This window comes from Cryptomeria japonica, chromosome 2, assembly GCF_030272615.1.
Source record: "Cryptomeria japonica chromosome 2, Sugi_1.0, whole genome shotgun sequence".
NCBI lineage: Eukaryota > Viridiplantae > Streptophyta > Pinopsida > Cupressales > Cupressaceae > Cryptomeria > Cryptomeria japonica.
The window spans coordinates 641,979,860-642,124,038 of record NC_081406.1 but is presented as its reverse complement, the minus strand read 5'-3'; the positions used below and the strand labels follow the sequence as shown (position 1 = coordinate 642,124,038).

Here is a 144,179-nt window from a genome sequence, read left to right as displayed (position 1 = left end):
CAACAAAGTGTGACTTGGTTGAAGGTTTTGGAGGTGTGGATCCTGATGATGTTTTGGAATAAGGAAAAAACAAGTTTTGAAGGGATACGAAACCCTTTACAAAAGAAGATCCATTTAGACTTAACAAGACATTAAACCCAAACCAATCACTACAACAAAATAGCCCCATAGAAGACAAATACAATGTAATACCGATGGGGCAGAGACAAAGCGAACTAGGGAAAGAGTTCCCAAAAACAAAGACATGGGTTTTAATAGAAGGCTCCCACAACCTGAACCAAAACTAGAGAAAGACCAGAAAATCCAGCCAAGACTCCCCCAACCAAAAACCATCAAGGTTTACACTTTGCACTACTCTTGTGGGAACGAAGAGTCATATCAAAAGAGGGTTTTGAAGGCTTAGCATTCTTTCCCTTAATAGTAATCCAACCCTCCTCCACCTGAGTCGCCTTGTCATGCCAAGCCAGTGAAAGTCCACCATCAAGCAAAGAAGGAGAACCGGCAGAAAGAGTAAACACCCTATCAGAGGAATCAAAATATTTCCTCCCAACATTAAAATATTCCCCAAGATTGATAGCAGGAACACTATCACAAGACAAAGCAACCTGGGGCACAATCCCACTCACTTTTGGGGAAACACCATGTACAACCTTCTCTGCATCAACATTCCCTCCCTTTGAAATATCTAGAGATGTCGCATCAACATTCACCGAAGGGGATGTCGCAACACCCTATGAATCTGAAGCAACCACTTGATAAAAACTGCTAGGTTCCTCTATTTTTTTCTCAATCGTATAGTGTTGTTCAAAATCCCCTTTCCACCACGAAGCCACCATAGTCTTTTTCTCTAATCCGCATTGTGCAGCCGCATGACCTATTTTAAAACATTTTCTACACTGAAAAGGTAACCCCTCATAGTCGAAGGATTGAACCCAGCAACCCTTAGAATATTTGAGCACAATCTCAGCAGGCAACCCTTTTGAGATATCCATATCAACCAGAATACGGGCAAAAGTGGAGTGAAGAATATCAGAAGATTCGTCATCCACCATCAAAAAATCACCAAGGGCATCACCACATCCTCCAAAAGAGGGTCAATTCAAAGATGAAGGGGAAGATTAGGCAGCCGAACCCAAATCAATATCTTGTTAAAAGATTCTGAAGAGGGATTAAAATCCTCATGCAAAGGTTTAATCATCAACATGAATTTGTCCTCCCAGCTAAAATAATGCTCACATAAAATAATGTCTATGTCCTTAGCAATTTCAAACTTAGCTATAAAAAACCCTTTAGCCATTGGATAGATCTGAACTTTACCAATAATGAGAGGCTCCCAATGTTCTGAGATCCAGGCATGCAACTAAGGGAGGCTAGGCCAAAAACCTCTAAACCGACAGATAACACAATGAGTAGAAAAAATAGAAACATTGTAGTTTATTTCCTCTTTCGTCTCCGCTTTCAGCTTAATAGCGATAGCATTATAGACGGGAATGAACCCTCTGTCAAACTTATGTCTCTTCAACCCTTGCAGAAAACATGCTTTTGAATCCAACTGCCTCTGCCCATCAAATAGAGCCGCACCAGAGGCACAGGGTCGGGACGAATCAAGATTCATAGCGACACCCAGAGGGGAGGAAGTATGCAAGCTTCCCATGCCGAAGGATAAGCCACCAACATTCACAGCAAGACCGACGAGGGCAAAGGGACTCAAAGCGCCAGACACAGAATTTGAAATCGCCCCAAGGGCGGGATGATTCGAAGCAGCCATCGTAATGTATCTTGGTGATGTTGATATTTGCAATTGTCTCAATTTTCCTCTTCAGGGAGGTTTGGCGATGGGTACTAGATAAGTCATGCACAATAGATGCAAACATCTTTTGTGGAAAATAAATCAAGAGGGTCATTAGACCCCTCCTCCCCAAGGAGTTTTGAAAACTAACACTGATGGTTTATCATGGGGGAATCCTAGTCATGTTGGTATTGGTGGAGTTGGGCGTGATAGTTTTGGTAATGTTCAGTCTTATTTTGGTCTCCTTGTGTTGTGCAACGCAGCACTCAGGTTTGTGACACAGCTTAACCACCTCCTGTGGATTCTATAAGTCATGGTTGTATCAAGCATTAACAGGTCAATCTTTTGGTGCAACATCAACCACACTTGTAACAGTATTAGTAAATTTGATTTACTCTTCTATCTTTTCCTACGGGCTATTGAATATATAGACCCTCCCAACTAGGTGAAATGGACATTGAAATGAAATGAAAGTTTTTATTAATGCAAAAATTACTACACAATCTAATCTAGAAACTGCTCTTCCAAATCTAATGGATTGTGGAAACTTGATGTCTTCAATTGAAACCCTTCATGTGAGGGAATTGTATCTCAAATCAAAACAATTGATACAAAATCTTCTACACAATCTCTTCCAAATCAAATGGATTGTAGAAACTTGATACCTTCAATTGACACCCTTCATGGGAGGGAATTGTATCACAAAACAAAACAATTGATGCAAAAATTACAACACATTCTAATCCAAAAACTACTCTTCCAAGTCCACAAGACCAGCTAGTCTATGGGACCTAGGAATTGGAACTGAGACCACCCAAATCAAACGAAATAGCCAAAAGTCCCACCAATTACCAATTACTTCTTGTTGTTTTCTAACCCTTTGTTTGTCTTGCCTCTCTTGCTATGAATTTTGATCAAAATGGATGGTTGTTTTTGCTATCTTCTCCTCGTGGATATTTATCCTGGCTAGTTTGAGAAACCCAACCACGTCACTAAGAAGAGACAAAAGAAGGACGGTAGTGCAATTGAGGGCTAGGGGACCAGCCTGTGTAATGTTCTCTACTAGGATTTGGTCTATTTTTACCATAATTAATCAATTTCCATATACTTATAACTTAAACTAGAAAGATTAGAAAGCAATTCCATCTTAACATGAACTAAATCTAATATTTTTATTTGTATGATTTAGACATTATGTATACATATATAACTATATATATAATCCTTATTTTGATTTGAACATGTAAATAAACCAATAAATGAATTATAATTTATACTATAAATCATTTATATCTTTATTAGTTGCCTATTTATTAATTACTTATTATATAAATTAATATTACCACCCCTGCCTAACAAAAGCATCAATTATACTAGTGGTTGTAAGGGCAAACAAATCTGACATGTGTCAGATCTGGTCTGCCACTTTATATGAAATCAAGCAGTCTATATTAATATTACTATTAAATTCTGCATAAAAACATTATTAAATGTCATATATTAAGCATACGTATTAAGTCATCCCCATGCATACCGCCAAGAACAAGGATGTTTACTACGTGTAACTCATAAACAATTTTGATCTGATCTAGCAGTCATGTTCCCTTGACTCGGCCTTTTTCTTTTTGCCTTACCATTCATTCCATACTTACTAGATAAATATCGAAGCTGCAAGTTTTCCTCCTCCATTCAATAAGGATGTAAAAGAATAAAAAGTAATTGATCACCCCCACTTTCCTCCTTCAATCCTTTATTATGCCGAAGGCGTTTCCTACTATGAAATGGACTACCTGTTTTTTCCATCAACGATTGAAAATCGCAGTGAGGCACAACAAGACGATTGCCTGAATTTTCACCGTTGGATTTGGCCGCTCATGACATAATGGTGCAGGATTCGAGAGACAAGTTGGCATGACTGAAAAGGTACGAGTACCTACCTGTAGCACGATGTAAATAATCTCATTCGTTCATTATATTGTTGTGGTGCCCATTGTCCACCGCATTAATTCCCTTTTGAGAGTACCTCCCACGTCCATAAGACAATGTACAATGTTCCAACCTTTCCCAACCTTCGAGGATTTGAAAAGTTGTGAGGATACATTTAAATTAATACTAAAGTGAGAAAAATTGTTATGATTGTAGATCCCCAGATCTCAAAATAGCTAGCCATGATCAAAGTCTTTTAAGATAATTAAATAATGCATGTATTATACCAGTGATGCATTGGCTAATTAATTACTCGAATTATGATGATCATCAAATTCTTCTAGAAAATATTAACTATGAATCAAAATCATGAAACTATGTTTAACATAGGAGGAGACTCGGAAAAAATAAGAATACGAGATCAGATCTGGCTTTTAGAAACAATCTTTCTATTCAATTGGGTTTACTGTGTTTTCCATTAACTAATAGAGGATAAAAGAGAATGGTTCAATATTTCTTCTACACCAGCTTATAAACCAAATCCATATATAGAAACAATCATAGATAAAACCACACAACAAATCCCTTCATTCAGCAGTAAATAACATAATTAATTTAGAATGAAATCAAACACAACCAAAAAATGATCTCTCTGCACAAATTCCACATAAAATTCACTTAGACCATGCCAAGCAATTTATCAGATCCTGCACGGTTGTTGAAAGATTGTAATTATATTCAAAATACACTCACAAATTGAAAGAGAATTAACACAAATTCAGAATTCAATGAATATGCAAATTGTATTCTAAAACTGATATTGAAAAAAACTCAATATGAATTACAATAAGAGAAATTACCTTATAGACAATCATTTTCCTAAGAATAGGAAAAAAAACATAAAACTAAAAAATAATTCTTGCAATCCATAGATAGTAAATACAAAGCACAAAAGAAAAGAGAAATTGGAAGTTGCTTTATTATGCAGTAGATTGTTTTATTTGCTAAATAAACAAAAAAAACATGATCTTCACATTATCCCTCCAACACATCATTCATCCTTATCTTCAAACTCCCCCTGAATGATGAATGGAGGTGAGTCCCAACTGATTGCGGAAAGCCACAAAAGTCACCACAGGAAGAGCTTTGGTGAAGATATCAGCAACTTGTTCAGATGAATGACAAAACTGCAACTCCACTTGTCCATCTTGAACCAAGTCACGAATGTAATGATGGCAGATCTCTATGTGTTTCATTTTGGCATGAAACACGGGATTCTTTGTCATGGCAATAGTGCTACTATTATCACAATAGATGGTGGTTTGATGCTCAAGAATAAAATATAGATCTATCAATATCCTTCTTATCCATACCGCTTGAGAACTTGCTAATGAAACTGCCATGTATTCCTCTCATGTTGAAGAAAGAGCCATCGTTGCTTGTTTCTTACTACTTCAGGATACAACTCCAGAGCCAAATGAAAAAACATAACCAAATTTAGATTTTGTATCATCCATTGAACCTGTCCAATCTGAATCTGTGTAACCAACTAGTTCAAACTTGTCAGTGGGAGATATTAAATGCCAAAATTTTGTGAACCACTCACATACCTCAAAATTCTTTTAGCAGCTCGCCAATGTGACTCATGTGGATCCTGCATGAACCGAGAGACGAGGCTCACAACATACATAATATCAGGTCTCATGGTTGTGAGGTACATGAGGCTACCAACCAAACTCCTATACCGAGTTGCATCAACCTTGGGACTAGCATCTTCCTTGGTTAGTTTTTCACCAAGGCCTATGAGGGTTGTAAATGCTTTGCATGCCACCATGTTAAACTTCTTCAATAAATCAGCTATATACTTGGATTGAGAAATAAATATACCTTCTGATGTTTGTTGTACTTCCACACCAAGAAAATGGTGTATAAGTCCTAGATCTGACACTTCAAACTCTTATTTCATTTCTGCTTGAAACTTCTCCATGAGAGCTTTTTTATTACCTGTATAAATCAAATCATCAACATAGAGGCAAACTATGAGAATATCATTACCAATATGTTGGAAATACAAGGTAGGCTCTGAGTGGCTTCTGTTGAATCCTTTCTTCATGAAATAACTCTCAATTCTAGCATACCAGGCACGAGGAGCTTCCTTCAACCCATAAAGGGATTTCTTCAACTTGTAGACTAAGTGTTCTTTTTCTGGAACTTCATAACCCATAGCTTGTTCTACATAAACTTCCTCATCTATGTAACCATTAAAGAATGTTGATTTCATATCCATCTGAAATATTGGCCACTTGTATTGTGCTGCAACAGCCAATATAATCTTGATTGTGTCAAGTCGAGCCACAGGAGCAAAAGTTTCTGCATAATCCACTCCAAGAGTTTATGCAAACCCTTTGGAAACTAGTCTTGCCTTATGGCATTCTACTGAACCATTTGCATGATATTTGACTTTGTAAATCCATTTCACACCAATCACCTACTTACCTTTGGGAAGTGGAACTAATTCCCAAGTATTATTCTTATGAATGGAATTCATTTCATCATTCATAGCATTAACCCATACGGGTTCTTTCACTGCTTCTTCATACACAGAGGGTTCAGCTTTAATTGTACTAAACAAAGCAAAATTAGCAACTAGATTTATATTGGTATCCTCTGATAAACATCAACTAAACTTTGTACCTTTTGTGGAACGGATGCTGGAGATGATGGTGGAGGTGAATCTTCGCGTGAGTTTGTGCTACTTGAAGAACTAGGCGAGCTTGGAGGACTGAAACTGAAGCTAGAACTTCCACTTGAGCTTGTGGGGAGAGGAGGAGGAACACTGTTATCTTCCATGTTGATGTTTATTGATGGATTTCTTTGCACATCATCTATCCACTGCCATACTCCCCCTTCATCAAAAATCACATCCCAGCTAACTATCCATTGCTTTGTCTCAGGATTATACAATGTGTAGCCTTTAGTTGCAGTAGGGTAGCCCACAAAGATACATAGTTGGGATTTGGCATCCAACTTCTTCCACTTTTGATCTGGAATATACACATATGCCAAGCATCCAAAGATGTGAAGATGAGCCACTGAAGGCTTGTGACCACTCCAGGCTTCCTTTGGAGTCATATTTTGAACTGCTTTCGTGGGACTATAGTTGAGAATATATACTGTAGTGGCAACTGCTTCTCCCCAAAAACTATTTGGAATATTTTTTGTCTGCAACATGCTTCGTGCCATTTCCATAATGGTACAGTTCTTTCTTTCAGCAATGTCATTTTGTTGAGGTGTATATGCGGCAGTAAGTTGTCTCTGGATGTCATTCTTAGCACAAAAATCAGCAAACTCATTAGAAGTAAACTCTCCCCCTCTATCTGTTCTGAGTATCTTGATAGGATACCTGCTTTGTTTTTCAGCTAGTGCTTTAAATTTCTTGAAGAATGCAAAGGCTTCAGATTTTTGCTTCAAAAAATAAACCCAAGTGTGGCAAGACTAATCATCAATGAATGTCAAAAAATAAAGGTTCTTACCCAATGATGGATCTTGCATATCACAACAAATGTTAGCATGCACAAGCTCTAGAGGAGATTTGGCTCTCCAAGATTTGTCCACCGAAAAATTGTCTCGGTGATGCTTGCCAAGTGCACACCCTAAACAAACTTCTTCTTTTTCCTTGATTGGAGGAAGACCTCACACCATATTCTTCTTATTCAACAAAGTTAGTCCTTGAAAATTCAGATGACCATATTGTTGATGCCATAACCATGAATCATCTATGGTTGATTTTAGTGCATGCAACTTACTAGAAACCAATTTGAGAGGAAACAATCTATTCTCTGTCATATAAATCTTTGTTACAAGATGATGATTATTAGATTTATCAAAAAAATTGCAGCAGCTATCTTCAAATACATCTTTATAGTTCTTTTCTAGAAGTTGTCATATACTCAAAAGACTATGTTGTAATTCTAGCACAAAGAAGTATTATGCATATTTGTAGTGTCTCCTTGCTTAGTCTTGACTGCAAGGGTACCTTTTCCCATTACATCAACCTCCTTATCATCTCCAAATTTAAATGTACTCCTCGTTGAATCATCTAATTTGACAAAGAAATCATATTTATCTGTCATGTGATTTGAACAACCGTTGTCCAAGAACCAGACATCCTCTTGGGGTTCTTTTGCCAAATTGCATGCAAAGAATGTAGAATTATTTGTGTTAGAAGATTCTTCTGCATAACTAGCTCTTGACTTCTTCAAGTCAGATTTCTTCTTCCTGCACTCAGATGCATAGTGCCCATATCTTTCACAATATCTACATTGTCATCTTCCTCTTCATCTTCCTCTACCTCTTCCTCTGTTATTTCCAGAAGATTTGCCTTAAAATTTAGCAGTATGAGAGGGAGGAGATTTGGATTTTTCCTCAATATTCATAGAAGACTAGAAAGCTTGAACAAAACTTTCCATAGAACGTTGCATGCGCTCTTCATTAAACTACAAAGAACCAATTAATTCTACAACTTTTAAAGTAGTTAGATCTTTACTTTCTTCATTAGTAATTACTACTGGATCAAATTAAGGAGGAAGAGACCTCAAAAAAAATTCTACAATTTTCTAATCTAATATAGTTTCACCTTGAGTCCTAAGCTGATTCACAATACCTTGATTCCTTGTAATAAATTCATGAATAGACTCAGATTCTTTCATCCTCAAATTTTCAAATTCTCTTCGAAAAGTTTGAAGTCTTACCAATTTGATTTTATATGTACCTCGGTATGCAGTTTGTAGAGTCTCCCATGCTTCCTTTGATTTTGTCAAACTGGCAATTTGAAAAAAAATTGAAACATCCAAGGCAGATTGAATGGTGAAAAGAACTTTGTTATCCTTCTTTCTATCTTCTTTCAGCTGATTTTTCTGTTGTGGCGTCCATGTATTTAATATATTCTTATCAACAAGTTTTGTGTATCCACCTTCCACAAATTCTCAAAGATCTTGGGATAAAAGTAGGGTCTTCATCTTGATACTCCAATAATCATAGTTTTCTCCAATAAACAATGGAAGCTGAAATGCAAAATCTTTTCCATTAGCCATCTGGAAATAATTGTTGTTCTAACCTGCAACCTGCAACCTGCCCTGATACCAAATGAAAGATTGTAATTATATTCAAAATACACTCACAAACTGAAAGAGAATTAACACAAATTCAGAATTGAATGAATATGCAATTGTATTCTGCAACTGATATTGAAAAAAACTCAATATGAATTACAATAAGAGAAATTGCCTTATAGACAATCATTTTCCTAAGAATAGGAAAAAAAACATAAACTAAAAACAATAAAACAAAACTAAAAAACAATTCTTGCAATCCATAGATAGCAGATACAAAGATACAAACCACAAAAGAAAACAAAAAATTGGAAGTTGCTTTATTATGCAGCAGACTGTTTTATTTGCTAAATAAACAAAAAATCATGATCTTCACATTATCCCTCCAACACATCGTTCATCCTTATCCTCAGTTGTGTCATGCTATCAATAATGCCAATGGAGAATTTAAAAAGAAGACAGTTTGCATTAAAAAAAATTACATAACCCTATTGAAAAAGAATTCTTTTTAAAATGAGATGAACCAAAACCAAACTACATTCTGCTACTGAGCACAACAGATAAATAAATAGAGCACACCAAAAAACAAAGCAGACCTTACCAAACTAAGTGCTTGAAAATGCTATGTCCAGGAAATCTATATATAAGCAAATGGATTTATTGTAACCATGCAAATCAACAAACTATTGCTAGATGTGAAATTTATGTAAATCCATGTAAATCTAGAAACTTGTCTTTGGCAGCCATTGGTTTGTGCTGACCAAGTTGTAATTAATTTACTCTAACACAATCTATTCACAATAAAATAAAAAAATACATCTAAAAAGCATTGACGTTATAGAGCTATTAGAGTTTTGAGCTCCAAACCCAATTTTTTTACAGCCTAGTTGAGAGTTTCTAAGTACACTCTGTCAATGATTATACAATATGGTTACTTGTACACTCTGCCAATGAAAAAATTAGAGGGTAATCAAGGCTTCAATTCCTTGGCTCTAAACTCCTCCAAAAACTTTGTCATCCTCATGCTATAAGATTTGCCTCAAATAAAAATTCTTACTACATGCTCATTATAGCTGAAAACCCTCTAATTTTTTACCTGCGATAACTGCTATTAAAATCAAAAAACTTACCTGCAGTAATGCCATGAGAAAACTTGAGTAGTAACTGTTGTTTATGGTGAAAAGTGGAAACAACAATATTGAAAGACTAACTGAATTCAACCACAAAACCCTAGCTTAACAACAACAAAGATCCACCATAACATATGAAGATTACCTAAGACAATGCAAATCAAATAAAATCACAAAGATTATACCATCGCATGTCCAATAGGGTTTGGATCTCCATTCTTCCTATCTCTATTGATCTTGCTTGATATATTTGCTCTTAGATTTTATGTGTGCACAAGAGCTCAACAAAGGAAGGAAATGTGGTTGCAAGTAGGATCACATATGAAAGTTTGAATGTTAGGATACTTGATTAGAATGCATAGGGTTGATAATGAAGGAAGCATCTCCTTATATAGAAGACACTATAAGAAATGGAGGGATAAGATTAAGAGGTGTAAAAGATAAATGGTCGGCTATGATTAGAGGGTAGGTAGAGGAAATAACAAAATAATGAGAGGGTAGGTAGTGTAGGAATTAAGAGATGAATGACATGTGTCATGGGTAGAAAAGGTTAACGAATTAATTAAATAAATAAAGATTTATTTAATTAATAGAGGAAGTGGGATCAATTAAATAAATAAAATATTTATTTAATTTAGGAAAAGGATAATTTAAATAAATAAATGTATTTATTTAAATGAGAAATAAGGCTAGGAGAGGATAAATGAATTAATTAAATAAATAAAGATTTATTTAATTAATAGAAGAATTAGGCTTATAAATAAAGATATTTATTTAATTAGACAAGACAATTTTAGGTGTCTACATTTTGCCCCTCTTTGAGACAATGATGCTTGTCGCGTTGTTTCAAAGAAGATAAGATGAACTAATACAAAGCTGCCCCAAGATGGGAATGATATACCCCCTCAAGAGATTGGATGAAAATGTCTGGAAAGATCACAGACAATCTCTCAATAAGAAAGAAAGGCTAGAATGGACTGACCGGATAGAGTGACAAAGTCACGGGATAACGAAGATGGACTCGGGAGACTAGGGCTTGGGCTAGGGCTAGGGCTAGGGTAGTCTATAAGATAGACCACGAGGGGAAAACATCCTCATTGTCATCCACACATCCAAGAGATCAGAGTGTAGAGAGAGAATAGAGCAACAGTAGTCAGCAGTGATGGTATTGGTTCACAGATTCGATCACGTTCACTGATATCAGAGGCCAGCAGATGCAGGAGAGCCGGTAAGTACCGCAAAACCTCCTTGTACTTTGTCACAATAAATGTTGTCATTAATATATGTTAGGTAGTGTAATAAATGCACGTTTAGGAATGTCAAACAAGGTCAAAAAATGCGAAGGCGCGTCTGTGTTGGTGCCAGGTGCGTCTGGGTAATCTAGGCGCGTTTGTGTTTGTGTCAGGCGCGTCTATGAATAAAAAGGTGTTTGTGCCAAATGCGACCGCGTCTTTGTTGTGCAGGTGCGTTTGTGCTATATGGGCCTGTCTGTGTAGAGAAAAGGCACGTCTATGTATTTCAGGTGCGTCTGTGTAGAGAAGACGTGTTTATGCAATATTCAAACGTGTTTATGTCATGAAGGCGCGTTTATGTCTTCTAGGCCAAATTGTCAGTTCTATGATGAACATACATTGTCGATTGGATAAGTTGATGAGAGGATACAGTCAAGCAAGTCCTCTAAGGAAGACTAGGATAGCAGATAGGGCTAGGATTGACAATTTTGTGATAGAACATACGTTGTCAATTAGGAAACTACTCAAGAGGATACACTCGAGAAGAGGCCCTAGGATAAGATAGACTGAGGCACTTTGTGATGAACAGGGAATGCCAAGACAGTACTTTGTGATGAACAGGGAGTACTAATATGAGCAGCACTTTGTGATGAACAGGGAGTGCAAATATGAGCAGCACTTTGTGATGAACAAGGAGTGCAAAAAACATGTAGTACTTTGTGATGAACAGGGAGTACCACTAGGATAAATAGCAACACTTTGTGATGAATAGTGAGTGTCACTAGGATAGAATACCATAAGCACTTAGATAAAAATAAGCATTTTGTGATGAACAGGGAATGCCACTTTAACTGACACAGTTGATTTGCTTGACTATAGGAGTACCTACCTATGTTGGAGTCATGGGAGAGATTCCCATCGACTCAGAGTTTACGACCGGAGATTACATTTGAGGATAGGGGAGCGATTGAGGTAATGGGCTTGTGACATATTCTGTATGTGCCTGACTTTCGGGCAAACATGGGGTTGCTAACTGCGCTAGCTGAGAGATGCCACTCAGAGACTTGCAGTTTTCATTTGCCGATGGGTGAGATGACAGTCACCTTAGAGGATGTTTACAGGATTCTGAGGATACCGATCGATGGGGAGTTAGTACCCTATGATCAAGATGGAGATAGGGATGCACTGAGATGAGTGTTCCAAGATCCGAGATTGGAGATGAGGGTTGGACACGTGGCATGGAGCATGATGACACGGACTAGATTAGCATTACCAGCAGTACTGCAGGAGTGATTAGTGGGTTCCTATGTTCGGATAGGGCAACACGAGGACTGGTTGTGGGCTGGGGGAGCACACTAGAGACACTGGTGACACAGCATACCAGATTTGCATGGGGACCGTGTCTGCTGGTACATTTGTATTATGAGCTTCATCAGTTTGCATACCATGGATCTGTAGGATTAGGCTGTGGAGTGACATTATTGCAGGTGTGGTCTTATGAGCATATGTCAGTTACCCAGTCGATTCATTTCAGAGGCAAAGGCCATGGGCGCAGTTTTGTGCATCTGTATGACATGATTACATCGCAGTCGCGAATTGGGAGATTGGAGTACTGGCCCAGGGTCATTGATGAGATTGACACTGTAGTATGGAGGCCATACCAAGAGTGCAAGGAGTGGGAGGATGATGTAGTGGAGCTTCCATATACATTCAGGAGCAGGTATCTGATTGGGTAGATGCCATATGTGCTGGAGAGGTAGTTGGTGGACAAGGTGGGCAGGCAATTCGACAGGATACAGCGGATGCCATGGGGTTCCAGGATGCATGCTCGGATAGTGAGGGATCAGGCGCACTTCAAGCCATTATCGTCATATGATTAGGCAGTGATGCAGCTGGTAGAGATGATTCCCTTGCCTTGGGATATGTGGCCAGAGATAGAGGATGCAGGGATGGATGCAGAGTATACTCATATTGGACAGTGCATCCGTTTCCACAGTTGACAAATCCAGGGGAGCTGATAGATGGAGATGGCGGAGGTGATAGGGATGATGATGATGGAGATGGCAAAGGTAGAGGCCGACGAAGGAGGTGGGGTATAGTAGGAGAGAGGAGAGTGGCACCGCGGAGGGAGGGTGGAGAGGAGAGGCAGGCTTGGCAGGTTCGCATGGTGAGGGACAAAGGTGGATTGCCTTTATAGGTGCCAGCAGTACAGGGTCCCAGACAGGTATAGGGACAGGGACAGGGCCAGGGGCAGCCACAAGAGCAGCCACAAGGTGAGGGGGGAGAGAAGGAGGATGAATTGCTAGAGTTGAGGGAGATCTGCCAGGGATAGGTAAATGAGATCCAAGATTTCAAGCGGGAGAGGGATAGGCTCAAGAGACAGCTAAGGGACACTGAGCAGGAAAGGGATCAGGCTATCCAGCATTATACAGAGGCTGAGACAGTACTGAGGGCAGGGAGACAGGCAACAGAGGACACATGAGCTGGATACGCCTATGTTCTGCGGGCCGGGGAGGAGATAGGTTACTGGAGAGACCTATACTATGGAGCGGTGCCACTAGAGCAACGGGCTAGGAGCTTTCGTAGACCATCGCGGACTACGTGACCACTAGAGGGAGAGACAGGAGACAGGCATCTATTGGTGGGGTCAATGTTCCTCCACCACCACCAGACAGAGGGGATAGGAGAGATGATCCTGGGGCGGGTCCTTCTAGGGCTCAGACTCCATCGAGGCCAGGCAGCTCCGAGGGAGGGAGTTCATCATAGCCTTAGAGGGCTCCCTATGTATCAGTTTTGTACCATTTTTGTATGATGATGTAGACACCTTCGGGTGATTGTAGCCATATGATTTTGACATCATTGTATCATGACACTTATGATTATATATATATATATGAGATTCATCATGTGTTTCTATGTGATGCTTATGATATGGATGCAAATATGTATATGATGCAATGCAATATTTTTGTTCTTTTATGTTTTTAATATGCTATGCAAATGCAAATATGAATGTATGAAATGCAGATGAATATGAATGTAGAATGTGCTAACATGTGTTGTGTGCAGGATGTGATGCAATTGTAATATCTATATGTATGTATGAAATACGAATATGTGGTAATGCAGGTGTAACTACATGAAATGCAAATGTTTTTGGCGTGTCATTATACTCAGTCATGTGATAGTGGACTACACGGACTCAAGAAATATGATGGCAGTCAATCAAGAAAGGGGGATGGAAGATAGAAGATATGAAAGTGAAAGAGCTTCTTGTGTGTTATCATCATTGAGCTTTATTATGGCAAAATAGGTTATGACAATCTAGGCATATGTTCAACCCAGAAAATCATTGTACCCGTTTGCATGGAGATAAGACAGTCACAAACAAGGAATGCCCTAGTTCATACTAGACTCACAGTGTCCTCATATCCTTGGACAAGTCATAGCATTACTAAGAGACAATCCACAGACAACAAAAGAAAAATAGGTGACGATACCCCATCCTCGCCTTTCTAGTCAAAGACATCCTGGAGATAAAATCTCTAGTCAGAGACATCCCAGAAAAACTAAAAGACATGTCACCAAAAGATAAAATCAAAAGAAAACCCGGACTCAACACCAACATCCACTATAGTCCTCAAGTTTAGTGTCTCTTGTCATTTGTATAAGTCTATTTGATTGTGGTCACAATGTTTACTTTCACAAAAGGATAGATAGCACTAAACCATAATGTTGCCTGAGTCTGTTGAAAGATTTGATTTGTTGAAGCCCATTGTTGTTGATGTGTCTCATATGAAACTGACTGAATCCATGAAACTAATACTTTATTACGAAGAAGATGGAGCTTTATTGCGGACTGGTGATGCAAATGCTGCTTTATTGTGAATTGTGCACGGATAGACTGAAGAAAACTAGAAGAAATTGTACTCCTCAGAACGTGTGATATTCTCAGTTCCACACCCATCACTAGACGTAGGATTTGTCTTAGCCACAGATAGGATCTAATTTATTATGGATGGAAAGGGTGAAAAGGGGGTTATTATGAATGGCTAACCAATTTTAGGTAGATCAATAACAAGCCATGATGGGAATGGGTAAGTTTATTATGAATGAATAGGTTGTGAGTGCGTGCAAAGTGATGGGATGAAAGTGAATCCTGAAGGAGGGAGGAGAAATGTCTCTACGCATGGCGTTGGTGACCCAGTTTTCACCATGGTAGCTGCCCAGGGCACCACCAAAGTGGTTTTCACCGTTCGACGAAATGTTTTTCTTTACTTTTTGTATTTTTGAATTAGGATACTCTGAAGAGCTATGTGTAAAACCTGTGAAGGTTCATGTTGTTGATAGGATCCTCCAAAGGTTCACCCTCTATGGTTGAGAGCTAATATGCACTGGATCCATAGGTTGTTGTGATGGTGTAAGGACCAAGCCAGTTTGGTTCAAACTTGCCCTTCTTCTCTCTGTCTTTGTTGATTTTTAGGATTTTCTCTGAGAACTAAGTCACCTACCTCAAATGTGCGAGGCTTGAATCTATGATTGTAGCTGCGACTCATTTGTTGTTGATAAGCCTTGAGATGATTAAAAGCAGTTTGTCTTCGTTCATCCAATAGTTCAAGTTCCTGTAAGCGAGAAACCTTGTAGTCTTCATCACTGATGATGTTTTGCAAAGAGACTCGTAAAGAGGGTAACTTGACCTCAATAGGAAAGATAGATTTAGCGTCGTAGACAAGTGAATAAGGTGTAGCTCCTGTAGGTGTGCGAACGCTTGTGTGGTAAGCCCAAAGTGTGGGGTTAAGTTGGATATGCTAATTGCGACCAGCATCATCGACTGTCTTTTTTAGGATTTTAAGAATGGTTTTATTTGACGCCTCAGCTTGGCCATTACCTTCGGGGTAATAAGGTGTGGAGAAACGATGGGTAATATGGAAGCGATCACAAAGTTCACGAACATCTTGATTTTTGAAGGGACACTCGTTATCGGTGATGATGGAAGTCAGAATACCGTATCGACAAATGATGTAGTTGAGAATGAATGTAGCAGTATGTTTTCCAATGACTTGTGTAAGAGCCACAGCTTCAATCCATTTTATGAAATACTCTATGGCGGTGATTATGAATTTGTGGCCACTGGAAGAAGGAGGGTGAATCTTGCCTATGAGATCGAGTCCCCATTGACATAAGGGCCAAGGAGTCACAATTGGTTGAAGTTCTTGTGTTGGCGCATGAATGAGGTCTCCATGAAGTTGACATTGCTTACATTTCTTGACAAATTGATATGAGTCTTTTTCCATATTGGGCCAGTAATATCCAGTCATGATGAGTTTCTTGGCTAAGGTAGGACCACTAGAATGTGGACCACATATCCCTTCATGAACTTCATGCAACGCAATCTGAGCTTCGTCCCTTTCTAAACATCTAAGGAGAGTGTCATCTAGACCTCGACGGTATAGGATATCGGCTAAAATGATGCATCGAGAAGATTGGTGAATGAAAGTGCAGCGTTGATTGAAGGATAAGTCAGGAGGACGGTTATTATTGCGTAAGTATGTGAAAATGGAACCATATAACTGGGAATCAAGACCAACGACACATATCATCTCAGTAGTAGTGATCTCATACGAGGGGACCAGAAGGTTATCCACCAAGAACTCATAGCGGGTTTCATTCTGTGGTAGATCGATCAATGAAGCAATTGCAGCCATGGCATCTGCGGCTCGATTCTGCTCTCTTGGTATCTACTCAAAATCTAACTTCGCAAAATGTTTTTACAAGTCATCCACCATTCTTTTGTAAGGCATTAATTTTTCATCTTTAGTTTGGTAGTCATCAATTGCTTGACGAATTACAAGTTGAGAGTCCCCAAAAACATGAAGTTCCTGGATCTTCCACTGAACTGCAATCTGTATCCTGTTGTTAGTGCCTCGTATTCTGCTATGTTATTAGTCCAAGGAAATGATAATCGATATGATTTTGGTATGGAATCCCCTTGAGGTGTGATGAAGAGGATGCCAGCTCCTGCACCATGTTGTGTGTATGAGTCGTCAAAGTATAGTTGCCAAGGCTTTGTGTGTGATATTGTCAAGATGAATTCATCTGGAAATTCTGAAGTTAGAGGAGCATCATCTATCATGGGAGCATCTGCTAATTGATCTACGATATCTTATCCTTTTATTGCTTTTATGTCCACATACTCAATGTCGAATTTACTCAGGAGCATCACCCATTTGGCTAGTCGACCAGTAAGTGTTGCTTTGCTGAGAAGATATTTCAATGGATCAATCCTTGCGACCAACTTAGTTTTATGAGTTAGCATATAATGTCGTAATTTTTGCGAAGCGAAGACCACAGCTAGGCATGCACACTCAATGGGTGTGTAGTTTAGCTCATATCCCACCAAAGTGCGACTAATGTAGTAGACTACCTTTTCTTTTCCCTCAGCATCTTGTTGTGCTAAGAGTGCCCCCAGTGATGTTGAAGTAGCGGATATGTATAGTAATAGGGGTTGATCTGGAACCGGTAGCATCAAGACTAGTGGATTCAAAAGATAATCTTTGAGTATCTAGAAAGCCTGTTGACAGTTATCATCCCATCTGAATTTGATGTTTTTGTGTAGCAAATGTTGAAAAGGATGACATTTATCCGCAAGTTGTGCTATGAATCTTCGTATGGACTGGAGTCTCCCTTGCAAAGATCGAAGTTGACTGATATTTCTTGGTGGTTGCATCTCTAAGATGGCTTTGAGTTTTGTTGGATTGGCTTCAATTCCTCTTTTTGAGACAATGAATCCTAGGAGCTTCCCGGAGGTTACTCCAAAGACACATTTCTTGGGATTTAATCTTACTTTGTACTTTTCCAACCGATCAAAAATGACTAAAAGTATGTCCAAATGTGTATCTATGTCTATTGATTTGCCCAAAAGGTCATCAACATAATCTTCCACAGTAACGTGCATGAGATCATGAAAGATAGTAGTCATGGCTCTTTGATATGTAGTGTCTGCATTCTTGAGCCCGAAGGGCATCACATTCCAACAGAAAGTTCCCCAAGGACAAGTAAATGTTGTTTTGTGCTGATCCTCAAATGCGATTTTTATTTGATTATAGCCAGAGAATCCATCCATTAAAGATAACATCGCATGACCTGTTGTGAGATCTACGATCAAATCAATATTTGGTAATGGAAAATCATCCTTAGGACAAGCTTTGTTGATGTCTCTGAAATTTGTGCATATTTTGATGCTACGATCCGGTTCACTGACAAGTACTAAGTTGGAAATCCACTTTGGATAGTCAATTGGGCATGTGAATCTGACATCCAATAATTTTTCAAGCTCTGCTTTGACTAATAATGCCACTTGTGGATGCATCTTTCTTAATTTTTGTTTCACTGGTTTTGCCCCCGGTTTGACTGTCAAATGATGCATTACCAAATCCGGATCCAATCCAGGCATATCAGCATATGACCATGCAAAATTGATTTGTCGCTCTGTGAAGAAACTTATGAACTTTGATCTTTTTGTCTTTGTCAGAGAATGTGCTAGGAATACGTTATGTGGAATTTCTTCTATACCAATGTTTTCTTTGATGGTCTCCTCTACCAACATAGATGATTTTTCTTCGTATGATGCTGGGAGAATGTTGAGCCTTCCATCTTCGAGTGTCTCAAAGAGGTTTTCGCCCTCAAATACGTCCTTTCTTTTTACTTTTTTGGGGTCAAATAGCGCCACAACATCGTTTTCACCATAAGACCCTTGATTTGTTTTTACTTTTATGTTTTTGTGACTGGAAGGCCCAACACCCTCACCAAAATATGCCACGCTATTGAATTCTATAGTGTATCCTGCCTTATGATCCCCGGGGGGAAGATCATCTCGTATGCCTAGATAGTTAATAAAGGCTTCATCATTTTGGAATGTGTCAAACTGTGCAGGTCCTTCATGGTCCCAGTCAATAAGTTGGTGGTGAACAAGGGGAAGGCCTTGGATGTCTTCAAAGTTAGCGGGACTAAGGGTGAAGATGCAGTTATACTCAGGTATGTCGAGGTAGTTATCAGGGTCATCGTTGGCACTCTCCTCATTTGTCTCGATCATGAACAAATCCAAATTGTCATCACTAGTAGCGCATTTCAGGAGAGGTGTTCTCATTCTTCGCGATTTCGACCTAGAACCTAGAGGCAAGGACTGTGTGGGATCCTCAGGGGTTACCTCTTGACCAACTTTGAATTTTCTATAAAATTCCTCTTCTTCTGTGTGTTCACCTGGTTCTCTGAATGTCTCGGTGAGTTCAAAGTCACTGGAGGATTTGTCTAAATCCCAATCTCATTCATTGGAGTCTGTGGAATAGCGATTCTCTTGTTGATTTCTGGCAGCTTTGATTTGTAATGCTTCTTCTGTCTTTCGAATGTTTACCTTGGAAGACATGAAACCAAGTCCTTTCAAGTGTTCCTTTTTGAATCTTAATTCTGGTTGTAAAGTTTCAATGATGCCTTCCTTTCTTAAGCCAAGAGGACTTTTGCCATCATACCCAAATTTTTGTTGGATCTTGAATCCTTTGCCATACTTTTCACATGGTATGTTAATGTGATCTTGCGTATCATTTTCAGGGTCTTTGTAAAGCATTTTGTATAAGTCTTCTTCTTCCACTTCACCCCATTTTTGGAAGATAGTAGGATCCCATTTGAGTGTAATGATGGATACCCGTTTAGAAGGATGTGGTCATCCATATTCTTTTGGTGAACTCGTAACTTGTTGTAAGCACATGGTTTGATTCAAAGTGTATTCACCCATGCCCTTGTTCTGAAATTTCCCTTTAAGCTCACCTTGTTTTGATGTCGAAGGTTTTAATGATTCAGGATCAATGTATGCAGAAGAAGGGATAGTTTCCCTATTACTTGGAATGATCGTCTCAGTTTTTGGTCTCAAGCTATTGCAGTATATAAATGGATGAGGATCACCATTAACTGTTATTTCAACTCCATTGTGAGGAAACTTAATGCATTGGTGGTATGTAGATGGGACTGCCCTCATCTCATGAATCCAAGGAGATCCTAGCAATATATTGTATGTGACATCCAGGTCTCGGACTTGACAAACCACATCCTTTGTAACTGGCCCAACTCTGAGAGGTAAGGTGACTATGCCTTTGGATGAACATTCTTCATCATCATATGCCTTGATGGTAATTCTGTTTGTAGAATTCACAGCTTTGTCTAAATATCCAATTGTTTAATAGTGCTCAATGTACAAATGTTTAGACCTGCTCCTCTATCTATCAGGACTCATTTTATTCAATGTTTGTGTTGGAAAGCTTCAATATGTAAAGGTGCATTATGTGGTTGGCTCACGGAGGCGTCAGCAGCTTCTGTGAATGTAAGGGAGTGTGGAACATAAAGGTATCCCACCATGGCTTGAAACTAGTCCACGTTCAGATCAATAGGGATAGAAGTGTCTCTCAAGATTTTGTCAAGAATAGATTTATGTGCGGGGGATATGCGTAAAAGCTCAAGGATGGAGATGAGCACGGGTGTCTTCCCTAACTATTCTACAAGGTCATACTCAGGTTTGGTTGATAAGGAAGCGGTGGTTTTAGCTGGAGCACCTTGCAAAGTGAATTTACCTCGACGAGTTGTAACATTACATTAAGAGGTAGGTTCGGAAGAAGATCCAATTCCTTTTAGGACAATCTTGGGTCTTTGGGTAGAACTTTCCATCGTTTTGTCCTTGATGATAATGGTGGAGACATAATTGTCCATCAAAATGTGACTGATAGTTGAATCATAGTTATAAGATGCTCTGGTATAGTTGGTTTGGTCATCTATGGCTTTAGCTTTTCCCTTGTCATGTTTTAGGAATGGTTCCTTAAACATCTCATGTTCTTGGTTAGATGAGTGTCCCTCAATCTCAATGTCACCTCTATCAATGAGATCTTGTATGATGTTCTTTAGTCGATGACAATTTCTTGTCTTATGACCCTTGCTCTTATCAAATTCACAATAATCATCATCATTCCACCAATTTGGTTTAACCTTTGGCTCGTATGGAGGTGAATCTGGAATTGTTATTATTTTGTTTGCCACTAGCTTTTTGAAAACTGACTCAAGTGGTTCTCCCAATGGAGCGTACTTCCTTCGTGACTTGGAAGTTGTTTAAGTATTCTCCTGATTGTTTCTAGAGCTTGATCCGGAAAAAATGATTTTGGGTCGTACTGTATTGGCATCAACAACACCATCATTGACTGTGTTCTTGTTTTTATTCCAAAATCTTGGTTTGTCTTTTCCTTTATAGTCCTCTTTGTTTTCTTTGATATTTTGATGATGCCTTACTCAATTAGGACCTTCTCTATCGCTAAACCTTTTTCAATGACGTCCTTGAAGGTGGACAAACAAGCTTTTCTTAAATCATAACCAATGTCTTTGTTAACATTTTGGGTGAAAATCTCTACCATTTGTTTTTGTGGAATTTCACAAGAGCATCTGCTGGCTAGATTTCTCCATCTTTGTAAAAATGATGAAAAAGATTCTCCATCCTTTTGCTTGGTGTTGCACAAAGTAGTGACTGATATTTCTATCTCTGTGTTTTATGAGAAATGTTGGATAAATGCCTCTGCTAAGTCACCCCATGACTTAATTCCAGGTGGAAGTTGGGAGAACCATTCCATAGCTTGATCACCTAAGCTCTATGGGAATAATCTCATCAAATATGTCTCTTATGTTGCTACCTCAATGCAAGTTGTGAAAAATTGTCTTATATGTACCTTAGGATCCCCTTTGCCTCTATACTTATCAAACTTAGGTGTCACAAAATGTGTAGGAAATGAAGGCATTGGAATGCTTTTGTCAATTGGATAGGGACATATGTCTATCATTGTGTAAGTTGGCTTCGGTGTATTTATGTCCTCCATTTTCTTTTGTAAGTCCTTGATTTGTTGTTCCAAATTGTTCTTAGGTGGAGACTGACTTCTTGGACCATACCCCATGCTTGAGGCATCGGGTGGAGGAGGAGCATGTTGTATGTATGGATGATATTGATCATACACATGTTCATATGGAGGAGGTCTATAATGATGTTGTGTATATGGACCACTTGGTATAGAGTCATGATGAGGAATGGAATATTTGTATTTTCCTTGTATACCATACTCTACAGGAATGTCATGAGTTTGCTCTAGTGTGTTGCCCCCAAATTTGACGTGGGGTTTCCTTGTGTCCAAATTTTGATCATGCCTTTGGATATTCAATTGATTTGGTGGTTGGTCCTTAGCATTTGCATGTGATTGAGCATATTTTTCTACATAAGACTTCCATAATGGTCTGTGAAGGTGAGTACCATATGCTTGACCATGTGTGTATGGGACCTCAGGTTTTTGAAACAAAGATGATGGTGATTCAGGCACAAGATGTGGTCCTCTATTTCCTCCACTATTAGGCCTTCTTTGATCCATGTTGAGGTGAGGTTGTTGCAAAGGTTGGTTTTCCATTATTTGAGACATGTCAAAATCATGAGGGATCTTGGCTCCACTTTGTGCCATCACTTGTAAGAAATATTGTCTATCTCTCCTCATTATTTCCTCAACCAATCGATTAAACTGAGAATCCATAATGGAGTCTTCCACTTCTATTGAATGTACTGAAATGTTGTCCATATTGTCATTATGTGTATCATTTTTGTTTGTAGTGTCCATGTTCTCAACATTTTGAATGTTTCTATAGGCATCCATGTCAAGTAATGTAGTATGATCAGAATTGAAAAAGACATCACTGTCATATTCATAGGAACTCATGTTTGCGGACTCTTGAGCCTCTTTAGTTTCTCTCCTAGATTTTTGAGAACGGGTTTCAACCATGAACTAGGTATTGACCAAGATGTGAGAGACTAGATGAAAATGGAAAGAGTATGGAAGACCAAGAGTTGGATGGAATGTAAATGAATCTGAGGTGTACTTGCAATGTCCGAAGTGTAAGACCAAGTATGTATGTAGTAGAGTAGGTGCGGCTTCCAAAGAGATGATAGTTTCTCTTGATGATGTAAGTTGACCTTGACTCTAAGTAAGACCAAATGAGACCCAAAGGTGATAGACCTTGATGAGGGAACACTTAGAAAAATGTTGTTGTATGTAGTGTGTTGACAAAGTATGATAAGGACAAGCAAGTGACCTTTTGACTCAAGTTTAGACAAATGTGAATGTAATGTAAGGTGTAAAGCAATGATGGACTTTGTGAGACCCAAAGATAGGTTGAATTCTAGATGAAAACCTAAAGAGATAACCTAGGAAGCTCAATGAGTCTGAAACTGACTGTTCTTGTTTGTTGGATTGTAAAAGTTTTCAATTCTGAACACGAACGTGCTTGTATACTTCACAGACGTGCTTAAATGACACAGACGTGGTTCTGTCAGACACAGACATGTTTCTAGGATTTTGTAAATGAAAGTTGCTCAAGAGAACACAGACGCGTTTCTGCCCTTCACAGACGCAGTTAGATGACATAGACACAGTTCTGTCAGACACAGACGTGTTTCTAAAAACTAAGTGCAATTTTTCTAATGTGTGAAGTTGTTTGTTGTGACCCAATCTGAATTTTTTACTATTTTTCGTGACAAGAGGACATAATGTTGATGAAGACTCAATGTTTGCAAGTGTTTAGACTCAAATGATTCAAATAAAAGTGTGTTGTTTGATGTAAAATTGTTTTGCATACACTTGAAGACATAAAAGACACAATGCTTTGATGTTTGGTCTTGAATGTTTGATAGTTCAAAATAAGACAAGCACAATTCTTATGGCTGGCCAGGACAATAGTTGTTGATCCCACATGAGGCTACGCTATTCAGAGCAGATACTTAGATGCTTGACCCCACTAGCTCCACCCTCGGTACTCACTTCTCGGGGCAGCCAAGCATCAGTCCCCACAAAAACTCCCCGTGGCGAACTTTGTATATCTCTACTAAGAACTGTATGTGTGTGGGTCACTCCAGAGGTCCCACCTCTTGTCCCAACAACTAAAAGGATTTTGGCTTCTAAAATAAAAAGGTGCTAGTAAGAGCATCTGCTCATGTGGCCATACATGCAGCACTTTCAGCTCTGTAAATACAAAAGGCTCCTAGCCGGTAGGGGTTATGCCCTACAACTGATCAAATAAATTTGATCAAACGGGTTTATGGGGAGACAGTGTCGGTATGAACTAATCAGCACACGTTACCCATGGTTTTCACCAGAAATATAGTTGTTTATAGTGGTTTGAAAGAGGTGGGTTTTCCTCGCTACCACTTGGGTCGTTCTCTCCTCGCTAGTAGTCCTAATGACCACACGGGGAGACAAGCCCTCTAAAGATGAAACAAAAAAAGCCTATTGCCCATGACACAAAAGACACTAATTCAATTTTAGTGCACCAATTGAAGTGTATGATAATCTATGAAAACGAGGCACACAATAAATATAAAAAAGAAAACCCTTGCCAAGGTCCTGCAACAACGATTTTGTTAGTAGTTTGGATTGTTTCAAATGATCACCCCTTCCTGCAAGCACACAAGTTAGGTAAATTTTAGATCCAAAAGACTGTGAAATAGGGGCCTTCGACAAAACGATTTTGCTTTCAAGACAAGTTGCACCAATTTCGTTAGCTAGATTAGAAAATGTTAGCTCAAATAAACCAAATCTGAAACATTAAATGCAAGACAAAATGACGAAAAATGAAAACCTTAAATGAGGAATTTTTTATTTTATTTTTATTTTTTTAATTTTTTTTTTAAAAACACAGACGCGATTTTACCCTACACAGACGTGATTCTGCAACACAGACGCGTTTTAACACCTCACAGACGCGTTTCTGCAAAAAAATGCAAAACAGAAAATCCTACAGGACACAGACGCGATTAAAATGATCACAGACATGACTAGATCTCACAAACGCGATTAAATCACCCACAAACGTGCCTATAATGGAAGCCTACAATATGGAAAATGAAAATATTGTCAGAAACACGGACGCAGTTCAGAGGTTCACAAACGCAATTCGGGAACACAGACACGATCCTGCAATCTACAAAAAAAAAAAATGTCGAAGACGCAAATGCGATTCCAGATGTCACAAACATGGCAGAAAATCAAAAAACGCGATCTCAAAATGCGCAAACGCGAAAATGTCAAAATGTTGTCGGAAATGTCAGATCTGCAACTTCAAAAACACAAAATCTGCAACAAAAGATGTTAAATGCAAAAAGACAAGAGTCCCACCGGGCGTGCCAAAATATTTATGGTGAAAAGTGGAAACAACAATATTGAAAGACTAACTGAATTCAACCACAAAACCCTAGCCTAGCAATAACAAAGATCCACCATAACATATGAAGATTACCTAAGACAATGCAAATCAAATAAAATCACAAAGATTATACCATCACATGTCCAATAGGGTTTGGATCTCCATTCTTTCTATCTCCATTGATCTTGCTTGATATATTTGCTCTCAGGTTTTATGTGTGCACAAGAGCTCAACAAAGAACGGAAATGTGGTTGCAAGTAGGATCGCATATGAAAGTTCAAATGTTAGAATACTTGATTAGAATGCATAGGGTTGATAATGAAGGAAGCATCTCCTTATATAGAAGACACTATAAGAAATGGAGGGATAAGATTAAGAGGTGTAAAAGATAAATGGTCGGCTATGATTAGAGGGTAGGTAGAGGAAATAAGAAAATAATAAGAGGGTAGGTAGTGTAGGAATTAAGAGATGAATGACATGTGTCATGGGTAGAAAAGGTTAATGAATTAATTAAATAAATAAAGATTTATTTAATTAATAGAGGAAGTGAGATCAATTAAATAAATAAAATATTTATTTAATTTAGGAAAAAGATAATTTAAATAAATAAATGTATTTATTTAAATGAGAAATAAGACTAGAAGAGGATAAATGAATTAATTAAATAAATAAAAATTTATTTAATTAATAAAAAAATTAGACTTAAAATAATTAAATAAATAATTTAATTAGACAAGATAATTTTAGGTGTCTACAACTGCTATTAAAAAACTTACCTGCAGTAGTTACTATTAGGAAACCTAGCTGACATGCAATTCCAAACGTGGAATGCATACATGCCTTTTCATAGATTCTAAACTAGTTCGTAATTGTTTTCTGAGCCTCCATATTATTTGGTAACTTTAAGTCAAATGGAATTACATCTGGTAATAAAAAAATGTGCTAGGTTTAGGTGAACAAAATATTGGAGACCTTTTAAAATTTCTTCTAAATTTTTATTTAAATATTAAACTTTTTGAAAAGACAGATTTGTTTAAATAATGATTTTAATAAATATTTGTGACAGATGACTTGTTGAAGTTTATTGGGTGTGATATGTTTTGATTTTATTAGATATATATAAAAAAAATTAAATTGTTTACTATTTTTATTTTTGTTAGGGAAATGTTTTATGTAGTTGTTTACTTTTTTTTTATCAATTATCAGTCAAATGAAATAAGAATTTCTTATTTCTCTTAAATAAAATTTATACAACACTTTAAATTCACATTTAAATAGTTATAATTCATTAATCTTGTCTTTAAACATTCGATTATTTTATAAATAAGAAAATGAGATTTAATAAACACTTATTCTTTTATAAACACATACCCCTTAATATAATAATCCTTTTCTGAACTCTCCTATTTCTTTTTCTTTTTTCATTTTTTACATTCACTTTCTCCATTTTATTTCCCTTCCCATGTGGAATCAACCAATGGGAATCAACAAATATTTAGCAAAAAAATTGTTTAAATATGGATGATTTAGGCATGACTAAAGAGGTGTAATTGAAATATATTATTTATTTACAATGATTTTATATGACAAGTTAGATAGTAGGAGTAACAATCTCTCAACAAAAGGCAAAAAATCAAACATTTTTTATAAATAATAAATATCAGTCATTTGCCAAGTCAACGCAATAGTCCAAACTTGAAAATAATTTCCCAATTTGGCCAAACAAAAAATATTTTCATTTAATATTATACAAATTTTGATCAACATTATCAAATGCAAACTTTTCAAATAATAAAAAAACTCCAGATTTGTTCCCTAATTTATTTATTCAATATTTCTACCATGTCTTTATATTCATTTTTATTATTGCTTACTTCCACATTTCTATAATTTGCAAATTTCACATATACAAAAAAATAAAAATAAATTAATTAATTAATTTTATTATCTTTATTCAATTCATTTCACACTCACTATCTTTCATATAAGTCCAATTCTAAAAAATGGACATATATAAAATTAATTATCATTTTATCCCCTATTTTTCCTTTTCACTTAATCATGCAAATTTTAAATACTTTGTATCTTTTATATATAAATTTCAAGTATACATTTGTCATTCAAGAGAAAATAGTATGTGAGCAATATTCTATGTTCTATTTTTCATTTTATTTTAAATAATTTATATCTTCTATATATATATATATATAAATTTTAAGTATACATTTCTTATTCAAGATGTTAAAAACAATACATATTTTAAGTTAAGTATTATTCTCTTTATGTAGTTCATTTAAAAGTCACCATCTTTTAAAACTTGCAAACCATGTATTATCAAGTATTAACAAATATTTTATCTTTTCATATTTTGTGGCAGTGTATGTTTCAAATAATGACTTTTTATAGAATTGTCTCCAATTTAGTGATCTATTGGATATGGATCTTATTTTTTTTATGTGAATGATTTCAAATTGATAAATCAATGATCTCTATATGGATAGTTATTTTATTTGTGAAACTTATTAACCATTACTATTTGCAATATGTTAGATCGAACATTGTTGTCACTTGTCTCCTTAATTTACATGTTTTTGTGCTCTCCATGCTATTTACTTATAATATAAGGAGATTTTTTAAATGTTCTCTCTACTTTCCTCTCTATCTGTATCTCATAACCTTTTTCTCTCCCTATTACAAACATAATATGATTATTTTGATAATGGAGCTTGATTATCTTTTCCATTTAGAGGTTTCATTATAGTTGTGTTTAGATCTCACCAAATGGGTGCATAGTAGATTTGCTAAATGACCTGCTGACCTCATATATTGGACAAATATATGCAAAAATAAATAAAAAAATAAAAAGAACAATTTTTTCATAATTGACCTTCCATATCTCCTCGACGTACTCATTGCACACCAAGGTGCAATTGCTAGTTTATATTCTTATGTATGAGACATATATCCCATGATGACCATGTCCTTTGACAATCGCACCTATATGCCGATTGCTGCTTGTTACAAATTGGTGTTTTTTAATTAATATTTTTATTTAAGAAGAATCACTGACTACTGCCACCTCAAACCATTGTTTTGTCATCAAGCGCTCCAATAAGTCAACAATCCTTCCTTGACTATGAGTAATCATTTTGTATGTATCTTATAAACTGCACTTTTGGATACACGTTTCCAAACACACTTAATTTTTCCAAACACACTTAATTGTACATATTAATTAAATTGGATGTTACTTTTGAAGCATCAGCCAGCATGTGAACTTCACTTAATACAAATCGCATTGTTTTGGCTAATAGACAAACGGCTAGTGTCTTTCCTTGAATCTCACAACACCCTTTTTAATAATAGTGTCCGTGGCGTCATCAGCACCACACCCTTTTTAATAATAGTGTCCGTGGCGTCATCAGCACCACACCCTTTTTTCTGTGGCAGAATAACTCGGGGAGAGAGAGTCGAACCCAAGACTTCCCAAGTGTCTGTGGCATCATCAGCACCACCCCCAAAAGTGTCTGTGGCAGAATAACTCGGGGAGAGTCGAACCCAAGACTCCAAGGAGCAAACCTGAGACTTAAGACCAACTACTCTAACCCATGAGAGCTATTTTAAGAATATTATTAGTAATAAATAAATTTCAAATAGTTATTAGTTGGTAATTATTATATTAATTAATAATTATTATTATTATTTCATTCAGGATATATATAACGGTTAAGGAGGGGACATGATAGCCTGCATGAGGAGTGCCGACTAGAGCATTTTTTTTAATGATCTCCACTCTAAGTATGCCGAAAACTCTGTGATTTTTGCAAGAAACTTTAGCCATTTCCAAAAACACATTACACCAAGTAAACAACTCTGGTGGAAAAACTTCTATGAGAAACTGGATCCGTGACCCAACAAACTGAGCATAAATGCAGAACCAAAAGAAAATACTTGGTGGTCTCCGTCAGCCCTCAAAATTGACACGCGGTTACGCTTCATAATGAATTTCGCAGCGTTTCAAATGAGGTATTTTAGCTTCAAAAACATGAGACATTCACCATACCCGTATGTCTCCTTTAAAAGTTATTCATGTTAAAGTAAAACGAAGCTAAACCAATCTTTATAACGATCAGGACCGACTCGTGTAAATAAAACATTAACACCAACAAAAATGGTATGATCAGTTGGTGCTCATAGTAGAATTGTTGGTACCTTGCATTAAATATAATTACCATAGAATAATTAACTAGTTGCAATCCTCTTTTTAAGAGAAAGGCAATACGTTGCAGACCCCTTTCTGGGATGATCGTATGACCAGATCATGACATGGTATGGACGTCTGAGCTCCATGACTTTGAGGGAATGCAGCTCATAGTAGAATTGTTCGTACCTTGCATTAAATATAATTACCATAGAATAATTAACTAGTTGCAATCCTCTTTTTAAGAGAAAGGCAATACGTTGCAGACCCCTTTCTGGGATGATCGTATGACCAGATCATGACATGGTATGGACGTCCGAGCTCCATGACTTTGAGGGAATGCAATTTATTAGAATATTTAATTATATTTTAGTCACCTATATTTAGTTCCTTGTTTAATGGTCATTTACCTTTTTCTTTTTAATTAATTAGCTTTTAAGCTTTATTTAGCGTTTAGCTTTTTAGTAGTTCACTTTAAACGACTTGTTCTTAATTTAGAATGTCGTCTTGTAATTTCTATATATACACTTGTATATTGTTGAATACATTATCCAATTATTGAATAATTCATTCAATTTATTTTTCACAATTGACATATTTGGCATCGGAAGTGGCAATATTGTGGTTCTATCAGATGGTTAAGCACCTTGAAACCAAATCCCAAGACATGCACGAATATGAAGGTACAATGATTCATTCGACAAGCAATCTGATAGGAATGGAGTGTTTAAAACTTTGCACTATACATCAAATGCTAATTTCCTATGCATATTTAAGACTCCCTGTAATCAGAAAGTCGTATATACATTAATGACCTTCAAGGTGTATAAGCATACTAGCTGGAGTTAATGAATATTGTGACAGTAAACAAGATACAAAAAGCATGTACCTTGTTTATTTTAGTAATTCGTCAAAAACCTCAATTTACGATGCTGGTTTCTCACATATGTTTAATACGATGTCGATTTGAACTTGCAGAGGATTCATTTATTTTGTTGATTCAATCTTTCTATTTACAGCATACTTATTTTATGTTATTTTGGAGTTAACTTGGCCACATCCTTCTAAAATCTTTATACTCCATTCCCTAAGAAGGCAATTCCGTACTAATGACCACATGATTCTACATGAACTTACTATTTAAATATTTGTAATTTATCCTGGGTTACTGTCCCAGCCAACTTACCACTCTGGACACACCCACAAATGTCCTGCCAATCAAATAAGGGCTTTGCACAAAGCAGTGAAGCTCTCTACAGATCTACAGTTTATGAACAATCTTGTGTGAACATATGAATGGTCATAAGATTAATTTTTCCCTACGATAACTATATAATTTATTATGAATATTTTCAACTAGAATGTCTCTCTGAAAGTTAACTTTCAAAATGAAAACCAAGCTACCAAATGTTTCTTGATAAACTGCACAGAAGCTTGAATCTACCATACTCCTAATTTTCTTGATAAACCGCACGGAAGCTTGAAGCTACCATTTTATATATAAAATGGAAGAAATGACATTTTAGGCTGTCAGGTTGTTTATAAAGTTGAAAGAGAACTTAACGTTCCAAGGTTAAATCCAATGAGATAAATGGATCGAGGAAAAGGCATCTAGGTGAAAGCGAGACTTAATAGTTAATACTCTAGTATTTCAAATGATGTTCATGGTGTACATGCCATCCCTACAAAGCATGATGCTGTTACAACTTATAGGAACATTGGAAAAAACGAAACTAAACACACGAGAAATCAAGTATGCACACCTCTAGAATGGCATAAAGAAACATTTTTTTGCACATTTCAAGGACTGGCGCAATCATAGATGCACCAAATTAAATACATTGACTATCAAACGTTTCCTATGTCCTCTTAATGTGCCAGATATAACAAAGATAACATTTAAAGAATGAAAAGATTTCTTTGGCCATGAAGCTAGAAAATGAATAATTACACCCCAAATTAGAATTAGAAATTGATCTTGCTCCAGCAAGTTTAAAAAATAGAATGATTTCTACTGAGCCATCTTGTATATGCTGTCAGCCTATCTTCTACACGGTCAGAATGGACTAACTTTGTGAGCTAGCTTCAACAGGATCTCTGGTACAAGGCGTCTTCTTGGAGGTGCAATTGCATCGTTTGCAAGAGCCACTGGATCTCCTGCATGAATAACAGAAAGAATATCCTCCAAAAGTTCATCCTTCCCACCTCGCATGGGGTCCTGCATTTTAAGGCAGTTAAAGCTAAGTAGTTACAACAAGCACAATTATGTGTAGTTTATAAATCACTCAAATCCCATACCTTTACAAGTACATGAAGCCAGGAAAAAGTAAAGAAATTGTCAAAAACACTACCATATAGACATGTAATTGCTTATTCTAGCTACCTACCCTACTTAAATCACTGGATCATATTTAATTGAACTCTTCACAAATCAAACAACATGAAAACAATCTAACCTTAATGCCATCTTTAAAAGGCAGAAGCTACATTTTAAGCATAAGTTTACATCCTTAGTCAGGAAAAAACAACAGTAACCAAATTCATTGTTTGATCTACTGCTAGATCATTTTCGGTCATCTGTAACCAAACAACTTCACTTTGATACAAAAGTCTTTTTAGCGTTTTTTGGTTCAGCAAAATCTGCTTGAACTGAATGGAAAAGGAACATTTTTCCTGCGCTTATCAAAGAGAGGACAAATGGCACATCAATGCACGCTTTCTCTCTCTTTCTACTTTGATTGAGAGAATGAGCTTTCCAATGAACTGATTAGTCACTTAATAACATTTATTTACAATTGCGCTCAATCATATAAGCTTGTCATGATCATGATAAGTTTACAACATTGAGTCAACGATCACCCCTTTTATATGAGTAAATTATTACTAGCACAATACCCTCGTGGTATAAAGCTTATACTATATAAACATACGCTATATCCAAATTCGGTGTAACAGTGATTGCATATTGACATACACGATAAAACCATGATAAAGATCCAAATTCAATACTTATAGGGATTTGGAAGTTTGTTTTAAGGCAATCCAAGGATCCTTATAATTACCAGCTCATTTTAAATAAGTAATCACATAGGTTGCATCCTAAGATGTTAATTACCGGCATTCCAACTAGGCTTGAATAAACAGTTGAAAACATGTACATCTCTGCGTCCAAATGTTAAGTCAATAAACCTTCCAGACAGTCGCAACAATTGAACATTGAACTACTGAATAAACAGACAGTTGACTTAGGAGTGGTTTATTAAAAACAAGAAATGCGCATGTTTAAGATGTAAAAAGGAGACTGCAAAGACAAGTGATTTAGCGATTTAACTCATTTTGACTTGGGAGAGGTTTATAAAAACAAGAAATGTGCATATTTAAGATGTAAAAAGGAGACTACAAAGACAAATGATTTAGCCATTTAACTCATTTATAATTTAGTTTGGACTTTCAACAATAAAAACTAATTTTTTTTTATAGATATCCATCCAAATTGTAAAACTAGTTTGCGATTTGTCTTATTAAAACCATTAAGAAATCAAGTTGGTGTTGTTATATTTATTATCTTTGCATGTTGAGAAGATCTCTATGTTTGCCTAATCCAAGAGGATCTACCACCAACGATTAGTGCAAGCATGCCAAGACATGGCTTGCAGAAACTGTGTACCTATATCCATCGTTTGCAAACTCAGCGAGTACTTCGCAAGTTGCCAAGCACTCACTGAAAATTTGTTGGGGTGCCGCTGAGTTTTCCAAAGGTTTACTCTCTGAGTTATCCGAGTGAATTTTTGCAAAGCTATGATGAGTTTTTCGGCAAGTACTTGTAGGGTACTTGGTAAGTCCAAACCCCAAGCTTGCACCCCATGCCATACACACCAAAAACATGAAAAAAAGAATGCAAAATAGTGTTATGGTTTCCTAAGCCCAATCACTCATGTTGAACATGTATAGCAGCAGACAACATTCTAGAGCAAATTGGAAGAGTTTTTTAGGGGATTTTAAGCACTATTTTTTATAATTTCATCACTAGGTTAGTTCTTTTTTCTTTTCTTTTTTCAAGCATATAAATTACAAAATATTTCTAAATTCTAATTTTCTAGCATATAAAATCCTTTATACTTCTAGAATGTAGAATTTACAAATTTTATTTCACTGAATTCAATTTCTTCTAGCATGTAAAATTTACGAATTTTATTTCATTGAATTCAATTTATATAACAATTTTGTTTGATATACAGTTAGACAAGTTTATGAGAATCATATTTTTTTTATAAATATAAGGTTACATTATAGGGTTAAAACATGTTATTTTTGTCAAATTCATTAATTCGATTGCTATTCAATTACCATATTATGTTTCAATTTTTCAAATGCATTTAAATTTTACATGATTTTTTTTATACATCTATGATTTTTTAAGCGTTATTTTTCTGTTTTTATTAATGTCATAGGTGGTGAAATAAGAGATGATACCATTCCTTGCATTATGAGAAAAATTGGAGAGGGCAACTACACAAGCAGCCATTACTCCTAATTTGCCACTAGAAACCGATGAAGATACGATAGACATTGTGGGGTCTACTCACGGTCTACATATATGTGGCACATCCACCTCATCCAATTCAAGGAGCCCAGCCATAGGGATTTTTTGTGCCTAAAAACATACTTGGAGCACAACCTTCACACCAAGGTACAAGGTGGAACAAGAAGGCACACAAAGAAGCAAAAAAGACGTGCAAATTTTTGGTACTACAACCACCTTCCCTTCAATGACACAAATGGTCCATATTGGGGGTATTTGGTAACAAAGTTGACAGTTGCAAGAAAAGGCTACAAGGCACCCTCTTCAAGAGAATTGAGTGAAGTGGGAGGTTGCTCCAAGATGCTATTGCAGATGCAGAAACAATTGTGAAAGATCAAAACAAGCAGTGGCAAAAGTTCCAATGTACAATTTTTCAGATTGGTGATAAATGGAATTTAGTGGCTTCATACGGTGAGCTGGTTTGCTTGAAGTTAGTTCATGCCTCCAACACAAAAAGGATGCAAGAACTTTGAGATTGATATTGGAGGAGGTTGTTTCAAAGGTGGGTATACAAAATGTCGTGCAAGTCATTAACAATGCAGTGGCAAATGTGGTGGCCGAAGAACTGCTTTAAAAAAGGCATCTGATATTTTTTTAGACCCTTGTGCAACCCATTGCCTTGACCTTCTTTTGGAGGACATAAGCAAGATTGATTGGGTGAGATTGATTGTAGAAGATGCAAGGAACATAACAAAATATACTTATCTCATTTTGATAAGAGATCACAGTAAGGGGAAAGAGCTTGTGTGACCAGGCGTGACAAGGTTTGCAACTAATTTTCTAATGTTGTAAAGCATTTCTAGTTCATTTGAAAAATAATTGAATAGATTAATTGAACGATATACAAACGTATATATAGAGTTTACAAGACGATGTTCTATAAAAGAACAAATCATGTAAAAGACTAAAAAGCTAAATGCTAAATTAAGCTTAAAAGCAAATTACATAAAAGCTAACTATGCGTCTTTAATAAAGAAGCAATAGTTAACACTTAATGAGCTAAAAACTAAAAAGCTAAATGACCATTAAACAAGGAACTAAATATAGGTGACTAAAATATAACTAAATATTCTAATACCCTCCCTTAATGGTCATTCTATCTATCAAACCAAGCTGCCCTCTAAATTTGACAAACTTTGTCGGGCTCAAAGACTTGGTGAAGATATTTGCAGTCTAATCTTCTGTCGGAATGTACTGCAATATCACTGATCCATCTTCAACATGCTTACGGATGAAATGACAATGTAGTTCCACATGTTTGGCCCGCTCATGGAAGACTAGATTCTTGGCTAATTTCAGAACCCCTTGATTGTCACAAAACAAGGAAGTAGGTCCTGGTTGAGACATTTGCATGTTTGCAAACATCCTACATAGCCAAATTGTCTCACATGCTGCCTTAACAGTTCCCCGATACTCTGCTCCAGTCGAGGAAAGAGCTATTGCCTATTGCTTCTTCCTGGTCCATGTGACTGCACCTGTACCCAAGCTAAAAACACACCTAGAGGTTGACTTTTTGTCATCAACACAACCTGCCCAATCTGAGACTGTAAAACCAACCAGCCTAGGATCTTTGCTTCTGCTGTACAGAATGCCAAAATTAGGAGTGCCCTTCACATATCTTAGCACACGCTTCGCTGCAACCCAATGTTTAGCTTTTGGGGCTAACATGAAGCGAGAAATATAGCTCACAGCATAACTGATGTCAGGTCTAGTGGTGGTGTGATAGATGAGGCTGCCCACTAGTTGCCTGAATGAAGGTTCATCTACCACGGGTGAATCTGATTTGGCTGATAATTTTAGCCCTATCTCCATAGGTGTAGATGCAGATTTGCAATCTTGCATTCGAAATTTATCCAGCAGGCTCTTGGCATACTTTGACTGAGAAATGAATATGTGGCTATCAGTCTGCCAAACCTCTACACCGAGAGAATAATGGAGAAGTCCCAAATCTATCATGTCAAATTTTTTGCACAAATTTTGTTTGACCTACATGATCAAATGTGTTGCACTGCTAGTAATGATGAGACCATCAACATAGACTACTAGAAATAGAATATCATCACTAGCATGCTTGACATACAAATTGGGATCGGAAGGACTCCTCTGAAAGCCTTGATCAAGCAAGTACTTATCAATTTTTATGTACCATGCACGAGGAGCATGTTTTAAGCAATAGAGTGCTTTGACTAATCTACATACTTGGTGTTCCTTACCGGCAACCTTGAAACCTGGAAGCTGCGTCATGTAGACTTCTTCCTGCAAATCACCATTGAGAAAGGCAGTCTTGACGTCCATTTGATGGACTTTCCACCCAAACTGAGTTGAGAGAGCGAGGATAAGCTGAATGGTACTCATCTTGGCTGTGGGAGCAAATGTCTCCTCATAGTCGATGCCCTCCTTTTGTGAAAACCCTTTTGCTACTAAACAAGCCTTGTATTTATCAAGGGTTCCATCAGCTTTATACTTGACTTTAAACACCCATTTGCAGCCAATGGGTTTCTTCCTTGGAGGAAGATCTAACAATACCCAAGTATTGTTTTTCAGAAGACTATGTTGCTCAGCTGCCATAGCATGTTCCCACTCAAGTACACCTTTAGCCTCTGTATATGTTTGCGGCTCATAAATACTATGAATGTTGGCCATAAGAGCAAAATTAACTACGTTTTGCTTGATTTTGCCTCTAGCTAATCTACACTCAATGAGCTCATCATCATGAAGATCATCAATGGTCTTGGCCCACCACTTAGGTCGGAGAGTAGAAGTACCAACATCTGCTACAAGATGAAGAAGATTACTTGGAATATCTGGAGCAAGCTCCTCTTGATGAGGATCCGAAAGGTCCTGAGGAAAGTCAGGTGGTGTAATGTCATGCTTGGGAGACCCCACAACTGTAGAGTCAACTTAATTCCTCCCATCACGTGGAGCTAAGGGAAAGTGAACACCCATACTTGCAGCCTTTGGAGGCTGGTCCTCAGTGCTCAAATCAGAAAAAGAAGGTTGAAAAAGCCCTCGTTCTTCATCAAATACTACATCTCGACTGAATATGAGAAGATCAATGTCTACATCAATCAGCTGATAAGCCTTATGGTTGTCACTGTAGCTGGTGAACATCAATTTCTGACTCTTTGGATCTAGATTGGTGCGCTTCCAAAAATAAGCTGTAGAGCCAAAAACTTTCAAATGACTAATTTTCGGCTTCCTGCCAGACCAAGCTTCCTCTGGAGTCAGCTTCTTAACGGCCTTTGTGGGAGACCGGTTCAGAAGGTAGACTGCAATGAAGACCGCTTCCGCCCAAAAGTGCTTTGGAGCATTTCTATGATCCAACATAGACCGAGCCATCTCAGTGACTGTACGGTTCCTGCGCTCAACAACACCGTTCTGCTAAGGGGTGTAAGGTGTGGTAAGTTGACGCTTAATGCCATGTGATGCACAAAAGTTCGTGAACTCTGTAGAACAAAATTCCCCTCCATTGTCGAACTGAAGAGTGACTATCTGATAGACACACTCTTTTTCCACTAAGGCCTTAAACTTCTGAAACATGGAGAACACCTCTGATTTCTGCATAAGAAAATACACCCACATGCATCTGCTGAAATCATCAACAAATAATAGAAAATACCTGCATCCAGTGACTAATGGAGTGTTCATACGACCACAGATATCTGCATGAACAAGCTACAAGACCTTGGATGCTCTCCAAGTGTCTCCATCTGAAAATAGAGGCCTATTCTGCTTGCCACACTCCGCAAACTCCATGATTCTGAATTTGAATCTCAGGTAATCCTACAACTAGATCCTCTTAAACCAACTGAGAGAGATAGTAGACATTCAAATGCCCATATCGTTGATGCCAAAGAGTGTTGATGGAAGTACTCCTAGCTATCATGGCGAGCTCCTGAGAACTAGTAGAATCAACAAGTCTATAAAGACCATGATCCTCAATGCCAACTGCAACTGTAGTGCGAGTCTCCTTGTGCAACCCCAAGACGGCATCCAATTGTGGTGAATGTTGCATAATCTGACTGACTAACAGTAGATTGAGCTTCATACCAGGTACAAAGTATACATTGAGGAATATCAAATCCCTCCCACCAGATGAAATCTGAACGTTGCCCTTGTCGACAACAGTATACTCTTCGCCTCCACCAAAGATCATTGAATCAATGAAAGGCATGTACTCTGTAAACCAATCCCGACGATGCGTGAAATGTCTCAAGGCTCCAGAGTCAATGTACTAGGCTGATGATTGAACATCATCAGATGGGGTTTGGGCCATAAACGCATAGAAGGCATCTTCCTTCTAATCAGGATGCATGGCAGAATTAGCTTTCTGCTTGGACCCTCCCTGTTTAGATTGCTCGGATGCTATCAATTTCCTACAATCTTTCACCAAATGGCCATATATATGACAGTAGGAACACTGTAAGCTCTTCTTTGAAGACTGCGGTTGACCTTGACCTTGTCCTTTCTGCTAGAAGGACATAGCTTTACCCTTGTTCTTATGCGAAGCTGAGGCTATGAAAGCCTATTCAGTGGATGAACTAGCGCTGCTTCCATCGATCCTGTTGTAGAAGCTTGTTGTAGAGATCAGGAAACTTCAGATCAACACTAGTAGATGAGATATTGGGTGTATCAATGAAGTGCTCGTAGGATCTGGGAAGGCTTTTCAGCGTGATCACTACCATATCCTCTTCCACCATGATTCGGCCGATAGCTTCGAACTGGTCACGGATGTCCTTGATCTTCGTAAGATGTGCCTGGATAGATGACTTCTCATCCATCATGATAGAAAACAGCATATTCTTCAGAAAGAAAGCTCGGCTCTTGTCGGACGTTTCTTGAAGATCCTTCAAGATATCCCAGATCTCTTTAGCTGTTTTACTTTTAGGCGCCTGAGGGAGTTGATCATCTGAGACTGAGAGTTTGATAAGCATGACAGCCTCTCGATTCTTCACATCATGTTTGTCTTGATCATCACCTGCTGTTTTAGGACGAGATTCCTCACATCATGTTTGTCTTGATCATCACCTGCTATTTTAGGACGAGATTCTTCACATCATGTTTGTCTTGATCAAAGGAACGATACTCAAAAATGGTAAGCATGCGCTATTTCCAGGTGTTGTAGATGCGGCCGTTGAACTTCTGACTATGTTCCAACATGATGTTGGTCAAAGATGCCATCACGGAAATCGAGGTTGAACAAGGTCAACCGAGTGAAAGCAAGAGACAGAAGAATCTGATTAAAAAATCAAAATAGAAGCAGCTACAAGAAAAAAATGAAACCCTGGAGTGGAATTCTTGGCATGAATCGCAATGCACAAATTTCGAGGTTTTAGAGAAACCCGGAAATTGAAAATTTTTTGCAAATGTAAAACTGAAATTTTCCTAAAAAAAAATCAAAAAAATAATGATAGGCAGAAAAAAAATACCTCTGATTTTAAAAAAAAACGAAAAAAAAGATGATTCCTGTTGAGAAAAAAAAAAACCAAAACCTAGCCATTGCTGAACACAGAGAAACGCGAAATAAATCGCAAAAAAAACACGATCACAGAGAAATCCACGCAATCTGACGAAAATCCGTCAGAAAAACAAGGCCAAAAAAAACATGAAAATCGTGATTTTTAAAAACACGCGGACTAAAAACCACGTCGGCAAGGAGGAATAAATCGTGGGGTTTTTTAATCCTGCGAAAATTGCTGCACAGAAGTGTCGATGTCGATGTTGCCGAAAAACATAGGTGGAATAAATCCGCGAAAAGCAAACTCGGAGAAAAACCTTTAGCAACGAACCCTGTGATTTTTCAAAGGAATAAACCTTTGAAAAAAGAATGCCCTAGCATGCCCAAAAAGAATCTCCACCAAAAAAACTTGATAAACTTCACGCCCAGAAACCCTAGTCAGATTCAATTCGCCCAAGATAAGAGAAAGAACCTGCTCTTTTTTTAAAAAAAGAGAGATTAAAGAAAATCTCTTAAAAAAACTTTGAAAATATTATCAATAAAAACTTTTGAAATTTTTTAATTTCGAAGCTCTGATACCATGAAAAATAATTGAATATATTAATTGAATGATATACAAACATATATATAGAGTTTACAAGACGATGTTCTATAAAATAAACAAATCATTAAAGTAAAAGACTAAAAAGCTAAATGCTAAATAAAGCTTAAAAGCAAATTAAGTAAAAGCTAACTATGCGTCTTTAATAAAGAAGCAATAGTTAACACTTAACGAGCTAAAAACTAAAATGCTAAATGACCATTAAACAAGGAACTAAATATAGGTGACTAAAATATAATTAAATATTCTAATATCATGGACATCCTTGAAGGAAATGTTTGTGAATCAAACATGACTAAACTCAATATATTCAAAGAGAGTTAATGGAAAGAGGACCACAAAGATGGAATTTGATGCTGTCTTTGCCAAAAGAGCTATAGAGATTGTTGGTAACTTCAAACATCAATTTAAATTTCAAACTGAATCTTTATTTTTAAACTTTATGTATTTATTTGCTTTCTAACTTTAATTTATTTGCACTTTGTAGCTATCACAGCTATTAGTGAGGGTTTTGCACTTGGTGGATGGGCAGCAAAACCCAATGGATACATTTACGAAGCCATGGATAGAGCCAAAGAGAGCATCCAAGACTATTAAATGGAGGATGCAAGTATATTTGCCCACCATTTGGGAGATCATTGTTGGAGGTGGAACAATCAACTCTACCAACCCATTCGTGCAAGAAGGAAAACCCTCAACTCCAAGATTTTCTTCTTCAACAATTTTGCAAATCCTAATAGGAAGGTTATGAAAGGCCTCTCTAAATACATTGAGCAGATAACACCCGAGGTTGAGATGAGAGACCTCATCATATTAGAGTTGTAGAATTATAAGCAAGCTAGGTGGAGGATCCTTTTTTCACAACCAGCAATCCAAGTAAGATCCACTAAAACAAGTAAGAAAAATTGAACTCTTTTATATTAAAACTTACAAATTACAATTAATAATAAAATATTGCTTGAAATTTTATTTGCAGGTTCTTGGCTGGAAAATTGGGGTGGAAATACCCCAAATCTCCAAAAGTTAGCCCTCTAAAAAAATTTCTCAACCTTGTTTATATATGATTTCTACATGCGGGTCACAAATATAGCAAGCACATGACTAGTTGATCCAAGTCTACGCCAATGCCTTCTATGATCTCTATGCAAGATTGGGCTCACTCAAGTCAAAGAAGTGACGAGTCCTCAAGTACTACAGTAGACTATGATCATCCAATCAGTCCAAACTGAAAGAAGTTGAAGTTGAAACTATGTGGAAACTATTAAGGAGTTCAAGTAGAAAGGTGGCCTTCAAACAAGAGCAAATTGTCCAAGATGGCTAAATGGTGTGATAGATACAAAAGCAATAGTCACTCATGTTAGGTCCCACATGAGATAGATTCATTTGAATAGCTCTCTTGAAGATAAATCCTTGGTTATATCACTAGGTTACGAATGCACAGATTGACCATATTTCTAAACTACTGATGTACGTTTTTGATTTGAATAAAGTGAGATTGGAGTGTAGTTCCAGATTGGTGGTTATCTATTAAGGCAACAGAGTCAGAACACACCAAAACAAGAACAAACTGAAAACCAAAAGACTAATGAGTATGCATTTCCATACAACAAGGATCATGGAATTTAAAACAAAACATGTTTATTAATCCATAATAGAGCTGCATTAACAAGAGAAATATCACTACATCATGTGGCGAAGGAAAATCCCTAGTTATGACTAAGAAACCCTCCTAAATGTATGCATACCATCATGAAAACAATATGCTACAAATACAATTAGCAAGATTCATCTCCCTTGATTGCAAAAGTTTGTACTTGACCCAAAGAATTGGACTGGCATCTATGGTTGCCTTGCGACTTTCAACTAAATCTCTAGCGTCTAAGGAATCGTTGTCAAACCAATCTCTTCAAAATTATCAAAACGTTCCTTATAATAGCAACATGGAGAAAACCTAATCTACAACATTGTAGTGCCTACAAAAAATCAATAGTTGGGGTTGAATCCTACTCAAATGGAGGATGTTTTAGATTGATGGAGGACGTCTGCATTTAATGCAAGTTGGTGGAGCAAGTAGAGGAGCATGCCAACAAGCCGAAACCATGTTTAAAACCACCTTGTGCTTTATCAAACCACTGTAGGATGAAGCACTAAAATTCTAAATGTTGAGAAAGCAAAACGGTAAAACCATCCAAGTAACAGGGAATTGGCTACCCCCTAAACCATTGGACCCAAAAGAGAATCAAGGAAACCACTGACATTCCAAAAAACTTATAACTCTATATTGTCAAACTTTGGGCCTTGAGCCTCCCTCAAAATGCATACCTGTCGAGGAAGAAAGAGAGCACACCCGTACCCCAATAACATACATCTATCAAGCATCGAACATCAGGCATGCCAATCGAACCCGGAGAAAAGCAAGTTCATCACTGATGCCTTGACAATATACTCCTTTATCAAGCATCAAGGATTCGCCTTACTGCCTACCATGGAGAAAAAGGGAAGGAAAACTCAAAAAATCCAACCCTCAATGATGACATCAACAAAGGATGATGTTAGCATGGCATAAGGATGACATCAGCATGGAAGGTAAATACTTGGGATGGATGACATCAGCATGGAAGGAAAATGGCATGATCATCACATCAACAAAGGAAAGGTGAACACTTGAGGAATTAGGGATGGAACGGAAGGGAGGAAGGTTCGAAAGCCTAAAAATCCAAAAAACTAAAAAGAAATCAAAAAGGGCTAGAGAAGACACCAAGGATTGAGGATCAAAACATATGGCAAAAGCGGTAGAAGGGAACATGAAACTCCAAAGTCCATAAGAGAAGCAAGTAGAAGGAATCGAGGCGGTGGTATTCTGGGACTTGGAGGAAATGGTAGACAAGTAAGGAGGGATACAAAAGTCCGAAAAGCCAATACTTACTCCTTTTAACTTCAGACTTCAAGGATCAGGAAGATCATGGCAAAATGCTACATAAGGCGAGGAAATAAGGGAACCACTAATGAGCCGAAAGGCAGACAAAAAAGGTACTTAGCTGAATTACAAAGCCTCACGTTTTGAAGTTCAAGGATTGGGAGGAAATTTCGAACTTTAGGGCTTGGAAGGAAATATACTACATGCCAAGGAATGTGATACTTTGAAACAACACAAATGCAACACTAACCATCAAACCTCAAGTATTTGAATAAGGCATGAAAGGGGAATTGAAGAACATCCAGAGGCACAAAAATAAGCACAATTGACCCATTAGAATTTCTCGGATCAGTTATTAACTTGGGCCAAATACACAAATACAGGAAGGGAATTATGTAAAATTAGCACAATAGAATTGAGTCCCAACAATGCCCACATAAGTTGCCATGCTCAAAAGACTTTGCATATGTAGAAAAAAACAAAAGATGATAGAGTTAATACCTTGGATGAAACATTTGTTGGCAATTGACACTCAATTGGTTGATTTCACTATGTTGTCATTGATGGCAACATGGTATTGTGTTTCGGCTTCATGTTTTGGTTCAGTTGTGTATCGGTAGGCACTTCACAAATACTACACCGGCACCAACGGCAGGATAAAAGGATTTCTTTGGTTACCGGCAATGCAGGCCGACATGGTTTAGTAAAGGTTATCGGTATTGGAGGCCGACATATCTTGGATCCGGCATCGGCAATTGGTTCTAATATTTATGCATTTATGTTATCTGGCCGACATGTAATTTGATAATGTATATATCTTTGTAAGCCGAAATAAGGCATGTAAATTTGTATAGGGTATATAAGTCAGTTTGATAGATCATTTTGACATAGACATGAGATAGGAGATTATGGATATGCGAATGTAATATGATGCAAAATATATTAGAGAGATCATGTATGTGAGGAAATTCATGTAAGGGTTATTCCGGTAAAGGGTTTAGGGTTTCAGACCGGAACAGACAGAGCTTAAACCGGAACTGTATTCCGGCATAGAAGATGCTATCTTAGCAGCTCAACACTTCTCCGGATTGTAGTCTGGATTTTTATGTAGTCAGTGAGGCTCCTTTTGTGCTTGAGCAGTGTGCTCTAGGCTGTAAGCCTTCTTGCAAGTGCAAGCCCCTCATATTTTGTAATATCTCTTCATATGGCCAGTGGATTGATATTGTGGGTCACAAATCCCACCGTGGTTTTTCCTCTTTGAAGTTTTCCACGTATAAATCTGTGTGTTATGGTTCTCATTTATGTGATTGGCTTCATATGGCTAGTGGATTGATATTGCGGGTCACAAATCCCACCGTGGTTTTTCCTCTTTGAAGTTTTCCACGTATAAATCTGTGTGTTACGGTTCTCATTTATGTGATTGGCTTATTGGTTGCTTTACTTCTTTCAATTTTGTATGTATCGGTATACCGGTTGGTGTATGCATGTTTTAATAAGGTTAAAATTAATCATTCTGGTATAACACTGATTCACCCCCCCCTCTCAATGTTATTGGATTCCAACAATTGGTATCAGAGCCTTGTTCCTCAGAGGAAGCTTAACAACTTCAAGAAGATCCTAAAACCGGAATCCATGGATATAGCTTTGGAGAAGCAACTTGAGATGGCACTTGAAGATTATGCTCCCAATCAGGATCCGGTTTCTTGAAGCCCGCCAGTCAGGCGCCTCTGGAACCGGTTCTCTCCACCCACTAGAAAAGGTAGGGCTGTTCGAATGTCGCTTCCCCCTTGAAATAATAAATAGGGCAAGCCCCTAAACCCTTTATTCAGGTGTGAGTGACCTCACAAATGATAATTCTGAGAGAAGATTTAACTACTGCAAGTGAGTATAAAGAAAAATTCAAGATTATCTCAGCACAGCTAGATGAGTTATTAAAGAGACAAAGGCAGATTGGAGGTTCCAATGGACTTGGATTTGAGCAAGGACAGAGTTCCAGTACTACTAATGAAGATCAAAACCATAAGGCACCGGTAAAGCAATTTAATGCTTATAAATTTAAGATGAGTTATTAAAGAGACAAAGGCAGATTGGAGATTCCAATGGACTTGGATTTAAGCAAGGACAGAGTTCCGGTACTACTAATGAAGATCAAAACCATAAGGCACCGGTAAGGCAATTTAATGCTTACAAATTTAATCATAGATGTTTTGTTTGCAATAAATTTGGTCACATGGCTAGGCAATGTAGAAACAGAGCAAATCAAAACCCTGATTCTGCTCCTGGTAAATGTTTCAAATGCAATAAGTATGGTCATAAAATAGAAGATTGCAGAATGAATGTTATATGATATGCATCTGGAAAATTTGGACATATGACTAATCAATGCAAGTCAAGCAATTTCACCGGTTTTAGCAAAGCAATTCAAAGGAACAATGTTACATGTTATGCATGTAATGAGGTTGGACATATTGCTAAATTCTGTAGAAGCATAAATCCACCGGTTGATAATGGAGGATCAAATGAGAAAGGAAAAGGGAAGGTTAGTGAAATCAGGCAAGATCATACTCAGAGATGGGTTAGAAAGACTGAAGAACAATCATCAGATGGGAATGTCCCGATTACTTATCCGGTAGAAGAGGCTGCTCCTGCACCAACAGGTAGCTCATCTGGTAACTAAGGCAGATGCCTTAGGGGTAGGCAAAATTCATGAAGATGCTGCATATGCCCTGAGAAGAGGTTTTGGAAGATGTTCCAAATATTGGAGATGATTATCCAGCATGGATATGTTCTGAGCGAGATCTGATATCTTTCACTGGCAGTCATTTATGTCAATGGAAGATTAGGGTTTTTCTCGAAGGTTAAAAGGTTGAATTGACTTCATTATTGATCACCTTGCATTCAGAGCAACCTCAGAGCGATTCAGAGCGACTTTAGAGCGATTCAGAGCAATCAGATTTCTTCTTGAGCGATTTCACCGGCGTCTGGAAGAATTTGTTGGAGGTTTTCACCGAGAGCGATCAAAAGATATTTATCTTTAAACATGGAAGCAGGATCATCATCTATTCCTATTTTTGTTGCAAACCCGACTGTAGTAGAGGTCAAGGACCGCCCCAGGCCAATTTTCAAGCAATATCCACATGTGGCTACCCTGGAAGATTCGATTGGAGCATTTTCTCGCGTTCCGGAGGGAGTTGTCTATGTAGAGGATGTTAGGGCATATATTCACTGTCAAATTGAGGACTTGGGAACTTTTGAAATTAAGGGCATGTATATGAGTGAGCTGATGGGAGAATCTGAAAAGATCAAACCGGCATTCAAGCATATTGAAGACCTAAGGTTTACCGGCATTCTGGATATTCCGGAATTTGAGGATGAGATAATCAGATATGTTTTGAGTAGAGTACATGGGGAATTTATATGGTTAAACAGACCTTACATAATCACCAAGGAAGCCATCCGGGTAATCACTGGTTTACCATCGGTTGGGCATCATCCAGACAAGAAGGTTTCGAATGATTTCGTGACAAAAAGATCACCGGCGCGACATCTAACAGGAGATCTATGAGAGTGAGCACTATCACCGACACGGACATCAGATTCGGTAGCATGATCATCGGGTATAAGGTAATTCAGTCCAACCGACTGAATTATGTTTCCAGTTCATGCATTTTGGCTGCATACAAAATGATGAGAGAGAATGTAAAATTAGATCTATGTGGTTGGATGCTAGATGAGTTGTTAATAAACCTTAGAAAAATTTAGGGTGAAAAGAAGGGTACATTCCAGTATGGCAACTTGATAGTTTGCTTGACATCCTGATAGGGAGACAATTGAAACAGTCAATTGCTGCTTTAGGAAGTCAGAGAGATGATAAGGTATGGGGATATTTCAAAGCATTCCAGAAATCTATGAGGTCTAGGGTAGGGGTACTTGAGCATATTGTAGAAAAATATTCAACCGACATATGCTTCATGGTAAAGAAGGATGAAACACTTATGAAAGCAGTTAAGCCCCGAACGATTTGGATTGAAGAAATGGGCTATGAGGTGGATGCACAAATTCTTGATGCCTATGCAAAAATGTTGATTGATGCACAAATTGATGAGGCAGAGAAGCCATGTGGTACTGCACAACAGAAAACATGAGGTTGAAACAGAGTTCAACCAAAAGAAAAGAGAGAAGCAGGAAGGGAAAGCAAGCAAATTTGTGGAGAAGGTCTCAAAGGACATTAAAGCTTTAATTGAAGAATCCTGAAGTACATATTGAGCATGTTACTGCAGAATCTGAATCTGAGGATGACACACCGTTGGCATTTAAGAGGGTTGTTAGGAAGAAAACAGAGGAAACAAAGGTAGAAGCTAAGAAGCAACGGGTCAGGAAGGTTACAATCAAAATACCAGCACAAAAGCAAGCACCAAAGGCAACGCCTTCAGCTACATCCGGTACTGCAAAGAGGAAGAAGAGTGACATCGATTTAGCAATTGAATCTAGTAATGTGACTATCATACCACCTAAAACTTGTGCAGAATTAGTAGATGAAATCACTAAAGATGGCATGTTGAAGAATGTTCAATTTTATTATGAACACTTAGAGGATGATGAACAAAGAGAGGTAGAGGAAGCATTCTTATTATATCTAGATATTTAAAAGAAAGCCTTAATAGAAATAAAAAATCAAATACCGGCTGAATTGTATAATATGTTAGATGCTAGAAGACTATCAGCCATGCAAGAAGATAAACATATTAAAATTCAAGAGCTATTATCTATTTGTGTTACTATTGCTCCAGATGAAATGGAAAAGACACTTGAGGTGGCAAATAGAAAAGTTTTTAATAGAAAACATAGAATAACTAGTCTGATGCTAGGAAGAGTAAATGAAATAATAAAGGAGACTCAAAAAGCATGGGTTAAATTCCTTGGAGAGAACAGAGGATTCTTTACTTCACCAGAAACCAAAACAGACACTGTAGATACCCCAGTTGAAGGAAAAGGAAAAGGGATTATGGGTACTTCACCCTCAGTTTTGAAAAATATTAAGATAGTGGAAATTGAGCCCCCGGCAAATACAGATGTACAGACAAATAGTGAGATATCGGTTAATACAGAGAGTGAACAAGATAATGTTGTACAGGATACTAATATTGAGGATAATTGTCCTCCGGATATAATGTATAGGTTGAGGTTACAGTTCCTACAGAGGAACCGACACTTACATAGACTGCACCAAGTGGTGAAGCCAGCAGTGCAAGTAAGGAAGTTATAAAGGATAAATCTTTAGAAGAGAAGAAAGGGCAATCCGGGAGGGAACCGGTAGTTGGTCCATCACTGTTGTCAATTGACAACTTCCTGGTCGAAAAGAAAAACATAACAGAGATGAGTCCCACTGAACTCATGATGATGGCAACACAAAAACTAATGAAGGATCCACAGATAAAGGGATTATTGATCAATCAATCACTGTTTTACACATACTGGTCCCAAAGTGCACGATTGAAAATAAGCGAGTCCATCCGGCAAGCTCAAGATAATTACAGAGCATATTTCAAAGGATTTTCAATCCTTACAGCAGATTTCAAACCAGCAAGCACTAGAGAGGTTTACTCAAGCTAAGAGAGCTCCACTTGATCAAATAATTGAATTTAAGAAGAAGAAGATTGATGAAAAGTTGAAACTAATAGAAAATTCTTTGAAGCAATGTACAAATATATATAGGGTATGTTGTAACACTGATATACTTACAGCTAATGTGGATAAAAAGATAAAAGAAATTCAGGAGAAAACTGCAAATATAGCTTATTCTTTTGACGGATTGATTTCATTGACTACATCAATTGATGGTCAAATTTTGATTTTGGAGAACCAAATTTATGTTCTTGAGAAGGAAAGAGACAAAATAATAAGAAGAGCCAAAAGTCTGAGAGGCTTGGTGAATCCCCAGTTGGATTCACTCAGTGTACACAAGAAAGAATGCATGGATATGGTGGGAAAGCCCACACCAGCAGAGGTGAATGAGAAAGAGTCATTTGCACATTTATTGAGTGGACTTGTATCTATTTCCGACACATTCAAAACAGGTTGGGATACTTATCTTGAGCTACTGGAGAAGGCTTATCCAAAAATTTTGAAATTTGTCAAGCTCCACTAAGACATTTTGGGATATTCATTGTACAGTTTGTTTTCTTTGAAATTCTTTTTAGAACTTTTGATGCCATTGATGTCAAAGGGGGAGTAGTATAGATGTGAAAAAGAAAAAGAAAAGGAGTTGTATACATTAGGGGGAGTCAAGGAGTTATGGAGTTATGGAGATGTGGAGTATTTTGCATTAAAGGATAATGGATATTCAGCTCAGGGGTGTTGATGATATAGCATCAATAGAAATCCTACAGGCCGACTCAGCAAGATCAAATGTGTGAACGGCCTATTGGCCTTACGCATTTGATGAATCTATCAACTCATATTAATCCTTTAAAATCAATATTAAGTCACATATGCATTATCGAGTTTGACTTAAAGGATTTGTTTCAAAGGGGCCAACTTTTGGTTAAAGTCCGCCACCCCTCATTTGAAGGCATGCGATGCTTCATGAAGGTCATGCCTCCTTGACGAGAGCCGACTCTTGGATATCTCCTTTCGATGGATATATATGGCCGTGGTCTTCCCTCTTTGGAATAGAGATAAGACAACAAGTTTGATCATAATCAGGCAGATCGAATTCATGTACAAGCAAATCAATTGATGGTGAGAAATTTATGTAGCGTGCTCAAGGGTGACGATAAGAGCTTATCGTCTATGGTTGGGAAGGCAACAGATTTGATGTTTGTCTGTGGTTAATGAGCACTACCTTAAAATCAACATGGTATCAAAGCGGGTTCCTTCTATAGAGCCTAACCACTTGAAGGTAGATCTTGTGCTCTCAAGGGAAATTCAATCACAAACAATTGCAGATTTAAGATCACTTCCAGATCGAAAGGTGACTATAGAGGATAATGCAACAATTATACTCGCTTACCTCCGCCCTTCACAGTGGCGTCGGCCAGGCATCTAAACAAATTAGGTGGCAATCAGGGGATCGAGTCTCCCCAGGCCTCGATAACAAGTATGATGGCCCAAAATCCTTTGCGTTTGAAGTTCCATGGGGAAATGCAGACAGCAACCTGTGCAAAAAGTTGTCTGCTGCCCAGTCACAGGAATTCGCCCAAGATTTCAAAGCTCGACATTGTCAGCGTCGAAAGATGTCCGCTTGTGACTCGAACTCGGGCTGTTGTGGTTGGAGAGGTTTCCTGTGCTCGATACAGATTCTTTGAAGAAGAAGCAAGGGCTAGAGACGGAGCCCGCAACCCTGCGAATTTGGTACTTGGATTGGCTTTATCAGCACAAGGAGCTCGGATTGTATATCTACGTCAGTCGAATGGGGTTTATGAGTGAATTCGTGGAGGCGATGGAACCCAAGTTTCAAAGCGCTTTTAAGGCCTTGGAAGAGCTCGAGGCTGGTTCGATTGCCAATCCGGATGAGGGCCGGATGCTTGGTCATTATTGGCTCAATATGTCTAGTATTGCTCCCAATCCTAATTTGTGGCACCAGATTGATAGAACGCTTGACGCTATCTGAAAGTTTGTTGATGATGTAATCAATGTCAAGGATGGCCTCTCTGCTCAGAACATCGCCCGATTCTTGTTGCCAGCTTCCCAATGTGAATTCACTTTGAATTTGGTTTTGGAAGAGTTGCAGAAGGATCCGTGGGCGGCGCGGACAAATGCAAGAGCTGCACGTTGCACTGGCACTGCTCTCAGCGTGGTCGTGGGGCTGGTTGGGGCTTGTGTGCCTGGCACTACTGCCAGAATTATGCTTTTCATCAGCAGTCCCTCTACCCAAGGTTCAGGCACTGACGAATCTCTATTCAAGGAAGGAAGATTGCTTGCATTTCTTTGCAGAGGAAGAATCAGCATTCAGAGGGAGTCTGACATATCGTTAGAAGTAACCTTTAACGAAGAGGTCAGAAGGTTGATATTTGCTTCAAAGGGAGCTTGTTTTTCAGCTTCAAAGGGAGCCTAACATTTCAGCTTCAAAGGGAGCCTGACATTTCAGCTTCAGAGGGAGCCACACCATCATGAAGATTTGGTTAATGCATTTTTCTCTGTGATGGAGAAATTTGAGGTGAAAGCCCTTGTTAATGAGTTCTTCTTTGAGAGAGAAGTTCGAGGTGCAATCCCTTGTTAATGAGTTCTTCTCTGTGAGAGAGAAGTTCGAGGTGCAATCCCTTGTTAATGAGTTCTTCTCTGAGAAAGAGAAGTTCGAGGTGAAATCCCTTGTTAATGAGTTCTTCTCTGTGAGGAGAAGTTCGAGGTGCAATCCCTTGTTAATGCATTCTTCTTTAGGAGAAGTATGAGGTGAAAGTCCTCGATCCACCCTCTGTGAGTAGGTATGGTGGATCCACCCCAAAGAAACGAGACTCGGACTTGGGACTCGGTGTCAGACTCGGCTCTAGACTCAATTGGACTCGGGAAAGTGAAAAACTCAAGAAATTTAGAGATTTTTAAAGATTTAAAACTTGTTTCAGGCACCCTTTATTGGATACACCTTAAAGACACAATAACATCATCAAACTCGGCTCATTTAATTACATACACAAGTATACATCAATCACATAAGCATAAACGCAAATTGTAGTTGAAGGAAATAACAAACATAGATATATAAATATTGTCAAATGTATACAATATTACAAAACTCGTGGAATAAAAAATCCGTGTCATCATATGATCATCATCAAATGTTTCATACAAATACCAAAGGTAAATACAACTACAAGCCTATGGCTCAGAGGAGCCTGCACCCTCCAGCCCCGGCCCCCTGCTAAGGCATCTAAGGTAGGTCCTGGATGATTCGACAACCATAGCCGCTCCCCGTGACACCATGCCATGCTCACCAACATCAGGAACATCCGTGTCACTATCTGCCTCTGAATCTCCTGTCTGTGCTCGTGCTCTCCGCTCCTCCTCTGCCATGGCTACAATCTCAGCCTCTGTATCTACCCGGTCGATCCAATCAATGTCAGACTCCAAGGTTAAATTTTCCCTACTTCTATCGACAAGTTCGATCATAATCAGGCAGATCGAATTCATGTACAAGCAAATCAATTGATGGTGAGAAATTTATGTAGCGTGCTCGGGGGTGACAATAAGAGCTTATCGTCTATGGTTGGGAAGGCAACAGATTTGATGTTTGCCTGTGGTTAATGAGCACTACCTTAAAATCAACAAGGGGGAGCAGGGCAGGATGAAACCGGCAGATGAAACCTTGACCATTTTTCACACGAGTGTTGCCATCAATGCCAAAGGGGGAGATTGTTGGCAATTGACACTCAATTGGTTGATTTCACTATGTTGTCATTGATGGCAACATGGTATTGTGTTCCGGCTTCATGTTTTGGTTCAATTGTATACCGGCAGGCACTTCACAGATACTACACCGGCACCAGCACCAGCAGGACAAAAGGATTTCTTTGGTTACCAGCAATGCAGGCCGACATGGTTTAGTAAAGGTTATCGTTATTGTTTAGTAAAGGTTATCGTTATTGGAGGTCGACATATATTGGATCCGGCATCGGCAATTGGTTCTAATATTTATGCATTTATGTTATCTGGCCGACATGTAATTTGATATTGTATATATCTTTGTAAGCCAACATAAGGCATGTAAATTTGTATAGGGTATTGTTGTGACCATTTCACACATCGCCCCATTAGAATGGGGACCCCCTCTTTTTGCCTTCGGTTTTGCTTTCTCTTTGCTTGTTTTTCTCTCTGCTTTTAGGGTTTTGAGTGAGTGAGTGATCTGCCTGGGCTGGCTAGATTAGGGCTAAACCTTGGAAGCTCGTTTTAGTGTTTCTTTCAAGCTAAGTCTAGTCCTATTTAGGGAGGTTGTTAGTCGTCTGCCTGAAGCCTCAAGATTGCCAGAATGAAGCATGCCTTTCAGGAGAGTCAAGTTGGTTAGATCAAGGAACAGAGAGAATAGGTCTCAGGTCAGGTCTAGATTAAAAGAGGGTTTTTCTTGTCAGGGTCCTCTTTGTTTCCCTGTCTAAGTCAGTTGAGCAGAGCCAGTGAAGAAAAGGAGTTGGTTTGATTAAGTTTGATAGAGGATGAAGCAAATCAAGGTAACATCTAGCCTGGAAATGTCAAGATCACTCCTGACCCTTCCAGAGGGTCCAGGGTGAAAATCCTTGTAAACCTCTTTTTCTCCTCATTTTTGACTAAGTGATGCTTTCTAGGGCATGTTTGGAGGTGAATTGATATGTTCTTGCCTGGAGAGAGATTTGATTGTTTTTTGAAGAGCAAGATAATGCCTGAAAGAGGATCTTCACTCCTGACCCTTCCAGAGGGTCCAGAGCGAATTTCACCCTAAACACTATTTCTTGCTTTGGATAGACTTGCAATCTTGTTCCTAGCCTAGAAAATGATCTAACTTTGCCTTGTGAGGTGGTTTGAAACTTGAGGACTAGGCAATTTGGCCTGGAATGGAGATTTCGCTCCTAACCCTTCCAGAGGGTCCAGAGCGAAAATCTTATTAGAGCTTATTTTTTCACTAACTTTGGCTAAGTTTTGATGTGCAGGGTATCTTGGAGGGAGGATTGAACGTTTCTGTCACATTTGAAGATTTGGAAGCTTGCAAAATGAGAGATTTTTGGACAAGAAGGGAAATTTCGCTCCTGACCCTTCCAAAGGGTCCGGAGCGAAATTCCCAAAAGCTCTTATTATGCAGTGTAGAAGGTCAAGTTTTGGGCATGAATGAAACGAGAATAACTTGCTTTTGCCTCCTGAAGATGTTTTAACTTGGAAAGTGAAGGATTTTGCCCAAAAGGAGAATTTTCGCTTCTGACCCTTCCAGAGGGTCCAAGGCAAAAATTCCTCAATCACCTATTTTTCTTGCAAAATCAAGTCACTCTTTGGTTTTTATGGCCTAAATGAGAGAGGAGTAGTGTTTTCTTCCTTTGAGAGATGAATTCAACTTGAACTAATGATGGAATAGGCCTAAAACCTAAAAATTGCTCCTGACCCTTCCAAAGGGTCCAGGGCGAAAATCTCTATAGGAGACATTTCTTGCTCAATTTGGTCGAATTGAAGTGTCATGTTGAAAACCTTGGGCATGTTTAGAAATGAAGAAAATGAAGGATTCTGGCCAGGAAAGGCAATTTCGCTCTTGACCCTTCCAAAGGGTCCAGAGCGAAATTCCTTATAAACACATTTTTAGCCTTTCTTGGATATGAAACCTTAATCCTAGCATGATGAAACATGAAATCCCACTTGGCAAAGAAGTTTTAAGGTGAAGAAATGAAGATTTTTGGTCAAGATTGTAATTTTCGCTCCTAACCCTTCCAGAGGGTCCAGAGCGAATTTCCTTAAAACCACCTTTTGCTATCAAATTTTCTTAAGCCAAGTATGGGATAAGGTCAAGCATAGAAAGAATTACCCTTGGGAGTGAATTGAGGTTGCAAGAAATCATCAAAAAGTGAAGGAATTGAGCCAAATGGTGAATTTCCCTCCTGAGTGAAATTCCTAAAAACACCTATTTTCTTGCTTGATCAAGGCAACCTTTTAGATTTTATGGCTTGAATGGGTGTGAGGAAGTGTGTTTTGCCTTTTGAAGATGATTGAGATGGTCAAGAGGAAGCAATAAAGCCTAGAACATGATTTTCGCTCTTGACCCTCCCAGAGGGTCCAGAGCGAAAATCCTCAAAACTGTCCTTTCTTCCAAAGTTTGGGCAAAGCTAAGCTTAGACATGGGTATGAGAAGACATTTGAATTGTCTTGAAGTGGAATTGGAATGCTAAGAATGCAAATTTTGAAGCCAAGAGGGAAATTCGCTCCTGACCCTTCCAGAGGGTCCAGGGTGAAATTTCCAAATCCTCCTATTTTCCTTGCAGTTCAAGATTAGATTTTGGTTTTCAGGACTCAAAGAGGAGTAAGGCATGATGTTCCATGCCTTGGAAATGATTTGAAGTTGAAAGGATGAAGGAATTGCCCTAAAACCTAAAAATCGCTCCTGACCCTTCCAGAGGGTCCAAGGCGAAAATCCTAAAACCAACATGTTCCTTTCAAGTTTGTGCTAAGGCAAGACTAGACCAAGGTAGAAAAGGCCTTTGAGACCACTTGTGAGTAGATGTTTGTTCCAAAATTTGATGATTCTAGGTCAGAGAAAGAAAATCGCTCCTGACCCTTCCAGAGGGTCCAGGGCGAAAATCTCAAAATCCCCTATTTTGCCTTGCAAGAACAAACCAAGCTTGGGTGGAGTGAATGAAGAAGACCATTGCCTAGCCTTGAGGGGTGGATTCAAGACAAAATGATGGAGTAAGCCTAAGCAAGAAAAATCGCTCCTGACCCTTCCAGAGGGTCCAGGGCGATAAACACTAAAGTCACCTTTTCCTCCAAAATTCAAGTAAAACTAAGCCTAGACTTCAGTGAAAGAACACATTTGGAATGCATTGGAGAGGTTTTTGACCTTCAAAAATGAGAATTTTCAGCTCAGGAGAGAATTTCGCTCCTGACCCTTCTAGAGGGTCCAGAGCGAAATTCCCAAAAATGCAATATTTCCTTCAAAGTTTTGATGAGCTAGCCCAGTGATGGAGGGAAATGAACCCTGGAGATTGTCTTGGAGGAGTTTAATGATCAAACTAAGGTGAATTTTTGCCTAAAATGTAAAAATCGCTCCTGACCCTTCCAGAGGGTCCAGGGCGAAATTCACATTTTCACCTAATTTCCTCATGTGAAAGACTAAAAATTGAAATGCAATACTTTGATCACGACAAAATGAACATGAGCTTACCTTCCAGGAGATTTTGGAGTCAAGGAATGAGAGATTCAAGACCTAATTGGAAAAATCGCTCCGGACCCTTCCAGAGGGTCTAGGGCGAAATCATCAAAACCCTATCATTCAACCTTGCTTGATTAAGTTTACGGCAAATTGCAAGATTGGAAAGACAAAAACGTGGAAATTTGCAAATATAGGTTGAGAAAATTTCAATTTCATCAAGGGAACAAGCATGGATAAGGGGTTCAAACAAGTCTTGAAGTGAATCTAGATCTTCATCACTTTGAATATTTCAAAGCCTAAGGAGAAAGGAAATTTCATTAAGCCTCAATCAAACCTCCATTTTCCTAAATTTTCACCAAATTTGCCAAATTCAAGACATTTGGGGGAGCTAGATCAAATTCGCATGAATTAAGGCCTTTACCATTTAATTAATTAATCTTTAAGCCTTAATATAAATATAAAATCCACCTTGGAGGCCTTAAAATCAATTTTAAAATTTAAAAAATATAGGTGAGCGCTCAAAATGCATTTATTTGCTTTTACAAGCAAGTCGGCCTCTTTTTAAAGGGAATTTTATTTGTTTTATTGCTAAAAACCTAGGTCGGCCTCATGGTTGATTAGGGTGAGCGCCCTATATAAGAGAGGAGTATTATTTCAAAATGCAAATCATTCATTCATTGTTCTAAATGCGATTTTGAGGAGCAGATTGGAGGAGCGAAATCTAGCAGATTGGAGGCGAATTTCTTACCAAGTTGAAGGCTAAATTTCCAGAATTTGCCAAGTGGTTGGAGGTTAGTGGAAGGCGAAGTTCTTTTGAAGGTTAATCAAGACATAATTCATCCAAGGAGGGCCAGAAATTCAATTTTTGTCCAGCAAAATCTGATCTTCTTTCTTCCATTTTCCAAGGTTCATAGTTAAGCATTCAAGAGGAAGGTATGAAGAATCCTTTTTGAAGTTCTTATTCAAGACTTGTTTTGATTTTCATAGTAATTTTTTAAAGTCTAAGTCTTGAAAATCTAATTTTCATTCATAATTAATTTGAGGAATCATGTCATTTTCAAATTAATGTTTTGAATTATTCCCTTGGAAGGTCTTAAATTCTATGCTTTAAGGTAAGATGCTTAAAGACTAATTTTAAATTTTTGTGTAGGCATCAAATGATGACCCCCAAAGCCGGAGGATCTACTAGTCGCCAGGCACTCATCAAGGAAGATCAGAGGAGCGACGAATTGGAGACCAGGATCATGTCCAAGTGGAATAATATCGGAGACACCAACTTAGGAAACTTCAATGTGAAGAAGTTTCGAGAGGTCCCCTACATTGGCAAGCCATCACCTATTGCAAGGAGGATAATTGAGAGTGGCGTCATCAAGGCTGTAGGTTTTCCTCCCACAGTCAAGTGTCATGAGCTGATGATCGAGTGTGCCCGCCACTATGACTCACAGTCAAGGACGATCGTAACCAAAGACGGGAACATCTTAGCCTACCTTTCAGAGGAAGCCATAGGCGAAGCTCTTCATCTTCCGGACCATAAAGACATGATCTACAAGAGCTTGGAAGGAGCAAGGTCGATCTATGAAGATGATCCTGAGTCTTGTTTGAACTTCATCAATAGGAATTGATTGCTCAAAAGTCAGCCTCGCCTAAACAAGATTCCCAATACACCACATAGGATTGACTTCCAGGAGGAATACAGAGACTTGATAACTTTGCTCAATCAAGTTATAGGTGCTTCTCAAGCCTTCTTCTTCGAAAAGTGGATGTTCTTCTTCATACAAGTGATAGTCCAAGGAAAAGGAATGCTTCATTGGGCCATAATCATTAGCAATTGTCTGGACGTACAGTTGAGAAGGCTAAGACCCACCAAATCATTCCACATGAGCTCATATGTTATATATGCCTTGATCAGGAGTTTCGAGTATGCAGGGCTACCTCACAGAGGAGTGATTGGAAGAGGACCCGAAGAAATAAGAGTTTGTGATTCTTATGTTCATCTGCATCATCCGCCTAGAAGTGACTACAAGTTAGTCAATGACACCTTCACGATGAACATTACCAGGATATTGCAAGGTGGGATTCACAATCGACTGTCTCTGGATGCACAAGAGCTTGTGAAGAAGTATGGTGCATGGTTCATTCAATTTCAAAAATTCACATACATCAGAGTTCATGGGTGTCCTTCACCTCCCTACATGTTGCCAAGATGTCCAACAGACACGATAGTACTACTTGAGGTGACTAGACAGTTGGCAGCATATGCGAAGGCATCCAGACACAAGCATGGAAATGGAATTCCCGTGCCCATCATACTAGGGAATCTAGTTGAAATGTGTCATAATACTCAAGCCGCGGAAGATGCAGAAAAGGAATTATCTTTATACTCATTCACATCCTTTGCCTCACGAGAGAATTTTGATCCTCATGGTTATATGGAGGAGACAGTCGGCAGGAAGTACAAGCATGAGTTTCAGGTGGAGGACTTTTGGATGAATCTCCCAGGTGATTTAGAGGTCAAAAGAAAGATGCATTCCAGGCTACCCTTAGATCTCATCAACCCTTAGATCTCATCAGGAAATGCAAAGTTTATAGAGTAGCCGATCAAGCCCAAGATAATGGTAGATACCTCCAATCATCCTATGAGAAAAAAGACAAAGAAGTGAAGATAGATTGGAATGAGCCCGGGGTTTTAGACTTGAGAGCTTTGATGGCTCCCGTTTTATCCTGCACTCGCAGATGGGTGGATGTATAGCATCAAAAGTTGAAGGAGTGAAATGTATCAATGACATTCACTTTGGAGGCAAGACCAGAAGAAGGAGAAGCAAGTGTGAGTGAGAATACTTCTCATTCCAAAGGCTCAAAGAGGAGAGAAGGACCTGAGAAGAGAGAACCTTCCAAGAAGAAGCAGAAAACAAATCCTGATCACCCACCAAGCACATCTTCTAGGCATGAAAAGGAGGTGAGTCAAGGGGAAGCTCAGAGGCAGATAGCATATAAAATTGATGAGTCTATGGAATCCATGGTACAGAATGATAAATAGGAGAAAGGACAGACACCTCAGCATTCATCAAGTCAATCTCCCCAAGTTGGTGCTAATGAGCAACATGAAGAAAAGAATGATGATGAAGCAACATCTCCTTTTCGGGAAGATAGACCACTACCTAAAGAAATACAAGTGAGGGAGACAAGATCTACCATTCCTGATTGGCTGAAAGAGAGACTGACAAGGGTAGTTGTGGTTGAAGAGGAAGAAGATGTGTTTGACTTGGAAAGCCTTATAGGAAATTCTCATGAGGTAATGGAGAAGAAGAAGGCCACAAAGATGTCTAAGGTAATTAGAGATGAGACAGGATCCAGGAAAGTGCAGGTAGCTACACCAGTGGTGGACAAATATGAGGATGAGATTCTTGCGGAAGAGTATGACTTAGAAACATTTGAGCTTGGTCCACTTACCTCCAAGCAAGCGATGGAAGAAGCAACTGATTCATTTGAAGCACTTAAAGACAAACTTAAAGAAGAAATGGAAAAGAATAAGAAGCTTGAGAGGGAGGTCAGTGCTTGGAGGAACTATTTTAGTCATCTTAATCAGCCCTTGAGACGTCAGGATCCAGCAGTATCTCCTTTACAAGCACTCCCTCTTGAATCAGTAGGTGAGGCAGAAAGAGTGAAGAGCTTGGTTCAACTTATGAGTTCTTGGATTGATAAATCCCACAAGGTAGCCGTTGAATTTGCAACAAGAATGATGAAGATAGTTCATCGAGCTATCCAGGTCCTTGAGATTATCCATAATCTAATGATAACTATAGCTGCATTCACTCGCACTAGAGATGTTATCATTCCAGTCTTACAAGTGATAAGAGAAACACCAAGACGGATTCTGGCACAAGAAAAGATAATGGATGGAGGAACCCATAACCTCCTACAATGGTCAACTCTGCTCCAGATGAAGGAGGTCCTTTTTGAAGACGTCAACACAAGATGCAACCGAGTTGAAGGTATCATTCATCCAATTCAAGATAAGGTGTTTGAGGTATTGTGTACCATTCTTGACAGATGGATCGAGATCGAGACAGATGTGGACATCCAAGAGTTGGAGGATAGAATCAAGGTCATCTTTTGCAAAGAGGAGAACATCATCACAGATAAGCAACGAGATCAAATGTACACTACTATGTTCCTGATTGAGAAGACCAAAGAACTTGAACCTAGTTGGGAGACAACTCTTTTCACTGCTTTTGATCAAGTCCTTCACTTGGAAGAACGAATGAAGAATCTTCCTGAGATTCCCATTGCTGAGATTGAGGGAATTGTGTCCAGATTCATTGAATATGCTAAGAAAGAGCATAGGAAAGGGAACAAAATTCTAAATGAAAAGTTGTTATAGGATGATGTGGCAACTTAATTCCTATTGGTCTATCTCCTCGGTATTTGTGCCAATTCTTTATTGGCTATGGATTAGTGATGTTTATCTAAATGGGGACTTTTTTGTAACAAACCCTAATTAGGGTTTAGGTGTCAAAATCTCAGCCATTGATCTTCTTTTGATCCGGGCCATTCATTGTATTTGAGGATGCTATATATACCCTCACTCATTTCATTTTAAAGAGTTAGAAAAGGTTAGAGAAAAGAGAGAGAGCTTAGAGAGAGGAAAGTTAGAAAGTTATTGTTGTAGCAAGATTGAGTAGTGAAGAAAGAATTTTGAACAATTGTTGTCCATTTGGCTATGAGATCAATAAAATATTGAAGTTATGGTGTTTTATTGCAATACTTGTGGCTATCTTCATGATTGTTTATCTTCTTGAATCACTCTCAGTTGAAATAGCATTTAAATTCTAAGTTTGAATGACGAAGTGTTGTGCTTGATCTTTGATAAGATTCATATTCCAAACCACTAGCTTCTTACTGATTGTAAGGACGCCTTGTGTGGTCAACTGGAAACATTGAGATTGATTAAGAATTCAATCATTCTTGGAAGTATTGATATGTATCTCTATGATAGTATCTATATCCTTGATGATTTGAAAGCTATTTGAATCCCCTTAGAAGATCGCATCAATTCCAGTACAGTTGTAATTTCTTGGCGAAACTGAAATTGGTAGAATCTTATCAAGTCTAGTCTTCATTGAGACATTCTTAGGATTAGTTCAAGTATTCCTTCTTTAAAACCCTTATCTTTTGACATTTTTTGAAAATCTATTAGTGTTAGGAAAATCGTGTTCCTGCATTTGGAAAAAAAAGTAACGTGGACAAGCTTTCTCTAAAAGTACGTAAGGCCCCTTGAAGAAACAACATATACAACGACCACTGGTGCTTATCCACACGTAGAGATCCTACAACAAAGAACCTTGTGGTCATCCCGATTGATCCTTTTCGCAACATCTTCAACATTCGGAGGCTTTATTCAAGAGAGGATAAGGTACCTTTAGGTATTTTATTCTGTGTTTGGTCGTGTACAAAATACACATCAACAAGTATATAAGTGAGTTTGATAGATCATTTTGACATAGACATGAGATAGGAGATTATGGATATGCGAATGTAATATGATGCGAAATATATCAAAGAGATCATGTATGTGAGGAAATTCATGTAAGGGTTATTCCGGTAAAGGGTTTAGGGTTTCAGACCGGAACAGACAAAGCTTAAACCGGAACTGTATTTTGGCATAGAAGATGCTATCTTAGCAGTTCAACACTTCTCCGGATTGTAGTCTGGATTTTTATGTGGTCACTGAGGCTCCTTTTGTGATTGAGCAGTGTGCTCTAGGTTATAAGCCTTCCTACAAGTGCAGGCCCCTCATATTTTGTAATATCTCTTCATATGGCCAGTGGATTGATATTGTGGGTCACAAATCCCACCGTAGTTTTTCCTCTTTGAGGTTTTCCATGTATAAATTTGTGTGTTATGGTTCTCATTTATGTGATTGGCTTATTGGTTGTTGTACTTCTTTCAATTATGTATGTACCGGCATACAGGTTGGTGTATGCATGTTTTAATAAGATTAAAATTAATCATTCTGGTATAACACTGATTCACCCCGCCCCTCTAAGTGTTATTGGATTCCAACAACATTGACACATATCACATTGGTATAGTCAACACTACATAAGTAACCCCAATAGCACCAAATGATAAAGCATAGCAGCTATTCTATTGTGGTTGTAAGGGCAACCATTGGACTTTCTAATCAATTGCGGTAACAAGAATAACCTCATTTATGCGGCAACCATCAAGTGATTGAATTTGCCAACTATGCCTCATACAACCTTACAAATTTGTGATGGTCCAACTCCTACAACGCCCAAGGTATATGCATCACTCTCCAATGTCATTTTTCATATTTTGTTCATCTTTTAAAGGAGTTAGTTTGAGAAATACTGCCAATTGATGTTTGTGATGTACTTCTTGAACATCCATACATTTATAGTCACAATTATATATAAAACATATATGTTGTAGCATAGATGTATCAATGGACAATAAGGGATATTGAATTTTTAAAAGATTTCATGCTCAACATATGTCACACGAACTCCAAAGAAAATATTCCCACACAACAATGCATATAAAGCTTTCCCTATTTCACTACAATCGATACACAACCTATAGTGGCAAAGAATAATGAAATTCTAGAAACCATGTTAACATAAAATTGTTCTATGAGGTGGTTCTCATATCTGTAAACCCCTTGAAGTGCAAGAAATGGAAATAATGGTTTTTGCCCCTTTGTTTCCTTTTCCCTATTATGGCCCGCCACTTATATTTGATCTAAGAGATCTTCCATGGGCCTTCTGTTGTCTCTTTGATCAAATTATTCACCCAAACATCAAAATCAAAATTTGTCTTAGTATGAGTGTATTCCTAAGTGTTCAAGTCCAAGTGGTTAGGAAGTTCGCAGGTTCATGAACTCCCCAAATCCCCAACAAGGAAGACAAGTTATGTCGTAAGTTTCACAAGTTCGCAAACTTTGCAATAATGCAACAAAAGAAGTGAAGAAGAAACAAGGTTCTTCATGTCACAAATTTTGCATTCACAAACTTTGCAAAGTTGCGATATAGTTTGCCAAGTCCCAAAAAAATGTGAGTTAATGAACAAAGAAAGAGGAAAGAACACATAATGAACAGCAAAAAAGTGACAAGGTTCTTGATGTCGTATGGTTTGCACAATTTGTAACCCTTGAAAAATTGCGACAATGGTTATAGATTTCATAGTTGCAATAATGCAATGCACTTTGCCAAGTTAAGGAATGTGCAAAGTAAAGATATAATGAGAAAGAAAAAAAGAGAAAGGAAGTTGTCAAGTTCTCAAAGTCGCATAGTTCACAAGTTCATGAACTATACAAAAGTGTGACATAGTTTGTCACAAAGGAAAAAAGTCCGACAAATGCAAAGCCTTTCTACTAATATTTTCACTTGGTTTGTGATCACCTACATTTCCAAATCCCTATCTTCCCCCTTGGGGGAGGTCAACTATAGACCTTGGCACCCAGTTCTTGATGCCAATTCCATCCCACACCCAGCATTTTGATTCTTCCCACAATCAATTCTCTGAAGCTTCCCCTCAAACCTCATGAATCCTTAGTCCATTCCAACCCCCAACACATGCAAGTTTCCCTTCATCCAATTTCTAGGACCACCTTTTCTCCCAAGATTTGACCCTCGATGATTTTCTTTATTGGTCCTCAATGCTCCCATATTCCTTTTTACTTTCTTTCCTCATGCCCTAATGCTTGTTGACATCACCTAATCAAGGAAGGAAACAACTATTGATGTTGATGAGTTCTGGTGCCCTTGAACTCTCTGAAATGGTTCAAAAAGTGCTCAAATCATCAACAAAGGGAGAATGTCAAAGAGTTCCAAGGTTCATGCACTCCATAAATCTCTGAACTAGTTCAAATTTAGAGCAAGGTTGCAACAAGTCAAAGGAAAAAGATATGTCGAAGGTTCTTCAACCCATTGAACATCTAACAAGGTTCAAAGAAATTGAAAACTTTCCACCATGTTAAAAATGAATCATTTGGTAAGTTTTAAAATAGATAATGATGCTTAGGTAGGTATTGTAGCCCCTTTATACATTGCAAATGCCATGAATATAATAGGGGCCCCTTTATCTACAAAACTATTCTTGCACTTGAAGGGCCAAACAAACATAAATCTAGAGGATATTCATATGTCCCATAAGAACATTTTTCCATGCTTGTAGGTACTACAAGGAAAATTGGGTGCACATTTTCAGGCATGATTGAAGGAAAACCCTAGGAAGGATGGTCGTCCTTTGCAACGTACCAATCAAAGAGCAATCAAATTTGTTGCATATTCCCATGATCTTTTTTGAGCTATTAATGAAGGGGAGGAATGAAGGGGGGGAAGGGGGTGTCTTCATTTTAGGAGGATTGAAAAATTGCAAAACACAAAGATAAGGCAGTAACAAAACCAACAAAAGAGAAAATATTTATAGGAAGCTCTAGGGTTTCAGTTTCTAGTCCGATTATCGAACTTTTGGTGTTATATTGATGTGGGTTTACTCAAATTTTGTAACGAATTTCTTGTAACCTCTAAAGAACAAGTATTAAGTGTAGATTTAACCTTGCTTGAGTGTCTCCAAGTGTAGTGTGTTCATTTGTAGATGTACTTATGATTAGTTAATCAACGAGAAGATTGTAAAATCTTCACAATACTATTGTGAAGTATCTTTTCAAAATTATTAAGGAAATGTTCATGGTACTCGGGGATTACCAAGTATTACTCATCTAATAGTCCACAATTCCATATGTCTATCTAAAAATATGGGTAGACCTTGGTTTACTTGCATATTCTGATCGATATAGTCTTCTATAGGACCTTCCTTAATATATCACCTCTGATTTCTATAGTTGTATCATTTAAGTAAATTCAATAACTTCGCGCCCAGGTGGATACAGGCAACAATCTATTGTTTGCTCCATATTCCATCATCTCAACACATTAAAACAAACAAAACAATTATGTACTTTCAATTTGTGTTGTTTCAGTTATTTCCACCTTCCATGCATTAAGAGTTCATAACAATAACAGGGGTTGTTTCATCCATATATTTAAACACTTCCCATGGTAAGACTTTGTCTATTCAAAATGAAGATGCTTAAACTTTCATAATCAAACCAGTATATAGGTACATCATGACAACCATCTAAGGGAAACCACCCTTGGCATAACAAAACAATAAGTGAAGGATGTCCTGCCCACATCAATCATTGGTCCTAAGTTGCTATGCTTGATCATAAGGTTGTAAGTTTTTGCCCTAAGTTTGACACCCTTGGAACTCAAAAAATGACTTGCTTTTAGGGATTTTGAACTAACAACTCAGGTCACCAACGCTATGCTTAGGTACAAAGTCATCAAAGCCAGTCAACTCGCACGACAAGCCAAATGGTTCACAAAGAAATAGCAAAAAGTCCCAAAGTTTCACATCTACTTCCTATACTTAATGTAATCAAAACTTTTGCTTTACAAGCTGGGCAACACCACCACTATTAGGAGTAGGTCCTTCAGGAGTATCTACCACCACTATTTCCTGTGGTAACACCATGCCATTGTCATAGCTTGTGGTGACTACGATAACACTTCCATGGTCTAGTACATCAAAGAACTTTCCAAATGTTCATGGTAACACTAGGATCATCCGTCTATCTCTGCAAATGCCACAAACACTCAAACAATGGAACAAAGCACTTCATGCGATCAAACTAAATAGTAACGATACTTCCACCAAAACTTTTACAGTATTCATTGTGCTTCAACAAGGTCAAACACACCTCTAAGCCAAACCACAAAAGCTGACTCACATGACTCATCAGCACCCTATCGCAAACATTACACACTGAAAATTAAGCAATGAAGTCACCATAGTGATCCAGGTAGCACCGCTAAGGCTCACATTATGCTAGGTCATCTGCCAACACATCACGCACTAAAATCAAAAGATGATGAGTCGCACATCAAAATGGTTCAATTCCATAACAACTCTTAGCATCCATGGCATGTAATATATATATATATATATATATATATATTTGAAACAATAGCTTCACAGATAGGTGGATATCAGCAATCAAATTAAAAGATGTCATACAGCTTCCTCAAGGATATGTCATGAAAAAGATAAACATATAGTATTATAAATAGAACACATTTACTGTTTCAGTTCTACTAATCTATATACTTCTCTTTGAACTACAATTCTCACAAAGCTTCCACATGCGCACATTACTTCATTTACAACCTCATCTAGAGAGTTATCCACTAGGCTTCCTCCCAGGACCCCAAATACTTTTCTTGCTATGTACTTATCTTTGTTGAGTTGATGTTCATTTTAAGTGGTTATGAGTGCACTATTAAGGTAGTTATTGAGTTCTTTTCATCACAAAATCCATTTACTAATAGTTGAGTGAGGTTCTCCCATGTAATCGATTTGGAATAAGCTGTGGACCACCAAGGCATCGCCAAAAATTGCAACATTATTTCACTGAGAATACAAAATCAGATGTTGACAGGCATAACACAAAAAAAAAGGATTTTGTATAAATTCCAGAAAAAGCTCTATGGGAGTAATGTTCCCATATCTTTATATGAATCTCTTCCTTACAACTCACAAGTAATCTGACAGGACTTTTCTCAATTGACAGAGACATCATTTTACTTCCAGATCATGCTTGGATCTGCCTTAACAATGTTTGGATTCTGCCTTAACAATGTTTATCCAAACTAGTGTACCAAGGTTATCAATTGATGATTTTATGATTTCAACAACCAATACTCACTTTCCCAATATTTTTCTGATGAAATATTACTGAAATTATCACCTTTTCCCATAAGGAGCCAATTGTTTTTTTGTAGGGGAGGGGGTTTAAAACATCTAGCCGAACTGTAATTTTGAAGAAGAATTCATGAAACTAATAAATTGAGTATTTGACAGTCTCACAATTTAACATTTTGGACTAAAATCCTTTATTTTTCGGATCAATATTTTTGGCACCCTTGCTAATATTTTCCATTCATAATTTTGGCTTTATCAGTACAAACCCTAAACACTCATTAGCATTAATAAATTATGAGCATTTGACAGGCACAAATTTTCACAATTTAAGCATTTTAACATTTTGTATTGAAAATGCTTCATTTTTTAATTAATATTTTTGGCACCCTTGCTAACTTTTCCCATTCATAGTTTTGGTGACATCAAACCAAAGCCTAAAAGAACTCTTGAATCTGACTGTCAGTATTCCTCACATTGCATGATTAAATCCACTGGGGAGTTTCCCAGAAGCTATTGAACTATCAGACTAGTGAGCACTAAATCATGGTCCCTAAATAAAGACGTTATTAGGCAACATTGGCAACTACCTACCAATTATAGGCCTTCAGACCAAGTACCATTACAAAAAGAGGGTCGTGAATAACTAGATGGAATCTTCCAACATGGCATTCATCAAACCCAACTTTCATGACTCTTGAAAAGGAAATCCCAGAACAAGGGAAGCAGGAAGTTTTCTTCAGGATGATAAGAATAAGGTCATTATAATATACTTGGTCGATCTCAGGTTCATGACTACCAGCATGATTTAAATGGAAACATCCATCCTTGGTATCAAGTCTGCCTCCAAATTGATGTATTGGCAGTAATAGTGAGGTTAAGTCCCATTTAGTCATCAAAATGCTTAAAACACTAAAAAAAACCAATACATGAATCCAAGATTCAACACTGTATCAAGCAAACCAATTATGACAAATTCTTGGTAATCTGGTATTCTGATACAAGGTGGCATACTCTCTATCCAAGCCTTAGCTATAATGATCAAATTCAGGTCTCCCATGAAGATATAGAGAAAGTAAACCCAAATTAATCTTCTCATTAAATTAAAGATTACAATTAAGAGAGATTAGTTAAATTAAAAATTTAAACGGTTAATTAAATTCAATTTTTTGTTTCTCAAGCTAAAAACTATCAATTTATCCTGTAGAAGTACAAAGAAAAATATCAAAAATAAAGAAATGGTGCAAAGTCTAACATACTGAAATATCACAAGCTTGCCACAGTTTTATAAACTAAAATGAGTAACAACAAACAAGGAAATAAGGTAGACGTGGTGATTGAGAAACACGCAAGACTATGGAGAAGCTAAGAAATTATGCAACTGAAAACTAAAAGAAATGAAAGAAATAACAATGATACACTATATCACTAGCAGTAGCAGTAATTAGGAACCTTGAATCAAACAATCTGTACTATATCAAGGACTAAGATACAGTTAAAAGCAAAGGCAAGAAAGATAGATTGAAAGTTTGAGTAGCATTTTTCCAATAGAATTGCAACAGACCAAGAAAAGCCACTAAAAGCTTCATCTTGCAGAGTCATTATAACATTATAAATCACACTACAAATTTAAAGATAGAAAAATCAGCAACTGTATATGACAATAAATATAAAAACAACAGTCAGACAAACTCACCTGCAAAAACAAATCAGTGTGAGTCTTATCTTTGTATAGTTTTACCTCAGCTTGAGCTCCTACCGACTGAAGAACATCAGAAAATTTTGTGCTGCACAAAATTATTAAAAAGATGGCGATGGTCACAATCATCCATACTATTAAATATGAAAGCCATGCCACTCAATCAGAGATCAAAACTATGCAGCAAATAAAATACTTGAACATGTCAAAGTAGAACTATACGATCTGAATCTATTCATTGTCTGAAAACTATACAATCCTTAGATACTTATTTTGATATATCACAAAGGAAATTTAATTGTAGCTAGGCCTTATGGTGGCCAAGTACATGTGTTTTAGAGTTACTCCTTTTCTTTCTTAGATTGACAGGCCATTATGTTAAAAACTTCATTGAATGAATCTCAATGTGGTTTCAAGCCCCATGTGTTCTCTGTATAAAGACATGGCAATCATAAAGTTTGGAGCATAAAGACATACAAAATCATATATTGATGGAATTAAAGAAATTTTGAATGAGAATTTTATGTAGAGCAAATGATGCATCACAGTTATTCTTGAGATCCACATAAAGCAACCAAGTCCCTCATAATGAAACATGAAATAATGTATTAAAAAACATTTAAGGAATGTTGCTGTAAACTTTTGTGTAATTATATTAATTAGTTAACATTTACATAACCTGTAATTAGCCTACCTTTACCAATGTCTATTTCATTAGCATGGATTCTGATTTCTTTATGTGATGATCGAACAAAATTTGGTACTGAAACCAACATGCATAAGGTGGAAAATTGATGTTTCTTACATCTATGGCTGCCAGCTACAATTTCGATTCAAAACTTTAGTGTGCACATGTAAAAATTCATGCCTGCACTCCTGTAGCTAATCTTATCTATTTCTGTTACCCCCTCGTACACACATTCAATTTTGTATGACCAATATAAATACTGAAAATGGAATCAGCATGCAAGAAATGAAAAATGAAGCAAGTGAAGAATTAAAAAAAATCACGACACAAGGTATGCACTGGAGAAGCCCATTTTGGGAGCTTAAGCATGGAAAAGGGATTATGCCTATTTCCATGTCACCAAAAATATTGTTATTTTTATAGTTTTTCATGATGATAGAATGACTAGAACATGAGTACTAGTCATCTTCGTCGCAATACTCTATCTGAGTGTCCAAGTAGTCACAAGTATGAATCTATTCTCTTTGAAAATGATAAGAGTTGACTCTTTGTTAAATTATTTCTGAATATTTTGCAAAGTGCGAAATCTATTATTATCATTCATGATAGTACTTCATAGGCATCATTATAAACCTTACTGAATAGGAAAATGAATTTATGTTGATGATTTACATATTATTGCAGAGATATTTACCTATTTATTAGGTTCATTTCAATGCCTATTGAGTAGATTTCCCCTAGAATGAGATGTTAATTTTAAACTTCAAAGAGTTGACAACATGTATTTTCTTAGCATGAATTATATTCTTACTCAACAGAAGATGAAACATACACACACAGTTGATGAATTCTAGCAAGGATCCTTTTGTGGCTAGCTGCTGCAGTTCACAGTGGTGATATGTTCATGCCCAAAGAAGGCAAAGGCACAGCCAACTGACAAGTAGGGCTACCGGCTATCTATTACAGAGAACCCCTTCTTCGATAAGGAGTTGATGGTTAACAGGTATTGCATACAATGTGATGGCTGGCTAAGGTGTTTGTTCTGAGGTGATGCGAAAGAAGAGGGAAAGATGATGAGCAAATCAAAGGGTGAAGTGGCAAGAAGAGAGAGCAGCAAGAAGGCAGTGAGAGGTCAGGAGATGCTAGGTTGACGAAAATGAAGCAATACATAGAGGCATGAGAAAGAGTGTTGAAAGCTAGCTTCTTGGGTAGACAAAGTCTGGATTGCTAAGAGACATTGAGGAGGACAAGGAATGCAAGTAACAAGTCCTCCTAAAGGCTAGGAAGCGAAGGATCAAAGGTTTAGTGCTCAACCTAGCCAATAGAGTCATAGACCTTTCAGGAGCACTTGGAGGAAAGAACACCAAGAGTTAAAATTTGTTAGAGTTGTTGATCAACCCCACAGCAGCCCAAGGATCACCAACAACCAAAAGTCCTTCCATCCGAGTAACCGAATTGGGTATAGGATGTGAGTACAATATGCCACTACTGAAAAATAAATTGAATGAATGATTCAATAATCAGATGATCTATTCAACAATATACAAGCGTATATATATAGAGATTACAAGGCGACATTCTAAATTAAGAACAAGTCGTTTAAAGTGAACTATTGAAAAGCTAAATGCTAAATAAAGCTTAAAAGTTAATTAACTAAAAAGCTAAATGACCAGTAAACAAGGAACTAAATATAGGTGACTAAAATATAATTGCAGAAACCCTAGGAAAATTTTCAATCTGCAAAAAAAAACTCCAAGTTGCAGGCCCGAAAATCTCCAGAACTCTAAAAAAAACATGAACTGCTGCCCAGCACAAATAAATTCGTCCACGAACCACAAACCCTCGAAACCCTCAAAAAGCCTTCAAAAAAGCAAAATCGTTTTTTTATAAAAAAAGTAAAACAATAAAAAAAATCTGAAAAATATTCCAGAAATAAGACCATGAATTTTTATTAAAAAATTCGCCAAACTTAAAAGAATCCCATCGACCCGCTCTGATACCATGAAAAATAAATTGAATGAATGATTCAATAATCGGATGATCTATTCAACAATATACAAGCGTATATATATAGAGATTACAAGATGACGTTCTAAATTAAGAACAAGTCGTTTAAAGTGAACTACTGAAAAGCTAAATGCTAAATAAGGCTTAAAAGCTAATTAACTAAAAAGCTAAATGACCAATAAACAAGGAACTAAATATAGGTGACTAAAATATAATTAAATATTCTAATAACTACTGTATTTTTTTGTGGGGGGAACAGCAACATCCCTAGAAAAATAAGACTATATATATATAGAAGAAAGCAGTTAAGCTCTAGTATATTTCCACAAATCAACAGATAGTTGGTATTTTGCGTGAGCCCTTAACAAAAGAGAAGTTTGAAGCTTTCAAAGACAAACTTGAATTGGTGCAGAATTCCTTCACCACTAAGAGGGAGTGTTGAGTTTTTAGCTCAGCTAGGAACTTCCAAACAGGTTCAATGTGAATGTGCTGGAAGTAGATCAAACTATTCTATTTTGCATTTCACTTTTAGTTAAAAAGGGAAAATCTTTTATTTAACTAATTAAATCATGTTAAAAAGGGAAAGTCTTTTATTTAACTAATTAAATCTAATAAAGTGTAGGTATACATTAATGGTTTAGACTTATCTTCCAACTCATTTTTTGCAAGAGATAAGGATCTTTTTTAATATTATAAATAGTATAAAGATCACAAGATAGAAGAATTAAATATAGTGATAAATTCCGTGAAACTATTTGACGAACAATTTTTAGAGGTATCCTTGTAATTTTTTGAAGCTAATGAAAAACTGATTTGAAAGTGTAATTATTTGTGTATTTTTTTACGCCTTTGTAATTTAATGTTTCAGCTATCGTGTAATTGATGCAATGTTAAGAGAATAATTTTGATCATTAGAAGATTAGGACAGCAATCAACCAGGTTGAAACTCTTCAAAAAGTCTACTCAAAAACATAGCCAGAGTTAGAACCCTTGGTAATAGTGCCACCTCTCACATGCTTTTTGGAGAAGGAACTCAAGGTGGAATGTGACTTCAAGAAGGCTACACCATTGGTGCACAAGAAAGGGATTTTTCACGGATCATTTAAGAGAGAAAAAGATGAAGATGATAAAAGCAGTCAGGATGGTTGAATAATATCTGAATCAAAAAGTATTACATGCCACTAGTGGGTGCACAAGTTTCCAATACTCAGAGTATAAGGGATATGAGGATGCAAAGATTCAAGTGAACAGGTGGAAAATCATATAGCAATCCAAAAGAATCATGGCATCCTTCAAGAAGGTGACAAAACTTGCAGCAACATTTTCAAAACAACCTCTCATAGTACCAAAAGTTCAATCCATAAGGGACTTGCACTGATCACAATGTGAAAGATCCCGGATAGATCTTTGCTGTTAACCTGCTGTAATTTTTTATTTTTAATTTTGTTTTCCTGTTTATTTAAGTTTTTCTTACAGAACTAGACAGAAGTGCAGAAAGGGTTGTTTGTTTTTGTGTTTTTGATTGTTTTATAGCATAGGAAGGAATAGATAACAGCAAATATGAAGCAATACTGAAATAAATGAGGTATACAGCAAAAGTCAGAATTATTGCAAATCGTACCAGGCAGATTTGTCTGAATTACAAAGCCAAACAATGAATCCAATGTATTTCCCAAGCTCTCATACAAATTCGAAGTCAAACTGGAAGATGAAGAATGTTCTCCAACCCCACATACACTGGAAGTGAATACAAGCAATACCCTATACACCACGTGGTGTATTTGCTGCAAATGGCATTCCTCCAGCTGCAATGAACCACGTCTCCACTGGAAAGATGGTAGGCTACGCTGAAACCCTACTGAGAATTGATGCCTCTGTCCTTAATCACCACGCAAAATGCCTTATAAGTCCAGTGCCAAAGATTGCTGAGGGCTACGTCCCAGCCAATCCTAATCCTGGGGTTTGCGTCCCAGTCTAGAAATCGCTCTCCAGAGCAAATTCATACAAGTTGTCAAATATGCAAAAGATAATCATAGAATGAAGCTCCTATCCCCTTATAACCCCTCTCAATTGTAAATCGAACCCTAATTGTCTCCAAGTGGCGTGGTCTAGTGGAAATGTTATAATTTCTTATTTTAAAGTGGTCGTGTTACTAGAAAATGACCTTTTTCCCCATAGACAGAAATCCGCTCACTGAATTGCCCTGAGACCAAAGAGAAAGATTTAAAGAATTTCAAGATCTTTCCAACGAGCTATCACACAATAGGATGCGCATCCAGATGAGGCCAAAAATCCCCTTATTACTCCAAAATGGCTAACAACTTAGCCTTATTTAATTATTAAACGCTAACTTAGGAAATATTAAAAATATAACCCAAATAGCCACAAAATGCCCAACTGACATTACAAACCCTAAAATCATCCTGTCACCTGTCTGTGACTTAAGTCGGAAATCAAGGATTCACTGGTAGTCTCATCCCTAAAATCTAGGGATGCTCCTAAAATTTAGGAAACAAGCCCAATCTCTCTGAAACTGAACCCAAAGAGGCATCTCATGGAGACCCAACCTTGGGCATGATCAAACCTCCTAAAAAGTAGGAACTGCCTCCTAAAAACAAGGAATGTCTCCCAACTGATCAATAACTGCTAGAACACCAAGTCTCCAACACTAAATAACCAAACCGGGTCTCTGTCCAACCCTGTCAGCCTACAAGACCCCATAATAAGCTGACTCACATGTCTCTGCTAGACTGAGCTAGAGTGGGGACATGACACAATGCATTTAAAATTGCATATTTGTGAATTAGCTCTAGTATCCAAAAATGCAGTGGTGATATGTCACTCTGCTAAAGAATATTAAGCAAAGAGCCACATGGACAGTCAAACAGCATAGTGCAAAGTTTCTAGACCTTTTGGCAAAGCCACTGCCCAAGGTGATTATGAAGCAGCATAAGGAACTGTTTGTTTATACCATAGTCATTACTATTAAGCACCAAAGCATTAGGACACAGAGGGAAGCAATGGAAACTGTCTTGCAAATGGAGATCAATGGAAAGATTCAAAAGCCCTTGAGCATAAGCCTGCAAAATAATGCAAATGGAAGTGCAGATCATTGAGATGGGGCAGTGAATAGAATAGCCAGTAACCGGCAAAGCCACTGAAGTTAAAAAGAGACAAAATTGTGCTGCCTATAAGGATCACGCAGCAAAAATGATTGTGTAGAGAGAATATGCAATAACTAAAGTACATACTAGTGGTGTCCAAGGATAAAAGTGGCAACCCCAAGTACACGGAGAGAACATCGCATGCTCAATTGTCAAACAGTCATTTACTTGCCACATGTCATGTCTACAACATACCAAGAGCCTCTTCCTACAGTATCAAGGAGTGTATCAACAAAAGCATGGTGACAACTGGCACCAAAGAAGAGTGACATGAAGCCTTGGGGACTAAGTTTGAAATAATGCTACAGAAGAAAAGGGAGTCAAAGTTCTGGCCAAGGCATAGGCTATGCCAAGGAGGAAATTCACAAGAAAGAAAGAAAGCACAAATGACAATACACCTCTGAGCAGAGGAAGAAAAGTGGTGACAAAATAGTGAGCACCAAGCAGAAGACAGCATGGTAGAGACATAGAGATTTAAGAGTTAACAAGGAACTACAGCATCTAGAGTGTATGACATGCCAGAGATCAATCTAAAGGGAAATGCCAAAACAAAAGAACAACAGACCACATTAATCAAGATGGTCTACTAGCTCTAGGATGGAAGATGACTAGGCCTCTAAAAATTCTATCTATAAAGAGATGATTAAGGTCTTGTGACCAAGTATGAAACTTTGATAGCAATAGCAAAAAGAAAAAATGTTGATAGCAATAGCAAAAAGAAAAAATGTTGATAGAATCGAAGAGATGAAAGGATGGAGAGAAAAGCACAAGAGATGATGGGTAGAGTGTGGTGCAACAAAATGGGAAGACAGTGTTTGAAACTTGAAAGAATGAATTTCCAGAACATCGGAAAAGTGCCATTACTTCTCTATGCAAGAGGTTATAAGAGAGCACGGGAAGAGCCAAAAAGGAGAGTTTGGGTAAATGGAGAGTTGCACACAGAGATGTAGCACCGAAGGAAGACAAAATGAAGATGCTGATGGTGGGTGAGGAGGAAAATGCCACCTACCCTACATAAGTTGGACTGAGCTAAATCATTTTTTTCCTACAACTTCGCCGTTGAGGGAATAGAATGAGCAGGCAATGAAGAGCCTAAGAGCCTTGAAAGATGCAAAAGAGACAACCAACATTTAAAGGGCCAAATTGTCAAAGGATATAAAAAGAATGAAACGACATGCAAGAGAAGCATCAACCAGTGGACCAGCACTATTCCTGTCAGCAATACCCAGAATCCCATCTAAAGTTAGTGAGTGATATTGTCACCAGAGCAGAGATTGATACAGCAATCCTGGATGAAAACATGCAAAGAGCAGGTGAGTGCACAAGGGACATCATTGTTGCCTCAGAGAAAAAAATTGACATATTGAACAATGCACGGCACGTGGAAAGTAAGACCATAGGTGAAGAATTGGAAAGGTTGGAAATTCTGAAGGTCTTTGTTTCCCAAACTTTGGCAACTTAGAAATCCAAAGTTCTTCCTAAGCCAAGTGTATAAAAAGTGTTGTTATCAAGGGAGGAGAAGGGCTTGCTAAACACACAACCTTTCTAGGGAATGGTAGGAATGCAAAATGATGTAAACGATGTGAGTAAAGATGGCAGTCATCACAAGAGAGGATAGGCTGCAGAAAAAGCTGGAATAACCCAAGTTATTGATCACGAGCAAGAAGTCACTCCAACAAAAAATCAAAGAAGTGAATATAAATCCATTCAGTTGAAATCCAGCACTTTACTACAACCAAGAAAATAAATGAGTTATGGATCTCAATATTGGAAAATCAAAAGACTTGTGCAGAACTTCACAATTCCTTCCTAGGAAACCCTGGAAGGGACTTTGCTCAAATTTGCTGAGAGTGCTAACAAAAAGATATATGAGAAAAATATCAAGCACAGATTGAACTTACCAAGGGAAAAGCTATTGTCTCAATTCCCAGTTATTACATGGCAAGAAACTGTCTTGAGCAGAAGTAACCAAGATGCAGAAATGGAGGGCCAAACTAGAGTGAAGCCAAGGATCAAGGAGGACGAACTCAGCCAATACCTAAAACAGAGTGATCAGCATAGAATAAGTCCACTAATGGTTGGAAATGCTTGGACTTTGCCCAGACGAAGAGAAAATTCAAGCGCCACGAGATCAGTGTCATGCAGCAACCGAAGGAAAGGAGGCAAATTTTGATTAGCACCAAATTGATCCACGTAATTAAAACCATGTGGGAGGTTGTGTTCCAAAAATAACAGAAAGATAGAAAAAGAACTTAGTGCACTGGGCAACGACTTGCATAAAAAGTTTCTCATGCTAAGGACTGCTGAGTATTCAACATACATATTCTAAGAATCACTTCCCATATTTTGTGTTCATTTAGGCTCATGTTGGAGTTTCCTGCTCTTCCTTACCTAAGTTGCTAGACTGAAGCCTGGTTGGGTAGCTGTAGTAGGAAGGTTATGGGTGAAAGCAACTTTTAAAAGTAGTTAACCAAGACACCATCAATTTTAAACTAGATGCTAAAACAACCTCTTCTTATACTCATGGAATTTCAACCTGAACATGCATCCAAGTTTCATGGTTTGAGTTATTGAGGTTTGTAGACACAAATGAATAGATTTTGAAAAGCATGAAGTGGGTGTTTAATTTTCTAGGTTGTTTCCACTCAATTGCACTGACCAATTCATCTATGTCGCAGTTTTCTAAAAGGAATCAATAATATGACTTTTATTTTCAATTCTTTAGATCATTAGAAAGAACCAAAAATTTTAGTACTATGTGGCAAAGGGGCCTTTGATGATATCAAGTTCAACATTTGATCTATGGATTTAATGTTTTCTCCTTCCAAACAAACCACTGGATTCATCCCCATGAATTAACAGCAAAAGCGTGGCTGTCACAGGAGCGTGTATTTTAAAAATATTTGCTTCACACCTTTGTCAAACCAAAATCTGAAAAACACAATTTTGATGCCTTTTTCAGAATAGAAGATTTCTTGTGATGGAAATAGACAAATTGATCTTAAAACAAATGAGTTTGGTTATGTGCAATGTTTCAGTGTAATCTTAATGCATATTTAATTGCCCTTTACTGTTTTCCAAACAATTTATTAAAGAAAATTGCTTGGTTGTGATAGCTGCATTAGTAAATATCAGTATTGTTTAGATACTACATTTTATTTACATCGTGGTGGTCTTTACAATTTGTCAACTCTGAAAACCACTGGGAAATCTAATCCCCACCAAATTGCAGTGGATCATCAATTTTATTAACCCTGCGATTATGAATTTGCAACTCATGGCCTAAGGATTTCAAATCATTCAGTGCAAAAGAGTTTGCAAAAATATTTTAAAGGACACTAATATATGGGTATTCCTTTGGAATACCCCTTTACTCTTTTATTGACTTCTTAAACTTTTTAGCTTTATATATGTCCCTCTTTCAATTGACAGAATTTGCAAAAATTTATTCTGTACTTTCCTTTTCCAAAATAAGTTCTCCTCATTATGATTCTTTACAGAATTATATTTACACTAAAGTTTTTAATATGACATGGAAATCTTTTCTAAACCCGGTTTTTGAATGCTTTATTTTAAGCAGACAAATTCTTAGTCGTGGTCAAGAAAGGCTCAATGACACACTAAAATACTTTCTTTATTGTTGTAATGAAGCTTACCTGGCCTCTGATGGAATAGAGTAATCTCCTGTGCCATGCAATAGATAAAAGGGGGGCAGAAGAGAAACTGCATCCCTATAAGATGGATTTTGTACCAATATTTCTGGAGAAAAGTGAGCCAAAGAGTCTTCCCCTTCCATTACACTGTAAAAGACACCTATATTCAGCTTTGTTACAACAAATTGATGCTATAGTCGGCATTAAATCTAATTCAAACAAAAATAGACTAGGGTTGTAAACATGTGCTTTTGTAATCAGATGTGACATATGAATGGCCCAATAAACTTATTACTATAACGTATAAATTATAATACATAAGTTGTTATTCATATAAAAAAAGATTAGGAAATTGCTTGCCTCAGAAAAATAGAACGATATAGGCCTCGTTTATGAAAATGATCCACTAGATGAAGTAGATTGTATCTGTAGTTTGGAAAACACAAAAGACAGATCAGGCAGACTATAAATCAACTGTATCTAAGTTAATCATAAAATCAGCATGGCATATCAGATGAAAGGGTTATTGAGTTTCAGATGCACCAACTGGCAGTTCATTAACAAGAATAAACTCAAGCAATTATAAACAAGACAATGCATCCATACAGTCCTCAGTTTGTATATTGAATAAATGATTTCTTTTTGGATGAAAGGACAACTTACTATAACATTTTTCTTCAAAATTGCATATGATCTGTATAAGGGAGACACAGGAAGTAAAGAACACAATTGCATCTAACTTTATAAGTTATTGCTAGCAATGACAGGCTTATTAATAGATGGATTCTGCAATAAGGTCTGCTATGTTGCCAGATTGAAGATTGTCTGTTTCACCAATATTATTCTCCTTGGTAAAGGGGTAATGTTTTTCCAATTAACCAGATTATTAATAGCTAGATTCTGAAGTGTTGTTGACAGCATCTGAATATTGTTGCAGCTCCCAAATTCCAGAAAATGTGAATGCCAACCCCTGCATGTTAGGTTGCAAATTGTGCAACATAATCATATAGTTCTATGGCTCTTGCCTCTTGAGATTAGCATTGTTTTCATAGAAAGGAATTTCCGAATGATGCAACCTAATTAATAGTAGTTGTTGTCATTATCTACTTAAATCTCACAATAAAAAGTAAGAAATTGCCGCATCACTTCACTTACTAACACAATGTTTTGCCTAGAAGCTATGCACGGTATGAAAATGAGTATAGGACTATCATGAATTTAATTGCGTAAGAACTGTCTGTACTACTCTTGAATTAGGATAAGGTCAACATCTTCATTAAATCCTGTAAACTTTATCTACATTAAAAATAATAGGATCAATACCTACATCGCTGAATTCTGTAAGAGCAGCCCTAGGCCATTAATTGAGAATCCAAGTATGAAGGATCAATGCCATAAAACCCAAAAAATATATTATATTCCTATCTACAAATAGCCAAATTAGTATCTTGCAATAGAAACTAAGAGAATTAAAGGGAAACTCCTAGGGCCAAAAATGTAACCAACACTAAAACAATAAGATACCTGTTGACGTGTATTTTATACACAATCATACACAGAATAAAATACCATTAGGCATCTTATCCTCTCTTGAGAAAATAGTCTCTAACTGCTGAAGATCTGCAAAAAGGATCAGTTAGATGGACTCCAAGGTTCTTTTAGTGGGGTCTCCACGTGTGGACAAGCTTTTTAGTGGTATGATGTGATTTGCTGTTTCCTCCAAGGGGTCTTACGTATTCAAAGCTCGAAGATTTTACTAAACTAAAGGAACTTTCAAAAAAAAACAAAAGATAGGGTTTAAGAGGTCTAATCTAGCCTAACCCTATGAACGACTTAGCATGAATGAGATTTGGCAAGACTCAACCAACTTCAATTTTGCCATAAGATAACAACTCAATCGAAATTAGTGCGATCTTCTAAGGTAATAATGATGTTCAATGCATCAAAGACCAGGGACACTACTACGAAGGTACATATCCTAGATACGACAATGCTTGAAGGTTAAAGACTCAAAATGTTCTCCAGTCGACCACGCAAGGCTTTCCTACAATCAGCAAGAAGCTAGTGGTTTGGATTGCGAATCTTACCAAATATCAAATCTCACACTTAGTCTTTCAAATTAACAAACTACTTTGATTGAGCGTGATTCAAGTACATCCAACAACCATGAAGATAACTTAAGAAATTTGCAACAAAACACCATAACTTCAATATTTTATTGATTTCCAAGTCATCATATACAACAATTGCTTGAGTTTCTCTCTTCAAGACTCAATCTTGCTACAAAATAAGAATTGCTTCTAACTTTAATCTCTCTATTTCACTCTTATCTGACTATTCGACTATTAACTATTACCAAATGAAATGAAAAATGGGGGTATAAATAGCATCCCCAGTTACAATGAAAGGTCCAGATTGAAAGTAAATCAACGGACAAGATCATGACACCTAAACCCTAATTAGGGTTTGTTACAAATGACCTCCTTTTTACTGAACAATATTAAATACATAGCCAAATATTAAATTTGGCACAAAAATCTAGGAGGTATCAACCAATGAGAAATAAGATGTCATGTCATCTGTAACAACCTTTCATCTAGAATCTTATTCCCTTTCCAATTCTCTTTCTTAGCATATGCAATGAATTTTGTTACGATTCCTTCGATTTCTGTGATTGGAATCTCGGGAAGATTCTTGATACTCTCTTCTAAGTGGATGACCTGATCGAATGCATCTAGAAGAGCTGCGTCCCAAGTAGGTTCAAGTTCCTTTGTTCTATCAATCAGGAGCATGGTGGCATACATCTGATCATACTGCTCATCTGTAATATCTGCGTCCTTGCGAAAGATGATCTTGATTCTATCCTCAAATTCTTGTATATCCACATCTGTCTCGACCTCGATCCTTCTGCCAAGAATGGTACGAAGTACCTCAAATACTCTGTCCTGGATCGGATTGATCACCTCCTCAACTTGACCACATCTAACACTGATGTCCTCGAAGAGAACACTCTTTATATGGAATAAGGTTGACCACTGAAACAAACTGTGAGAATCACCTTCTAAGATCCTCTCCTACGTTAAAATTCTTCTGGATGTGTGTCTTATTACTTTCAAGACAGGGATGACAACGTCCTTGGTATGGGCAAATGCAGCTATTGTTGCCATCAATCTGTGGACTATCTCAAGAACTTGGATAGCCTGATGAATGATCTTCGACATCCTTGTAACAAATTCTATAGCCATTGTATGAGATCTATCCATCCAACTACATGTACGCTGGACCAGGTTCCTGAATCTTTCTACTTCATTGATCGATTTAAGGGGCAATGCTTGCACTGGTGATCTAACTGGATCCTGACGTCCCAAAGGTTCATTGATGTGACTAAAATATGTCCTCCATGCACCGACCTCTTTCTCAAGCTTTCTATTCTTTTCTACTTCTTCTCTAAACTTGTCCTTCAATGCCTCAAATGTGTCGGTGGCATCATCTAAAGTCTGCTCTGCTGTGGATGGTCCTAACTCAAAAGTCTGTATATCATAATCCTCTGCTAGGATCTCACCCTCATATTTATCTGCTGCCGGTGTAGCTATCTGCAGTTTTCTAGATCCAATCTCATCTCGAATCATCTTGGACATCTTTGTAGCCTTCTTCTTCTCTGTTATCACATGTGAACGTCCAACAAGGCTCTCTAAGTCAATTGCATTGTCCTCGTCCTCAATTACGATCACCTTGGTCAATCTTTCCTTCAACCAATCTGGGATATTCGATCTTGTCTCTTGAACTTGAATTTCTTTATGTACTATTTCTTCTTGTCTGGGAGGAGATGTTACTTCATTATCTTCTTCTAAATCATAGTCTTGGAGAGATCCATCTAACGAAACATGTTGTGCCTGTCCTTCCTCCTGTCTGTCATTCTGTACCATCGACTCCATGGACTCTTCCACTCGAACTGTTCTATTCTCTGGTCTGGAAGAAGTACCTGGTGCTTGATCTTTGTTGGCACCTTGCTTTTTCTTGGAAGACTCTTTCTTTTCCGATCTTTCCTTTCTCTTCGAACCTCTCGAATGGAGATTGCCCTCACTGGCACATCGAAGGTTACCTTCACCTGAATTCCTAGGATTAGGATTGCCTTCACTAACACTTGCTCCACCTTCGGCTAGTTTTTCTTCCAAAGTAAAAGACATAGCTATGTCTTGTTCTCTCAACTTCTGATGCTGAACGTCTACCCATCTGCGAGTACAAGACAAGACTGGTGCCATCAAATCATCTAAATCCACGGCCTCGGGCTCATTCCAATTCAAACTTATTGTTTTGCTTTCTCTATCATATGAAGACTGGATGTGCCTGCCATTGTCCTGAGCTTGGTCGGCCACTCTGTAAATCCTGCATTTCCTGATGAAATCCAAAGGCAATCTAGAATGTATCCTTCGTTTCACTTCGAGATCATCTAAGAGGTTCATCATAAAATCTTCAATTTGGTGCTCATGTTTAAATCTTCTACCGACCGTCTCCTCTAAATGTCCATGTGGATCAAAACTATTCCTCCAAGCAAAAGATGAAAAAGAATACAAGGCTAACTCCTTCTCTGCGTCATCCATGGCTAAGACATTAGGACATACCTCAACTGAATTACCCAAAATAATAGGTACCTAGACTCCATTCTGATGTCTGTGTCTGAATGCCTTCACATATGCTGCCAACTGCCTTGTTACTTCAAGTAACACAATTCTGTCTGTCGGGTACCTCGGCAACATGTATGGAGGTAAAGGACATCCATGCACTCTAATGTAAATGAACTTGGGAAACTGAATGAACCAAGCACCGTACCTCTTGATGAACTCCTGGGCATCTTGAGATAATCTGTTGTGAATCCCTCCTTGCAGCGTCCTTGTGATATTCATCGTGAAAGTATCGTTGACTAACTTGTAGTTCTTCCCTGGCGGATGATGCAAGTAGGTATAGGATTCACAAGCTCTGACCTCGCCGGGTCCTCTTCCAATCACTCCTCTGTGGGGTAGTCCTGCGTACTCAACGCTCCTGATTAAGGCATAGATGACGTATGAACTCATGTGGAAGGACTTAGTAGCCCTGAGTCTTCTCAACTGTACGTCTAAGCAATGGCTAATTATTCTAGCCCAATGTATCGTACCTTTTCCTTGAACAATCACCTGGATGAAGTAAAACATCCACTTCTCAAAATAGAAGGCATGAGGTGCTCCCGTAACTCTGTTGAGCATGGTAATCAAATCTCTGTATTCCTCCTGGAAATCAATCCGGTGCGGTGTGTTCGGTACTTTGCTCAGACGGGGACGACTCTTGAGTAGCCAGTTCTTGTTGATTATGCTTAGGCAAGCATCTGGATCATCATCGTACACTGATCTGGCTCCTTCAATGCTCTTGTATATCATGTCCCTGTGCTCTGGAAGATGGAAGGCTTCACTTATGGCTTCCTCTGAAAGGTACGCCAAAGTGTTTCCCTCATTGGACACAATTGTCCTGGACTGTGGATTGTAGTGACGGGCACACTCGATCATCAACTCGTGGCACTGAATAGCTGGAGGAAAACCGGCCGCCTTGATGATGCCACTCTCTATTATTCTCCGAGCGACAGGTGATGGCTTGCCGATGTAAGGGACCTCTCAGAACTTCTTCGTGCTAAAGTTCCCCAGGTTTGTATCTCCAATGTTGCTCCACTTCGACACGATCTTGGTCTCCACCTCTTCGGTCTTCTGATCTTCTTTCATGAGAGTCGAGCGGCTGGTGGATGCTCCCGCCTTTGGGGTCGCCATACCTACACAACATTTCATTATAAGAAATAGATTTTGCAATAAATAACGGTGATTAGAGAGATAAAGTTTTTTAGGAAACCTCATGATAAGTCTCTAGAGTTATCATTTCCTAAAAACAACGATTGAGCTAAGAGAAATTCAAAAATCAAAATTTCAAAACTTGAAATACGACGATGAATGAATAAAGCAATAATAATAAATCGCCATACCTCAATAGAGAGCTAACTCTAGAATGCAAAAACAAAATTCGCCTAGGCAAAATCTGAGGTATAAAATAGTCTTCAATGTGGTCTCCTCAAAATTGACTTTGCCACCCTTGGAGTGAACGTGATCTTCAAGTATCGCCTTAGACGTGGTCTTAAATGACCCTCAAATTTGTCCTTGACAAATCGCTCAAACAAATCCTCCAAGTCTTTAGCAAATTCGTCTTAATGTATCCTCGAGTTCGCATTTGATGTGGTCTTCAAATTCGCACCACCCTTGATAACTAAGCGCCACCCTTGGTTTGAATTCGCACCACCTTTGAACACACTTCGCACTATATTCGCCTCTTCTTAATTCGCATGAAGAAAGGTAAAAATGATTATGTGAAAATGAAATCTCTCACCCTTCATATATAGCGCGCTCATCCTTTCACCCCTTAGGCCGACTTGCTTAATAAAACCATTTTTTAAATGATTTGCAATAAAATAACAAGGCCGACTTGCTTAATTGAGCGCTCCAAATTGATTTTATATTAATTAATTAATTAATTATTAATGCCTTGCGTTTTTTAAATGTTAATTTCGATTTTTAAATAAAGGCAAAAAATAATTAATAAAAGATAACGCCATATTAAATGCTAAATAAAATGGATATTCAATTTTTAAATTGATTTAGCATTTGAGGAAAATTCGAATTGCTTACTTGGCGCCAAAATTGGAAAAAGGAAGGGACGTACCTCATCGCTCTGGTCCCTTGGAGAGGGACAGGAGCGATCCATGATTTTGATCTTGATTTTGCATTTCTTACGTCCAACTCCTTCATCTTCGCGTTGAAAATCGATCATCATGATGAGTCCTTCGAATTTGATCATCTTGCATGCGTACTTAAATGTCTTTTGAGTGTTCATCGCCTTTGTCCCTTGGAGAGGGACAGGAGCGATCTCCAAATTTCCACGTTCAATATGCATCTTTGCTCCTCGATCTTTCATTGTTAGCGAATAACATCTATGCTCGTTCCTTTTGCGCTTACTCCATTTGTCTTCATTATGTGTTTGGACGTATTAAAGGGACCATCGCCCTTGTCCCTTGGAGAGGGACAGGGGCGATCCACGTTCTTTTCCTTGACCTTGGCAACTTTACACTTTGATCTCCTTTGCAATGTCCTCTAGACGCCGTCCTTCACTCTTCCTAACCTCGCTTCGCTTTGATCTTGAAGGAACGTGAGTGTTTTTGATAGTATCGCCTTGGTCCTTGTCCAAAGGACAGGAGCGATGTGAGCTTTTACCTTGATTGGCAATGTTTGGACGTTCAACACTCTTGCGAATTATCTTCAAACGATGCCTTGGACCATATGCTATCTTATGACGTCTTGACTTAGTTTGAACTTGAAGCAAGACGAGGAATCAAAAGCAAATCGCCCTAGTCCCTTGGAGAGGGACAGGAGCGATATAGTCTCCATGCTCAAAATGATGATCATTTTACGTTCAAAACCCTTGTATATCATCTTTTTATGATGCCTTGGACCTTCTAAAACATTGCGAAGTCTTGTCCTTACGTAAATTTTGCAGGAAATGGCCAATGCATTCAACATCGCCCTAGTCCCTTCCTGAGGGACAGGAGCGATCTAGGCTATAGGGTGCGAATTCAATCATTGCGACGACCCTTGAATGTTTGTGCTTGCTAAAAAGGTCTTGAAGTGTCCCTCGCCATCTTGTCTTGACTTGGATCGACCTTGAACTTGCATAGGAAGTAATATCACCATTGTATCGCCCTGGTCCCTTGGAGAGGGACAGGAGCGATTTTCCTTTTGTAGCCTTTACCTCACTTTGCCAGGTTCCAAGTTTATATTCAACGGACTTGTCCTTCTTCACTCCATTCGTCCATGCCTTGACATCATCTGTAACTTTGCAAGAAAATCATTTATATCAAAAATCGCTCTGGTCCCTTCCTGAGGGATAGGAGCGAACTAGGCATTTAGCACTGTTATGGACGTTCCAAAAATCTTCAATTTATATTCAACGCATTTATCTCATGTTTTTCCTTGTTTTTGAACGTAAACTCGCCTTGACCTTTGTCTGGATTTTGCATAATGAAGGAAATCGCTCTGGTCCCTGGGAGAGGGACGAGAGCTACAAGGTACCTCGCCCTGGTCCCTTGGAGAGGGACAGGAGCGATTTGGTCAATATAGGTCATTCTCCTTCGTTTCTGCATCTCAAATTATATTCATTTGGCAAAGCATCTTCCTTTGGACGTCCTCAAATTGTTAAGTCATCAAAATCTTGCAAGGACAAGGCGAAATTGAATTTGTAGCTCCGGTCCTTCACTGAGGGACAGGAGCGATTTTCCTCCTGGAGGCATTTCTGTGCTCATGAAAATCTTCAATTTATATTCAATGGAAAGATATCGCCGTTTTCCATCACTTCCAACTTGAAATTTGTCTGGACTCTGCAGGGATGATGAGATATTTGAAAATGAGCTCCCGTCCTTCACTGAGGGACAGGAGCGATTTTGCTCCTACAGGCCAAAATAACATGATTTTTCACATTCTAACACTTCACGAGGCGAAAACAAATCAATTCCAATGCCCAAGATCAAAGTCAAAAAAAGTCAAAATTTGGTCAAAATATTCAATCGGACAAAAATTCACATTTCACTTTCAATACTTAGACAAATTTGAGCTCTGCATTAACATTCCAATTGAAAATTAGACCAATTTGGCGAATTCATTGCATTCAAAATTTGCATCCTAGAAAAGGAAGCTCGAAAGCTCTCAAAAACGACTGGGTTTTGGCCTGAAAAGACAAAATTAAAACCCTAAGGCTTGACCCTAAATCCAGACGACTAACTAACTAACAAAACCCTAAAAACGAAAGCGAAAACGAACGAAAAACGAGCAAAAAGAGGGGGTCCCCATTTGCGATGGGGCGATGTGTGAAATGGTCACAACAATACCCTAAGTAGTAAAAAGATAAATGTAAAGGTAGTTTTTTAAGTCACCACCAAGTAAGACACCAATTCGGTGTATGAGACCCTCCTTTGTTGAAGGACACAAGAGGATTGTTTTTCCATTTACCTTATATATTGTTCAAATTTGAACCTCTTTGAGTTTGGATCCTTTGATCAGCATTGGAATAATTCCAAGCCTCGGCCAAATACAAGCAAGCACTAGCCAAATAAAATAAAATGATAAAATTACTACTGATCCATGGAAAGGAAGGAATGCCCCTCAACAGAACTACAAGAAGGCAGCCAACAAAGACTAGAGATGTAATCCAATCCTGTAGACAAAAGCTAGTTCTATTTTGTATCAATGATCAGAAATTGATCAGCATATTGTATTCTCCATGTCATACTATTGTGCGTTGCACACGCTCCCTGTCGCCGACAGGGTCCCCTTTCCTTTTTTTGGGCTTTTCCGTCTTCGCCTTGTTGAGTTCCGCGCAGACTGTCTCGCGTCCTTTTGAGCGAGCCCATAATCAGTCCTTGAGATAATGATGTTGAGCAGAGGAGCCTGTGAATCCATGAGGTCAGTTGAGCTCTCAGGCACGAGTTCCAAGAGGTTGTCTAAGCTTGTAAAATCGCCTTAGATAGGCGTGGGATGATAGAGATTGGCGAAATCCGCCAAGTAAAGGATAAAGCGTCTGAAGGTTGCATGAGGACCCAAAGACGCCGATTTTCGCATAAGGATATAAGAGAGATAAGAGGGTGCAGAGGTGTAAATTTTCAAAAAACCTCCTCCGTATCTTGAAATTCGCACTAAAAGGGAGAGATTGCATGATGTTTATAGGAGTTTGCAGGATTTGTGAGAATGGCGATTTTCACCAGCTGAAAGCTAAAAGGGGGTGAAAGTTTTAAAATGCCACAAAGTGCCAAAATTGACAAAACCCACCCAAGTGCCGAAGCTCACACTTTTTAGTGAAAACACAGTAGATTTTAAAAGTTTGCAAAATGAGCAGAAACCCCGAAATTCGCCATATGGAGGTAAATTGTCAAAATGATGAAATTTGCAAAACACTTAAAAAGTCCAAAATTGGCAAAATGACTGAAAACGCCAAAATTGGCAAAGTGACTAAAAAGTCCGAAATTGGCAAAGTGACTAAAAAGTCCGAAATTGGCAAAATGACTGAAAAGTCAAAAGTTTGCAAAGAAGGTAAAAAGGCCAAAGTTTACAAAAGCACTTAAAGTGCCGAAATTTTCAAAAGCCTCCATGTCCCCGAAAATCGCGATTTGGAGGAAAAGCGAGAAGAAAGTAAAGTTTGAAAAATGACAAAAGCCTCAAAATTGCCGAAATTGGCAAAACGTTTGAAAGGTCCGAAGTTGGCAAACACACCCATATCGCCGAAGTTCGCATTTTAAGTGAAAACACAAAAGGGGAGTGAAAAGTAAAGTTTTCAAAACCTCAAAATGCCAAAGTTGACAATCTACCCCAAAACGCCGAACTTCGCATGACCAAGGCAAATCGCAAGGATTTAAAAGGTTGAAAAATAACCTCAAAACGCCGAAGTTTGAAGACCCCATCCAAATGCCAAAATCGCGATTTTCACAAACCGCCGAAGTCAAGATAAAATCGCGTGAAAGGGAAATGGCGTAAGGTTTGGAGGGTAAACCCAAAGAGCACAGTTCGCATTGTGGGCGAAAATTGCGATTTTTACAAACCTTGCAAACTCGGTAAACCCGGTAATGGCTCGTCGTAGGGCAGAAACGTGAAGTTCAAGATTTGAAAACCCTCTCCATTTGTTGAGGTTCACGTAAGGTAAAATCGTGAAGTTTTATAAGCCTTGTAAAGTAAACGCCATTAACACCATTCTCAGAGCCATAAGATCACAAAGTTAGAATTTGGAAGGGCGCCCAAGGTAAAAATCGCTATGTACAAATGTTTAAATCTGCATTTTCTTTCCAAACCATAGGCACGGAAATTTGAATAGGGAGTTAACTGTTAAAATTCAAATCGCAAACTCCCCCATCCGAAATTTGGAATTCATTCTTGCAAGGCCAGTTGTGCGAATTCACGCCATTCATTTTCGCCAGGTAAGTGTTCTTCACCTCTCTTGAAATCATTTGAAATATTCGCAAAATCATATAGATGCATACGCAAAATGAATTAAAATGATTAACTCTTAAAAACCGCATCTTTTTCCATTTATAAGACCTCATGCAAAGCAATTAAAAAAAAAAGTCTAGGAATTAACTAGAAAACACATTTGCAGACTTAGGAAAATTTCTCAAGCATCGTCCATTTTGAAATTCAATCCTAAAATACCAGAGTATAAATTCGCAATCGAGAAGCTTCATAAATATTCATGTTTAAATCAATCAAGCTTTTAGCTAAAGATGTCATGTTGTTCTTTCAATTCGGTTTTTGAATTAATCCTTGTATGTTGGCATATCCTTTATCTAACCTGCTTTACTTCCTTTATATCGCCTCGTAATCCGCATCTGGCTGTGCAGGATAAATGCCTAAGTCGGTGGTAGAATCATCAAAGACGCCTGCTGCAGCCGAGACATCGCGAGCATCCAAGTCAGATATCCCTTGCAGAGTCGAGAGGATGAAGTATCAGTATCAGAGAGGGGGACTGAGCGAATCAAAAGTTCAGAGTGTCTAGGACAATGTCGGTGATACTAACCTAGGCCATATTGATATCCAAGATTTCAGAAACCGAGTCTTCTCCCCTAATGCCTATGGCAGGCCTAGGCAGATGATGGAAAGTGGCATTGCCCAGGCAGCAGGATTTCCCCCGGCAGTGCAAAACTATGAGTTAGTAGTAGAGGCTGCCCGGCATTACCAACCAGGTTCCAGATTGGTGCTCCTCGAGGACATGGTCCTCGCTAACTTCACTCCTGAAGCCATTGGCGACGCATTTGATATTCCCTTCCCGAACAACCCCACAGCCACAACTATAGATGAAGCGCAGGGGGCGTATGATATGAATCCTGCCAGATGCAGAACACTAATAAATGAAGAGTGGTACAAGGAGAGAAGACCTCCAAGCGTCAGGATTGGGAAGAAGACCCCTAGAAGCGACTTCCACAACAAGCATGGGGACATGGTCACATTGCTCAGCAGGATTATGGGACTTCCCCAATCCAATTACTTCGAAGAATGGATGTTTTACTTCACAGAAAAGGTCTTCGCTAGGAAATCCAAGTTTGACTGGGCCCAGATCATAAGCGACAACATTCACACTCAGCTGATCGAACTCGAAACAAAGAAGTACTTCACTATGACCTCCTATTTGGTCTACATGTTCGCCAGGAATCAGCCACTGCCAGGTTTGATCATGAAGGGTGAAATCGGGAATGGGCCTAATCAGGTGAAAGTATATGATTGTTACCCACAGCTACACTATCAAGACATAGCACAAAGAGAAAAGAACAGCCCAGCCTATGCAGTTGGTCAGTATGAGCGCGTCAATGACGCCTTCACAATGCGCCTGGTCAGGCTAATGCAGGGAGGATTACACATAAGGCTCTCAGAGTAAGCTACTATTCTGGTACAGAGATATGGTGCCTGGTTCATCCAGTTCCCAAGGTTCTCCTACATCCGGATAGCTGGCTTTGAGGGTGCCCCTTTCCGACTTCCGCGGTACCCAATCGACAAGATAGTTCTTCTGGAGGTCGCAAGGCAGTCACGTCCGGCAAGCAGCTTACTCAGGGACAAGAAGCAGTCTGGATTCGCTTTCCCTATGATTATAGGCAACCAGGATGTCCATCTAAAGAACCCATCCCAAGCGAAGGAATCCTTTGCAGAGCTGGCCTCCTATGGCCTACAAGTTTATTTTCCAAGGAAATGCTTCGATCACGACAATCTGGCAAAGAGGGCCTATGGCAGGCGATACAGAGCAAAAGAGTCTGTTGAAGATTATTGGAAGAACTGCTCTGATGACTATGAGGTCCGAAGGCGCGAATATTCGAGGCTGAGTGTGCAGCAAATGCGACTTTTTGAATACCGTCGGGTCCCAGATCAACTCACAGATTCAGGAAATTGCCTACAAGTCCAGGAATTTGGGGTAGAAAGACATCTTTTGCCAGGCATCGATTGGTCGCAAGACCCGATCACTGATTTTGAGGCGGTCATGGCAGCCCCAAGAAGATATACTGATCAATGGTTGCACCAACAGATTGAGCGACTAATTCTTGAGGGTGTCGAGTTCACTTACCACTTGCTGGGTAACCTTGGTTCTCAGTCCTCCGAAGATGAGGGAACTTCCAGTGCACCTAAGGAAGAGATTGAAAAGCCTGAGAAAAGGAAGAAGGCTAAGGCCAGCAAAGGAACTCGAACATCTAAAAGAATAAGAAGGATCCCCATTAGGAGACCAGAGGTCACTTCATCATCAAAAACCCTAGTTCGTCCGATGACGTAGTTGAACTAGATTATACACCTGCTCCGCCTTCCCAGAGTGATATTGACGCATTCGGGGCTGATGATCCTCCTGCACCCGACATGCTGGACGCCGAGCTAAGAGCCATTGAATTAGCCGAACCAGATAATCAAATTGAGGAAGGAGAGATTCCATCGACTCAGGAGATTGAATTGCATGAACCCACCCAACAGAGCCGCCATGAATTGCTACTCCATAATACTACCAAGGATGACTCCACTGTTGAAGGAGAGCAAAGGACAGATGATACCCGCGGGCCTGAAAAAGACTGAAGAACAACCATCACACGAAGGCACCACACAATTGTTCAGTGAAGTGGGAGAAAATTCGGCTGCGAGCAAGGAACTTGACACTTCCTCTACTCCTCCTGTAACGGAACAGCTACAAATTTGCGATGAGACGACTGAGAACATCAAAGAACTGAGTGTAAATTTAACCATAGCATCAGCCCAGACTGTATCTCAAGAATGGTTAATTGCCCGAGCTCAACGCAAGGCTGCCACCAGGCCACCCATCGATTTGGAGGACATCTTCTCACGCATAGACCAAGCTAAAGCCAAGGGGAAGAAAAAGCCAAGGGCATATTCCAGAATAACCAAAGATGAGCAAAGGAACCGTACTCTTCACATCGCCACCCCGCCTGTAGACAAGCCAGCAGATCAGGTTACATTGGCAGATTATAGCATCACAACTGTCCTCATCAAACGAGCCACTAAGGAACAGGAAAAAGAGGAATCCAGGGATTCAGTACAGAACATACTCAGGCAACTTGAAGAAATAACAGCTGAAAAAAACATGTATCAAGCTCGTGCTGAGCAGGCCGAGGGGTACATTGATTAACTCTTGAGACCATTACACAATGCTTCTGAATCCCACATTCCCCCGACAGCATTGGCACAGAGAACCACAACAGAATTTGAAGGAGTACGGGATACTGCAAGGGCCGTCAAGGAATGGATGCAGGGCATTAAAAAAAGAGGAGAGCAAATCCTCAAGGATCTACGCGAAATGGCCCTCCATAGGGAATCCATTGTTATCAAAATGTGTAAGCTGAAGAAAGAATGCTATAACATTCATGAGGCGATGGCCAAGACTTTGCCCCTCGTTAGGGCTCTATTCTGGACCTATTCTCAGATCCCTGCTGTCGATGCTATCCTAAATCCTTATAGTGTCAGTACCTTCAAAGACTGGTATTGGACCCTCAGCATGAAGGAAGACATGAGGGATAATATCAACAAAATGCATGATAAGTGTGATGACACTTTATCAAATGTGAAGGACCTTGGTGCGAGGATCCTCAAATCCATGGTTCCTGGTTGGAAGAACATGTTCAATCCACCTATGTCGCCAATGACCGAATTATTCAAGTTATGCTTGAGATTTCAGGACTACGTTCGGGTAGAACGTGCAGCTGATCGAGATATCTGGGGAGAGTTTTTGCACGACGAAGTCGAGTTCATCACCAAGGAATCTAGAGCTGGAAAAGAGAAAGTGCTCTCCTAATGTGCTTTTTTCTTTTGAATTTTGAAAAGTGCAATTTTTGGCCAAAGGGTTATATTTGACTTCCAAGTCAACTAAATGTAAACTTTATGTGTGTACACTTTTTGAATTATTTTGGATAAGTTTTAATTACCTTTTTGGGTAGTTATTGCTCCCTTTGGGGTAGTTGCTGATATTTACCCCCCATTTATGGGTATGGGTACCCTTTTGTAAGGATGAATCTGGGCCACTTGTTTAGATTAGATCTTGGCCATTCATCCATTTTTGAAACCTATTTAAGGGGACTGGTTTTCCCTCATTTTGTAAGAAGTTAATGGATTGTTGTTGAAGCTCTGGCGAAATTTATAGGATTTAATGCAAAGTTAAAACTGTTTCAAGTTTCCTTGTGAGTGCATGGTCTCCTTCTTCATTAGTTTAGAATTTTCAGTTATGTTTCTTTCATTTCTCTATAGCATTTTCTACATAAACATCTGATAGAATCCTCGTTGTTCATACCATTAGGGAATGACTGATTGTCTTTCCTTCTGTATGGTTAATCTAAACCTTTCATATGCTTAGTTCGGTTATTGAATACTCAATGAATGAATGTTAAAGTTTTGATGTTGTATTTAGTAGCATGAAAACTCAATTTTCCATTGAAGATCGCACTAGACTGATACAAGTATTGTGCTTAAATGGCTGGTAATGTTTAGTCTAGTTACTCGGAGGTGTCTATATGTTTTCTGAATATATTATCCTAGTTAAATAATTTAGATTTTCTGTACCTCTCTTTTCCTATCCCTCTTTTTCCCCTTTTTTACCAAAAAAAAGAATCCGCAGCCCTGCTGAAAATAGTATCAATCCAACTGAAACCAATCGATAACGAGACTGTTAGAATTTTAGGGAACTCATCCAGCAATTATCCATATCACCGTAAGTCCCCTTTGTGTTTCCAGCAAGAACACATCAAACCACTGAGTAATCCCGCAGTCAAGACCTGACAATCGAAACCTTGAGGTCGTCCCCTTTGATCAAACGAAAAACAGCATTAAGGATTTCCTTATCTCAAGAGAGGATAGGATACTCAGCGAGTACATTCTATTCTGCGTTGGCTGGATGGAGTTTGCAGCAATGCGACTTTAGACACCTCAACACATACCCAAGTATCAATGAAATGAAATCATCATTATTCAAGTTTTGAGCCTGGGATGACAAGATATAGTAATGAATGGCCAGTCAGCATTAAATTGACCATTAGAAGCCAATGACCGATCATATGCTACACAGTCACATAATGACTCCATAATGTTTTATTAAGATATGATAACTTTTGATAGGCTTTTGATAGGCTTTTGATACACAAATTGTGAGAGGGTGTTCTATTGACAACCCTCATATGTGTTTTATTGCAGAAAAAGAATTGCATACGATGTCAGATTGACCTGAATCTTGGTACAGGTGTGTTCACCTCATTTTTTGACATACCCACCAGGTTTGGTCCATTTCTTTGACTGGTCAAACTGGCTTGAGAAGAAAACCAAAAGATCTAGCCCTAGGACCAGAAGGTTTATTTTAATAAGTTGTTTTCAGCCTCCTGGTGAGTTTATCTGAGTGTTAGAGACAACCTTTATCAACTGAAAGGCATGTATTCAGTGATCCACCTATTAAGATCAATCAACAACCTTTATCAACTGATACGCATGTTTTCAGTGATCCACCTATTAAGATCAATCAACCTATTTGATCTGGTACCGGTCTTTTAAGTAGACAGAAATGAGAAAAGCAGTAGGAAGATCAAATGTCTTCCAGAGTTGAGAGATTTGTTAATTTCCATGCTCCAAGAGAGATTCTACTCTATCAGCATTTCTTGAGACTTGAGAGTTTCCAAGCTGTGGGTTTCTCTAGGGTAAATAGAGGCATCTCTTAATGTGAATCTATTTTTTATATTGGCAATGTTCTACATTTTCCATTGTTGTAAAATAATATAGATGCTTGACTGGGCATTCTAATATTTCAAGAGGATAAATGTTTTCTGTACACACCGGTATAGGACATGATTACAGAACACCTACATGTATTTTATCATGTATAAAACTTTTTGTATTGCTGACATGGAGGTTTTTGAGGTTGCATGTGCATTTGAATTTCAGCAGTGTAGTCGTGTATTTAGGTTATTAATACATTGGAATCAAAAAAGAGAGCTTTGTCATATAGCCATAGAACATCTGTTCAAGATATACAAGTTCAATTTCACTAGCATAAGCTTTGCATTGACAACATCAAACATCTAAGATTTGTGTTGAAAACATTGTCTTGGCCTTAGAATAAGCAATTGTAATTTGTGAATCATTTTGCTATATAATCAGTTTGACAAGCCTTGTGATGTGTCAATGTAAAAGCACCATGTTTGAAGCTTCAAGGAAAGGAAAGCTCCACGAGCAGGAATTGGATGCAAGTAATCCAAGAAGATAACAAAATGCTTTAGCAAAAGACTCGATATTTGAAAATGACAAATACAGAGCTAAAAAATGAGTTGGAACAATCACAAAGGGTGTATCAAAATTGCATAAAGGGAATGGGAAAGTGGAATTCCACATTATGTGCACAAAAACAATATGTGATTGGATCAGAAAAAGAACAGTTTTTTTCTAGCCAGGATTTGTCAACAAAAGCATTGGTTGCAAAGGCAAAGGTGTTAACCAAGCTCCAAAAAGAGCATTAAAAAGTGGAGAAGAGTCGTATTTTAATGTCAACATGAGGTGCCCAACCAATGAGAAAGGAAATTAAGTAAGCACTTTACCGTTAATTTCTTCCAAATATGAGCTATCACAAGTCAATAAGCAGTTTAATCATATAACAAGCTGTTGAATAAGATTGAGTTATGATGGCCTACGATTTGACACATCCAACATCAATATCATTAATGTGAAATAAATATATAAAACATAAATTTACAACTCGCTTCATAGGAAAACACAATGCTTATGTATAGCCTTTTGTCTTCCAACCCATTTGACAATGTTTTTCACTACTAATCTTATTATTTTTAATTTGTAGATTGATTAATCTTAATATTTTTAATAATGAGCCAAATTGTGCTGAACTCATAAATCTCTATAAAATCTCATAATATGTAGTACTACACTTTCCACTTGTGTGTCCTACAATCCCAAAACATTCACAACAAAGGTGAATTATGTATCCCAAGTGTGCAAAAACTACAAATATAGAAGCTCATGTTGTCACCTGCCGTGAGTTCCTAAATCTTTCCAATGCTGATATCTCACGCTATCTGTCATCACTATTGGTAAACATTCAAATTTAGATATCTCATGCTGCTTTTCATGAATATACAAAACTGCCAGCTGCCCTCCAAACATATGTATATAATTCTCATCATGTCAAGCCAATGAAGAACCATCCTCCTAATGGTCTCTAAAGTCAATGACTTCTATTTTTAGAAAGTCATGTGGACACAAAAAAAAACTTATGATAGAGAATCTATGCCAAAACTCGAAAAACCTAATGAAACAACTTTGTTCATGGATATCAAAAGCTTCTGTATAATCGCAAATATTCAAACCCATGACTCGGCAAAAATTGCAAACTCTCAATATGATTTGAAATTGATGTCTCCTAAGTCACAAACTCAAGTCTGAAATATTCAATTCTAACCAAGAGTAACCCTACAATTATTACAACAGAGGAAACCCAAAATCCAAATAATGCTGTAGAAAATTCTAAAATGCTAAGAAATTTCCAGGTACATCTGAATATTCATAGAGCTAGCAAAATCAACAAACATATTAATACATGGACATCACTTCAAAAACAATAATCCCATAATCTGCAAAATGTAAATGCACATGTCAAAAACAATAATCCCATTCACAATTCTAATTTTCAGCGATACTGTACCCAAACAAGCGCTCTATGACATAAATCAATCAACAATACACAAATGCAACAAAAACAATGCTCTTAAATTCTGAATCATGAAGTAATGTCCCACTTTGGCCAGTGATGAAAATAAATAATTAATTAATTAAGTTATTATTTTTGTCTTAAATTATTCTAAGGCAATTAATAATTAAGTAATTATTTAATATTATGTGGCTTTTGATGTTAACATTTTAATATTATTAAAGTCACATAATGTTGCAAATATTAAATTATTATAATTAAATATCGAGCAGTTGCCAACAAATTTATTATAAAGGTGATGGAAGGCAGGTGATGGGATATACAGGAAATTATTTGAACAATATTGGGAAGCTTTGGGCTTTTAGAAGATTTGAGGACACAAACAAATTTATTATAAAGGTGATGGAAGGCAGGTGATGGGATATACAGGAAATTATTTGAACAATATTGGGAAGCTTTGGGCTTTCAGAAGATTTGAGGACACAAACCCTCAAGCTTGGAGTTTGGAAGCGGACGAAAACCCATCCCCAATTGGAGGTGCCAACTAGGTACTTCACAATGTGCTTACAAGGAGACAAATGTTCAGAATAAGGTATTTCTTAGAGGAATATTGATTATTGCAAGGCTTGAATAATATTGCCAGTTTATCATTTGATGATCATATTTAATGTCTAATGCCAGCAAACAGCTGCAGCCAATTTCCTATTAATGAAAATCGCTTATATTATTATTGTGTTGGGTGCCTGGATGAATGTTTTATTGCAAACAATGTGTTGGATAAATATAGCTAATATTCTGAGGAGATAATGTATATGAATCATGAAGCCTATTACATTGAGCGATTTCTTCTAAGTTGTGGGCTTTTTGGTGAGGAAAATATTATAATATTCCTTATATTATAATGTTGTCTCCTAAGGATTAACATTTCTGGCAAGCTTGTGTTTATAATGTGGCAAAGATGTTTTCTACCATTAAAACATATTTAATTCAACGGGAAAAGACCAAACTATCACAAGCTGCTTACCTGCTTGTTTCTAGCATATATGGTGTATGGAGCTTTGGCAGAAGGAATATTGTTAGTATTCAAATCGGTTTTTATGACTCTGCATGATCTTTTTGTGAGTGGACATATGGTGTATGGAGCGTTGGCAGAAGGAATATTGTTAGTATTCGAATCAATTTTTATAACCATGCATGATTTTTTTGTGAGTGGGCAATGACTATTGCCCAGGTCATTCACATATTCAGCCTATTGTTGCTTCATATTTGGGAGATCAAGAAATATAAATAAATGTTCTGTCTATTATAAGTGTCTGACTAAATTGAAGAAGCCGTGGAAATTGGAACTCTTGTGCTGGGCATGAGAATAGGGATTTCAGGTTATTGGGATAGTCAAAATAGAAAAGGACAGGAACTATTTTAATATTTTCCTCTGCATTGGTGTATAGGATTATTTGTCAGAATCAATAATAGCAATCATTTAATTCTAGAAATTCATATTTATATTGAAACCATGGAATTGGTTAATCACAAATATTGGATAGCGCCAACTGCTGTAGGCGGTCTTGGTGAGTAGTGACTATCTTGAAAGGAGCTGGTCGACTCCTATGTTCTTAATCTCTGCCAATCCGAAGTTAAAGTATGTCAGACTTGTTGATTACATGGTGCAACTGAAGTTGAAGCATTAATACTCAATTCTACCTCGGGCCATGGATTTCCATGGTTGGAGTATAGCTCGCTAGGTAAGAACATTTGAAGCATTTCCATTGAGAATCTGAAAGTGTACAACAACTTAGCCTATGAGGAGGAATCATCAAGCTAATAAAATTCAATCTGTTGTCAGCATATTTCGAAATGTTACAAAGGTCAAACTTGTATACTTTTTATATCAGTTGTTTGTTGAAGCTTAAATATTGAATAATCTTTAATTCTGGTCAATATATCTCGTGTTTGATTATATCAGCATATCATTTATAATTATTGGTTCATGAATGCATCAAAGCGCCAATAGGCTTCAAAACAACAATGCTCTCTGCCAGTATTGCAATCTAACACTATAACCTGCATACTAGTGAACTGTTTGACTTAATGTGCCCACCAGCGTTAAGAGTGGGGTTTTCGTCCCACCAGAGTGCCAACGCAAGTCAGCCCCCTCGTGGATACATGGCTGCCTGATCGTGGGTGGGTCCAAGCCCTGGGTGCACACCCAATGGTAATCTGTACCACCGCAACATTTAGGCTAGGACATCACAGCCCACCACGCTCTGCAGAGCTCGACCTTGACTTTGATACCAAGCAAGGCAGCCAATATAGCAAAATCTCAGACTGATGGTGAATGGTGCCCACCAGTGTTAAGAGTGGGGTTTTCGTCCCACCAGAATGCCAACGCAGGTCAGCCCCCTCGTGGACATGTGGCCACTAGACCGTGGGTGGGTCCCAACCCTGGTAAACGCCCAATGAGAATCCACACCACCACAACATTTAGGCTAGGACATCACACATGATGTGCTGATCACAAATTTGGAACATAATCAACAATCTCAAATGCTGGGAACTATTGATCCTCTTGGATCCATCAAGAAGACATATCCAAATTGCTAGAATCAATCAATCAAGTCCTTTGAAAATTCATACAAGTTACAACAATATCTATCACATACCATATAATGCACAGAGCAGTCAAATCCATCTCAAAGCTGAAAATCTAGGATATATTTAGATGCATCACTCAAATATCACCAAAATTATGTATCCAATAGCCAAAAAACAAATTGAGGTCTCCAGGCACAATGCTTATGCAAAAACTCCATAATACAAATTGTTCCAAGACCAGGTTCCCTAAAATCAAATCCTCAAGATCTACAAAACTTTATCCAGTTGACAAGATTGATCTCAACATTGACTCAAAATTTGAAGTGGTTCAACTATAAACCTGACCACTAATATTCCCGTCAGAAGAGAGTGGAATATATCTAGTTAGACCCCCTCTTGAAGGGAAACTGATAGTCTGAAATAGAAATGTCAAATCAACTCCTCAAATTAATCTCATATCCAAAATATAGAGGGGAACATAACTCAATGTTGTCCTTCCAATTTTTCATCACAAGCCTCCAATTAGTCATCCTTTCAATTTTTCAACATAACAGCAAGAGGTTGCAAGCTGTCTTTGAAATTTTTTAGATCTTGTGCAAGATATTGGACCTCATATCTACCCCACCAAATCATCAAGGAGGAGCCAAAAACACCAATGCCCATAACAACAAATCCAAATCAAGAAGACAGACAAATAGCTGGGCATATGGCTATTGAATATCCTGCTCAAATTAGAGATCAAACATACCACTATGGCATATTGTAACTCAATGTTGAATTGGACAAAAACATCAACCTAATAAAAAATCAGTACTCTCCTGCTCAAATGAATGCAAAAAACTACGAAAGTCAAAATATATCTCTTCAACAAATCAAGCAGCTTAATACAAATATTTTCCATATCCTAACCCTTCATCATGCCAACCTACAAGTACAAGGTGCCATCCGCCCAGCATCCCTCAACTTCAGGGCCAACCTTTAAATCAATTTGTCTAGATCTTGCAAAGGCTGAGTTTGCTGAGAAAAAAAGTAAAATGAGGTAATATAACAAATCTGTTAAACAATCCTTGTGTCATCTTGCCAACTTCCAATTGTGGAGAACATTGGTTTTCTCAAAGAAATACAGAACCACCAACTAGTTATCCAAACATAAATAATATATTTATTTGGAAGATTATGCATGTCAACATATCAGCAAAATGCTTCCTCTCTAATCAAATCAATTTGTGGTTTCTCTTTTAGAGATTAAATGGGATCATCCAATGTATCAACCATAGCTGTAAAACTCAGACTCGGCAGGCCTAAATATTTTAAAAACTCAGTACTCCACAAAAACTAAAGGAAAAACTCAGCAATTTTATCAAACATTTTTAAAGTACATAATTTTAAAAATATTATTAAAAACTCATATTACTATTCTTGTAGAACATATTACTGATTACAGTCGTATATAAATCAAAATTAGAGTTTAATAATATCATAAAAAATTTAACATTAGGTGAGAGAACAAAGTTATACTCTTATAGGCAAGTTAGTCAAGAAAAATCACAAGTTTTTGGCTAGTTTTTATCAAAAATCGCTGCAATATTTTCAAAAAATCACCAATGAGTTTTTAGGCGAGTAACTTGCCAGGACTTTTGGCTCGCAAGTTTTTCAACTATGGACTATCAACAACATGGTTCATTAAAAATTGTCAATAATATTCACAGGCCTTTTAGTTGCCAAGACAATCTATCCACTTACATCTTAAATTTCAAGACCTACAGCTTCATCCTCCCTGGCTTGATCTTATTTTCATATATTTCAAGTAATTTTTGTCTTGTACACAAGATAGAACAAACCATATTGTTGACTAGTCATCCTGCTATGTTACTGGATCTACCTACAATCCAAGTCTAGTTCGAACCAGATCTATGATCAGGTCTGATCTACCTACAGATTTGGGCAAGATTCAGCATTGCGGGGTTATACGAACCCAGGTAAACCTAGGAAGGATCCAAGGGAACCTAGGAAAACACAACACAAATCTGTCACTTTTGCACTTAATTTTTTTTGCTTTCTTTTAATTTTTTCATGCTTTGACTTTGACCTAGGCAGCCTGAAACAAATCTCAAGCCCTAAAAGACACTCCTAAAACATTTCAAACACCAAAACGAGTTCATTTTATCTCATTTCTATTGCAAACAACAATTATCATTCCAAAAGGCTGAACATTCGTTTTTGATTGTTGAATCAACAAGGGCATTGAAGATTGATCTTTGAAGCTTCGACAATGGTTATATTGCCATTCCTATGTATTTGCAAGTGTCAAATAGCTACCAAGAAGATCATAGAAGAATGCCAAGAAGATCATAGGAGAATATTTTGAAAAGAGTGAAGTTTTTTTTCTTTGTTACCTCCCATTTTGTTTTACAAACATGAAACAAACTCTTTGCTTTGTTTTTTAATCTTCTTTCATTCTTCCACTAACGTATCGAAAGAGCTAGATTTGTATATCTATTTTTTTTGTTTTTAAAACTTTGTTTGTTTTGAATGTGTTGTTTAAAATTACAATAGCAACTAGTTCTAACTCCACAGCCTAACCTAAATTCAATTTCCTCTCCAAAAGTATATTGATATGATAGAACCAATTCTAGGTGTTGGGGGCTATATTTGAGTTTTCTAGGGATGTGATGTAGGATATTCAAGTTCATATACTTGAGTGAAAGACCATTTGTGTGGAATAGTTGGACAAGGCATCATATATTTCTCTAGAAAGAATGGTGTACATATGCCATTGAAGCAAGTGATAGCATATATTATGGAGCAAGAACAAACAGATGAACTAGCAGGCTGTAGAGAAAATCATCCATTAGCAAAAAGATGATCAAAGGGAATGAAGCCCCCTATGCCCCCATCTAATCCCAATGTTGTGGTGGAGAGCCGCCCATTTTTTGCCACTCCTAAGTGAAGAACCCACAACAAACAAAAGACAAAGGGACCTTTGGAAATTGCATTTCAAAATAAGACTCAAGACATTGTTGATCAACACATAGCAATATGTATTAATGCATATGGATTGGCTTTCAATGTTGTTTGCTCACCATATTGGCAAGAAATGATGAGAAAAATTAATGAGGCTCCCAAAGGGTACAAGGGCCTAGGTTATGAAGAGGTGTGTGGCACCTTATTGGAAAAAGAGGTCAAGCTCGTCGAAGATTCATTAAAACCCGTAAGGGATTCATGGGTAAGACAAGGGTTTCCATTATATCTAATGGACGAAAGATGCTAAAATTGACCCTTAATCAATGTCATAACAATGTTCCCTAAAGGGGCAATGTTTTTGAGAGCCATGGATTATGAGGGGCAAGTGAAAGATAGCCAATTGAGAAAGTGGGATCCCTCATGTTGTTCAAGTCTTAACGAACAATGCAAAGAATTGCAAGTTGTCGAGTTGTTGGTCTTAACGAACAATGCAAAGTATCAATGCCAATAAGGTCATTTAATACATGTACAAAAAGTGAGCCTAAAGGAGAGAGTCTTGAGAAACATGGAAGCCATAGCATTGGGACTCAAGGGGCCACCACAAGACTCACAAAATCACAAGCTGAACAAGAGGAGACAAGTTTAGCCGTCTCTAATCAGCTGACTCAGCTAATATCATGATTAAACATATAGTTTAATTCATAGTTGAAAAAATCTTACTCAGTAATAACTCTTTTGGCCCAAAATTTTAAAAAACTTGGGACTTAGCAAAAACTTTGGGAAAACTTGGCAATAACTCTGACAATTTTATCCAACATTTTATATACATAAATGTTTAAAATTATTCTCAAAAAACACACATATTACTAAATTTGTTGAGCATATATCTAATTTCCATCATATAAAATTAGAATTTGATACATACCATAGGCTGAAAAACAAGTTCAACTCTAAATGAGTTATAATGCCACTTCCACTAGCCATGTTACAAGTAGAAGTTGCCTCATCTAAAGAGATTTTTGGCAAGTTGTGCGATAATAACATCTAAGTAGACACTCTCAAGAGATATCCCAATTCCCCCTCACCCGCTCATTGTAATCAAGTTTTTTATTTGACATATTCCAATAACTAATGGTGATTTTGGAGTGGAGACCCCAATGAGGACGGGTAGTGCCCCTCGTGGGGGATTGGGGGCAATGCCCCCAACAGGGTCAAGGAACAACGCCCCTTGTTGGGGTTTGGTGGCAACGCCCTCAACGGGGTCAAGGGGCAGCCAAGCCCAAATTAAGGCCTTTGAAAACTTTACCACCAATAAAATCGTGTTTTCTTAACTTAAAGCAAGAAAAAATAAATTATATGAATTTGGAGGAGTTTTAAATATTAAACTTGTGATTTTTTGCATTTACTATAGAGATTTATAGGAAAAAATCGCTGAGTTTTTGGATAAGTAACTCTCCTGGCACTTTGACTCGAGAGTACTTGCAAGTCAAAAGAGTTTTTAGAGAGTTTTTCAACTATGGTTTGACTAGACAAAGCATAGATATATATAAAATGTATATTCATTTCTACAATTCTACGCTCTTTTTTATCTCTGCTGAAATCATTATGTAAATATTAAATTCAACATATAAGAATCAAACTAGAAAAATTATGCAATTGTATGAGAACTGTACGATTTACAACAGTAGCAGAACATTTAAAACTAGAAAGAGTGTGAACAGAACTAAGTTGCCAAATTCTTCCCTGGCAGCCCAGGGTCGTAGTCTAGTCCAGCCCAAATACTCGTTCGGATGCAGTCTAGCCCAAATACTGGTTCAGATGCGGTCTGGCCCAAATACGGCCAGGGTCCTGCAGTTTGCCTGTGGGTTCGCTGTGAAGGACCCGGGAGAATTTGGAAGAATTCGCAGCAAATTTTGACCTCAGAAGCAGAACCCAAGAAGAATTTGACTGATCTAAGACTTTTTTTTTTTTTTAAGCTCTTTTTTGGTCTATTTTGGTCAACTCAACCCTCCAACCCTAAAATAGACCACTAAAAAGGCCAAAAAGGTGAAACATACCTCATTTGTGCATTTGTGAATTTGCCACAGCAGGAGGACGATGATATGTTTGATGACTTTTGATGATATTTGATCAGTGATGGCTGATTGTTAATGTTGACATTATTATTTTTGAACTGAAACATTGATATGGTGGTGTATTTTGCTGTAATACTTTACACAGCAAAACCCACCCCAAAAAAATTTTGAATGAACCCCCGAACCCGAATCTTGAACCCGAATCCGAATCCGAACCACGACTGGCAACTTAGGAACAGAATATTAATCGCTGCAGAAACATGTAATATATCATGATTAATCAACACTCAGCTGCACTCAGCATGGGCCCAGATTTATCGTATAAAAAGTTGTGATTTTTCAATTGGTCAATCCGATTTTAAATGGCTTTTTGGCAATTTAATCGCCAGTTTTTCCCAATAAAAGCGCAAATTTTTGGTTAAAAAAATTTGTAGTTTTCTTTTTTTTTTTTCCTGATTTTTTCCCTAATCCAGTTTTTCCTGATTAATTGAAACATTATTACAATAACATATTAAAATTGAAGGGCTTACAATATAGAAAATAGCTGCATAGATACATCAAATTATTGAATAAGAATTTTCGGATTGAAATTACTAAATACCAATATTTTAAGAACACCAAAAAGTTATCTGAAGAAACAAAAAAATGATACGATGCTGGCATTGGATGGTTAAGTATACAGCGTATGGTGTTTGACTGATCAATAAATTGGCATAAATTAACCAAGCTTCCAATATGCACACATAATAGCTGAAAATTCAAAATTTATGGGCCAGCAATATAATAAATCCTTTATCCCTGCATTATCTCTGAAAATACATTATATTCATCCCTAATAGAAGATGCATATAGAAAACTTCAAGCAACTTTTAATTTTTTTATTTATTTTTTATATAACACTAGGTAATCTTCCTTGAGCAGCATCACCATTCAATATGTAACTGCATGATGCTAGTTCATTTGGCATGAATAGAGAATCTGGAACAAGTTAGTTGTTTAATATGATCACATATAAAAAGTAATTAACTAATGATTGACATGTTCTAATGATTCAAGTTTATAAATTAATTTAATGTTTAAATGTACTTTTTTAACTTGGCAAATCATGCCAAATTTTATTTGACAAATCCAGATCAAGTCTAAAATATCCACAATGAGTCCAAGCTAAGTCCAAGTCTAAATACTTTGACAAAAGCTAAACAAAAAGTAGCTTCTGTTTAATTTCTCATTCAGTTAATATAATATTACAATTACAATTAAAATTAAAATTAAAATTAGCTTAAACTAATTTATTTCTCAGGATTCATATATCGTAAGAAATGAAGTTAACTTTTCTTATACATTTGTACCAAACAAATATTCAGGAAAGTGGTTCTAGTTCATTTCCTATTCATGCATAAAATATTAAAAGGCAGAAAAAATCAAAAGCAAGTGTGAAATATGTATCTAGCGCTCATAATCTAAAAGAAGTATAATTGAGAATCCATGTTGCCTAATAAGCAGTTTCTTGACTAAGTGATATTTGGATAAGAAAACGTTGAAGTGATGAACACCACATCTCAAATAAAATGTTCAACTATCTAATCAATCAACAGTATCTTCTTACCCGCCAGAAATACCAAAGTACGCTTTAATCTGAGAGGTGCTCCATGAAAGGTTTTCTCTTCCTATTTTAGCTTCTTCTATTGCTTGATGAACCAACACACAAGAAGAAATATGTGCACCCGCTGACTGCCCCACCACATATATCCTGAAGAAAAGCCGAATGCTTAGGCTTACAACCTAAAATGATTACAAACTAAAGATAATATAAGATCAATCATGCTATGAGAAGAATAAAAGAACGTTGAAAAAATTCAGTCATTGTCAAACAAAACAATATTCATATCTCATGTATAAGTGCTGAATGTTCATAGTTTAGCAACAACCTGCTTGGATCACCACCATATTCAGCAATATTTTGGCATACAAATGAAATGCCCTGGGATGCATCTTTAACCATGTCACTAATAGTGCCTTGAGGAAAATTTCTGCCAGAAATCCATTGTAGACCATGATCATCCACAGTTCACTTTTAAACAATCAATAATATTTCCTTTCAAATACCTTGACCATTACTAACATTAGAATAAAGCTAACCTGTAATCAATGCATGCAACAATTACATCTCTTTCCACCAACTCTTGACCAAGAAGAGAACCCCAAGCTTTATACCTGTATATACATCAGAAGATGAACAATATTGTAGTTGTGCACTCTTTGTATTGAAAAACGCTAAGGGTTTCAGTTCATTAAATTTATATAGCTACATTAACTTTTAAATTTTAAATTTAAATTGATAAGATTGTAATGACTGAGTGCACTACTTCTCTGTGGATTTCAGAAAATTTACAATTTTTTCCTACAAGAATGCAAGAATCATCTACAAACTAGAAATAGTAAGTTTCACTCCTTGTTGATAAAATCAGCCTGAAATCATTGTCTTCATACATTAATATTCTTTAACCACATGGAGCTAGTCTTTGGTCTTAAATGAGACTTTAAGGTAATTATAATTGTTAGCATTTTAAGGTAAAACCTTCCTTCAAATTTGTACAAGAAGCTTCACTTCTTTTCTTTTTTGACAAAGGTAAAGAGGTCGTCTTTGAAAGGGCCCCAATCCTTAAACAATCAAGTTAACAAAAAACCAAACAAAGCAACTAACAAACAGCACAATGTAAGTAAAACCATAGTTTGCAGACTCGGACTCAGACCGTACTGAGCAAACCAACATTTTCTGAATAGGCAAAAGTGAACTTTAAAAAGTACTTAGATTTATTTAAAAACACATTTTTTTGCAAAATTCGCTTACAAAATGTATCAAATGAGTCTAAAAATCTATTAGGAAGCGTTTTCTATTAGATATGATCTTTGAATACATATGGAGAACAAAACCGCACCATCATGCAAAGCCAAATACAATAGCTAACTGATAACTATTATGAATTTATGATGAGTACCTTTAAAAATCATCATAATAAACTGCATTTCTGGGCAAGTAAAAAATTACAAGATTTTACAATTTCCTCTTCCCCATTCTAGTGAAAAATTGTGCAAGAGAGGGTCTAGTCCTCGCACTCAGTTGTAGTTCCCTGCTTGACCTAGAAGATTGTGCCTATGGCTCCACCCTACTACTAGATGGTAATGACTCCTTTGCCACATCATTTTCATTAATGACAATCCAATCTCACCTATTTCTATTGCAGCCACATCCTCTGTAGTCTACCTTTCAAAATGAGAAATTTCATCCTCTATAAGCAAGGAGATTTCATCATCCTACACGATCCAATCACTATAGGGATCAATCTTCAGTACATAACCCGGGGATGCGTCCCTGGCCTGAAAACCCCCGTCCCAGTCCCAGGGACGTTTCGGGGACTTGGGGATGGCCAGGGGACATTTCCCCCCGTCCCCAAATTGCCAGAATTTGGAGGGGACGGCTGGGACGTCCGCGAAATGGGGGGACGTTTGCCCTAGCTGTGGGGGACGGCTGGGACGTCCCCAATCCATCCCGGGGATGGCCAGACGTCCCCCACAGCTAGGCCTAGTAAAAAAATATTAAAAAATAAAAAAATTCATATTTTCAATTTTCTTTTTGAATTTTCTAACATGGGCCCCCTAAATCATTCCAATTATAAAAAAATTAAAAGGCAACGATTTCAAATTAATAAATTATTAATTTATTAATATTATAATATAAGTTAATGTTATTATAATGAATTAATAATATGAATATCAAATTATTAATATAATAATATTAAATATAAGTTAATGTTAAAACTTAAATTATTAATTGGATGAGGTGGACATAGACCATGACAGTGGCAGAGACTCAAAGGACTCTGATTTTGATGCAATGTTAGGAGATGCAGTTTAGGGGCAGCATTATACTTTGCTTTTTTGTATTTAGTTTTACTTAGTACTATTTTGATTTTCATATCGTAATTGACAATGAAATTATATGGCAGCAGTGTAGCCTTTGGGCATATTGACATTTTGTATGTTATTTCTTTAATATCTATTATGATATGCATATTGACAATCTGAATGAATTGAAATTCTGAATTATGAATGCATAATTGCATATTGAGTATTGAGAATGTTGTATGTTCAGAATTTACATTCTAAAATGTAACAAAGTTTTCAATTTCATAGTATCATACACATGCTATATCCATGTTTTCATATGAATATAATGTATACATGCATGCTTTATCCATGTTTTCATATGAACATTTAGAATTTTCCTATATATTTAAAATTTTCCATATATTTTATATAGCCGTCCCCTTTGCTGTCCCCCCGCCGTCCCCAAATTTGGCAAACAAAATTGCCGTCCCGGAAACTCGTCCTGCGATCCCCTGCCGTCCCTGTCCCGGAAACTCGGGGTAACGTAGATTCTTCACCAATGGATTTGATAGTGGCAAGCTTTTCAATGGGGGTCCAAATTTCATTAGAAATGCAAGGTTGTTAATGAAACATTGCCATCTAGGTCGAAAACAAAGTAAATCCCTTCCACAACACTAGTTTAGATTCACATGTACACTCTACCTTAGGAAGTTTGGTCAAAACATGCTTTTAAAATGATTGTCATTTTTCTAGGCAAATCAATTAACACCTCTCATCCTATCACGATAAAGGGTTCTTCAATTATGCCCATATCTATGTGGAATTGGATCATGTAAAAGCTCTGCCAAATAATGTCATTTTGAAAGTCATGTAAGTGGAAAGGAAGCAAGCCCTAAAGTATGTAAGCATCCCATTTCGATGTCCACCTGACATGAAGATCACTTAATAAGAGAATGCCCAATAAGGCAAATAGAAGATTCAAAGAAAAAATCTGACATTGGAGACTTTGCTAATGAAGATGGCTTCCCCAAACCAAAGAAGAAAAATACTATGAAGGAATCAACTAATTGTAAATAATTTGAAGTGAAATTCAACATAACAAAAAAAGGCACAAGAAGTTGGATTCAAAGGAGGCAATCCTAGAAAACCAATTCAAAGAAGACAACAATGAAGGGGGGGGCATGAGAAGCTACTAGATACATATAGTTTCAAAGATGCAATTGAGAAACAACTAGAAGATACAAACTCCTTATCAAATGGAGAATATAAAAGAGATACAAACCTTGGTAAATGTGGAGAAAAAGTCAACTCATTAACAAGTGTGGCTCCATGACACCTATGATTAACAAGGTAAGAAGAGAGAATTCTACTTCTAACCAAGGTGACAAAGACCCACCTTCAAAGTGGAAGAGAAATGATGAGAAGAATGGAGAATTTGGGGGTTCTAAAGTGGGAATTCCAAAATGATTTCATTCAAATGCAACTAAGTCCTTCCAAAAATGATTTCATTCAAATGCAACTATGTCTAAAATTGCTGCAGGAAATCAATAACAACTAGAAAACATCTAGGCAAGCACCACCAAATCGAAAATATTAAAATGAGTCATTTCTTGCAATATTAGAGGGCTCAACACTTCTCCTAGGTGGAGAAATTTCATAAGGCTCTTTGGAATTTACAAGCCAACGCTTCTCCTTCTACAAGAAACCAAATTGGCTGAACCTCTAGATGGCTCCACTTTCTAGAGTTGGCAAGGTTCTTTCCAAAAGATAATCAGTACATCAATAGGGCAGGGAATTCTTTGGAAATACTCAACTTAAGACATATTAACATTTTCAGCTATGGGGTAGCAAAGATGGGGATCAACTACCATGAGATAGGCAAGGGAACACTGCATACTTTATCTAAGGCGGCTATCTAAATTTCTAATAAATTATTTAAGGGCCCTCACCCTTAGCTACTTGGCACAAAGTATGTATATCAAAAGCCTAGCCAAAAGCCAAAGTCTTTCTTTGGCGGGCTACTCAAGGTCATCATGACCTAGCAAAAATTAACGACTTGAAAACAAGGTCAAACATCTACTCCTTCACTGCACTTTCACTAGAGATCTATGGAGTATATTTCTATCTTCCTTTAACACTTATTGGGTTTCTAGTGCAACAATCTATGAGCAAATGGAAGCATATGTGTCCCTTGTCATTAGGAATCCTTAAAGATCTCTGAGAGCTTGTTCCAAGTATGTTTTCCTAAAAAATATAGTCAAAGAGAAACAACAAAAAAATTTAATTCAAGAACAAAGTCCCTAGTTGGATGGAATTTTCGTCCAATTGCTTTCAAATTTTCCCCCACAAAATAGAACCGAGAACAAAGAAAATGGTCCAAAATTAAAAGGTTGCAATATCCTAAGGAACTAGCCTCTTCTAAAATATTTCTTTTGATATAAGCATGCCTAAAGTCAAACATACAAATAAGGTCACCATCAAATGGATCAAATTACATGTAGAATGGGATAAATTGAATTTTGATGGAGCTGCCAAAAATAATCTAGCATTTTCTAGAGATGAAGCAATCATTTGCAATGAAAGAGATTCTACCATTAGTTTTAGATATAGAAGTACGAGCTCCAATTCTAACAAGTTGCTAAAATGGAACACAATGTTACTACAAAAAAGCTTCCTCTAAAAAACATAACATGCAGCTCTACATGTTTTGCTTCCTATGATGGTGATGGCTCCATAGGGGTTCTTGCACAAAGTTTTGGTCTAACAAATTATTTTTCCTTACCCTGTGCAAGCCATAAATCTCTTCCTCCTAGCTCTCCTCAAGTGTTGCTTCATCACCTTCCAACATCTACCATTCCCACAACTCTTCCCATACAAAACCTAGGGACCTCCAACACTACTCATAGATCTTTCGAGGATATATGAGCAGCTTCAAGCTCTCAATTGATGGTTTTTATAAATGCACATGTGAGTGTTGAAGGTTGTAGAGGGTGCGGAAGAAAATTTGTTTGCCACAACTCACAAACAAGATGTTACACATGAGCGTTCCATTGGTGTGTCACATTTTAGGATTAAAAATTTTGCAAAAAGAGCTTATCACATCCTAGAGGTAATGTTTGCCATGAATTCAAGTGCTGAAATCGCTAAAGATTCTTTAAAATGCCAAGCAATCGTAGGCAAGATTCATAGTTTGTGACCCAAATTGAAAGTAGTGTACAAATGGTTAAATGAGGAATGAAAATAGTTGATCAAGGCTCAAATTGATCTAGTGCTTGAACTAAAGGTTTCTTCATTATCTATTGCAAGGCAAACAGAGATAGAATGCAATTTTTGAGCCTAGGCCACACTTCTATTCTCCCAACCCTAATAGAGTTTCATTTTCCACAATCCATAAGAAGATAGAATGTGAATTTTGAGTCTAGGCACAATTATGCGATAAACACTTACTATGTTTAAAACTTCAGTACCCTTCTTCTGACCCTAATAAAATATCCTTTGCCACAATCCCTATGTAGGTTCCCCTCCCCTACCTTTACTTGCAATTTTGGTAAGACTCTAGGCTAAGGGCAAAGGGTAATTCACTAAGTAAATATTTTCATGCTTCTGAGGATAATAAAGATTAATTCCACACTGCCTTTCCAAAAATCTAAGCTGAAATAGATTTGAGCAAGAGTCTTCTAGAGACAATTTTGCTGAAAAAGAATAAATGGTGCTAGTCTTGAGTACTTGATTATGTCAACATCCCCTTCACGTGTGGAAGGTGTTTTGAATATGCTCATTTTACTACTCATAAATCATAAAAGACTTTCAATGTTCAAAAAAGCACCTCAAGAAGAATGTGACTTGGTGACATGAGGAAAAGCCTAAACATTATTAAGTTGATCCATACCTGTCTTAGCCTCCCAATCTCATGGACAATCTTTGATTGTTCTCCTCTAGCCCTACAAGTAAAGGACCAGAGGAGAATCTCGCATCAAATATCACTCCTCTAGATGCTATGGTGAAGAAGGCCCTTACCCCTCAAGAATTTGTTTGGGTTTCTTGAGAGTCTACTATGGTTGATCATGTTACCAATGTCTTATTCTTGAATTTCTGAGTACGCAATATCATTTCATTCATCTTTTGTAAAAAGGAGCTTCCCCTTCAAATTTGAAGTAAGGTTTTACCTTACTATTTCATTTGTGTTATACCAAAAGATGGAAATAAAAAATACTAATAATTTTTGGGTCTGCTGACAAATTTCATATTGTGCTTGTTGTCTTTTATTCCCTAAACATTTGTTGTGATTGAAAAGTAAGGTAAAAGAGTTACACTCAAAGGAGTAGCACTCATTTCAGAGAGACTAAAAAAGAAAGAAGATGCAGGAAATACAGTACAGAAGGTTGCAGAAGGTAGCAATCAGATAAGAAACAAAAATAAAAAATAACTGGTTCAACTGCAATCAACATCAATATGGCATGGTTATTTTGTCTTTAATCTTTTCAGCATCATGATAGTCTTGAAAAGTTCACTAAGTGCAAGTCAGAGTATACTTTTGTTGGTATTCTAAATGGCTCTTGTGTAGGAAGAAAACTTGTATGTTGTGTAAGGTGGATTCATTACTAATATCTATGAATTGATGTATGTTTTAAGCCACAATTATAGTTGACAAAATTTATAGACTTCAGGAGAGTAGAAAACTGCCAAATCCATTTCCAGAAAGCCATATGTATTTTGGGGATCAGGTTTTATAAGCCTTAGTGTGACCAAAACCCTTCTAATCAGGAAGGTTTTATCTGAAATTTTTTGAATAATTAACCATAATCATAGTTCAAATGATTAAATGTGCTATAAGGCAGTATCAGATGGAAAAGAGGAAGCAGGCAGTGAGGGATTTTCCACCAATGATGTTTTCGGCTACAATTGAACTAGTTGAATGCATTCGGACTGCAGTCAAACTCATCAAGATGGAAACAAAGTGCAGTTGACAAGTTCAACCACACACAAAGTTGTCCCAGATAAGAAAAAATAACAACTGAGAGGTCTTCTGGGAATTTGTAACTGTTCTCCTTCCTTCTTGAAGAATGGAAGATGTAACTTTTCTTGTAAGTCAAATTATGTACTCATCTTCAAGTAATGTACTAATTAATCCTTCCCTTCAGTGAGGAATTCCTCCTCGGGAGATAAAGAAATAATGGCATTATTCCATTGAAAGAGTTGCATTTCAGTCATGCTAGTCTTAAGATTATTGCAATTAAATGTAGAAATCCATCGCTGCTTCTTGAGAATTGTACGATTGCATGTTGTCATTGGAGATGCTAAAAGAGAGGTGGTATTAAAAGGCTGTTGAAGAGACAAGCTTGTACAGACTAATTCTCAGAGGATTCATCTGCTGGAGTTTAACCCACATTGGGTTTGTCCAAGGTAACTCTTTTGAGCTATCTTTTCTTGTGTTTGTTTTTGTTGAAGAATAGCGTCAGTCAGTAATCTGATCTGACTGAGTCATCTAAACAACTTAGTTTACTGATTAATTATATTGTTATAATGAAATAATAATTAATATACATTGTATTCAAATCGATCATTATATGATTCGATTCCTTGAGATAATTAACATATATCGATTAATATATTAATCAATTCTATGTAATGCATATTACATATGAATCGATTCATATATTAATCGATTCTATGTAATGTCAAAGTATGAACCGATTCAATGATTAAACGTTTTGTCTTAACTTGCTGTTAGACATGTTTTGTCTAATCGAATTTGGAAGAGTCGTGATGGTAAGGGAGAGTTGTGTTGGCTATGAAAGTCGTGTTGGTTGGATTAGTTACTATGCTATGTATATATGTTCAATCTCTCCCTCAACTTTGATATGGAGAATAGCATCAGATCAAAGTATTACATTTCTGTCTTACATTCCACATATTCGAACTGTACAAAATCAACAGCAGTCCGTGACCTCTGATATTGTCTTCACAATTATCAATCAAATTGAATTCTCTCTTTTGTGTTGTGATTCATCTGTTTACTGCAGATCATCATTAAGGCAGATTGAACTTATATGTTTGAACTGTATAGGTTATATCCTAAGAGGAAGAACTTGTTCATAGGCAAATAAAATTGAAATTATAGTCTGATCACCAAAATTTAACAGTTTTTCCCAGTTACTTGTTTAGATCATTTTGGTACAAGTTTCAACAACAAAGACACAAGCAGTTTAGACAATGGGAATGCTATTATCCCTATTGATTTCAGCCTTCAATGTTGCGGTATTTTAGCATAGAGCTAGAGAGCAATAAGCATAGAATTCTTACTGATGCTTCCTCCCTTGGGCTATGCATGGGGTTTATGAATCAATGTTAATGGGCATTAAGACAACAAAATAAGATAAAAACCAACAATGCTCTATCTGCTTCAAACTTGCATTTACTTTGCTATTTATTTTCCAAAAAGTACAACTTATTAGATTCAAAAAGGGTAAAAATGTCTCACCCAATAATCCAGGCACCACCAGTTACAAAGGCTACTACCGGTTTTGGTTCATGATTATTCTCTGGTATATACAAATCCAACCTGCAAGAGTTTAAGTCATAGTCTGAGCCAATGAGCTGAGGAGCTGTGCAGAGCATAAATTTTTATCCAATCAAATGATAAAAAGGGCACACATTACTCTAGTCTACTTATCAGAGACACACAGAAAAGGACAGCCAGTACCTATTCCTGGGCTCTTCCCCATAAACTATGCTTCGATGGACACATTTTGAGAAGTAGTAGTAATATCCAACTGTGGAGTCAAACAAGCAATTAGAAACTAAATACCTTACCAAATACAAAAAATTGAGATTGCAAATTGTTGTTGTAGACTGTAAATGCTATAAATGTTCATATATGAAAAGACATTTAAGTGTAAAGTAACTCTTCCAACTCCGTTTCTCCAAAAACCATAAATAAAACTAAATGCTTCATGAAAACCAACTCCTTATACTAAGATACTACATTATTTTAGATCTGCAGAAATATTAGAGGGGTGCTTACTTTGAAGAAATCCAGGTAGAAGGCACATTGCATAAAATCCAAGTGCTAGGAACTTTGTAATCCACCTATAACCTACACTGGATACAAATAAGAAACCAATGAAGGAAGTTAAGTAACATTAGAAAGGTCTCAAACATGTACAGTGCTGCTCACAAATTTACATCTATAAACATGAAGTCTGAAAAACAAATTTAAACTAAAATCACTCGTTATTAGATGTTGATTAGGAAATATTACAAGCTATGTAAATGCAGCTTATGAGACAAAATCCTCATCTTGTAGGAGACTATTGTTATCTATCAACACTTTGAAATGCAAATTCACAGCCTCTACTAGACGACTAATTGATTAGTGCCAACCGTCTAATTTCCATGGGGCATCCACATAATTCACTTTAACTCCAAAACAGACTTTCTGGTGAAGATTCACTACTTTCATTCACAGATGTCAAATTTTGAATTTTGTATGCCCTCCTTGCATGGAACTGGCCAAAATCAACCCAAAAGTCAAGTCAAAAGTTAACAACCATGGCTGTAAATGCAACAGGGTGACCCTTCTTCCAAAGGCCTACTAGTTGGGATTTCAAGCCTAGAAAAGAAATTTGCTGCATTGAAAAACCTATACTTGTCTTCCATAGAGTTTGACAAAGCCATGCAGGTGGAAATGAAAAATTATGGGGACCATGTTTTGGTCGTGACTACCCACGACTTCTTTTCATGCAGATGCCCAGGCAAAACTCAATAGGAGTACCACAAAGCAGAGGACTTATTCATGGGCCCTTTCCAACACCTTTCAGTCTTGAGGTAATTGAGTTTGGACAAGAATTTAGCATAAAAGATGCATCGCATCCCTTTGGTTCATGATGCTAGCAAAAATCCTACTTGATAGGTCAAATCTGAAAGGCAAAGCAAGATTTATGTAGAGGTGATCATGGATGAGGTTGTGCCAATAGAGGAGGACAAAGGAAGGATTTGAAAGCACCTATAAATCAAAAAAAACAGAAAGAGGGTTTCAATCTCTCTTTACCCACATACCTTATGGCATTGATTCCTTGGTAATTCCAATCCTTAATTTCCAACATTTCCTTCTAAATATTTCATCAGGATCGGAGATGTGAGAATATCTCTAATGTGGTACCTCTAGCATGAATTATTAAGTATCCCCAACTCCCAACCCCCAACATTCCACATTGTTATTTTATCGAATTCACGAGTTTGGAACTATCTCTATCCGCATGCCTAGTGGGATGAATTCCTTATTGACCTAGATGCCCAACTCCTAATATTTCCCTTCATGTATACTTTCAAAGTCAATGATGTGGAATACTCTTATTTGTTTGCCTATGGTATGAGGAATGAAATACTCTCAATCCTTGATCCCCAACAAATGCTATGGGTTATGAGGTAACCCCAATCCTTGATCCTCAACAAATCGTATGGGTTATGAGGCATCTTGATCCCCAAAATCTAAAGCTCCCACGTTTTGCACTATTCACTCCCACCTACCTCCCTGCATGACCCAGATAACCATTTATGACAAGATCTGGCGCTGCAACTATTCCAATGGAATTTACCAGCCCAAAATTAAGGGCACAGATTCAAATGTACTTCAAGCAATGGAGAATGAGGAATGTCATAATGCCATTAATGCAATGGTTGTGTTTCTAACATGAATGATTCTTGGAAGCTCAAGGCTGCCATTTCAGCAAATTTCATGGGATTTCAACTTGTTCTACACATAGCATTGATCACACCCTCTTCTTAGTCGATTTCCCATGAGGATTGAAGCAACCAAACGAAGAGTTATAAGTTCAAGTTCATTTGACATATCAAAGGTTGGTCATTTTTTTTTACATGCAACTGCAACGCCAAGCAAGATATAGGAATTCAATCCCTGCATGTCCAGTAGCCATTAAAGCAACTCATTTTGCAAATCACAAAGAGGTAGCTATCTTGTAGTAGATATTTGTAAATGAATGTCTCCTTGGCCAATTGTGGATTTTCAATAAGCCTTTCTAAGCGACGAAATATGACAAGTTCTTAGCTTAGGGTTTTCTCTTGCCACATTTGCTAGTGCGAATATAATGAGAATTTACATTTGCTAGTGTGAATATAATGAGAATTTACATTTGCTAGTGTGAATATAATAAGAATGCGATAAGTGTCACAGAACTTCAATGCATTGCGGATTGGCATTTGTAATGGTCTTTTCCTTACTGCATGTGGATTTCTAGAAGTTTGGTGAGGGATTATTAAATATGTTCAGTTGTTAAATATCATATATCTTTTGTCATTTCTATGTGTTTTGTCTTCTAGTAACTGTAACTCTGTAACCCAATACAAGGCACTAATCCTAGAAGTATTTGACCCTCCATGCACCATTAAAATTATCAAAATCATTCACCAATAGTTTAGAAGTAGGAAATAGTTTGTATGCATTTCATGATTAGTATTTTAACCAAGGAAACATCTCCAACAAGCCTTGAAGGATTCTTACCTTAAGAAAATCATGTCATACATATGTCTAGTGAAAATTTTGGGGCCAGCCATACACTAGATACTATTGTGGTTTGTTTATTTGTATATCTTCAATTATGATAAAATCTTGTTTAAGGTTACCACTAGGAACACCCTCCTGAGTCAAGTAGACAAAGTGAAGGAAAGATCATTCACTCTCAGCAAGTGGCTTGTCATCACTCACTCTTTGTTGATGATCTCATCAATCCACCCTCAAGATGACAATTTTCCAATCCTAGAAAGTGATTGATTCCTTTGGAAGTGTGAGCAGCAATTTCCGAACCCAACAAGGGTGACAACTAAATTGGCTTCCCTTCTTTCACTGATGGATATAGTCCCAAGTAACAAACAATAGGTTTTAGTTATAGATGAGAGCGTAGCAAAGACAAGCTTGGGATACAAAATCCTAATGGGTAATGGGTGAGGACAATAATACATGGGCATCTCGATCTGCCATCCCATTAGTGGTTTACTTTTTTCATTTTTGTAATTTTTTTCAACTTTCGCCACTATGTATGTTTATTACTAATTTGGTTGTATATTTGTTACCATTTTGTACTACAGCCTTAGTTACATGTAAAGACTATATAACTATGGGGAAATTTTCCAAGGGCAGAGGTACGATTTTTGAGGGTATGCATTTGAGTCTAGTAGAGAACGAAGCGGTATGCAACTTGGAAGGAAGTCTACCACTTGGGAGGAGGCCTATGGCCCTCCTCCACTGAGGTTTTGTATCCCCTTTCTCGTATGTGCTTTCTCTTATGTTCTTTAGTGCTATTCCTCGTTAATACCTTGTTTATATTTTAATTGTACTTCTTGATGTTTTTCAGATTTTGAATATCATTAATTCACACTTTGGATGTCTATCCTTCCTTCCCCCTTTGTATATGCAATTATTGCCGCCTATAGTGGGTACTTGGTAGTACAAGGGTGGTAATGAAGGAGGGAATTGTAAAGCCTAGACAGCCTCATAATGGCCTGGAAGGACCACAAGGCAGTAATTGCAAAAGTAAAGGAGTAAAGCAATCATTTTGTGACATTGTAGCAGAAGATTGTAGAGTTAAAATTTCACCCATTGCAAAGTTCATTGCTACCAAGATTCAAGATGGAAAAATCAGTGAACAAGAATCGGCTACTAGTGGAGAAGGTGAGTGCTCTCCATGTACCCTTAAAAAAAAAATCATTTCTCCTAACCCTAATATGGTAGTTGCAATGGCTTAAGAAGAAAATAGGTCAAAGAATCGGCTACTAGTGGAGAAGGTGAGTGCTCTCCATGTACCCTTAAAAAAAATTCATTTTTCCTAACCCTGATATGGTAGTTGCAATGGCTTAAGAAGAAAATAGATCAAAGAATGTGGCTATCTTTTCTCGCTGCATTGGATTGCAATAAAATTCCAAAATTCATGGACAAATGATTTACTAACATTTAGTTAAAGAAACTAGGGTTTCAAATTTTGTATTTGTAGAATGATTCAAAAAGGACTTTTTCTGGTTTTCTTCAAAAATCATTCGATGCAAGAGTTTTGGAATATTGGTAATGTCATGTTTAGGGTGTTTGCTTGGTCCTTGAAGGCCCTCAATGAAGAGATTCTTGCCCTCTCCTACCCTAGATGGGTAACTATAAAGAATGTCCCTTCCCTAATGTGGACATTTCTGCCACAATTTCTCTCTCCGATAGGAAATGTCATGAAGATCGAGGAGAGCAAATCCATACTCTTGCATATGGATGCAAGACTGTCAATATCATATCCTCGAGAATAGATTTTCCTAAGGTTATTGAAATAGAGTTCACGGGGAAATTTCTCCCACAAAATTGAAATCTTAGGAGGTTTAAATGTGTGTTTCTTATGCAAAAAGTAAGGTCATGTCAGAAGATATTGCCCTATGATAAAAAAAATAAAACGAGAGATCCGAAACTTAACCAGAATCTTGTTAACCCTAACCCTAGGGGCTTTGCAAGTAGGAAATGTGGAGAATGTCAAGGATTCTAATTTAACCTCTTCTATTCCAATAGAAAGCACTTATAATCTAGGAGCTAATATAATAAACCCTAATGAAAATATTATTGACCCTAACTAGAAAACCCTAGCAAAAACGATACAAATTTGCATTCGCTAGAAGAATTACCAAGGGCTCTTAGTTTGAACCCTATTGAGAACCCTAAAGTAATTGATATTAACTCTACTCTGGCAAATCCTAGCAAAAATGATGCAAAACTTAATGCAAAAAAAGAATTACCGGGAGCTTTTATTAAAAGCCCTATCAGTGCAATTGAATTTGCAAATATCAATGTGTTAAAAGATAAATTAGAAAATCTAGCCTTTGATACCATTTCATCAAAAGTTGATGGTGCTTATAAATACTCGACGGTTATCACCCCTCGAGTGGAGGGGAAACAAATCTGTTATTTGTGTCTACTACTAGCCTTGGACATAAGAAAAATGCCCAAGAACTAGCCTTAGACAAGATTAAACAGAGGATTATGCAAAACAAAGGAAATAGAATTTGCACAAATGCAGTGGAACCTTCAAAAGACATTGAACCTTCGTCCAATAAGGTGGCTCATAACACAAGTGAGAATAAAAAAATGGTAAATAAACCAGTGAGGGAGGAGGAAAAAAGTCTTCACATGACCAAAGGTAGGTCCTCTAAAATTATGAATATAATATATGAATTTAAAGCTAAAGATCCAAAGTCTAAAAGATTAAAGGATATTCTTGATTCTCCAAGTAGTATGAGCCCTGTCTTAAAAAAAAGTATCATGACCTCAGCTCCTCCTTGCCTAATTCTAAGAAAGGACAAAATAATTCCCGTGGGTTAGTCTTAGATAAGTGTGTTTATAGGGAAGCTATGAGTAATGAGTGTAATGGAGGAGACATCAATGAGAAACTGACACATCACAATGTTGTTTTCAAGCCTGCCATGATCCCACTGTCTAATTCTAACCATATATATATTAGAAAATCTCAATTTAAGAAATAATAATAAAAATTTATAATAAAGGATAGAGTAAAAATGAGGGTCCAGCAAGGGTTATTGGGTTGTTGGACAATGATAAGATAGCAAGAAAGAAAGTAATTCTTGAGCTAGTAACTTATCCACAACCTAGTTAACATACATTCCCAAGTGAAGAAGTAAGTCTACCCATAGTGAGTGGATGGATAAAAGTAAAAAAGACAAAAAAGGAAACAGAGAAGTAAGAAGAATTAGAACCCTACTCTAAGAGAAAAGAAAAAAATGATAGGCTTCCTAAATTCTTTGATAAATTTAGGAACCCTAAAGAAGATTCTCATGTGACTAATTCTGGAATATCCCCATGCTATAGAGTTGTATGGATCATTATGGAAAAGGACAATAAAAATTTTGGACTTTGTTCGAATTAAGCTCCTAATGGGTATAGGGAGAGAATAGATCTCTGGAAATGGATGTGTAATCTTCAAGATATCCCCTAGATTATAGGGGGGACTTTAGTACGATTGAGAACAAAGAGGATAAAATTGGGGGTATGGAGATGGATTGGAAAGGAAATGAGAAGTACTTCTGGTTTAGAATGAAGAATAAACTTAAAGTCTTTGTGACCCACTTGAAGAGTTGAAAAGAGAAAACAAAAATATATGGAACAGGTACACTTGGTGTAACTCCTGAATAGGGAAAAAAAAATTTATTGCAAATTGGACAAATTGTATGCCAATAGGAATTTTTTCAGTTTTGACCAAACTGAGGATGGGAAAGAGTAAAAATTTACCCCTGCTCTCTATCTTATCATCATCCTATCAAAGCTAAAATATTGATAAATAATGAGAAACCTAAGGTTTGTAGGAGTGATGAGAAATTCATTCTCAACACTGTTAAAGGATGAGGATTGCAACGAGGCTACCTTTACTCGTAGAAAGATTGACAAAAGGATGTTAAAAGATAAGTCTGCCATTGAGAGATAAAACAATAATGTCAAATCTTGGTTGGTCATATATCAGATCATAGGTAAGAAAAAAGCTATGGACATAAGAAGAAGGAAAACAATCTTCAAGAAGAACTTCTCAGACTGGAATATAAATTACAGAATGATCCAAAAAAATTTGAAATAAATGACAAACTAATCTCAGTCAAAAATTCATTTTGGAATCTGCAAGCTACTAAGACCCAAGGTTTAAAGGTAAGAGTGAAGATGAATTGGCTAAGTAATGGTGATAGACTCAAAATTCTTCTGTAGATATATTAAGGAAAAAGGAATAAGAGAAAAAGTTGGAAATGTTTGGGCTGAGAACAACCTCATGAGTGACCCAGAAGAACTAAAATCTCAATTCTACTGCTTCTACAATTTCACTACTTAAGGAGACAGCACTCAAGGTCATAATGCCAGAAGCTTCTGCAAAAACTTCATACCTAAGAAACTCTCTAGAGAATGCAGAAATGTTGAATAGAAAGATCTCTAAAGAGGAAATTATAAAGGCCATTTAGGTACTAAGTAATGATAAGTCTCCAGGGGCAGATGGCCTACCTGTAGAATTTTAAAAGAAAAATATTGAGTGGATGAGTGATGATAAGCTGCAAATCTACAATGAAGCTATTGATGTAGGCTCTTTAGACAGCAACATCAATGAAGGTATAATCAAATTATTACCCAAAGATGGAGACAAGTCTCTAATTAAAAATAGAAGACCTATTACTCTCCTCAATGTTTCATACAAGATTTTACCACAAGTTTTAGCATTGAGATTGGTTGACATTCTCCCTTCTTTTATCAGCAGCACTCGAACAGGTTTCATTTAAATACATCTTGAAAAACCTCCTAACCAGCTGGGAGGCCATGGATTGGGCAAGGTACTCTAAACAGAATATTGGCATGCTTCTCTTGGATTTTGACAAGGCTTATGATAGAGTAGAATGACCCTACCTTATGATGACTCAACATAATTGGTGGAGCTTTCAGCTGTTTCGTTTGTTTCGGGTGGTTTCAAATCCAATTCCTGGGTCCCATAGACTGGCCATAGACTCATGGACAAAATAAAAAATTTCCTTTCATTTCATTTCTACTAAAAAATTTAAGTGGACGTGAAAATGTTTAAATTGGAAATTGTATGCAAAGGGAAATTAGATTTTTTTTTAAATGTTAATCAAGCTGCCAAATAACCGTAAACTAAGGTGGTAAAGGAAAGTTTCAGGCCCCTCCTCAAAACCAGCTTAAAGTTTGCAGCTATCCGTCTGGGGCTCCTATTTTACACGGAAAGATTTACTTTAATTCTGTAGCTGCACCTTTTCAATTCCATGGGACTGTATACCAGTAAAAACGGGAGCCCAAACCCCTTCTATGGGACCGCATCTATTAGATGTTAAAGGAATAAAATGCCCTCTACGAAACCCGGTATTTGGTGTCTGTTTTAAGGGAACAATCCCCATACCAGAGACTCGAACCTGGGCCAGCCACGACAAACTTCTGCCGATCTCACCACTTACCCATAGCCCTGGATACACTACAATCTTAAAGTAAGCCACACATATATTCTAGACAGTGCGTAGTCTGTATTTTAATTAATGATATGCATTTCCAACTCAATTGCCAGTGGATCACTGCAAAGACCTGAATTTCATAATAACCCGAGGTAACCGGATCGACTCATGTGAAAAAAATGAAATAGAGATGATAGTCAGATTGAGAAGCTACCCGAGATATCTGAGCAATTTGAAGCTTAATCTAGTGAGCAGATATGTTTCTGCTGCGGCATGTCCAACGCCATCCCTGAAGGACTGCTGCCTTCGTCGCAGCCCTCCCATTTCACAAATATTGCTCTCGCTCGCACACCTACGCCTCCGTTGGTTATTAATGAGGGGCTGTGTTTGTGCGTGCACCCCCTCTTCATCTATCGACAGATGACGGGAAAGGCCCGCCTCGCTCTTCACATTTTCCCTAAAGGATGAAAGCCGCAACGGATGTGAAGTTGAAATTGGTTCCGCCAGCACGGAAATTTCCCCAATTGTGGCGCTGATGTGCTTCGATCTCATGACCTCTGCAGCTCGAGGAGGAGAGAGTATAGCTGATGAATAGCCTTCTACTGTTTGCGCAGAAGGTCCCATTCCAAATTTGGTTACCTTCTTCTCCTCCGCTGGACTTCCACAAGTAACAGATTTTATGTTTATTCTTCCAAATTGTAATTGAATCGTACGCGTCAATAGAGTTGTCATACTTCAATTGTGGAGAGAAGCAAATTTTCGACACCTGTCCACGTATTCGGCCGCTTTTGCGAACTTTTTGCTTCGATAAACTCGGACACCTCATTCATTCATTTATTTTATATTTATTTAATACGTAGATGCCTTTTTGCTGAAGGCAGGTGGCTAACTTCATCTTGATGAGAAAAATTGAGTGAATGAATGAATTTTCGATGTCGTTCACGAGATCATCAAAAAAAAATATTACACAATTTAAACCATAAAATATTTTATATACTACCTAGCAATTGTACACCAAGGAAATTTTAATTATTGATTAGTTTTAAGATGATTGGAAAAAATTAAGAAATAATATAGAATTGACTTTTCATATTTAATTTAAGGTGGGTTTTTTATGAAATTGTATCATTTTGTTGAAATACAAAAATAGATTGTAGATAAAGTTGACAAATTACTTTGCTTTTGGTATAGTAATAATCTATGTAATTAATACAAGAATGTTCGTTTCTTTGTACAAATTTACAAATTATATGAAATTGGAAGTAAGTAATAATAAAATAGTTTCATGAAAAAAGAAAAGTATCTTTTTGTAGAATTTTTGCAATAAGTGGAAAAAAATAAAGTATTAGTTTTGTTACATGTCTAATTGTTTAACATTGACTATTGAATACATGTAGATTAAGTAATAAAATTAAATAAAAAAGAACAATTTTTTAAATGATTTGTAAGTTAACAAAATATAGATTAAATGGAAAAAAATTAAAGATACAAAGAGATGGGTGATATGGAAAGAGACAAGCTAACAAGTAATGAGAGATTAAATTTGACAAAATTCTTAGATCTCTACAAATACAAAAGAAAATAATCTTGGTTACAAAATGACTGTAAAACTTGCATTCTCCAATATCTCCTACGTGAGGAGAAAATGCAATTATATAGGCATATAATATGCCATGTTTGGATGATTTGGAATATCATCCAAATCTCACGTGAATAACAAAACAAAAACCATCTAACAAATAAAATAACAAAATACTAACTTATGCTAACCTCCTAACAACGAGGAACTAACATATTACTTTTCACTTTTGACTTTTTATTTTTGACATTTACATAAGATAAAAATAATAGAAATAATACCATGCTAAGAACTTATATATATTTCCTATGCATACCCTATGAATCCTCATCATTCCTCCCAACAATGTGGGCATTGGACTCCTGATGATGAGAGATCCAACGAACCTGATGTGGAAGTTGACCTTGCTTGGCAACAAGGTAGGAAGTGGTGGAACCATGTAGTGTTTGACCAGTATTTGTATCAAAAACTCTATCAGAATCAAGCGGAAGTTGAAAATCAGGAACAACATCTGCAGGATGGTTGACATGAGGCTCAATTTCTAGTGTTGACACATGGTAATGCTTGAGAAGATCAACATTAACAACATCATGGATGCCCAACTGAGCTGGAAGATCAAGCCGGAAACCATTCTTGGACACCTTTTGAAGAATAGTGTAAGGCCCATAACGAAGTGGCTTGACCTTGCTATGTGCTTTCTCCTGGAAACGACATTTGTCCAAGTATAGCAAAACTTTATCCCCAACTTGAAAAGTATGAGGGACACGATGACGATCCATAAGTTGTTTTTTGCTTTTCTTGATTCTTTTGAAGAATTTGAACTACTTTGGACTGAAGATTCTGCAAATGTTGAATGAATGCTTGGGCCTTATCTTGCTCTTTTTGAATATGCATTGTAGATGGATACCTCAAAAGGTGAGTGACATGTGGATGAGTGAACTGCTCGGTTGTATGCATGCTCTATGCGGGTTAGACTCAAATCCCACTTGGCAGGAGAGCTATGGTGATAAATCCTCAAACTTTGTATAAGAGTTCGATTCACAACTTCAGTCTAACCGTCTGACTGAGGATGAAAAGCAGTGGAGAAGTTGAGGGAAAATCCCAAAATCTTCCACAAAGATCGCTAGAAATGACCCACAAAACATGAGTCACGATCAGAAACAATGCTAGTTGGTAAACCAAAAGATATCCGAACAGAGTCAAAGAAGAGTTGGGCTAAGTCATGTGCAAAACTTGTCTTGCAGCGTGGAATGAACTTAGCCATCTTGCTGAATCGATCAACAACCACAAAAACACAATCATGATGACGAACAATCAATGGAAAGCCACTAACCAAATCCATGGAAATGCTCTCCCAAGGACGAGAAGCAATAGGCAAAGGAATACTCAAGCCCATATTTCTGTTGGTTCGTTTGGAGCGACAACAAAATGCACATCTCTTGAGGAAATGTAGAACATCCCGCTGCATATGAGGCCAATAGAAGAATCGCTGCAAATGATGACGTGTTTTTTGTTTGCTAAAATGACCACCACAAAGAGTAGAATGTGCCTCCTTGAGAAGTGAATATTGATGATCTTGAGGAACACAAAGTTTATTTAACTTGTAGAGTAACCCTTCCTTGATGTGAAAATCTTGAAAAATTGTTAAATTGGAAGTTGAATAATTCTCAAGACTTGTGTAGGTGACACTAAAATCAGGATCCTGAGCATATTGAAAAGACCATGTTTGAAATCCCAAATGAGAAGTGGTCACTATAGTTAAAGTATGTGTTATAGGAGGCCGACTCAAACAATCTGCAACATTGTTGGTGTTTCCCTTCTTATACTTGATGACCAAGTGAAATTGTTATAAATATGAAGCCCACTTCATATGTCGTGCCTCTTCAATTTTATTTTTAAATTGAAGAAATTGTAGAGGCAAGTGATTAGTGTGAACAACTGTTTCTTTTCCCAAAAGATAATGCCTCCAATACTTGATGGCTTGGACCAATGCCTATAATTCCTTATCATATGTGGAGTAGTTCCTTTGAGCAGAAGAAAAAGTTTTTGAATGATAGGCCACAGGATGACCATTTTGCTTCAAAACAGCTCCAAGTGCATAATGTGAAGCATCTATCTCAATCTCAAACGGTTGTGAGAGATCTGGTAGAACAAGAACATGTGTTGAACATAATTTATCTTTCAATGTGTTGAAAGAATGAGAGTGAATTTTTGTCCACTTGAATGCAACACTAGTCTTTGTCAATTGGTGCAAAGGTGTGGCAATGTCTGAGTAATGTAGAATAAACTTGCGGTAGAAGTTGGCTAGACCAAGAAAACTCCTCAATTCAGTGATATTTAAAGGAGTAGGCTACTTGAGAAGAACTTCCACTTTCATAGGATCCACTTGAACACCACGTGCATCAATGATATACCTAAGATAGGAGATGGATGTCTGACCAAAAGAACACTTGGAAAAGTTTGCATACAAATTGTTCTGCTGAAGAGTGCGAAGAACATGTTCCAAATGTTGAAGATGTACTTTCCAAGTTTAAAAAAATATGAGAATATCATCTAAATATATGATAACAAATTTGTCCAAACAATCACGAAACACCTCATGCATCAATCGCGTGAAAGTGGCAGGAGCATTTGTGAGACCAAATGGCATGACAAGCCACTCAAAAAGTCCCATCTTGGTTTTGAAAGTCGTCTTCCATGTGTCCTCTACCTGAACTCTAAATTGGTGATACCCACTTTTAAAATCAATCTTAGAGAAAAAAAAAATTGCACCTTGAAGTTGATCCAATAGGTCATCAATGTGTGGAAGTGGATATCAATTATTTATGGTGATCTTATTTAATGCCCGAAATTCAACACAAAGACACCAAGTTCCATCTTTCTTGACCACCAATAAAATTGGTGAAGCACAAGGGGTAGTACTTGGTTTAATGAAGCCTTTAGACAATAAATCTTGAATATGTCTTTTTATCTCATCACTTTGAAAAATTGATTGTCGATACATTGGGGCATTAGGAAAAGATGCAATAGGGACAAGGTCAATAGAGTGATTGATCGCTTGTTTTGGGGGAAGTGTTTTAGGCTCTTGAAATACATGTGAATATTCTTGCAACAATTTTTCTAGTGTAGCATGTGGCTTAGACATAATGATTTTTGCTTCGGAATTTTCAAATTGTAGCCTTATAAAAATCAATGCAAGCTCTTATGCCTAATTTATAGCTTTTCTTACTTGTCTGCAACTAAGTACTAGATTTTCAGTGCTCCTAGTACATTTTAATAGGTATGTTTGATTATCTTTTTGCAGTGTATAGGTGTTATTAAAGGCATCATAGTGAGCTTTCCTATCATGCTGATATGGTTTACCAAGCAACAAACACAACAATCCATGGTGGTCACATCACAGGTGACCTTATCAATAAACTTAGGGCCAAATGCAAAAGAGATAGTGCAAGTGTGTGTGATCTATGAGGATGAATCATTATCCTTCCATCCAAGTGAATATGGATGAGGATGTGGATCCATCAGAAAATTAAGTTTGTCAACAATGGACTTCGCAATCAAATTTTTCTGCGAGCCATTGTCGATGATACAATCCACAAAAAAATTATGTTAAATGTGTACGAGTGACAAACAAATTGTCACATCCCCCTGAAGTAGAATGATGTTTCATTAAGGTGACCTTGTTGAGTATACCTTTCAACTCATCATAATTCCTATCATCACCAAAAGCCTCAATGAGAATATTTTTCCTTCCCTCATCATGAGACTGTACAATCAGATTCTTCTTCTTCAACTTAAAGCATCTGGACTTTTCATGTCCCTTCTTTTTACAATAAGTACAAAACTTAGATTTCTTAGTATCAGAAGGAGGAGATTGAAAAGAAGAGGAAGGAGAAGAACTTTTATCTTTGGAAAAAATTTGTTGTGGTCGAGAACTCAAAGCTTTGGGAGGACCTGCAGAAAATGAAGGTCAAGATGCACGAGAGTGGGCAACTACCTTTTACTCCGCTAATTATGCTTGGTTGAATGCGGCATCAAGAGATTCCAGGGTAGTATATTTCAGCTCCCTAAACAAATGTTCTGGTAAGTCGTTCTTGAACTTTAAGATTAGAGCAACAACTAGTTCTTGCACCTGAAGTAGTATTCTTAGTCGATTGAACTGGTAGATATAATCTTGCACTGACATATGTCATCCTTGTCATAGGTGAAGCCATTTGATGTGCAATTCCTGCTCATAGTTTGAAGGATAGAATGTATCCTTTAAGGTTGTGACAAGTTGATTCCATGTGGTGATAGGATCCTGAGCATATTGTTGCTTAGTGACCAAAACCTCAGTGACACCAGAGAGCTTCAATTTGGCAAAAGGAACCTTATCAACATCAACAATCTCATTATACGCAAACCATGTCTCCATGTCAAGGATCCAAGTTTGGAGCGCATCAGGATCTTGGGATCCACTGTAGATTTTAACTTCACATTTGGCTAAAGGTCGGTGGCTTTTAGGACCAAGAAGCTATTGAATTGCAATATCATTGACTTTATCAATCAATGTGGTTATCACATTGGCAAGTTCAACAACTCGCTCAACCAAATTAGTGGCCATATTATTGCGACTTAAAGTCAGTGATATATTTTATGTAGTACCCCTGCCCTAATCAAATTCTAATCTCGGTTTGACCTGAGTTAGTTTAACATATTATAGTGTTATAGTCAAATGTTTTGATTTTAGTGCATACATGTTATTGTGGTTTTCGCACCAGTTTGTATGCAAGTTAATTAATTCTCCTATTTCGTGTTATTATCTCGAGCTAACGCTTTCATTAAGTTTCTATATGCATGCATGTATGACTCTTGGTTGCAGGAGATTTCAGGTACTATGTCGTATGGGTGCGAGGTTCGTCTCCACCTGAATTTGCAGGTTTGAGTGTACCTCTTTAATCCTTAGAGTTGGATTAGGTGGTCGTGATATCCTCGTTTGACCATAGTCGTGCTCAAGTGAGCGTCGTCAGTCGTCCGTCAATTTTCCCTTTTGGTTGGGTTGTGGGTCGTCTGTTTGTTTGGCGTTCTTGGGTTGCGTGTTTGGTGTGTATGGTTAAATTGAGTAATTAGTCCTTAGTATTTAATTCGATTAAATATGTGTTTGTGCATTAAAGATTAATGAACTAAATTAATCAGGGTTTCTTTATGCGATTATCATTAATTGAAGTGTTCGATTCAGTGTGGTAGCAAGTGCAATTAAATGGTTAAATCTAAGTATTAAATGTATTATGCTTATGCCTATGAAAAGAAAGATTTAAATTTAATTGAAATAGAATTAATTTTATCTTCTTGGCATTTTGGAAATAGAAAGGTTAAATTCAGTCATTTCGAAAAATCATTTTTTAAATTGAAAAGCAAGTTAATTTATTGATATAGTTGGAAAAGAATGATTTTTGTGATCTATTTTAAATAAAAATATTTTAATTCCAAAAATAAAATTTTGGTCAAACTTCTCCCATTTAACTTAGACTTTTGGAAAATATTGGGGATTGAATTTTTTGGGGAAAAATATTTTGGATGGAAAATTTGGGGATTTTGGAAGGAGAAGAATTTCTTGAGCTGCAGGTTGGGGCTCTCCATCAAATCCTTTCCAGGAATGCTTATTGAGGTAGGAATTTGTTTATCAATTTGGTTGTTTGTTTAAAAAATTAAAAAATGGACTTGGTTGTTCTTCATGCAATTTTGGTTTCAAATTCTCCATCGATTGCCTCAAGATTAAGAATTATAGTGGAAATTAATTAAGATTGGTTGATTGCTTGTATCTTATTTGAAAAATGAGTTCTATTATGCCCAAAAAGATTATTTATTTGGATGGTATTTCCTCAAATTCTTTCAATTTTAGAAAACCTCTTCTTGCTGGAAATTTTTATTTTAAGTCTCATTATGAGACTGTTAAAAAAAAATGAAATGGGGTTTGTCTTTTTGAAAAGAAAAATATATTTAAATCAAAATTATATATAATAAAATCGAATTTAATGTAAAAAAAAAAAAAAAAAAATTTATTGTTTTGGGGTTGGAGGGCGAGGAGCGGAGCTCTACCCGCGCCTCCTCCCCCTGCACAGGCCGTAGCCGGTGGTGGCCGCAGGGAACTGTGACCCCCGCGATGGCCGTAGGGTGCTGCAACCCCCGCGGTGGCCACAGGGATCCCCGCGGTGGCCGCGTAGGCACCACAGGCCCTGCGTCCACTGCAGTGGCACCGTCGCGGCTAGGGCACAACCGCCCAACCCCCGCATAAGGGAGGTGGGCCTGGTCGCCCCCCACGCCCCCTTCTTTTAATATTAGGTTTTAAAAATGTTTTTTTTTAATATTTTTTTATTTATTAAAAATATATATATTAATTTAATATTATATAAATTTTAAGTTTTTAATGAAGTTTTTAATTATGATTAATTTGTCATTAATTAATAATTCATGAATAAATTGTTATTAATTAATTGTATAGAGTTTAATATACATTGATTAACATTCAAGTCTCATTTTATTATTAATGCATATTTTTCTAATTAAATACTTGATTTATTAACTTCGTTATTAATTATTAATCTGTTATATTTAATTAATCGTGGATTACTAAATATATACATTACTTAATAGTTAAATTTGGTAATTTTTCTATATGCGTAAGGAAATAATTGTTAATTAGGAATGGACTATCTTTAATTGGATTCTTTATATGTTTATGTTTCCTTGATCCGTACAGTTTAACTTGGTTCTGAAAAGACGAATTTGGAGGAATTATTTTTGAACCAGTATGACAATGATGTTTTAATTGAAGATTAAATATCATATTTAGTTGGTTAATGGTTGTTTAATTATATTTAAGAGAAATTGGTTCAAGAACTCATAATGGCGTATTTATGTATGTTCGATGCAAATGAACCTTAGAGAGTTAGAAAACCAAGAACAACCTATACTTAGATGAAGTAGATAACTGCAATCTAATTTAGATCATTTAGAAAACTTGATCGACATTTAATGTTTAAATCAATTTGGAAAAGATTGTATCTGTTGGTTATTGCCTATGCGAGTTTAATTACTGTATTCGTTTTTGCTTAAGTAATGGCAAGCCTTGTTTTGTTTGATTAGACCCTGTCGTATGGTTGATTTGGGTACCTGTTTCTGTCCTTGGTCTTGAGTTGACTGTTATTTTGTTGTGGTGTTGTATTGGTCTTATCCTTTATGTGGGTGTCGAATGATGATTCGTGGTTGACCATAGTTGGTCAGGTCTCTGGTTAGAGTTTCGTTAGTAAGTGTACCTCTTTTGAGTCATGTTTGACTAGATGGATGTTCCCTCCTTTTTGAACTCTGTTTGCTTGACCATGTGTATTCCTTGGTTTCTAAGGTCGCTTGATTATAGTCTAGTGTCGTATGGGAAGTGGCTTTCAATTGGGGGTCGCACCCAAAGTGGTTGTTGGGTAACCCATCGAAAGTGAGTCTAATAAGTGATAACCTAACAGTATATTAGAATGTTAATCTATAAGTAAGATAATTGTGCCTCACACATGGGACGAGTGCTAACACAGACTTGACATGCTATGAGAAGGCTTGAAATGGCAAATCATCATCCTTGTCTTCACGAAAGGATGTGTGAGTCCACATGAGGCTTGGATGGGCCGGAGGTTCGGATTAGGTTGCTAGGGTAACCCAGTGTATGGGGTCGGAACCTATTAAGACCTGCCATGGTAACCATACCAGGTCGTGTGATGACACGTGTCCCTACGTTCGCTAGTGTGTTGTTGTATTGTCCTGATAGGAGCACGTTTGTGGATTCGTCCTATTGTTTATGCCCCTGTGAGTACCAGGTTCCATGCTTTACCTTGGGTTGCGATGACTTAGTTTGTGAATGCTCCAGTGGACCTTTGTATTTGCTTCGTTTATGTTTCAAATGGATCCTTTCCTTTTCAGGGATTGTTTATGTATTTATTGACTGATGTGATCATTTGTATATTGGTTATGTTTCGCCTTGATGGTAGGATTGTAAATAATGATAACCTCGTGTATTCTTAACTTTATTAATTATCAAAGGAGTCTTGCAGTTGAGCAGACCCGGAGATGTAGCCCTTTAGGGGTGAACTTCGAGATCATCTTGGTGTTATGTGATGTTGTTATTCTTATGTTTCATATTTAGTGTTAGCATGTATGAATTGACATTTTGATAGAATGTATAAGTGGATAAGATGGAATTAATTTTAAATGCATGTATGCAGTCCTCTCTTATATGCAGTAAATTGGATCATGAAATAATGTAGCTTAGAGTAATGGAATATATTCTGTTGGTGTTAAGGAAATTAAGCATGCATGGAAAGGTCTCATAAGTTTATAATGAAACTCTTGTGTGTTAGAATATTAGATGCATGGCTTATATTTTAATGAAAAGCTTGAATGTAAGGTATGAATGAATCATAATGGATAAACATTAGCATGTGGTTTATATCTTTGTCAACTCTGAAAGAAATTATCCTTGTTTAAGAATTATCTCATTTTTAAGATAATCAGCTTATTGGATTTATTAGTATGAGTCAAGTTAAAAGTGTAATTAAGTAATCACGTTGGGAAACTCTTTAGGTGTTAGTTGATGTCTTCCGCTATGTAATCTAAAACTTTGATATCTTGATGTATCTTAATGTTGTGTATCTTTAAAAAAAAAAAAAAAAAATTATTGCACTCTATTCTTGTGTTATGGCTTAATCCCTTCGGGGTTTCCTGGTAGGGCATTACATTTTACACCTCCCAATAAACTTTGAAATATTCATTTTTTTAATCATTTGAGAGAACTATGCACAAATTCAATTAAATAAAGAATATACCATGAAAAATGAGCAAAACCACGTTTTTGCACCCAAAACCATGTTTTGATGATCAAAACCACCAACAAAACCGCCCTGGTATGTGAATTTAGCAGCTATAGCAGCAATCTTAAAACTGCGATAACTTTCTCGTTTCTTAATGAAATTCAAAACCGTAAAATATTTTGGAAAGCTAAGAACAAGCTCTTATCCACCCAGAAAAAAAAATTTCAAAATATTTTTTGTGTAAAAAGTTGTGAATGAAAGAACAACACAGTTTTCCAAGCAAAAAAAACAATAAACAAAAAGTAAAGTGCTTACTTTTTCAAACAAACTCCTCCAATCACTTTTGGATGGATAATTCTTCTCAAATGAGTGCAAAAGCTTCAAAAATCTTCTCCTTTTGTTGAAAGATTCAAAATAGAATTTTATTTGGAATGACAAATTCAAACCCAAAGATCAGAGAATGCTTTGATACCAACTGATATGGAAAGAGACAAGCTAACTAGTAATGAGAGATTAAATTGCAGACAAAATTCTTAGATATCTGCAAATACAAAAGGAGATAATCTCTGCAACTAAATGACTGTAAAACTTGCATTCTCCAATATCTCCTACGTGAGTAGAAAATACAATTATATATGCATATAATATGTCATGTTTGGATGATTTGGAATATCATCCAAATCTCACCTGAATAACAAAACAAAAATCATCTAACAAATAAAATAAAAAAATACTAACTTATGTTAACCTCCTAACAACTAGGAACTAACACATTACTTTTCATTTTTCACTTTTTTATTTATGACATTTACATAGGATAAAACTAATAAAAATAATAATATGCTAAGAACGTATATATATTTCCTATGCATACCCTATGAATCCTCATCAATAGGTCTTTGTTTTAGTGAAATTGGCTAAAGTAAGTGGTTGAAGGAACAACCCTGGACTTTTTAACTTTTTCTTGATGATCTTGCATTTGATAATGCTAGTAATCACTCCTCCTCTTGTTTTCGACAACAACATATAGGTTGGTTTGCATGCGTGAATATCTTTGGAATATGAAGGTTGGGTGTATGTGGAGACTTGCAGGCTCACAAACTCTTGCCCTTGACGGACATTGTTGTCGATGTTGAATGTTTCTCATTAGAGTGTGAGCCCTTGTGATTTGTGTATCGTTAATGCACATGCCATTTTTAGTGGTATTTAATAGTGAACACCACACTCAGTGGGGTTGCAGACACATTTTTTGGTTCAATGTGATCCCACATTGGCCTTATGTGACTTTTGAGGAAAACAACAACAAATAAGGGGAGGTGAGGTGGTTTTTCTCCATCCCTATATACAATTACTTTGACTTGTCCTGGTGCACCATTCACAAGCCCTATTTCCACCCACAAATTTGAACATAACATAACCTCTTTGCCAATACATAGGAGTATCTTAGATTCAATTTGTTTTTCATTTGAATTTGAGCATGTTGATCCCCTAAGTTGCTCTACTATGGATAGGGCAACTACCATTGCTAAAGACAACAATGTATGTTTATTATGTAATCACACTATTTCATTTGTTGCAAATAGATGTAAGGAGGGTGAGAAAATAGATTGCCCAAGATTTAGAGGTGAGTGACAAACTTGACTGTGATATTAGAAGTTTCCAATCTGCAATTATAGGCTCTATATTTTGTAAATTTGAGAGTAGGGCACGAAAGTTAATTTGGGTAGGGTCCTCTACAATTTGATGCAATATTTTGTTCAATATTATAACTATTGTTAAATTGCAGCATAGTGTTTTCCCATAAGAAGTTGAATCATACATAGGAATGCCTTTGACTAGTGGTAGTTGCCCTAAGTCACCAAAGAGCATGATTAATCATCCTCCAAACAAGATGTGATTATGGCTAGGGAATTCTTCACGCAACCTATTGTCAATTCGTTATATAGTAGCTTGGACTAATAAAGCTCATTTCATCTATTAGAATGTATCAAATGAAGTACATACTCTCTTGGAAGGTTGCAAGAGTTTGTCCTTGTAAGGGGGGCATTTTTTTAATTAGTATTCTAAGGGAAGAATGAATTCTCAATGCTTGTATTTTGAATGTCATGATGCTCGTTGGTGCAAGAAGTAGTAGTGGTGATTGGACAATTGGTGTTGAACTCATTAGTGCAAACTGATGCTTTTTTATCAAGTGAGACTTTCTAGTTCCTACAGTTCCTTGAACAATTATTTTAAGTGGTGGCTACAAAGTAGTGGCTTGTAGGTGTGAAACAACTATATCATGTTCATTTTTTTGCTCAATAGATAGGTCAATTTGGGTGTTTTGATTGAGATCACAGTGAGCTTGAAATGTTGGGCAATTTTATGAAAGTAGTAACTATTATTTCTTATTGTGGATTGATATGAGCTTCGCCCCAATCATGGTTGAGGTGAATGCAATGTCGACCAAGTATGTCAAGTTCATCGAGGTGCATAGGGAGGCCTAGGTATAGACAAGTGATAATACTTGACATTCATCAGGTGTGTCTTCATGCATTCAATCTTCCTCGTTGGGTGGAATTCTAATATTAGTTTCTTCATCTTATTCTAGAGGTGTGTGTCGCACATGCCATGGTTGGTAGTTGCATAAAAAAACACTCCCATTTTGTTATAACTTGATCATCCGATGTACCAAAATCATTCTAAATGTTGTGAAATGGATAGTATATTAGTAGTTCACTCCAACAAAAAAAAAATGCTCAAGAAATACTTTTTCCTCTTTTGTAGGGATGGTTGTGAATCATGGAGATACTTGAACAATGGTTGTAGCAGATCGTTTCTCCATTGTTTGTGCTTGTGAGATTTTTTGAAGGTCCACTTTTGAGTCACTTGAATAAGTGAAATTGTTTCTAGATGTGTATGTCATGCCATGTAAGCATCTATATAGTTTAGGGATGTGGTGTCGATGTGGGTGAGATTGAAACATGTTGAAAGTTTTTTCGGTTTATATTTAAAAAAACAAATTATCTGCTACATTAGGAGAGTGCTAATTTTAGTAGAAGGTGTCAGGTCTCTTAAGAACCAATATCTTGATGCATAAGGGTAGTAGTAAGCATTTTTTTGAAAGGCAACTAGGAATGGTTTAGCAGACTCAAAACTGGTTGAAATGCTAGATAGCATAGCATGGTATGTTTAAAGTAGGGCCAGTTGTGACAGTGGTGTGAATAACAACCATGAGAATATTTACAGTAGCTTTACTAGTACATCTACAAACCTCACAAGTCAATGATTTGAGATGGGAAACCATTTAGCTTGTGTAATGTGTAAAAACAATATTGGGTCTCAGCCATTTTAGTGTTTGGATGGAGACTTAGACAGGTTAAATTTATGTCACGTTGTAATATACCTTGTTGTCCTCTTTAGTTTGTTTTCTTGTATTCCTCTGCACTTGGGTGTTTCTTGCATCTGTGTTTGATCTATTTTGGAAATATATATTGTGGGTGAATCTGTGATGACTTACTACAGGTGGTTGATATCAAGGTCTTGGATTTAAGTCTCCATGTTTTTTAACAGTAACAATAGTTGTGTTTAACTATTTTCCAGGTGTTGTTTGTGACTCTGGAACTTTATGTAATTATTCATGTTTTGCATAATTTATTAACTTAATATTAGAGAGAGTGAGAGGTAGATTAGTGTTAAGGAATCCTACTGAATGACACACACAGTGCTAAGGGTGACAAGATGGTAATTTCTTCACTTTTTGCAGAATTCTAAATTCTAAAGATTCAATGAGCAGTCCACGTTTTTTCCTAAATCATTCATCTTTTAGTTTTGGGTATTATAGATTTTCAAAAAAAAATGTCCATATATCCGAGACAATACAAAAACACAAAATTTATCATACAGATTTTAAAAAAATCAAAATTGGAATTCTTTGGGGGTTGCTTCACATGAATTGAACTTCTTGGGGATCACTGAGCAAGATCTTATATTCATTGCCATTAATGTTGATATCCCAAACTGTGCTAATAAATCAAGATAATATGTAACCATGAAATCAATTTGAAGTTGTGGGTTTGAAGTTGACTAAAGCTTTTATACAGTTGGCACCACATCACCAGGACTATTTCTATGAAACCATCTTGATTGAAGTTGACTAAAAAAATTTATATTGCTGCCACTACAATATGCCAATTCTACCTCGTTGGCAATACAATGTTGTCTTAGCTGAGTTCTTGGTAAGTCTATGATATTTCAGATCAAACTTTACTGTTGAAAAAGTGGTCTACAACGATACTCATTATCAAAATGCAACTTTACTATTAATAATTCCAAATAAAAATCAACAAGGTGAGGACATAACTAGTGATCAAACATAAAAGAGCAGTTTTCTAGTCCTTATAAATGGCATAATAAAGTTTCAATTATCATTTCAATTGAACTTCACATTGCCAAAATTTCAATTTTCACATATTGATGGGTTTTAAGGATTTGTCAAATAATTTATAGTCCTTATCTTTGTCCAAATATTCAATTCTTTCATCCATTCAAAGTTGTCTACAATTTTGGGAAACTAGTTTCAATCATCATTTGACTTACTATTGTCGACATTCTTCCAAGCTATATATAGCATCATCATGCCATGCTTTGAGGGGCAGTATTGGCATGCCCACTATGGTTTATGAGAATTCAAGATTGTAGAATTCAATTAAGAGTGTTGGAAAGAAAAAAAATTAGATTCAAAGTTTCAATGTAAACTTTTAAAGTTTAAAGAATCTTTAAAGGGCTTGCCATGATCAAAACAAGAATCTTCATCATAATCATTATCCAGAGCCATCTATCAAGAGTCTATTTATCATCAAAAGCTATTTTTAGTAGAAGTTGTTAGTGTCTATAATTATTTTTCGTGCAATGCATTGTAAACATGTATAAACGAGTACTCTTTGCAGTTAGTTTAGGAATCAAAATCGATAACGATTCATCATTGAACATTCAATATCATCCATAGAACTGAGTATGCCTATTTTTCTAGTCAAATTGCTTATTGTATGCGGGAAAAGCGGGTCGATAGAACTCAATATGTGAAAAACAGAGCTCAAAGAGGCTTTGTTCACACACCCACAGGACTTCTTGGTGCAAGCTATGGAGTCATGAAGTATGGCTCAGCTTCCCAAGGTTGGTTCCATGGTTCCCTATCTCACAAGGTCCCTCAAACCAATGTCTTTGCTCTCAGATCACTGAGTAAAATGGTTTAGGGATGACAAATGCAAGAACGAGGGATGCTTTGGTTGATTTTAAGATGAAATGCATCCTAAGTTATACATGATCCTATAAATGCAATAAACTAGTTTATAAGATGACAAGATTAGTAACAAGACTATCCTAGCATGCTATATTAGTCTATGATTAAGCTAAATGATAAGGAAAATACTCTAAACATGCATATTTAGATTAATTCCTATTGAAAAGAGAGGCTAAATGATGAGCACAAAATGATATATTAAAGCTTGCATGGATTTGAGTATAAGTGTGATGCTAAAGACTTGGATCCTGAAAAATGGAGGAATGAGAGCTCTATTTATAGCAAAAATAAGGCAATGGATGGCCAGGAATGAAAGATTTAATCAAGGGGTGAGTTTGAAATTTGGGAATCCATGTTTGCAATTGTCACCAATGAAATGGTGACAAATGTCAACATAAGACTGGGTTGAGAAGAGAGGTAGGAAGCATTAAATGCTTGAGAAGACCTCATGGTTATCTTAGGGGGTAAGGGTTATGGTTAAGTTAGGATTACCCATTGGATAAAGGTTTTACCCAAAGGATAAACTCTTGTGCAAAAGATTAAGGATAACCATGGTCAAAGAAATAAATGTTTGATGAGACCCTTGGGTTACACGGAGGTTGAGTTTAGGGAAATTCTTTAATCATGCTAGAGGGTTGAGTTAACCATTAATGGTTTGAGAGACTTTCAAAGTTAAGTGGTTGAAGCCTTTAAGGGTTCTCAAAGACTTTGAGGGTTTGAGAAGTGACTTCCTTTTGTTTAAGGATGTGACAAAGTTTAGGAAATGGGTTAGGTTAATTTAGAAGTGATTAGAAGAGTCTAGAAGGGGTTAAGAATAGGGTTTAGGAAGCAAGTGGGAGATGTAGGATTTTGCAAGTGGATGAAGGGATAATAGGATTTAATTGAATAAAATGAATTTAATTCAATTTGGTCGCAATTTGGGGAAATCAAATAAATTAGATTTATTCAATTTAGGGTAAACTATTTAATTAAATTTGAATTTAATTAAAAGTGGATAGAAGGGATTTAATTGAATAAAATGATTTATTCATTAAATGTCAAAAGAGGCCTAGTGAATTTAATTTCAATAACTTGAGTAATTTACTTAATTTAAATAGAGGAATGTGGGTGATTCAATTAAATTGGATTTAATTAAATAGAGAAATGAACATAAAATATTCATTTAGGAATATGGTCATTTTTATACGTCTACATTTTGCCCCTCTTTGAAGTGACGTGTGTGCACATGTTAATTCAAAGAAAATGATGTGTTATCGTGATTTATGATCAAATAAAAATTTTATGTTGTTTTGAGATATGTCATGCCCTAGTTTTGATAATTGATGTTGATAATGCCCCCTCGGGAGATGAATCAAAAATTTGGAAAAATTTGATATGATTTGATAATTGTGTTTGCTTTGCAAAATTTTGGCTATGTGGAATGCTTGAATTGATTCATCTCCTGATAATTGATGTGTGGGAGGGTATGAGGAAGACCACGAGCGAATTACATGCTCAATCCCCAAACCCTAATTTTATTTTACCCTATAAAAGGGGAAAAGTGCATTCTTTTGTCTCATTTGTGCTTGTTGACTTTTAGAGAAAGAGACTTTTGGAGAGAAGACAAAATGCCTATTCTATATTCTACACATCGATTCGAGCACGTTTAGAGGTATCGGAGGCCTACCGCGTATGGACCACTGGTAAGTCAACCTTTTTTACCCCTTTTTGATTTTTTATTTTGTCGTTTTGGGTACTTTTTTGGAATTTTGCACGCGGGTTTAACGTTTTAGCGCATCTAGGTCATCGATCAACGCATACGAAAAATTTCGTAGCGCATAAGGTTGTTGATTTAGGTTGCGTCCAAAAAACGTAGGGTAGTGCATAGGTTTTCTAGGTTAGCGCGTAGGTTTGCTAGGTTAGCGCATTAGGGACACAGGGTAACGCAGAAAGTGAAATAGGTAGTGCATCAAATAAACCTAGCACATTGGGTAGGCAGGGAGTCGCATGGGTAGGGGCAAGTAGCGCGTAGGTTAGACCTAGCGCATAGGGTTAGATAGGTAGCGCATGGGAAGAAATAGCTAGCGCATAGAGTTAATCTAGCGCATGGGGTTGATAGGATAGCACGTGGAGAAAACAGGTTAGCTCATCAAGTCAATTTAGCACGTAGCCAAATTTAGTTAGCGCATGCGGTCGGTTTGGTGAGAAAAGATGAGTTATGAGTGAGGAAAATTGATAGGATAAGGTCAGTTTTGCTAGGATAGGTGTAAAATGTTTCGTTTCTGTGCTTGTTGTCATGGTTTTGATAGTTTGTTCAATATAAGTGGCAAAAAAACTTGGTTTGATTTGCGATTTGTCAAGTTATGTATAGATATCAATGTGGATTTGGGATAAACTTGATTTGATTTGCATTGTTTCAAGTTAATATATGTGGAGCCTGATTTGTGTTACAAGCCGATATAATTGTGGAACTTGAGTTGTTTTACAAGTTGATATGGGTTGGAAACTTGAGTTGTGTTACAAGTTGATGTGAAATGGGGACTTGAGTTGTGTTACAAGTTTGATATGGTTTTTGAAAACTTGAGTTGTGTTACAAGTTGATATGGATAGATATGATGTGATTTTGATTTTGATATCTGTGTTTTGATGAGGAACTGATATTGAACTTGTTTTGTTGTTTTGACAGGAGCGAATGGGAGTGGTTCAGTCGCGCGAGCGGTTCCTGAGGCCATGGGCATTGATACCACGATTGGCACACTATTGAGAGATGTAGCCTGTCTTCCCTATTGGATATGCCTCGGTTCACTATGAACCAGGGTTTACTTACAACGCTTGCAGAGAGATGGCACACTGATACGAACACCTTCCATTTTGCCATGGGGGAGATGATAGTGACCCCTAAGGATTGCTACCGGATCCTGCGCATACCTGTAGTAGGGGCACTACTACCTTATGAGCAGTTAGAGGAGGGCAAGACAGCGGCACTTCGTTGGATTTTTCACGATGATACAGTGTGCGGGTATGAGATTCTGTGGCAGGAGTTTTTGGATTTGGATTATGTGCCTCTTCCATCAGTACTGGCAGGTTTCGTAGGTGGTTTTCTATGTCCTGACCGCAGGTCAAAGGGATTGTCAATGGGATGGGGACTAGTACTAGAGGAGATGGTTACACAGGGCCGCAGGTTCGCATGGGGATTGGCTATGCTAGCCCATTTGTATACAGACTTGCACGAGGTAGTATACCTGGGTTACGACAGTTTGTCAGCTGGCGTTACACTTCTACAAGTATGGTGCTAGGAGCACATTCCTGCAGCTAGGCTACTAGTGGATAGAGATAGGCCGGTTGGACGTGCCTATGCATATGGATACAGGGGGTTAGTTGTCCAGCGGAAGCTGGGCAAACTGGAGCATTGGAGGAGGGTGTTGGATGATATCGATATGGTCATATGGCGACCGTATATGGGTTGCAAGGTTTGGGTTGAGGATGGGCTGGAGATGCCATGTCTTTATGACAAAATTTTTGATAGGGAGGACTCCTTTTGTGATTGAGAGATTTTTGGTTACGAGAGTTTTGCGGTAGTTTGGTCGGCAGCAGGGGATACCACAGGGGACCTATTTGTATGCACGTCGGAGGCAGGACATACCAGATTGGGGTTCGACTATTGACAGTGCGGCGGCCCTGGAGGATTTTGTGCAGCTAGCGGGCCAAGTATGGGATTATGCCTAAGAGATTTTGGATGTTGGGATGACGGATGAGTTTGCTAGACTGTTTGCAGCTCGTGTTGTGGCGAGGATATCGGATCCAGCGGAGATGCGACCCGCTTTTGATGATGATGAGGATGAGGGAGGGGGAGATGGGGATGAGGGAGGAGGTGGAGGAGGTTAGGGTAGGAGAGGAGACAGAGGTAGAGATAGGGGTGATAAAGGAGTGCAGAGAGCAGTTCGACAAGATGTGATGGATAGAGGTAGAGGAGGTTTGGTGATTTGAGTAGGGGGTGAGGGGATGGTGGGAGAGGTGATAGCAGCAGTGGAAGGGACCGATGAGGTGAGACGGCCAACCCAGAGGAGGAGGACTGATGTGCTACCTCCACCAGCACCGAGGACAGGTAGAGGGACAGGGGGTACCCCTTCACAGGTACCCCTACGGGTCCGGGTTGCGACTCATGTGGAGGACGCCCAGATTAGGACTTTATAGGTGACAGTGCAGCAGCTGCAGGCACAACTATTAGCGCATCAGCGTCAGATTACATAGCTGACCACTGAGTGTAACACTGAGATAGAGCGGCGGGGTCGAGCGGAGGAGCTCGCAATGAGCATGCAGAGAGCAGCAGCAGGTGGGCTGATGAGGGACACCTTGAGAGAGCTGGCCTTAAGAGCCCAAGAGGCGAAGTACTACCATCGTCATTATGAGGCTGCGGTGCCCAGGGAGCGTCGAGTGCAGAGTTTTGCACAGTCGAGATCGAGTTGATCTCGAGAGATGGGATTGCAGTCAAAGAGCAGAGGCGTGACATGGCCACCGAGACATGATCCACCTGGAGATCCAAGGGCTGGGACTTCTGCGGTGAGACCGTCTCCTTCAGGAGATAGTCATACTTGAGAGACGTTGTCTCTATTGTATTTTTGATCATTGTATTTGGCTGAGACATGACATATATTGTACATTTTGATCACATATATTGTACATTTTGATCATTTTTGATATATATATGACACCATTTTCTTTGATCATGTGATGTGTTATTGATGCATTTTCTATATGCTTTTACTTTATTCTATGATGATGCAATGCTTAGATATATGATATGATGAAGTGAAATGCATGATGGGTATAAGATGTATCTTGAAAATGAGATGAATGATTATGATATGCTGTGAGATGTATCTTGAAAATGAGATGAATGATATGATATGCAACTAATTGTAAAATGTTATGCAACTAATTGTTTTTGGAGCACCCTCATTTTGCATTTGTCATCTGATATAACCACATGTTTATTTGCTTTTGATATATGTATCATCATTGATCATGAATTGATTTTTGGATATGTTGAAAATTTATACAAGCATAATGGTATAATTAAACCATGATGACCTGAGAAAAATTTACATGATGTTTTGATTTTGCAAGATAGCACAAGCGTCAAGGTATAATTGAACCAGGACGACCAGAGTGCGGATTGCATATAAACAAACAAGATTAAACCATTTGT

At 37.4% G+C, this 144,179-nt stretch overlaps 1 protein-coding gene across 2 annotated transcripts; it reads right to left on the bottom strand.

Annotated features, from left to right (window-relative positions):
• Positions 1-31,397: 31,397 nt before the first annotated feature.
• On the bottom strand, positions 31,398-124,053 carry LOC131055068 (isoprenylcysteine alpha-carbonyl methylesterase ICME). 2 transcript variants are annotated; one of them, XM_057989708.2, is made up of 11 exons: positions 123,515-124,053; positions 115,337-115,413; positions 115,016-115,085; positions 114,794-114,874; positions 106,564-106,638; positions 106,353-106,454; positions 106,031-106,174; positions 78,377-78,442; positions 78,020-78,163; positions 68,502-68,592; positions 31,398-31,866 (listed from the first exon to the last, which is right to left on the bottom strand). In XM_057989708.2, the coding sequence occupies exons 1-11, from the start codon at positions 124,030-124,032 to the stop codon at positions 31,705-31,707; spliced, it is 1,530 nt and encodes a 509-aa protein (XP_057845691.2). In that variant the 5' UTR covers positions 124,033-124,053; the 3' UTR covers positions 31,398-31,704. The 2 variants fall into 2 exon arrangements, with proteins under 2 accessions (XP_057845691.2, XP_057845698.1); XM_057989715.2 differs by lacking the exons at positions 78,020-78,163; positions 78,377-78,442.
• Between the last annotated feature and the right edge of the window lie 20,126 nt (positions 124,054-144,179).

Coding starts and splice junctions, on each gene's coding strand:
- LOC131055068 (XM_057989708.2), bottom strand. CDS start 124,032: ATGACAACTCTATTGACGCGTACGATTCAATTACAATTTGGAAGAATA. Junction 114,875..115,015: donor GGGGAAGAGCCCAGGAATAG/GTACTGGCTGTC, acceptor AAACTCTTGCAG/GTTGGATTTGTATATACCAG. Junction 106,639..114,793: donor GGTGGTGCCTGGATTATTGG/GTGAGACATTTT, acceptor ATGTATATACAG/GTATAAAGCTTGGGGTTCTC.